The sequence below is a fragment of the Ambystoma mexicanum genome, chromosome 2p (genome assembly GCF_040938575.1).
Source record: "Ambystoma mexicanum isolate Mex_15411 chromosome 2p, UKY_AmexF1_1, whole genome shotgun sequence".
Taxonomy (NCBI): Eukaryota; Metazoa; Chordata; class Amphibia; order Caudata; family Ambystomatidae; genus Ambystoma; species Ambystoma mexicanum.
Genome location: NC_090923.1, coordinates 671,438,743 through 671,582,921, shown reverse-complemented (window position 1 = coordinate 671,582,921; position 144,179 = coordinate 671,438,743).

Genomic DNA, 144,179 nt, shown 5'->3' with positions numbered 1-144,179 from the left:
AGTCGTTTCCTGTAAACGGGGGGCCATTGTCCGACTTCAGCATCTTCGGGATACCACATATGGAGAAGATGAGGTCCAGCGCCGGTATAACTGCAGTGGCAGCAGTGGATTGTAGCAGCTGCACATGCGGGTACCGGGAGTGCTCATCAAGTACGACCAGGACGTATATGCCTGAATGAAGAAGGCCAAAGAAGTCAATCACCACTTCCTCCCACACATGAACTGGCAGCTGGGTCATGTGCAACGGTTCCAGGAATGTGTGCGGTTGCAGGCTAATACAGATATGGCATGATTTGAGTTTCTTTTTTTTTATCAGGCCATGCAAACCACACCTTTTGTCTGAGCAGTCTTTTGATAGACACAATCCCACAGTGCCCTTTGTGTGCCACATCTACGGCCTTCTGATGCAGCTGGTATGGTAGTATGATTCTGCTGCCTTTCAGCAAGATGTCAGATGGTGCAAGGGAGAGTGCATCTCTCACTCGAAGCAATGTACTCCACAGACGGTGTCTATGGATGGATTCAGTGACGTTGTATTGTCTGCTGCATGTCACCGCCCATTCTTGAGGCATGAGGATATCAATGACAGAATTGGGTCTTTCTGTGTCAGTTCAGAGAGTTCTTCCATCGGGATCGTGGTTGAGCGGGCATGGTGCACGTTAGAGTTGCTATAACCCTCAGCACGGTCACTCATATGTCCCTGGTCCTGTCTCGGATGGTGAGATAGGAAATCTGCTGAACTAGCCTCCTTTTCAGGCTACCAGCTACCTGTACTCCTGTAGCCTTAGACCCCATTGAGCAATGCAAGGTGGCATTTGCGCTGAAGGCTTTCCATATATGGTAATCAAAGCTTGATGGTCGGTAATGATGGTTAATGGCTTTCCGTATAGAAACAAATGCTTGCCTTCACACACAACAGCAATACTCTCTATTTCAGCCTGGGAGTAGAATTGCTCTGCTTCCGTCAAGCCTTTACTGGCATAGGAGACAATCCTCTGTGGTGTGTGATCACTGCCAGAGTGCTGAACAAGAATGGCACCAAGCCCCACGGTGTTGACATCGACAATCAGCTCCGTAGTAAAGTTCAGGTCAAAATATGATGTGCACACGGCCTTTGCGATGTCTCACCTGATGCAGTCAAACGCAGTCTGGCACGCTGCGTCCCATGAGAACTGTTGGTCTTTCTTCGTGAATAAGCGCAAAGGAGTGCTGACAGATGCTAACTCAGGAAATTATTGTGTGCAGTAACTCGCAAGGCCAGAGTGAGCGCACTTGGGCCATATTGGTTGGGCGTGGGGCTTCTGTGAGCACTCTTATATTGTCCGGGTCAGTCTCTATCCCTTTGGCTGAAAAGGTATGCCTGAAGAACTTCAGGGTGTACTTGTTAAACTCGCATTTGTCTCTATTTATAGCCAAGTTGGTGTCCTCCACTGCGCTGCACACCCTCAGAACTGTGGCATCATGATCTTCGTGCAACTTGCCAAAAATCAGTATGTCGTTGCTGTAGTTTTTTACAGTTTGGGATGTGGCAAATCACCCTCCGTATTTCCTCCTGGAACATTTCTGAGGCGGATGAAATTCCAAAACTCAAATTGTTTGTAACGAAACAGTCCCAAATGAGTGGTGAATGTTGTGCTGTAGCGTGATTCCTCACTTATCTCAATCTGGTGGTATCCCTTCAATAGATCTAGCCGGGAGAAGACAGTTGATCCATTAGGCAAATGCATCATGTCTGTGATGCGCGGTGATGCGCGGTGTCTGATGACGCTGTCTTACAATTGCTTGGTTGAGCATCCTCATTTCTATGCACAACCTGATTTGCCACTGTGGGCCTTTCTTTTGCACCGGCGAAATCCAGGGGGTGGGGCCAGAGGCAGGCTCGATGATGGCTTCTCTCATGAGTGTTTGCAGCTCCTTCTCTAACTGGGGCTGGATATTGAGAGAAATACCCCATGTAGTGTTGCACTACCGGCTTGATGGAAGGGTCATTATGTAGCTTTATGTGTCGTCCTTTGAGCTTGCCTATCCCCTTGAACAGGGATGGGAAAGTTACTCTTCTCTGGCTATGGGGGTGACATACTTGTCGGCCATGATGCGGTATAAAATGTGGATTAACCTCATCTGAATGGCCGATCTGAAGCTGAGTGAACATCCACTGGTGGCTTCCACAGCAATGACGTGGATCATGATGCGTTCAAATTTGTCTTCATAATGACACGTGGTGGTTAATGTTCCTTTACACTGTAATGGCTCCTTTGTGCCATAGGTGTATATCTCTGTCCATGCTTTCTTCAAGCGTGGTGGTCTCTTCAGTCTCATGAACATTTCATCACGCATCACATTCATGGTCACGCCCGAGTCTATGAGGAAGTCATATGTCTTTCCTATGGGGTAGTTGTTTATAGGTGATGTATGACGTAATTTACTGTCCTGCGTGCCGCGGGAGGGCAGGAGTTTCAAACCAAAAAAGTTGTTCCCTTTCCATAGAAAGTTTTAATAGTGCCCTTCCTGTATTTCGGTGGGGCAGAAACTTGTTCCTGCCTTGCCCTTGCTATATCGTCACGCAGTGATGGGCAAAGGGACTATTGATGAGCTAGTCACAATTCTGTGCATTCGTTAAGCCTGGGTCTAAATGAAACAACATCAGCCAAACGTATAGTAATATGTATTTTATGTGCAAATAGAAAAAGTAAAGCAAAAAGAGATCAAAACATTCAAAGTGTGTAGTGCAATAACAATTATTAACAATGGCACGTACATTTAGTGTAGACCAAAAAATCACATTCATTTTCTTATACTCAATTGTCTAGTCAAAAAAGACATATGTACAACCCTAATTGTTTACAATAACATATTTACAGTGACATATATAAAAAAAACTGAAAAGTAAAGTCAAATAAAGAATCCACATTCATTCAGTGGAGAAATCTCCTAGATCATTTCCAATTTGGCAGAGTTGTGACTGAATTGTTTCCGGAAGTGAAAAACAAAACCAATTTGATGTTATTTTCACAACTGCTATCTAAACTGCATGTATCCCTACAGTCACTATACTCCTGCTTAGGATGATCTTTGAGGTCTGGGTCTTGGACTTTCAAGATATCTTAATGTTAGCCAATGTGTTCAAAAAGCAAAGTATCACACTATTTAGAAGAGAAAGTGGGAGCCAATTTGACCATATTAATCTTCAATATATTTAGTAGTGTGTTCACATTTCGGTGTGCTGTGTGTACATGTAGTACAACCACCTTCTTCAGGGCGTCCGATTGGTAGACCCTGTTTCAAGTTTAAAAGAGAAAAGAAGTGTGAGAGTTCCTCAATATTCAGATGCTATTGATTCAGCATATTGCTTAAATGTAAAAACTCTGGTTACTGGCTGTGCTTCAAAGGAAGTCGGTGACCAAATCCCAAGTTCCTTGGGTGGGTCCGGAAAGGGAGGGACACAGTTGCAAGGCAGTTTTAAGTTGTGCTGTTTGTTCAGACTGAGGGCGGGGGTCTTGCATCCTCATTAAGTCGTGCCCATCCATCCGGTAGGGCGTAACTGGAATCTTTAAGAGACACACAACAGAAAAAAGGGGTGGGTGGGGGAGAGGGAAAGCGAGAGTATAAAAAGGTCAGAGGCTTAGTAGGGTGAGAGAACAATTCCCTGTGTAGCTATACATATAGGGGGAATCGTAATAGTATATATCTATATATATATGTACATATTCACCTCAGTAGATGATCTCGATTTGTATGATCGTACTCTCCTCGGGAGGGCGGGAGTGCCTGGACTTGAAACTGTGCTCCTCTCGTGATGCATGTTTCTTATCAGAGTGTCTCTCCTCTCTTGAATGCCATGTAGGCGATTTGTGCCGATATGATCTGTGGTCCTTTTGGTATGTCCCCCATCCCTTCTGTGCCCTGCACAACAACCTAAAATGGTCTTCACCCCCACACGCTGAGCACTCCTGTCCTAGGGCCAGACATGATCCTTTGTGGGGAAACTCATATGCACAGCGGAAACAGTGATTCTTGTCCTGCTTATCCTCTCTCACCGTTGCGGTGGGGGCAGTGATTTTGTGCAATGTTTCCTCTTTTATGGCCATAGCAGGTGTTATTTGCAGCTTGCTCAGCATCGATACCTAGTACTCCAGTGCTATGGTTGGTCTTGCCAACACCCGAATTTCCACCAGTGTGTATGTCTTCTGTAGCAGTTTCTTCTTGAATAGCATTGAGAGGCGTCTCGCAATGATCCGTGAGCGGACTGCCTCCTCATTTGAATAGTTCCTGACCTTGGCTTTCAATCTTGTTACAAATTTGTCCATGGATTGACCCTCCATCTGTATGGGTGTGTGGAAGATATGACGCTCGTAATGAAAATTCTTGTGTATTCTGAAGTGTTCATTAAGGATGCGCTTGAGCTCTGGGTAGTTATACTCCACATTTTCAGGCAGCTCGAAAATTATGTGCCTCACCTCAGGGCCCGCTGTGAGCATGAGAAGCCCTTTAATTCACTTGTCATCTTGTGGACCCAGCATGTCTAGGTATGCATCAAATTCCCTGATTCATCTCGCTCATCTGCGCCCTAGATTCGACGTATCTGACACGTCAAAGGGGAGCAGCGTTGGTATGGGGAATGAGTTCCCTACTTGTGCTAGTTGCTGTGCTAAACCTCCATATGTGTGGGTGAGTGCCCAAAATTACACAGGGCCTGCGGGCTGCTCACAAAGAAAATTTCACAAGTGGGGTAGTGCGTGTGTGCTCCTCTGCAGGAACCTCACCTCCGTTGCTGTTGCTTGTAGTGTTGCTTGTGTGTGCATTTCAATGAGCACTAGTTTTCTCTTCTTTTTTTCCTGCCCCTTCTGTATGGCCGATGGTTGGGGGGGCAGCGTGTTGTGTGGCCTCCCAGGAACCACTGCGAGCGCCCTCTTCTGGGCCCTCTCGCTCCTCCGTGAAGCTGCGTCACCTCCCAGCGGTCTCCCAGTGAGTACAAGAGGGTTCACTTCGCTGGCGTTTCTTCGTCGTGCACAGCCCTCGAGCCTGCAAGGCAGGCAAAAAGAGCTGCTCATTCACCTCCATACGGTTGCAGTGCCCAGCCACACTCTTCCTCGCCCCAGTCCTCCACACAATGCAGTCAGGGGAGTTGACACCGGTGAACTGCGCGGCAGCAGGCACAGCGCTACGCAGGCCCGAACTGCAGTGTCCCCACGCAGACATGTGTGGGACACTCAGGTTGCTGCAGAGCCACAGGGTACAGTGCCCGTTTGTCGCCAGTTGGCACGTCAGCCTAAGGGTTTCCAATGCAAGCGTAGGAATAGTGCCAAATAAGAGGACTTCACACAAGGGCAGGCAGTGAATAACTTTATTTAACGAACCTAATTTACCTCGCCATCTTTGGTCACATGACCAACATGTAGCTCGCGTGCTACGTGAGTGCCCAGAACGTAACATCTTGTTTTTCGTATTTTCTTTTGTTGCACGTGTTCGGGCTGCCACACTCAGCAGAGGCAGGCTGCTCTGGTTGGTAATCTCTGCAGCCCACATTTTAGCGCTCCCTGGCGAATAACAAACAATGTGGCAGACCATTACCAGCCAGTATAGTACACCATTGACCATGTCACAATATTCCTCTGACTCGTCTCACGTCATAGTGACACTGTTTATCCACCTTCAGGCAATTCATGAACTTCCATCCAAGACCTGCGCTCAGACAATGTGCTGCTCTGAGGATCTCTGCATCTTCGATGCAAGGCTTGACATTGGTAAACTTAGCCTCACTTACCCTCTGCCAGATCAGATGCCGGTTTTAATATCTGCCTACCAGCAAAGATCGCACAAGAACACAATCTATTGGATGCACATGTAAGCTAACGAGATCCCTCCATGATCATTGACGCACCTTTTTCTGTCCTGGGCTTCCATTTCACAAACAAATTATTTATGGGATCTTCACCTTATGTGCATTTCAAATTAAATTAAGCACCCGATTCTTTGTACATAGCAAGCACTGGACTGAAAAAGTGGTGTTAAGGTGACATTGAGTCATCTGGTTCTCCTGGGAACATGGGCATAGGACAAAGTAGATTCAGCGCAGCTGGCATGTGCATTGAGCAAGCCTTAGCCTGAGCAGATGTCTTGGACTGGTCTGGGTCTCTAGAAAGTTGTGTTGACTTCCATCTCAAAAGACCAGCAATGGACATTCACTTTTAAATACTTTCAAAGTTGAATATTACTAACTGACTGCTTACATCATGTGAGACCCTCACTCTTTAAGGAAGCATGTTTGCTCCCAGGACTATTGTGGTGCTTCAAGTGCTGGGTTGCCGGAAAGTCATTGTTTCCAGTGGTTACAGAAGTCACACAACATGTGAGCCATGCGTCTGCATGGCTATCCCGTGAAGGCTCACCACATCACTCTCAGATCCCTAAATAAGGCACTGTTGGAGTTCCCCGTTGGTAATTCTGAGCATGTGTGGCTAAGGAGAACTTTGTATGAGGAACAAAGTCCTTTGTTACTTCCCACAGAGGATCCTTTGCTCTTACGTCCTCCAGCATTTACACATTAAGTTCATCATTCTGTTCATTAGTAAGCCAGTCTATTAGATCCCGTCTAGCCGGCCCTCTTCTGTGTTTTTGGACCGTCTTCTGGCTAAGAGAATGATTATCCTCCTGCCTACATCTCTCTGCTCCTCAAACATAATTGCAGAAATTAAACTGTTGCCCCCTGGAATGTCTGTGTGTGATTTTTGTCTTTAAAATATTTAATCAAAAAAGTATGATCTAAAAATGAAAAAGTGTTTGGGTTAGAATAGGCGGGATCTTACACTCTGAGGGGCAGATGGTCTCAAAGTGACTGGAGGGAGAGTCGGGAGGTATGATGGGAATCTTACACTGTAAGGGGCAGATGGTCTCAAAGTGACTGGATGGAGAGTAGGGAGGTATGATGGGAATCCCACACTGTAAGGGGCCGATGGTCTCAAAGTGACTGGATGGAGAGTAGGGAGGTATGATGGGGATCTCACACTGTAAGAGGCAGATGGTCGCAAAGTGACTGAAAGTAGAGTCGGGAGGTATGATGGGAATCTCACACTGTAAAGGGCATTTGGTTGCAAAGTGACTGGAAGCAGAGTCGGGAGGTATGATGGGGATCTCACACTTTAAGCGGCAGATGGTCGCAAAGTGACTGGAAGTACAGTCGGGAGGTATGGTGGGGATCTCACACTGTAAGGGGCAGATGGTCGTAAAGTGACTGGAAGTAGAGTCGGGAGGTATGGTGGGGATCTCACACTGTAAAGGGCAGATGGTCGCAAAGTGACTGGAAGTAGAGTCGGGAGGTATGATGGGGATCTCACACTGTAAAGGGCAGATGGTCGCAAAGTGACTGGAAGTAGAGTCGGGAGGTATGGTGGGGATCTCACACTGTAAAGGGCAGATGGTCTCAAAGTGACTGGAGGGAGAGTCGGGAGGTATGATGGGGATCTCACACTGTAAAGGGCAGATGGTCTCAAAGTGACTGGAGGGAGAGTCGGGAGGTATGATGGGGAGCTCGCACTGTAAGGGGCAGATGGTTTCAAAGTGACTGGAAGTAGCGTTGGGAGGTATGATGGGGATCTCGCACTGTAAGTGGCAGATGGTCTCAAAGTAACTGGAAGTAGAGTCGAGAGGTATGATGGGGATCTCACACTGTAAGGGGCAGATGGTCTCAAAGTGCCTGGAGGGAGAGTCGGGAGGTATGATGGGGGATCTCACACTGTAAGGGGCAGATGGTCTCAAAGTGACTGGAAGTAGAGTCGGGAGGTATGATGGGGATCTCACACTGTAAGGGGCAGATGGTCGCAAAGTGACTGGAGGGAGAGTCGGGAGGTATGATGGGGGATCTCACACTGTAAGGGGCAGATGGTCTCAAAGTGACTGGAGGGAGAGTCGGGAGGTATGATGAGGGATCTCACACTGTAAGGGGCAGATGGTCGCAAAGTGACTGGAAGTAGAGTCGGGAGGTATGATGGGGATCTCACACTATAAAGGGCAGATGGACTCTTGGACGTGAGATGTGGCCTCCAGGGGAGAATGGATCATGCTGTATCATCTAATAATTATAATTAAGACCATTTCTGCTCAAAGCCCTGTGTCAATAGGCTTTATTAGACAATGTCGCACTCAATGTATCGACCGCAGAAGGATGAGGGGCTGTGTTGTCCCTTCTGTAATTAGAACTTGGGTTCAGACGGGCTGAATGCAAATGTGTGGGCGGGCTGAGTGTTCATCTCGCAGAGCTATCTTTCTAGAATCACTGTCCAAAGAGAGAGCTGGAAGTGGGTTGGGATTGGTGTATGAATATGTCATACTGTATGGTGCAGGTACCCTCATGGTCATGAGATATGGCCTCTGGGAGAATAGGTCATGTCATAGCCAGAGGCAATATTCCTGCCTGTACCCGGGATTATCAGTCCTGCAAAGTAGACAGACCTCTCATTGCCACAGGCAGCTGTTTACAGCCCCTCCAAGGATAATGTTTAAATTGCGGGTAGCTAGGAGGCGGTAGGCCACTTGCCAGCCACCCACCGTTCTGTGCCAGGCCAAGACCGCTTGCCCTCTCTGAATAAGAACCTTTAACTCTTCAGAGGCGAGCTATGAAACTTGTTAAACAGCATCGTCTGTGTGCAGAATTAGCGCTTCCTGTTTCAGTGCAGGTCCCTTGTAAACGTGTCTCAATCTATTTAGTCAGTTCCTGCATCTACTGCACACTGCATCCATTCAAGGGGCACGTAGCAAGAATGCCCAGCAAGGAAAGCCAGAGCAGGCCTGGCACTTTTTGAATTGCTGCTGCTTCAGAGAGCCTAATCCTTCATGTTACACAGATCACAAAGTCTCAAGCATGAGGCATCAGAGCTATCCCTCATGCTACAGGGCACTCATCTACATTTTAGACACAGAGACGTCATTGACACATAGATGACGGCAGTAGGTTACGGCACCACCATGCTCCAGCACCGTCCCCTAAACGGACACTTCCTCTCCATGTTTTGACTATACTGCCTGATACCTTGTTTCCTTCCCATCTGTAACTTTCTTGTTCCCTTCCCTATTGTAACTAGCGCATAGATACCTGAGTGTTCAGTGTGCTGCCACAAATGTAACCCTAACATAGGTAAATAAATAAATAAATAAATAGGGCGCTCGCTACCGCAGGGCAGGGTTATGTGGATGTGGAACCTTGAATGGCATTTTCCCATGATTTTCTCTGCATCCCCAGAATGAAGGTGCAAGGTTTAAGATCCATCATTTCTGTCACACTACTGTTTTTCATCTCCAGTTGCACACATCTTCCAGAACAGGAGGTAGAGGCAGCCTAGCACTTGTTCAGGAGACACCGAGCTTACAGCAGCGCTCTCCAACATTTGGCTCCCCAAATGCGTTGGACAAAAAAAATCCCAAGATCTCTCACCATTGAAATGACTGGCTAGTGCTGATGGGAATAGTGATCCAACACATCTGGAGAGCCAATTGTTATTAACCTCTTCCTTATAGACTCAGACCTTAGTGGATTTCCATGGGTATTACAGATTTGTCTGGCTAATGCAGTTTTCATATTCCATTGACCTTATTGGCCTTAGCTTGAATAGGAAAGCTGCCTCTCAGATGACATTGTTTTTGCCAGCCTGCTTCTGGCCTTTGATCGAAAAGCTGTCCTCCTGGTGATGCAGATCTTCCAGCCGCATAAAGTCTCTGGGATCCTACAGCAGATGTCGACCACAGATCTAAGTCTGGGGCAATGGTTTGGTTCAGGATCCATGTCTATCAGGATCTTGTTTTAAAAATCAGTAAAGCGTTCTCAAAGACCCCAAGCTGTATGGGACATATCAGAAGGATGAGTAGCCTGGCCCCTACCTTTTCTTCCTATCTTTGAAATCATGACGGGGTGACCATATCTTTGCGCAGAACAGTGGAAACATTGGCTAGCATCTACTGCATATACTAAAGTCTAGTAAGAAGGAGGTTTAAGCCTTCCAGTTGCATTCCAGTAAGCCATCACTGCCCCTACGCAACCCCTCTATTATCATCCAGGTTGTAGTAGCCCTTAAAAGGCAGAGCAACACAACTAGGATGGGAGAACGAAATGCTCGCTAAACAGAAGGTACAGCTGCAAGGTTGAGTACCACCAACACCACCAAAAAAAGTTCACAATTGTGGGTTAAATGCCTGTAGGGAGTTATTGGACTATCACATGCGCTGCATGGTTTCAGTCCAAAGCCAGGATAAAAAACACAAAATGATTTGCTCCCACAACACCAGGCCCAGAGTTGTTGACTCTCAGCTTCTGCCCAGACTAGCTAGACATCTTTATGTCAAAGATTGAAATATTGTCACTGTCACTCAGGCACTTTGTGTCAGTACCAGGGTACAGCGCATTCCTATGCCAGACCATCGGGCCCTGGAGAACCCAGCATTGGAGGGTTCTGATGCAGTCTAAAGCTGCTCAGAGTGTTAGTATCACAACGGAAAGGATAGCTGCTTTAAAGGTGACAAAGCGCCCTGGTGTGCACTCCTTTCAGCCTCAACATTTAAGAATATGTACAAACCACCCGGTTTAGTCATTAGGTTATATTGCTTAGTGTGAAAAGTACTATTGAATCCAGAAGACATCCCTACTGCAGTCATGGGCTACCTTATGGGACAGAAGGGAGCAGGGCCGGTCTTTGCGTCAGGCAGCCCAGGCAGCTGCCTGACGTCAGTCAGCCTCTAGGGGGCACTGCACCAGCAGTCCACAGTGCTAGATTACACGTGTAACACGTTTGTTTCCTAACATTATAAAAATGAATGTGCCTGTTCATTTTTATAATGTTAGGAAACTAACGTGTTACACGTGTATTCTACCACTGGCACTGCTGTAGGCTGTGGCCTCGTCCAGGGCAGTTTCTAGTCCATTTGGTGCACAGGGCAAAACACTAGGAATGCGCCAGCACCCCATCCCATGTGCCACTCTCACCGCACCCCGCGCTCCACTTCTGCCGCACACCGCGCACCACTCCCACCGCACCCCACGCACCACTCCAACTGCACCCTGCGCGCCATTCCCAAATTACACCGTTAAGGAACTCCTACCCAAAGTCAAACAGTCTGTCACACAAGGAATGAATTGCCATTTGCAACGGTGGACCACTTTTTCACTGGTGACCAAGACAATTTTATGCCCCAGTCCCACTTAGGCTGCAGATAATGAGGACTGGGCACACTAACCAGGAGACCATGAATATGGCACTGGATGCAGTATATACAACCAACAAAGAACACAAGATGCTTAAAAGCGTTTGGAGGCAACCTAAGCCAAAAGGGCAATGACAAGGAGACACCTGAACTCAATAAACAATCACTTTAACATTCTTTTAATGGGAATCAAGGGTTATGCTTTGATACAGTAAAGTCTTGACTGTTGTAAGAATACATGGACCAGGATTATTTATTTATTCATGCAATGTTTGTCGGGTACCTGCATATTTATTTATTTATGCAATGTGTGTTGGATACAGGTATCTGACAAACATTGCATAAATAAATAAATTATCCATCTCCATGTACCCGACAAACATTGCATAAATAAATAAATAAAGTGGTTTGTTGCTTAAAGAATATTTACTCAGCAACACTGGTCAAAACTATTATCCGCATAGTGAAGTAGCTCATCACCATTACCATGGAAGTGGTTTAAAGTGTAATTGATATATAGTTTGGAAAAGAAGCGGCATGAAAGAAATAGTGCTGCTTTAAATTATTATTTTGGCTATTTTCTGGGCTTGCAGGGATGCACCATGTGCCCAACGGGTCTCCGTTTGTACCTTTTCGGGGCCCATGGTGCGTCCCTGCAAGGCACGCCCACTCCCCACTGCACCTCCCCTTCCATCTCAATGCCAGCACGAAACCATTTAGTGACTAACGGGTCACCATTAGCAGTTTCCTGCCGGCATTGTGATGGAAGGGGCTGGTCTTAGCTGCAGGGGGACCTACAGTGTTTTTATTGGTGTGCTTATGCCCCCCATCCCAAGTGGCGCGAAAGTGGTCAGAGCGAGCCTCTGACTTCTGTAATGTCACGTAGTACTTCTGTACTATGTAACTTTACAGTCAGAAGGGGCAGCGCCAGCACCTGACCTGCGGAACTTTCTCCACGTCAATGCGCCGCCCCACAAACTGGGGAATTCCATCCCCTTCAGAGGCTCCAGGGACCGGGGCAATTGCGCCCTCTGGGGCTATTGTGACCCGGGCAGTTGCCCGCCTCGTCCGGGCCAAGAAACGAGCCTGGCCTCGGCCCTCAGGCAGGGCAGGGCAATTGGCAAATAAATTAGCAACATTTGTTGCTTTATTACCTTCCCCCAGCCCCGGGTTGCGCCGGCGCTGCTGGCGCCAGCCAGGCCCATGGGCGCACGTGCAGTGTGCCCTCCTCCAGGCTATGGGCACGCACTGACACTGAAGTGTGGATCGATTGGGGCTGGCTGGTGTTGTTGGAACCAGCCATTACAGAAAAGAGGGGTGAGTGGGTCACTAAATCCTGAAGTTGTTTCCATCACAAGCACACACTGCCAAGCAGCAGCAGAATCAGCAAATACAAACAGTTGCTGCGTCCTGCCCTCGCTGATTGGCCTTGTTTCAGGAAACCCGGCAGTAACTACAGACTGCCGAGGCAAGCACACTTCTTTCCTCCTGCTCCCGTCCTCGCAGGTGAGGCCTATTGCTGCATAGGCGTTTTATTTATTTTAAAATGGTATTGCAGAGATTACTGGGCCATCCAAGAACAGCCTGTGGAGGCCAGAAAGCTAGAGACTTTTGTCAAGGCTCAAGTAGTCATGAAAAAGGAAGCGAGCACTGGTGGTGGACTCTCCTCAGGAGATCAAAAGGCTGGTTCTCGGAAGACCTGGGCAGAGTGTCACCGTCAGCAGATCTTAGACAGTTGCACGTTCCTGCAGGATTGGATTGGTCGGTCCGTTGGCCGGGCCAAAATCACTTTGCGGGCGAGGCCCTGGGGGCTGGTACCACGCTTGGGCTGGTTTGGGGGTTACTACGCCCCCCTAGTTCCCACTCCTGAGCATATTGTTCGTCGTTCCCTCGTTCCTGCGCATGCACTGCTGACTTTATTTTAGTGCAGGAGTTTCATACATTTCACTGTTCGTTCAGACTTGTCATATACTCTTCTTTGTCGTTGTGCTTCTTTTGTTTGGAATAGCAATCACGCTAGTCTAACGAGATAAACAAACACCTACACGAATGCGCCTTGTGAATGATGGTGTGAAGGATGGATGCAGGCGCTGGGCCAAAAGCTGAGCGAAGTCTGCACAGTAGCTGGCTTGGGAAAGCAACTCAGCAACTACAGTAGAAACCGTCTCTGTGGACGGTTGGCCCGTCTGCCGTATAATGCAAATACCCAGACTTGCAGGATGCATGCTTCACTTTCTTTGTTCCATTGGGGGCGACATGCTGTAGCATCACTTCATGGCCTTTAAAATACTCTGCACGGTGCAGCTTCCGATCTCCTTTAACACAAACGCTGGGAAATGGCCATGACTAGCTAACACCACATTAATCAAAGCCAGGTCTCTAAAGAATGGTTCAAGTGTTGAGGAATCACCTGCTCACACTTTCTGTCGTGTGACCAACCAGTGCGCAAAAGATGTTTCAGAGCGTGGGGCTCTTGATGCCACCCATTTCTGCATTTGATACACCAGCAGCTAAACACACCCTTGGAGGCAGCTCCTTCTGCATAGTCAATATTCTTTACCATAATGGAGAAGGTGAGAAAGCGCAGGGCTGCATGGCTGGGGGTGAGGGTGGAGGGCAAAGCGCACTATGCTTGGGGTGCACCTGAGATGCTGCCCCTGATACCCGCAGTACTCCAAGTCCCTTGAAATGAAATTCGTCTATACACTGCATAATGTGCAAGGGCCGCTGTTATTCAAGCAGCAAGCGACTAGTAATTCGCAAAAAGTAAACTTAACGAGCCCCAAGAAAAGGTCATCTTCCACCATTTAAGAATTTGATTGTTTTTGGTTTTATGTTGGGATGGTAGACACCGTTTTTCTTTGCGATCTTACAATTTCCTGGTGCTGTCGGGAGCTAAAATGAGTGATCACGAAGGAAACATTTAAGAATTTTGAGAGTTCACAAGCATGAGCGAAACAAACCACAATACTCGTATTGCCATTTCTCTGCTGCGGTAATGCACTGCTGTGTGTTTCAATGTAAAGTCCACATTGTAATGTCCTAATTTTAGAACGCCACCTCTCCAACATTAACATTGGGAGCTATGTTGAATTGTACATGTATGTTACCTCTTTGCATATGTTTAAAGTAGACTTTACCACTAACATGGAGTAGTGATATTGTTTACATGTGTCCCTCCTAAATATATTTAACTTCCCGTGAAATATTTGATGCAATACATATTGCATAAATGCATGTATTTTAATGCTGAGATGGACGGGCTTGTACAGCTATCGGTGGGTATGTTGCTGGTGCGTGTTCTTGGAGGTTTGAGTAACACTGTTCAAGACCAGTTCATCAACTTTTGAATGAATGAATGATTGTTTATTTGTATAGCGTCTATACACAATGTGTTTCAAAGCGCTTCAAGGAGGGAAGGGAACAAGGAAGAAAAACAGTTACATTCTTACAGGTCCTTGAAAATAACAGATAGTACAAGTGCATGGAACAATAAGGGAGAGATGGGGAAGGAAAAAAGGAGACAAAACTAGCAGTAGCATTACTATGCCTTATGACAATTGTTGCAGTGCAAGAGTGACAAGAGAAGGGGGAGGAGGGCTGGGGAGGGTGTGAGGAGAGGGGAAGGGTGAGGTAACAGAACAAATGGCTATCTATGTTCTCCTCAGAGATAGCACCCACCCTTGCAGCAGACACCCCCTCTCAGAATCTAGGCATGAGCAGTCAGTTAGATCATCTTAAGCCAAAGGGTGAAAGGTAAGAAAGTACTTCTAAGAAACCCCCACACCTGCGCCAAACAAAAGTGTGGAGAAGTTAGTTGCTTGACAGACGATTGTTTTCACGAGGGATGTAATCAGAAGCTAGTTTCAGCCTTGAAGAGGAGAGTTCAACACAAGGCGAAGCATTTTCGCTATAATGGATGGCCAGAATATGCACCTACAGGGATGATGGAGTTCTGTGTCAGTAAGCAGAGCAACGTCCAGGTATGTGTCTCGCAAGTGGGAAATTAAACTTGAAGAACCTGGAAGGCCAGTGTAGGCTGATAAAAGACTTAAGCTAGGGACGGCTAAAGAATGCAAGACAAAACCAAAATCATCATCAATAAATGCACAGATTTGTAGAGGTAAACTCTTTTTTGGGGTTGGGTGTATTTGTACATCTGTGCACCCCTCTTGCTTTGCCTCCATTTTTAAAATCGTTTTTGGGTTGGGTGCCAAACAATTTTAAAAATGGAGGCAAAGCAAGTGCACAGATGTAGAGGTACACCCAACCCAAAACGATTCTAAAAATGGAGGCAAAGCAAGAAGAGTGCACAGATGTAAAAGTACACCCAAACAAAACGATTTTAAAAATGGAGGCAAAGCAAGAGGAATGCACAGATGTAGAAGTACACCCAACCCAAAACAATGTTACCTCTACATCTGTGCACTCTTCTTGCTTTGCATCTATGCCTCCATTTCTAAAATCGTTTTGGGTTGGGTGTACCTCTACATCTGTGCACCCCTCTTACCAAGGGGGTGCATAGATTTAGAGGTACACCCAACCCAAAACGGATGGAGGCACAGATGCAATGCAAGATGGGTGCACAGATGTACAAATACATCCAACCCAAAACGATTTTTAGAAACAGAGGTACAGATGTAGAAGAAGGTTAAGGGGGTGTTGGAAATAAAATAGTGGCGGTCGGGGGATAAGGAAAAAAAGGATAAAACTGTAAAAGGAAAGAAAAAAAACTGTACCCGATGCTGCTTTCTGAAGGTGCTGTTCTCTGCTTCCGCTGGCGGCGTTGTGTCCTGTGTGCCTGCTGTTCCTTCCTTAAACACAGGCGAACCAGAGGCAAATCAACAGAAGCTTCCGGTAGCCCCTAAGCCCTCCCCTCCAGGACCATCCACCAATATGAGGCCTAGAGGGGAGGGCTTAGTTAGAAATGTTCCCGCTTTTACCAGGGCTAGAGAGAGACACAGTATATATGGAACAAAGGACCATATATACTGCATCTCTTCTCTCCGGTGTGGGGTGGGGGCTCAGCCCAGATTACATTTTGCTGGTGGGTGCCCGGGCCCTGGAGCACCCGTGTACTCGGCACCCCTGGGGTTGAGGAAGCCTCTACCTTAAGGAGAGCTTCAGCTGCGTGAGAGATCCAGTGGCAGTCAGGGCAGAGCAACTAGGTGCACCAGAAGTGACGTGTTGTCGGTAATGCCGGGTGCATGACAGCCCCGCATCCAGGGAGCCAGGTGCTGCGGTGGACAAGCCGGGGCAGCGGAGGGCTCCCCGTGCAGGCGGTGATCAGAAACATCAGCTACACAAGGAGCCCCTCGGATGAAGTGAGAGACAGCACAAGTGTGCTACTGGTGAAGGACAGCAAGCCATCCCCAGTCCTTAGTGAGGGCAGCGTGGGACCTAGCGCAGGCGAGTGACTGGAAAAGAAAGTGTGACCGACATTCCCTTCTCATAGTAAGAGAACCAGGACTCTGTCAGCCACACTGGAGCTCAATAACAATTTGCACTGGGCCACAGAAAGTATGAAAATAATGGAATCTAAGCCGGCGAACATGCTCTAGAATTGTTCAGAGCTGACCAGAGAATACAATCGAAATCACCTATCACTCTTAAATACCTAGTAAAAATTGGTGTGACTTCACACTACACAGGACACTTTTACATAGCGGGCAATACCTCAGCCCACAACCTTGTTATTTAAATACTACAAGGTCCAGAATACAGGGATGCAGAACCGTCGCCAGTGGGCTACTTATCTGGCTTGGAAGCGCCCTAAAAGAGTTCTGGCTGCAGGTCAAAAGCAGCTACACCGAAATGGAAGGCCATGGGAGAAAAGCAAGGAAGGAGTGGCCCCAACACCTTAAGGAAGTGACTGACAAGACACAGTGGTGTTACCCAAAAAAAGACCTCCTGGAATGTCTTGGTTTCTCTGAAGGAGGATCTTACTGGTGCTTACTGGTGCTCTGAAACACTAGATTGAGAATGACACAGCTGATCTGCACAAGACAATAACCGATTTTACCCAGATCTTGGCCATATTGACACACACATGGGGGAAGCCAAACATGTGATACAATCTCTCCAGGAGAATGAAATCAACCAGCAGGTTGAGATGGCGGGCTCGAAACCACACATGGATCTCATAGTTGTGACCAGTGAAGACCCGAAGAACTGCCATCAACACAAGAACCTTAGAAATCGAGCAGCCCAGAGGGATAGGAAGGTCAGAACATCAGAAACTGGATCATCCGGATGCCTGAGCCTGTCATTCCAGACGTTGCAAAGAGAGTATAATATTAGCTAGAGTGCATACCACTGCAGCATGGCCCCAAAACCCACATCATCATGAAGTGCCACTCCTACAGCACAAATGAGGACATGCTGCAAGCATCTAGAGAACTGGGTACTGTGAGGGGTCATTAATGCGAGGCGGACAACTGCTTGTATGGTTCTCCGGATTAAACATTTTATTACCAGTAAATAACACGAATAAATCCTCGCCAAACCTACTCTATCAGGGAGTTCCCTACCTAGTCTAAGAACTAAGGGAATCACTCCTAACAGAAACAAACTGGCCCTCACACTAAAAAATAAAACATATAAAGCAGATGTCCAACAAAATAAATGAGCAAATAATAAACAACCAGCAATTCGGATGACTTTCATTTGTCCTGGTTAAATCCCTTCCCCAGGATTTTTCACAATAGATTCCCCCAAATGTTCAAGCAATAGAACAAAGGCTTGAACCCGTTTTGGTAAGTTCCAAATGAAATACAAGTTCATCAAACAAAAATCCACTGATAATAGTTCGTCAGCTTCCAGTTACAAAAATCCCTTTCCAATTTTAGCCAAGGAAATAGCACCAATGATAATCCTGGATGTCTTCCTTCCAGGATTGCTTGCCACAGTTTAGAAAACAGATTAGTCAATTCTCCTTCTACAATTCAAAAAGTGTTTGTAACCTCTGCAGTACCTCTGGTATATTTGTCAGAATGTGTCTTCTTGGGTTGTTGTTCTCCTCTCAACAAACACCCTTTTTCCGACTGTCACTATAGAAACCAACTCCTTTGTTCCACAGTATGCTACTACTCCAACCACTTTTAATGTGACATCGACTGACAGTCTTATACAAAACCACATAATTTCCCAAAAATAAGCTGAATGCAGCATTACTGCGCATTCGGCTTGCAACAAAAAATCAAAGCCTATAATGATGAACATGGCGAAGCAGGGGTTGATGGGGTGTCCCCAACGTCTATGCCATTGTTAGTGGGGGACAATAAAGAACGAAAAAAAGAAGAAAAGTGGACCCTACAACATCAGCTCCGACACACGTTAGTGGGAGAGAACTGATGCTACAGCAACAGAGGAGAGTCGCCAGCAGACTTCTGTGTGTGCCACCGAAAAGGGAAGTAGAGGGGAAGGGGTAGGGTATGCGGGATGCCGGCTTGCGTGATCTACGTGATTATCGTGCAGCAGGATTTTGCAATTCAATATTTTTGGATTTGCAATTTCCAGATGCGTGGTAATCACATAGATCCCAAAACCACAGTTCTGGTTACTTCTACTTCAACTTAATATGTGCAAATAATTTGGCAAAAGACAGGACACTTCAACCTCTACAGGTACAGAAGGCACTCTTCTTTTCACTACTTCAAGAAAAGGCCAGCATCTTTGCATCTTCAGTCAACTTTTCTGCCACCAGGATAACCTACCTCAGCTTCCAGACTGATTTCCTCCCCACCGCAAAAGTCTCAGCATTACATGACACTGGCTTTAGTCTTCTTACAAGCACCCAGCTCCCTTTATCAACTTTGCCTTTGCACACACTTTCTTGGTTCCAGTAGGTACCTGGAAGCTGAATTGCCACACTTCCAACCTCAGATTACAATGTCTCCTTCTTAATATAACAACTACTACTTTTAAAGAATGCTTGCTCTGATAGTTACAAGGCTCAGTCTTCAAGGGAAAACCACTTTTAGGTATACGCAACCACTCTTCACAGTATATGTTTAACTTCAAGTGTCTGTAAAAGTCTGGTTTCCCATGCCTAAACCCAGAGACACTTCCTTCTGTGGTTAGGAATCGAAATTGGTCACAGGCAACCCTCCTTTGATGTTAAACGCACTTGTAACAAAGTGTGAAAATCAGTTTTCAAGATACCAGAGACTTTCGAAAACGTTCCCCTTCTTATTTGGATACACACCACCACTCCGGTATTAGATAATCGTGTAGTAATGGGAAATTAATGGTTTTTTCCATACCCGAGCACTATAGCTTTTATCAGAAGTGCGTGCAATACATTTCCATTGTCAAACGTCTGCTTCCACAACAACAAACAAGTTTGGTTTGCTTCTTCTCTTCCATAAACCACTTTAGAGCTGATTACAGTTACCGACCGAGTTTAGAAATTAATCTAAATGCCAAGCATCACTCACCGACTTCAGGAACACTGTGGTTGTGGGCTGCTTCCACTTCTCGACTTCTTCGTCTACTTCCACGGCTCTGGACACACTTGGGATCCACACCCCTCTACAGCACGGGTGTGCCCAGTATGGCCCCGCCAACTTGGCTTGCTTCTTGCTACGGGCCTCAGGCTTCAGCATAGCTCTGCAATAACAGTCACTGGGCCCACCTGGGAAGACCTTCGCTTTCAACACGTCTCTTTAGAGCAGCCATGGCAAGGCAGGGTTTGTGAATACAGGACCCTCTCAGAACTTGCATGAACTGTTAGCCTTGTGCTCTTCCCCTCCTACTACTACTGCCACCCTTCCAGCTCCTGCTCCAGCTCCTCTCCCAGCTCCTTCTCTCTGCTCCTTCTTGCAGTAGCCTTTTATGCCTCTGAAGTGGGGCAATTGAGTTCAGGTGCATTCTATTATTTTTACTTGCCTGACCCTGCCAAGGCCCGAGAGGCCTATTTGCCTGGCCTCTACTTCTACATACCTCTTCAGCCCTCTTCTTCATCTCAGTTCCTCTTGGATTCTGGCACACGAAGTTCACTTTGTCAAAGTTAGATTTTTCTGTTTCTGTCAACTTTGTACAGGTAATTTATTCTGCAAGATGTAGAGACTAATAATGTTAAGAACTTTAATTGTAACATTTGGTTTGTTTCAGACATCAGACTCAGACGGGCCTACAGGGCAATGTCCGAACCAAAAATGGATACAAAATGGTGGTATGGGCCCGTTTTTCGGGTCAAAGTGGGCCACCTTTTACTTCACTATGTGGCTAGTTGTTTTGATCAGTGTTGCTGAATAAATATCTATAAAATGCACAAGTTGCATCACATTTTGTCAAAACCCTCCCCCTTGGGTACTATTTAAACAGTCTGGCACAAAAAAAATGAATTGCAATTTGGAACTGTGGGACACTTTTTCATTGGTGACGGAGACAGTTTTATGCCCAGTCTGACCCTGTCGGACATTGGGAATCCTGATAAGATGGTGGCAACAGATCAATGCAAAAACAAGGGGGTTCTGGAAGTTTCTCTACTACCTGCCTATATCCCAGTTTAGAGTCTCAACTCTGTTATCAAGTCCTAAGAAAACGACCTGATAACATGCCCAGTGTGTTTTCTTAGAAAGCCTCATGAGATAGGCAAAATGCCTTAAACTCGATTCGCTTTTGAACTGGCAACCAATTTAATTTTTTAAACACACTATATGTAAAATCAGCACAGACGTTTCAACAATACCCCGGGTGCAGAGTCCTGTTTCATCTGAGGATGACGGGACAGCAGTAGCCTAGACCTGCGTGTATGCAAACATTAGATAGCGCGACCTGTTAAGGAAACAGAAAAAAATGGTAAGCAATCATTTGAAAGGTTTGATTTTGGAAAATCAGCGCTAAATGTTTGGTTAATCTAGGGTGTCGGTGACTGTTGACCTTCTGTGATTACCCGCAGATTGTGGACCTGGCGAACCGTTGTGGTGCATGTGCTTAGGCATTGGGTGCCCCCTGCAAGCCATAGTGAGGGCCTCCCCCTGGCTCCTCACCAAAGCATGGACCGCGCCACACTCCGGGCCTACCTCGACCAACACACATGCACAATGCCCATGATGAGGATGCTCCTGCAGGGGCAGGGTTCCCTGTCAAATCAAATCCCCGGACTAAATTGGACCATCGAGTGCCTATATTCACCCAGGATTCTGTATGTCTGTTAATCTCTTGTTCTATGTGCGCTTTGAGGCCTGTGGGCAATTTAGCGCGATATAAGAATGGATGTACATATATTTTTTTATCAAAGCTTAAATTGTTTACCCTGTGTAGAAAGAAGGGGGTGGTGCCTGGCCCGTGGCTCCCAAATGTACCAGCCACCAGTGGCAGCTGGTGATTTTCTTTATTAGAGGGACGCATAGATTTGCTACAAATATGCAAGAGCAACCGAGCATAGCGAGGGAGCCCGAGCCAATGGCAGGGTATTTGGGGAGTTCACTGGTGCATGATACAGAACACTTTCTGTGTAGAAAAATGAGTAAAACGCCAGATAGTTTGCAATCAGTTTTGTAAGGTAACTCATGAAAAAATCCAATAGATGCAAATCGCCAACAGTGCACAGGAGCATTTCCCTACGTATTTTCATGATGCCTTTTTTCACACTATATGCCACTATAAAAAAAATCATTTTCACGTTGGCTGTGCCCATATATTGCAATGCTAGCAGCACCAACATATGCCAGTATTCCCATATAAGAACATACTCGTGTTTGCTTTGTGCATCATTTCAGTAATGATACTATAAAAACAAGTCCAAACTGTGGGTACTGGCAATGCATGCCAGTACCCTCAGTGCTCCCAAGTAAGAACATACTTTGCCATTAAAAATGCAATGCCACAATAAGAAAACATGTCCAAACTTGCTGTGCCAATCTAGGCCAGTCTAGACATGTCAAAACACTCATCACGATTGTTTTATCATAGATGCCCAGTTAAAAATGTCATGCCACTGTAAGAAATACCTAGACTGGCTGCACCAAATTGCCAGTCTAGCCACGTAATAAAACTCATCAAGTTGATGGCTTTGCCCAAAAATGCTAGTAAAAGCTCCATGGCAAGCGACTTTAAGGACATCTGAACAATGCTCCGGAGGCTACCAGTCCGTCCAGTCCCTCACCTGCACACATAATCACATGCATACACATACATACACATACACTCACCATACGCTCAACCATACACCGTCTCTCACATTCACACAGACACAGAACATTCACACTGTATTCTCCACATGGACACCGACCCAGAACATTCACACACAACCGCATTCATAACTATTCACCCACCAATCTCTCACCCTTACACCTTCTCTCACATTTGCTCACAGCACAAGTAAACCCGAAACATTCGCACTGCAATCTCCAAAATGAAATGTGGCGGATGGAAATCAAACGCATTCATGGGTTACATTCGGCCTCACCTGTTGTGCTAAGTAGTTCGGGCTGTAGCCCGGGATTCCGTAGATGCGGCGTTGGGGTCTAGATTCCATCTATGTCTCAAGGGTCATGATGGCTTATTGTGATGTCAGTCTTTTTATGTCTCACCTTTTTGTTTTCTCATCACTGTAGAGGACATTGCCGAGGCACGCGTTATGGATCTTCGGTCATTCTTTCACCAGGAGGATGGAGAAAAAGGTCTCAGCGAAGTCAGGTCTGTTGAAAGGTCCTGACAGCTCAGTTTCGTGGATTGGTGTCAGAGGCCTGCACCTGCGGAAATTCGGTGATACTGTGGTGAGAGAGAGGGCAGGGGGAGGACGGCAGATCTGGATTTGGTCATACTGCATATAGGGGGTAATGACCTGGTTCCCTCGGGTAGGAAGGATCTGAAGGAAGGTGTGGTGTCCCTCTTCTAGTGGATGGGAAGGTGCCTGCCCCTGTGCAATCATTGCCTGGCAACAAATCACCCCACGAATTATGTGGGGGCTGGGCATGCTTGCACGTCCCTTGTTCATTTCTGCCCATAAATTAAACAAAGGACCGGCCTGGCTGGCATCCTGCCATGGGTGATTCCGGATTGTGGCCAATGGACTGTTGACAGGCACAGCTTATTTTCATCACGACGGTGGGCACGTGGTGTTGGTCCGATAGGACAGTGTTTTGCCCCTTTTGGGGGGGCCCTGTGCCTGGGGTCCGCCAGTGGTGTAGGTTGGCTGCCTATCACTGGGGGACTTCCGGCTGCTAGTGGTCTCGTGGGTGGGATCAGGAGGCAGTTGGTGTAGATCCAGGGTCTGGGGCCTCCTGATACCGCTTCCAAAAGGGCATGGGGGGACCATGGCGGCGCCACACCATCATGCACCACCATGGGGAGCGGGGGGGGGGGCAGAGTGGACGGACTGTCATCAAGGGAAATTCATGCCAATTGTTCTGTTGCCATCCATTGGTGGGACGCATGAAATATTTTCTTCCTGTTGAGAATCCTGTTTCTTCATGTCACATTTAAGTTGTACGACGTGTAATAAATTTGACCCTTTTGCATTTGAAAAATTTGCGTAGTATGTGTTTTGTGCCCATGCAGGCTGCCCCCCTGCGTAGCCCACAGAGTGTTGTTCTGCCAAAGAAGGCATTTGCACAAGGGACTGTGGCTTCAAGAGCTTCCCAGGGAAATGGAAGTGAGGAGGAATATGCTGAAAGTTGCCAAGATCCTCAGGATCCTGGGCTCAGCCTGGAGGCAGTGCCAGTCATACCGCAGAAAACACACAGACTCCCTTTTTGGAAGTATATGGCCATGTTTAATTCATTAAGCAGAATCAACACATCCAAATATAAAGGCGACCCTAAGAATATCTGCACAATCATAACGGATACCTTTCATGAATCACATGCTTGCCAAGAAGTGATTGTAAAATGTATTATTGAAGAGCGAATAACTCATCCAACATCCTGTAGTATCTGTATTGTTGACCTGAGATGCTGAAAATCCTGCTCTTTGCGATCCATGAATGCTCCTGTGGGATCTCGAACAGTCTGATGCAAGAGATTCACAGATGGCAATCCTATTTCATTTTCCACTTATTGGGATCTAAGTTGTTGCTGAAGGAGATGGATATACTTTGATCTGGTTACTTATATATTCCTATGTCCCGTTCCCTTTCCTCCATACTTGTGGGACATTTTCGTCCGTGGGCACGGGACCGTGGCACTTTTTAAGCATAAAATAATTAACTTTTCTTTGTCCTTCTTTTAGTTTTACGTGGGGCCACCGCAGGTAACCGCAGCCCTGCCTTCCTGAGCTTTGCATAGCCCTTCAGTCCTTTTCTCTGCACGGTCAGACGCACTTGCATCTTAGGGAATTTTTTATTTTTGTTCGCTTGTCCTTCATATTCCTGCACCAGTTCCATGGTCGTCTTTCTACAGTCTATGCCGGAACTTCTGGGAATTGTGTTCTGTTCTTCGTGCGAACATCATTTCGCGAGGGCGGATCCCCACTCTCTGTCTGCAGTGCTTGGGCCCGGAACACCAGTGGGGCTCTTGCTTCTACTGCGACACCCTCTACGTCCGTGCACTCCAGTGTCGGCTTGTCAGGTGGGAGGAGGTGTTCCAGTGGATTCCTCCTCCCTTTTTTCTTCAATGAAATGCTGTAAGCATGAAGCGCCCGGTAAGTTCATTCCTTTTTAGGGCTCCTCAGCGAGGGGACTCCTTCCTGGGGTCTTCTGGTTCCGGTAGGGGCCCAAGTGGCTCTGGTACCACGGCTCTCCCCGAGTATCCCCAAAAGGGATATAACCTGCACTCTGGAGTTTCCTCTGAGGTTCCCTGTAAAGGGGCTATCAGGACCAGATCTTCAGCCGAAGTTCCCCATCTGGGAGCTAAAGTTAAGCCCATCATTTCTGGAGCTGTTTCCAAATCTGGATCTATGTGTACTGATACTCGTCTCGAGGTTTGCAATAAAGCGACTAAAAGCACTGGGGTTAGCCCTGAGGATCCCAGACTAGGGGCTATATCTAAAACCGGCAGGATCAAGGGGCCCCCTACGAGGGCTCGGCTATGGGAGGTGACCCTAAGCCTTCCCACACACAAACCAGTGGTCGAACTGATCCTGCTGAGGGGGCAAAGAAGGTGGGCGAACACCTGAAGTCTTCAAGTGGCTCTGCTGAGGTTCCCTCACTGAGGGCCAATTCTTCAGCAGACTCTAAGGGGTCGCAAAAGCGCTCTAGACCTGGCTCTGCCGATGTTCCCTGTCACACGGCTAAAATAGAACATAAATCCCCCGAGACCCGTGTGGTGACAACGACCTCACTGACACCTGTGATGCAGTTCTCCTTGGGCAACAACAAAATGGCAGTCCAACCCCCACGGTCTGTAGCAGCCATTTTGATTACCTCTCTCAAACCAAAGTTCTCAACGGCTGGTACCAAAGAGCCTGTTTTTGGGGCTGAGCAGCCTTTTCCATGCAATGTGAATAATGAGAATCCGTTCCGCCCTCCAATGGATTGGCATGCTCATTTTCTGCTGACACAGTCTCGCTCCCTCACCCCTACTTCCACCTCCTTGGTTTACGTGGATCCAGCTGGTGGAGTGTCGTCCTGGCAACCAGCATCTTTGCAATCCCTGGGGTACTATTTCATGGAGCGAAATCTATGCCATTATACAAATTGTTGATGTATGGGGTGTAATAGAACGATGTATACACTGAAGGTCATAATATGATGCTAAGATGTCAATGTGAACTGTATTAAAGTCATTAATTTGACTACATGATGATACACATTATTCAAGTCCATATGCATCACGCACAGAGCAATACACAAACAAGGCGCAGAATTCCTAAGCGATAAACTACGCCTACATCAACCGACAAGAACACTGAGATCAAGCACCGACAGCCTCCTGGAACCAAAACCCTATAACAGAAGAAAACTCGGAGGATCCTCTTTCTCTCACCAGGCACCGTAACCCTGGAATGACCTACCTAAGAATATACAGAACACAACAAACCACCTAGCATTCAGGAAACTCCTCAAATCATGGCTCTTCACAGTGTAACTACAACAGCGAGGCACTAGAATGCTCACCCTGTTAAACAACAATGAAAATAACACCAACTTCGGTCACTCCCAAAATGGACATACACAGAACAGACCCCACGACAGACTATAAGATATTATGTGAAATAGCCACAAAGGAGGTCACCATAGACTGATCAGATACTCAGACCGAGACGAAAGCCCTTAAATGACTCATCCACTCCCTCCCGGCCGTACCATAGCCAAACCCCCAGCAGACACATTTGATAGAAAGTTTGTAAGAGGAGACCACAACACCTGCTCCGACACTCTAGGAGGAGAATAGTCACCCAACCCACATTAATCAATCCATCAGCATTAGAACACCTGCAAAGCTCGCTAGAATAGAACAGCGAGCGCATTGCACCAACTAAAACCCAATCCACAACACTCACCCCATCAGAATTAGAAAATTTACAGAGCGCGCTAGAACAGCACAGGGAGCACCTCAAACAAATCTAAAACCCTGCCAGGCGTAACCCCTTCGCCCATCCTGATGAGATTGGGAGGATTAGCGAGTGCCACACTCGGACAGAGTTCTGAATGTTAGCATGTTAAACTTCATACAACCCACTAACAAAAAACTCAGCATTTCTGCAGACTTATCTCACTCAAAAATCTCACACAACCATCTCTCGCACAACAAGCAGCACGCACTTCACAAGACTGCAACAACACAAGCCGCACCAACGGCACACGAGGACTGACATCGATCCGATACTCGCACCAAAGCTCAGCACCCGGTGTATACCGAGTTGAAGCTGCCAAAAGAACACCACTCCTCTCACTATCCTACTTCCGCTTTACCTACTAACCCATCCCACCTTCTCATTTGCAGATCCGCCCGAGCGCCTGGGGACCAACTCCGTTGGTGACGGTGCACGGTACAAATACCTTAAACATTTTAATATTTCTTTTAACATCCACATATTCACAGTGGTTCCTCCTTGTGACCAGGTGGAATTGCCAACTCTGCCCTAATTTTGCATTGTACAGCGATGAAGTCCCCCCTACGCTGTTGTGGACCTCCCCGCCATACTCTATGTTGCGGGGGGTGGGGTGATCCCAGAAGGCACCCACTCTTGTCTGGCACCTTCCTCCTCCTGCCCCCCCCCCTTTACCTGTCCACCTTCCCATCGGAACCTACTGCCAGGCCGAAGCCATCCCAGTGAGAGGAAGACTGTGCCTTCACCATTGCACCTACCAGCCTCAGGGTCCCCCCGGGAGGGGCAAATCACTGACCAAATGGCACACTCCCGCCTGCCTACCACAGCCACCTGTCCATCTATACCTCTCTGCCTCCTCCTAAAAAAGCGGGGGGGTGGAAACTTGCAGCAGAGTGCTGCAGAGGTTCCCCCTACAACAGTGGCAGTCCAGGCAGCAGAAGGTCCAGGAGATCCACAGGGCACTCGGCAGGGTCACAGTGGCAAAGTGGAAGAGCTGTTGCTCCCTCCCCACTCCCCGACCCTTTTTAACAGCGCCTGTTGGTGACATTGCCGATGGCCCTGTGGCTCTCCCCATTGTTCTGGCTGAGGGCGTGTTAGCACGGCTCTAGCGAGTTCCTGACGACTGCTACTGCAGCCGTCCATTTCTCCAGACTCCCTGGCACCTCCCGCCCATCCCACCCTGCGGTCCCTCCACCAGGGCAGGGGTCTTGCCTCCATGGGCTCAGCAAGGAGGCAGTGCCAGTGATACTGGAGAAAACACACAGACTGCTTTTTTGGAAGTATATGGCCACGTTTAATCCTTTAACAGTACTATGCAGAATCAACACATCCAAATTTAAATGCGACCCTAAGAATATCAACTGCACAATTGTAACAGAAACATTTCATAAATCACATCCACATATTCACAGTGGCTCCTCCTTGTGACAGGAAGTCCAGGTGGAACCGCCAACTCTGCCCTCATTTTGCTTTGTACAGCAGTGAGGTCCCCCCCTACGCTGTAGTAGACCTCCACACCATACCCTATGCTGGGGGGTGATCCCAGGAGGCACCATTCTCTTGTCCGCACTTTCCGCCTCCTGCCTCCTCCCTTTATCTGTCCACCTTCCCATCGGACCCTTCTGCCGGGCCGAGGCCATCCCAGTGAGAGGCAGACCATGCCGTCACCACTGCACCTAACCGGCCTCAGGGTCCCCCCGGGAGGGGACAATCACTGACCACATGGTCCACCACGTCTGCCACAGGACCTTCGACCAACTGGTCGGGTGTACTCCCCCTCACTTGAACTGTGTGTATCACAGCCAATATGTTTTCAAAAAGCAAGTACAGTCCTTGTTCTGACAAATGTACTCCACTGTGATGCGTATTGTCCGCTCCTCTCATTAAGCCGTTGACCTCCTGCCAAACAGGTGAGTTTGTTGTTCAATTTTCATCGTGAGATGTTTAGGGGCCTTGCTGACCCCTGAGTTCCCCACCTTGTCCTTGGGATCATTTGAGAACAGGCCATCACTGCTCGTGGGCAAAGGTTGCCCAACCAACCAAACAGGGAGACCAGTGCCAGTCGCAGTTCCTTCCACCCCATCAGCACCAGGAATTTTCGCCTGTGTGTAGGATCACCAAATCTGGTTCAGGCAGGCAAGGTTTCGCCTTCAGTTCTGTTATGATGCCTTGCACCTAGCCTATTCGCATTGCCCCCTTTCCGATCCAGTGTATTGCTGCCTCCATGTGCCCCAGCACCTTATGTCGATCCCTCACTCTCCTTTGCATCTGGCTTATGAAGGAGTGACCAATCATCCACACCACACTCGCTGGTGTTATCCTCCATTAACAACAGAAGAAAATGGCATGTTATGCACAGTAAAACAACCGGAACAAATTCCTCTTCGTCATCCTCTTTGACATTACTCTTTATACCCCCCTTGCCTTCCTTTGAACCTGTCCCTGGTTACTGCTTAACAGGGCAAGTGATGCCTTATGTATCTCTTGTAGGGCCCAGATTTCCACCTCCCAAGCTTCATGATATCCACCTCTTGCATCTTGTGCCCTGCTGCCGTAGTGGCAGCTCATATCTGGAAGGAGTGTGGGGCAAACCCAAGCCCTCCCAGTCCTGCAGCCAAAATAAACCTCTGAAAAATTGTTCTGAATTGGTATTTTGAGGTGCTCAACCTATCTTGATGCTTGAACAAAGGTCTCCCTGCGGTTCCCCTGAGCGTGATGAAATCGCCCATTTCTGCCACTGGACACATTATTCTGTTCCCATTAGTGGCTAAATTCACTATAGCCCCTTTTCCCTTTTGATCCGTCGTTGATGTTCTCACATATATTTTCATCCTGAGACGTCCCTTTAAGCAAATTTCAGAGAAGACTAGCCCCCTTGTAGTGTTTGTCTTGGAAGCCCCCACCATTTCCCCCAGCCTGAAAGCTCCAAAGAGGGGTGTTACAAACGCAGCCTTAACAAGCGTACTCTCATAACCATCCCTGCATATCCTGGCCAGAGATAGCACAACATTCTCACATTTTTTAGGGTCTAACGGGCCAGTGAGTCCATTCGCCTGACCCCCATCCTCCCCCATCCTGTTAATACCTTTTTCACTGTGAAGTCGTAAATTGGGCTTGCCACCCTGTGCAACCCAGCCATGAACCGGATAGAGGCCACCTTGCCCTTTGTCATCCCTGAGGACACCACTGTGTCATTCATATAAGTGCCCCAGGAAGGCAATCAAAGAGACCCAGTGAAATATATCCCCTCTCTTTTTTTCTCCACAGAACTCCCATTATTCGTGCCATGCTTTCTCAAATGCTGTCTTGGTCTACCTAGTCAGTGAACTCACAATCAGGGGTACTAAACCAGGGCACCAAAACTCCAGAGTGTGTCGGAGAAGGGTGTCATTGTCGCTTCTGCCTGTGGCAACCATCTGCGGAATTCCTGCATCTTAAAATTAGATAATGCATCAGCATGTTATTGTGAATCCACAGGACATGTTTTGACTGAAAATGCATTCCCTTTTTCAAGCAAATCCACACCATATGTTTGAGAAGTCTGAGTACCATGGGGCATGACGCCCTCTGATTGTTAATCGTCATCACTACCGACATGTTGTCTGGCCAAAATACCACATGCTTCCCCTGCAGGCCCTCACCCCATATTGTCAGTGCTACCACTATAGGAAATAGTTCCAAAAATGTGATGTTTCTAGTCAGGCCCCTGTTGTCCCATTATTTTGGCCACCTTCCTCCGTAACACCTGTTTGCCCAGATGGGCCCAAACCCCACACTTCCTGTGGCATCCGTATACAGCCCAATCTCTTGGTTAGGTTGAGCTTTTCCTGGCCATACGTGGAGCTCATTGAACTCGGCCAGGAAACTGTCCCAGACCCAGAAATCCCCTTTAATTGAAAGAGACCATCTGGTATGGTGGTGTTTCTCCATGAGACCAGACCTTGCCCCTGCTATAGTACGTTAGAATGGGCGGCCCCAGGATAATTCTCAGAGTGAAGTGGAGTTGCCCCACTAGGCGCTGCAGTTGCGCCAAGGTCCCTTTTTTGGCCTGCAGACATATGTATATTGACTCTCAAAATTCTGACACCTTCCCGACTGGGAGGCGGCATGTGCCCTGTCCTGAATCAATTTCAATACCCAAGAATGGAGACTGGACCCTCTGTTTTTTTCACAGCACCAATGGCACCCCTGGATCCTTTGTTATTTTTTTAAAAGCTCCTAACACGCCTGTGCATAACCCAAATTGTGCCATCCTAAGAATGAGATAAATGCCTTTATGTAGCTGCAACACATAGAGCATCCCAATGGCAAGCATTTGTCGAGGTAAAACTTCACCCCGACCGAAAACCCAGTAGTCGGTAGTCGGTAGTCGGCCAGGTGGACCGGCAGCAGCCTAAATGCGGATTCAATTCCTGCTTTGGCTAGTAAAGCCCCTTTCGCCAGCTTCCTAAGCCGATCCACAGCGTCATCAAAGGATGCATACTTTACGGAGCCCATTTTTATCCATTAATTGCATCATTTACCAAGGCCCCTTTTGGAAACAACAAATTGCGAATCATCCTGAATTTCCCTTGCTCTTTTTTGAGAACAATGCCCACTGGGAAGCATACAAACAATGTTAATGGGGGATTGTAAAACGCCCCCCCAATTCTCCCCAATCGCTTTTCCTTGGCAATTTTTTCATCAGTATTGCATTGTTGCTTACTACTGATGACTGGTTCTTTGGCACCTCTGGCGGTACCAGTCCCTTGACTGGAATGCAAAATCCCTCAGAGAAACCCCCCCACCAGTAATTAGTTAGCCCATAATCGGAGAACATCCACCCTGATTGGTGTAGGCAACAGGGGCTTGTGTGTTGGTCCCTCACTCATTCTTATTGTATTCTCTGTCCTTTGCTCTCTTATTGCATTTCTGTTCTGGGTGACCTGGTAACCCGCAGCATGACCATGCATGCTTAAACATGCATACTGTCCTTGCGCATGTTTTAGTTTTAAATGCACAACATGTTCCTTTCTTATCTCCCCCTTTGCGAGGCAGGGGCCTGAAAGGACTGCACCTGCCTTGGTGCACATGCCCCTTGGTGCACATGCCCTCTACCATTACTGCCGCGAATGTCGCAAACCCTGTTGTCCAATTTACAATTGATCTCTCGACCTGCAACTTTTTTCTTTACTTTCCCCTTTTGCCTCCCTTACCTCCACTGATACAGTATGATTCAGTAATGAAAATATATCAACAAATGTATCTTTCCAAATGTTTTCCCTTAATTCCAGTGGTATGTGCCACATGAGCATACCTGAAGGGTTACTGATGGTGGCCACTGGTGCCCTCACATCTCCTCCGGACGTGCTTGTTGTCGCAACACCTGTAATCCCTAGTGTGCCCGCCTGGCCTGACATGCTCACAGGGGATCCCATGCCCTGAGCTGTCCCCCGATTGTTATATATGTCTGCTGTACTCCCTAGCCCCGTGCCCGGTGGCCTCAGAGCAGGCATGGCCTGCCCGAGGGCACCATACTGTCCTGTTGTCAGCCTGACACTCCCTGGCCCTGATGCCCATTGCCCTGTGACATATATGCTGTTTCCCGCCACCACGGGTCATTGCCCCCTCTTCCATCTATGGTCCCCTTAGTCTCTATTTGACATGTGTGCTGGACCCTGCCCCACCTGCTCACATCTGCCCTTGTCGGCCACCCTGCATAGCTCTGGCCTGGAACCAGTAAGTTCCCCTGGTTGTTGGTGATGCCCCAATTACTGTGGGGTGTGTCATTGTCTGCAGCCCGGATGTGCTGGAGCTTGCTGACCCTCATCCCATCTGGGCCTCCCTTGCCATTCCTTGTGCTTCCCGTCCCCACCCTGCTGGGTGATTGCCCCCCCCTGTGGCACTGCTGTCCCTATGATACCAGGTCCTCCGGTTGCTGTGCCCCCTGCAGGGCCCACTGTGTTTGTGCGCTCCCTTCGTAGGGTAACAAATTGCCCCTGCTGGTAGTTGGGAATTGTTACACACCTCCCCTTCTTGCCTGGCTGCCTTTGCCCCTTTTCTTTTCTTGGGGAAATGCGGCCCTTGGGTTACATTGTTCCTTCTGGGTCTGCCTTCAGCCCTTGCACCTTCCTCCGCTCTATGCTGCTGTCCCACTGTGTTCCCTGACACTGCCCCATTTAGCTGTGCCATTACGGAGTCGATCCCCTTATCCTGTAACAGTGCAAACAGACCTGCTACTTTAGTAGGGTCCATCCTGTCCCGTGTTATACACCCCTCTTACTGTATTTATCAGACTTTTTTCTCCTTTCTGCCCCTTTCCCACAATATTTTCACCCTGTGTTACAAATGCAACCTTATATTATGTTGCACAGGTAGCCTGCTCCTATGAATCTATGCAATCCTGTTCTTGCCACACAAATCGTTAACTATTTTGAAACACACCAATACCTGTTATGTATGCGTGCCTTTCCTATTGATGCCGCCCCTAAAGTCTTTCACGTATTCTTTGCTCTCTGGAGGTTACGACGGGGGGACCTCAAGGAGGCACCCAGATAACATGGCAGCGTCCTCCTTCCTTCCCCCTGGATAAGGGGCAGTGGGTGAACGTAAGCCTGCGAAAAATGGGGCTGCAGCCCGTGAAGAGGAAAGGGGGCGGAAGTAGCAAAAGGCCGCGAAAGTGCAACAAAGGTGAGGCAGGAAATACAAGGAGGCCCAGGACACCAGGCAGCATACTTTTTTCTGTACATCGACGTGGGAACAAGGAATCTGGGAGCTGTTTTTCCTTCCACCCACCCTACATAGGGAAGGCTACAGCAAAGGAAGCAGAAAGTCGTCACTGTTGCAGTCGCAGGACCGTGGGTCAGTGTTTTAGCGACCATTGACACTTTAGGTACTACAAACAAGCCGTGGGAAAACAGGAAGTGTTTTTGCTCCTGCTGAGATCAGCGCTTCTCTGAGGCCAAGCGGCAAGGGCACTGGAGGTATCTAAGAGAGCTCGGCTTCCCCTGGCAAGAACAGCACTCCTCCAGCCCAGGATCACCTGCAAGGGCAGGTGGGTCGCAGATGATAACGGTTGGGGGTGCTTTGTCCTAGAGTGGACTTGGTTGCAAAATGGGGGAAGCAAGGTTGAGATGGAGCAGTCGGCTGGTCGCCGCACCTGGAGAACAATTTTACAAAGTTTGGTTTTGTAGTGATGACGAACATGTAGTGTTAAGTATGTTGTGATAATAAACCTGCAGCCTTTTAAGACCAACAAAGGAACAAATGTCTCCATCTGCCCTTTTTCCAGAGTAAGGGGAGGTCTGGGTAGCAAATGGTAAGAGCTTTGCTGTTGGTATATCTATGGACAAGTGCCCAGTTTATGTCTGTGCATGCTTTTTCCTAATGAGGACACACAATTATTTCACACCGTCGGCCCGCCCTTTACGAAACCACGCGGTCCTCTCCCTCGTAACACCAATCGTTCTATAGAAATCACGTTGGGAAGTCTGTATCTATACGCCTTTCTTTTAAACATGAATGCAGCTTTTAAAATTATCTTTCACCCAGGTGGCCCGTTCTTAGCACTAAACCCGCAACAAACCCAATCAGTCCTCCACTTGCTCTGTCCACCTCCGATCTGCCCCTGATCACTGTCCCATCCTCTGCCCCCCCTTTTGTGCCAGCATACTCTAACCGAAAATGCCGCCAAGTTGTCCAGATCTCCGCTCCACCCACATCGCCTGACCCCACAAAGGCTGTGCTAGCCTCAGAGAGAGCCCGCCACGCAACACCCACCTCCTTACCTGCACCAAGCGGAGTCCAACGAGCCCAGGGCCATGAACCAAAAAACATGCAAAAAACATGCTAACGTCTGGATGAAGCTGTCTGCGGCCCATAGGAGTCCCAGGAGCAGAGGAAGCAGACCCTCTCCCAGTAGTACTTTTCCGTGGCGGCAGCACGGCAAGGGCAGAAACTGGTCCAAAATCCTGGAGTGCGACAGAGGTTCCCCCTAAAATGGCGGCAGTCCAGGCAACAGAAGCTGCAGGAGATCCACAGGGCGTTAGGCAGGGTCACAGTGGCAAAGTGGAAGAGCTGTTGCTCCTTACCCACTCCCCCTACCCTTTTTAACAGCACATTTTGATGCTGTTGCCAAGGACCCTGTGGCTCTCCCTATTGTTCTGCCTGAGGGTGTGTTAACACGCCCCCAGTGGCTGCAACTCCAGCCGCCCATTTCTCCATACTTCCCGGCCTGCCCACCCTACGGTCCCTCCACTGGTCACTTTCTTTGTGTTAGCCAGATATAAAGAAGTGCAGTTTGTTTGAAAAAAACAGGCAGTAAGCAATCTTGAACATATGTGACCTTTATCAGACTTACACACGTCTTGCAAGCTCTCAGGGCCTTTTTTCGGGCCGCGTATGTAGACAGTAAGAGTTTTTCAAATTGAACGTTTCCTTCCAAATACACATTACGGCAGACTCCTGCTGATTAGTTCACGCTCATTCTGGCATCTACATTTAATTAGGGTAGGTACTGATGTGGACAGGCCCAGTGCTATCACTAGGCAAAGTTAGGCGCTTGGCTATATGTGCAAAATGTTAGAGCGGCAAAATGCTGCTTTAACTTACACTACGTTTGTGTTGCCTTTCCTGTGATAGAACCGGCCCTGTCTCCTGTACACTGTCTGCCGCCTGGCGCTGGCAGCAGCAGCAGCAGAGTCAGATACCAGGTGTTGCCCTGAAGGTTGGGGTTGGGGCAGGCATGGGTCACAAGTGGCATCACGGGTGTGGCAGCTCTGGCTGGCACCTGCGCTTTATGAACGGAGCACCCCACGTGCCCCACTGCTCTGTCTGTCTTCTGTGTGTCATTAGAAGTAAGTATCAGGCATCCCACGATATTCAAATGGACTTTGTGGAGGAAGCGCTGCATGCAGCTGTTGAACAAGAAGAGTTTCCTGCTAGTGCCTTGGCAGAAGTTGCAGATTAATCAGGTGAGACAACTCAGCCCTTTCCCCCATTTCTGTGTCATACCCTTGTCCCTGTTGCTGTTGATACCCCTCTCTACAGTGCCTCTGCAGTTTCCGTGTTTACCTGTTACTTGCAATAATGCCTCTATCCGACCATCAAAATTAATCTGCCCGTCCCCATCAGTCTGTACATGGTCACCCCCTCTGGATAGTGCCCCACCCCACGTGGTGGTTGACTTTACCCCTGTAATTGGGCTGGCTCCTCTGATATGATCGCATTTTAGGCCTTTTCTGTGCAGTAGACCAGCACCCCATGGAGTCCGGGACCCATGGGTTTATGAAGCGCCTTAAAACTGTGTTTAGAAACATCAGCGAGGATCCTTAACCAGATAAATTCCAAATCCTTGGCAGAGCAGGGATCATAGTCCATCATATTACGGAACCATAGGAGAAGCACCAAGGGCAGCATTGCTAGTCTGGCCTTCAAGCATCACACATTTTACATACATGAGAAGTTAAGAGTCTGGCTGAGAATGCAGATGAGTATGGCTTTTTGACTTTGAAGGTTTGTTGGTGGGCTGTTCAGGGCTGCTTGTCTTTGGGCCATTAAGAAGTACCCACCTTGCATTTCACACAGTGAGTAAGTATACACAGAACACAGGAACTGGCAAGACTAACCAGAGGTGAAGAAATCACTGCAAGTCTGGCTAAAGTCATAGAGCTCACACTTTTCCACTCCCCTGATTCTGTATTAGGTGACAGCCACAGCTGCCCAGCAGCACCTCCAAGGGTTGCCATTTGAGATTGTTTGCATTTGTGGCCTTGTGTACTTGCCTATGTAGCGTCACAAATCGAAATAAACTTGCAAAGACATAATTAACTTCCGGTAGCTGAGCCTTCCATTAATGCAGCATCGTGAACGGCAAGGCTCAGTGGTTTGGTGGTGATTTATAGCGTGAAGAGTGATCACAAGCCCTCGATCATCTGATGATTTGTTTGGTAGAAATTTCTAAATTAGTTTGTGAGTAGTGCATTTGCTAAATGGAAAGTGTCTACTTTTCCAAAGAAGCCACGACAAATGGTGAACAAGCATTGACAATGCTAAAGGTTTTGACTTTTGTGTAGCATATGGATAGGTATTTTCCAGGTACTGCGGAAATGGTACTAACTGGCAATTATTGGCAGCTGCTGTAAAATGATGCAAGTACCTCGGCATGTAACAGTAGTGTCTGGCAAATGATTAATCTCTATAAGCAGGCCAAACCTGCTGGCTTTGGCAATGCTTGCTTTTAACAGAACTTCAGTGAAAGACATGCACACTGCATGTAAATCAAGTGGCTGAAGGCACACTTGGTTAAGACATTTTTATTACACCAGTAGTGCATGTAAAGATCCAATAATGCCATTAATTTGCAAAGGGCTGCATTGAAATAACTCTGACAGGCATTTCAACCAAAGGATAATGCTACTTAAACAAACAACACCTACATGTTTTGAGTCCCTCAACACATCTCATCACCTTCCTAGCTGTACACCAATGCAATAGTTTCTGCGTACAGGTGGTGCTTAGGATCACCTACTAAGAAAAACGAAACATGTCGCTGTCTTCTCTATTGGCACACCAATAAGCAAACCCTGTGGCCTAAATAAGCTTAATTTAAACTAAATTGACAGTTTCTGCACTATGGTGCATCGGTGCAGAGTGTCTACTAGGGAGAATGTCACTCCATTTTCCTGTCCTCTCGATCTGCCACTGCTTGCAAGTACAAGATCCAGAACCACCGTCCACATCCGTCCATGCCTAGACTTGAGGTGTGTGCTACACAGTTACAGTATTCACTGCAGTGTTTAATCAGCTGCTTCCATCAACTACATTATAAATGCAATCCTGATTTTTTCCACGGTCAGTTTCCCAGTGTAATGGCAGGAGCAGGGATGTCTCTTGATCACACATTCCTTTAACACATTTGTGCTGCCGCTATGCAAAATATGGTGGCCCATTAAAGACCAGCTGGTGTCTCCGAGTGGGCGCACCACGCCTGGAAAAAGACTGGCCAAGGGTGGCTCCCCCCATAATCAACATGGTGCCAGCTCCCACTCTGCCACTGTTGTGATGAGGTGCTGGTTGCTAGAGAGTTTAGGTGTGTTATATTTTGATCTTTCCTGTATCTTTTATTAAATATTGTGTCCCCTTGTGCCCATCACTTTTATCTTTCCGGGTGGGTCTGAGGGATGCAATAGAGGGTATTGGCCCTTGCACGTGGTGGAAATAGTGGTAATATGATACTGTGTGCTGGGAAACACCTCAGTCCCCACTTGTCACTCTGGAGGTTTGTGATTTGTTGATCTTGTTTTGGCACCCAAAACAGAACAACAGGAAGAGAATCCAGGACTCAGCACCTTCAAGTATGTGTATTCTTGATTTTAATGATCAATCACACAATTCATTAAAGCATTGTACGGTTGATTACATGTGTTTCGGCTCCCATGAGCCTTTTTCAAATCCGGGCTATTAATATGCACAAACAAAAATACATATGTATGGTAACGCATTACACATGTTTGTAAGTGAGGTATAAGAAATAGTGTAAATAATTTTTTTTTTTTAATGCATCATTTGTACGGTCATTGTATCAGCATAACGTGAAGTGCAAAACAAATTCAAGTGAAAACAATATAATACATAGACAGAAAAACAAGGATTGGTGAAGGGGAGGATTGAGGGGATAAGAGAAGAAATCATATATCAATATTTTTAAGAAACAAAAGGGGAAAAAGAATACAAACAAAAGCTCATTAGTTTGATAATTATATGTAAATCAATACTGGCCTAAAATCCAGCACAGTATACCATACAACATCTCACAGGTGTGCTTACCCGTGGATGAGATGACCAATCCATAAAACTGTTGTCTCGGTAGTAATAGCGGGGCCAAATCCCCAAGTCAAAAAGGAGTCTGAAATCAAATTATTTGCACATAATACTAAATTAGCCAATAAGTCCCCTAACGTGTATTTGTAATAAACATGTTAATAATGGGTCTCTCCTACAAATGGATCGATGGAGTAGGGTTTAAGGGGCATATGAGGAATCATTCATCCCAATATTTCTTCATATAATCTTTTGTCCAAAACTATCATGCGTGAATTTACTCTTTACACAATCGTGCACCAAAGTGATCATAAGTCATAAGATTGGTGCTTTAAAATGCATTTTAAACTTGACCTTGTGTGATCCTAGTATCCTCGCATAAGCCTCGCTTACCTGATTCCGAATGGCAAAAAGTAACACGCGTCGGCAAGAACGGGTTCCTGTCTGCCGGCGCCATTTTGATGTATTGGTGTGTGTATCATATCCATGGCAATGTGACTAGCGTTGCTATGGTGTGTCATGTCCATTGTCCCACTAACGGGACGTAATTCGTCATAGTTGAGTGATTAATCCATCCAGGTCACTAGTGACCGTTCATTGCTCTCAAAGTTATTGATATTCATAATCCGAAATGTTTGGAGTTAGAGCACATCGTCACAAACAGGTTCCCGTCCGCCGGCACCATTGTTAGACCTTGGAGTGTGTGCCGTAACCAGTGGCAATGTGGTTACGCGTTGCCATTGTGGGAAGCCTCCCATCACCTCACTCCCGGAAAAACCGCCGCCATTAATAAATGGTGAGACCGCCTATTGCAAATAATGTACTGTCTTCAGATTCCTAATTAAAGCATCCGTGTGCTGAGTTAAATACTCGTAAAATAGAGTACTATGTGAATCTAAGCAATATCTCACTCTAACTACAATTAAAGAGGGCTTTTTAGGCAAAAAACACTTATGGTGAGTTTATAATGCCTACTGCAACTAAGAATGTTGGCGGTCTGCCTGCAGTGAAAACACCAAGCAGCTCCGTATAAAGAAGGAATAAAGAAATATCGCCCCTGCATCCAGACAGATACGTTACTGTATCACATTAGATTGAACTTGTAATAGCTAGGTTGCTACATTAAAAAAGAACTTAACCACGTATTATCTCTATTAATTAATGTTGGAGACTGACCTATGTCCCAATAGGCTCTCACACCCTACAATACTCCTTGATACAAATAAAATTATTTTTATCTGATCTATATACAAGAGATTGGATATATGTTAATATGAATGTACATGATTGGAAGAGTAATAGCATTGAACCTGCTGTGTGATTCCTCAGTCAGAAGATTAAGCCGTTATGGTAATTGGATTATACATATCTCATCCAGGACATTTTATTTAGCTAGCACTACAGGAATGACACCATCTCGTTATCACTGTTGAGACCTGTAACTGTCGAGTTAAAGAAACAAATGGCACGTGCTTCAGCTTGTCTGAGTACTTTTAACCGGTCCCCACCTGTTTTGTTGAGGGTTACATGCTGTAGGCCAATGAACCTGATCTCAGATTTATTATGCAGTTGATGGACATTCTGCCAATGTTCAGCCAGTGGAAAAGATGGATCCTGGCTGCCAATCTTAGCCAGATGTTCACGTACTCTTACTCTCAACTCTCTCTTCGTGCTACCTATATAGATTTTTTTACTTACACAAATAATGCCATAAAAGACAAATTTCGTCTTGCAGTCGATTCCCTGCTTAATGGTCCAATGTTTTCCATTAGTGTCTTGAAATTCTGTTGTCTTCTCCTTTGCATATTTACATTGTGTGTACATGCCACATTTCCTGAAGCCAATCTCTTTTCTGTGTAGCCATGTAGTCTGATTCTCTCTTGTAATATCCGGCAGTAAGGATTGGCTGAGTATTGACTTTAGTGTACCTGCTCTTTTATAGGTCATGCGTGGATGGTCATCAACAAGATGGCAAATATGTTCATCCAGTTTCAATAAGTACCAGTGTTTTCTAAGTATTTTCTGGATTCTCTGATGGTCAGTGCAATATTGTGTAATAAAACTTAGTCCCATGTTTTTGTCTGTGATTGCCTTTGATTTATGTTGTAAGGTATCCTGTTGCTGCATAGGATTTGACTTCTTGTATGCAGTTTTGACAGATTTGTGTGAGTATCCTCTATTCATGAAATGCTGTTGTAGTAAAGAGCATTCATCTTCAAATTTGGTCTCCTCTTGGCAGTTATGTCTCGCTCTGATATATTCAGCTAATGGTATATTATGTATTGTTGGATGACAATGACAACTGCTTGCATGGAGCGTGGAGTTTACTGCTGTCGTCTTCCTGAATGACCAGGTCTGTAGTTTGTGCCCCTCTGAATGTATCGTCAGATCCAAAAAGTTAATTGTATGGTTGTTGCATTCACCTACAAATTGAATATCGAAGCAGTTTGCATTTAATTATGTCACAAATTCTTGAAAGTCCTCTGCACTCCCATCAATGATGCAAAACACATCATCAATATATCGTGTCCACATTTTGATTTTGTTCATGAAAAAAGGTTTTTGATAGACCTGTTTGTCTTCCAGCATGCCCATAAAGAGATTGGCTAGGGCGGGAGCATATTTGGTGCCAATAGCCATCCCCCTTGGATTGCTGGTATATCCTGTTGTCAAAGGTGAATACATTGAGATCCAATGTTAGCTGCAGCATTTCTTTGACCATCTGAATTTGATTGTAGTAAGACGCTGAGTCATTCCTCAAAGTGTAGTCAATTACAATCGTAGCCGATTTAGGCTGAATGGAAGTATACAGTGCCTTTACGTCTAAGCTGGCTAGGAGAAATGTGTTATGCCATGTGAAGTTATGCAGTTTCCGTATAAGGCTTGTGGAATCCTGTAAATATGATTGTAGCAGGCTGGCCCTTGGCTTAAGAATGGAGTCGAGGTATTCTGAAATGTTCTCAGTAACCCACCCAATCCCACTCATGATTGGGGGCGACCCTCTGGTATGTTATCGTACAGTTTATGCATTTTAGGAAGGAAGCACATGGTTGGGGTTACTGGTTCTTTAACTGATAGGAATACTCGTTCTTCCTCTGTCATTAAGCCTTTACTGTGCCAACTCATGATGCTTGCTTCAATCTGTTCCAGTGCTAATTGATTGTAGTTGTCAGTTCGTATCATATAGCAACCGGGGGTCTCGAGGTGTTCTGATGTCATTGAGAGGTAATCTTCTCTGTCCATTATAACAATGTTACCCCCCTTGTCTGCTTCTTTGACTACTATCTGTGTGTCCATTTTAAGTGCCTTGAGTGCTGATTTTTCTCCAGATGTTAGATTATCATTATTGGGTCTAGTTTTTTTCCGGTGTTTACTTATGCCTTCATTTAAGTATAAAGTGTCAATTACATTATCAGGTGCCCATTGGGGCACAAATTTAGATTTAGTTTTGAGTTCTTTGGATGTAAGTGAGTTCGGTGTGATTCTTAAATCATCCAAAAGGTGAAATACCTGGAACTGATCATCTTCCATCAGTGATCGTACCAAGAACGTATCTTCAATATCTTGAATTGACATGTGACTAATCGGTATAGGTTGTTCCTTGGTTTTATAGTCACCAGGTGATTTGGTCACAAAGAATTTTTTTAATTTCAACTTACTTATGAATTTGAACAGATCAATATGAATGTCCACTTGACTGAGGTCACATGCAGGTGCAAATGATAAACCCTTGTTCAGGAGTCATCTTTCATCTCTAGATATATCTCTGTTAGAGAGATTCAGAATTAGATCTTCTGTTACTTGGCCCCGCTCGCCTCCTTCGAGCTGGCCCATGTCTGTCTTTTGTTCTTCTGCAGGGTTTCTGGGTTGTCGGCACCCATTGCCTTACCTGTTTACTAGTTCACTATGAACTCATTGGCCATCTCATAGCCAGGCACGAGGCTCTGGAACTCACCGTAGCACTTGGGAATCAGGGGCACCATCACAGGGCGATTCAGTGTGGTCATGCCTCTCATGTAGGAATGTTTCTCACAAAATTGCCGATTTTGGCTTGTGTGTGGTTGATCCCTCAGTTGCTGTGGCAACAACTGTAATTCACAATGTGGGTATTTTGCCAGTCTCTTGATAGTTCTGACTTATACCAGAGGCACTGCATGTTACGCAACTGAGGTGGTGGGCCTCAAGTTCACTGTATCTGACATGAGAGAGTTATGGAGCTGACTTTGTTCTACTGAGCACAGACATCGCCACATTATTCCTCCTTTACCTTGGAGGACAGAATTCATGACAACAGAGCGATGTGTGATCTTGTGCTTCATGCTGGCGTCACCTTTACAGGCCCCCTCAGGAAACTTTGCCTGTAAAGGATTCTGACAGTTCCCTGGTATGCCAGTGTCCTGCAAATGTCGAGACATGAATTCTGACAACAGGATCCTTGACGCTGTAGGACACCGAATGAAGGTGACCTGATATTTGTAAAAGGTGTCATAAATGCACAGATTTGCATGTGAAGGCAGAGTAGGTCAACATGAGGACATCTGTTACAATGAGGGCTTGAGGGTGGTGAGCCTCCTGGTTCATCCTGGCTAGTCCTTCCCTATCTCATCATTAGTTTTGGCTATTAGGTGGAACTGAAAGTGCCACCTATAAGCTGAAATGATTGCAATGAGTTGGGGAGATACGCGAGATGGGGTCAGAGGAGGAGATATTGTGGGACTTGCAATCTGTGGAGGTACACACAATAAAAAGGTTATCTTTATGAAAATAATGACATGTTCTTAAGATTAACAAATGCATCAAAAGTGCATAACAAGGAGCTGAAAATTTGTGACACAATCTCCATACCTAACTGAGTTTATTACGCAACTTCTTTCAGTGTGTGCCTGAAAGTGGAGAAAGTGCATTGGTGTTAAAATGAATTGTTTTAGGCTTGTATTATTTTGCATTCTGGGAATATATATGAACCTACAAATTGAAAACTTAAAATATCTGTACCAAGTAAATCATTTTAGGTGTGTGGCCAAATACCTAAAAAGCAGAGTGGGTTTTACATTATTCTTAGATTGTTGCATGTAATATGGTGTAAATCAATGATGTGACATTTGTGGAAGTTTTATTTTGGGATTTTAGATGTTATGTTTTTTTTATCCTTTCAGATTTTAGGGTATGTCATTTGATGTGATTTCATGTTTTGTTCTTCTATAAATCTGTAAAAAATTGTTATTGAACTAAGCACAGTAAAATAAAAGATAAAAAAATAAAAATACATAAAGCAACTTTTGCCAGCGATTCACACACTCTTCTCTCCTTTGTGATTCCTGCTGCACAATGCGCACATTCAGGGATGGGAAGCGCAGCCCGGCTCGCAAACGGGGTACACTTTTCTATGCCAGGAAAAGGCGTGCATCCCCGTGCGGAACAAGTGCAGGGCAACACCCACTGCATGGATGGTCCGTTTCCTTCACTGGGACGCTGTTTACGTCCTCAAACCAGTGCAGACATTTTTGATGCCAATGTTTCTGACAGACCTTTCAAGATGGAAAAGAATACATCATGTGCGCTATTTTTAGATGGCTGATTTGCCAATCGGGCCCTAGGAGTTCCTCACACATGCTGTTTTCTCAGACAGTAGAGCAATGCCTTGTGTTGCATACATTTCACAGGACAACACTTAAGATTGTGTTTTATTTTGTATACATATTTTTATTAGACTATACACATTACATTAAGACAAACAGGCCAGGAAAATAAGGCAAGACATGGCGTATGGTTATGTCAGCTCCTAAAACCTTCCCCAAATCTCCTCAGATAGACTCACCTTTTTCTGGTTTACGCAGGATGACTAACACTTTGGATTGTTAGCTCCACGGATTAGATAGATTTTAGAGACTCGGACCTCAAGCAGCAACAAAGCAAAGCCCATCTAACGAAAGCCCACCTAACGATCGTGCTTCATGCTGTACATCACACATTCCATGCCTCAGATTCCATACAACCCATAGGGTCACACCAGCGCTGTAGCCAGGATTGTCTAAATAGTGGGGACCGAAGATAAAATAGTTGGGCCCAATGCAGTGATATTAACATCTGTAAATGCCTACACATCACTGCTGAGTGGGTTTTTACAGATTCTGGGTGGGCCTTGCCGGCTCAGGCCCTACCCTGTCTTCCCCTCTGTGTCATACCTAACCCAACAGACCTTGTACAGCACATCATCCTGGAGCAGCTTCAAAGCTCTAAAGGTCACCAAAGTGAGGTACAGATGGAGGGAACAAAGGTGAAAGTAGGAGAGAGAAGAAGAAAACATAGGGCCTCATTACACGGTAGGCGGTAACCATGGTGCTATTAGCGCCATGGTTGCCGCCGGTATCTTACCGTGTCCGCCTTGGTGGATGGCGGAATTACCGCCCTACTCCAAAGGGGGGCGGTAATTTCCCATTCACCAAGGCTCTTCCCCATTCCCATTTTTGGCCCCATAGGGTATAATGAGAATGGGGAAGGTGCTAATTACGGTACCGCAAATTGCGGTACCGTAATTAGCTCCAAGGTCCCTTTGCGGCACCCAACTTTAACGGCTGGTAAAACCAGCCGTTAAAGTCAGGTCCCGCAAAGGGAACTCATAGTAAGGCGGTAGGGGTTTACCGGTACCGGTGCCCTTACCGGTACCGGTAAACCCCTACCGCCTACCGTGTAATGAGGCCCATAATGTCTTATGCTGCTTCCTTGTATGGCACATACACCACAATGGAGAGGCTTCTTTGGGCTGGAGAGTCAATAGAAGAGATGGAACGAGAAGTGGGGGGGGGGGGATAAAAAAGAGGTGAGGGGGAAGGCAACATCGTATGCTCGTTGCTTTGATATCACCCTCCCTCCCCCCTAGAGTAGCTACAGGCAGTGCAGGGAATGGGCCGGAACAAGACAGAGCAGCACTCTGCAAAACACATCACTCACCCACTGGGCAGCCAGAGATATCTGAAAACAGTCTTCCCCCTTAAATTGCACGAATGCGTGCTTCATTTTTCAGAGAGCTTTCAGAAGACTCAGAAACTGCCAAAGCCTCACACATAGTGTGGCAGCTCACCATACTGTTATATATGTCCTGCAATTTACAGAGATCTCTTTATTAGAGTGAGTTTTGTGACCATTCAAAACGGAAGAGTCAATTATTCACTTAAAAGGGTTTCTTACTGAATCACTATAAGACATGTTTAATATTTAAAATTGTGGGCATTATGATGTTCCCATAATGCTCTTTGCTTTATTGCAAATCGCTAGGATTGGGTACTATGAAGAAATACTGTATTGCCAACCGGGTTGGGAGCGACACCCCTAACTCCCCCTTCTCATTCCCACAGCCCTGCCCCTCCAAAGAGGTGACAGTTCCCCCAATACATGTTTTCCATTTTCAGTACTGGCTACAAGATGGTGAGGGTAAAGATGAGAGAGGATGGGTTGGACTGAAGAAGCAGGAGAGGGAGGGAGGCAACACAATCTACTGATGGTTTAGTGAAGAGGACAAGGAGAGTTTCGATTTTACTGCATGCATGCAAAATGACTTAAAATGCTACGTTCACACAGCGGCAGTGATCAGAATAGACAACTATGCTTTAAATGATTTCTGCAGGGACCCAGCACTGTTCTCTGAAGAGGATACTTGGATGCTCAAGAGGTTGCTCTCAAGTGAGGGCAGGCTTCAGTTATTAGGTTCCCCGATGAGTGAGATGGGTGCCTGAGCTGCTGACATCCTTTGGGAGCGATCAGCAAACCTTTTGAGGGTCTGTGGCTTCCAGATAAGGGAACACACTTCCCTCCAGCCTAGCCTCGAGCTGTAGCATCCAGGTGAGGGTCAGGCCAGCCCAGGCCTTATTACTGGCTCCGCCTAGATCGGGATTCAAACCAGTGTCTGGCTAAAACATAGAGCAAGCCCTGCATGCTCCCCCAGAAAAATACATTCTTGATTGAGCCTTTCTGAGCACTGGAGCACGGGCATTGGTCCCCTGGATGATAGGCCGTTAATCCCTGCCCTCCTCCCACTCCTTCACTTCAGAGCATCCAAGGCTTGACAGGGTGCCAGATTTTCCATAAACAGGTGCAAACAGCAGTGGACTGTCCTGCAGGGAACTCTGGAGATTTCCACGCCATTGGCCTCTTTTGTGTAGGTACTCTGCTTTCTGCTACTTTCATCCTCCCTCCCAGTTAGTCCACCCTTTCTTTCTATCTCTGCTCAACACCCCCATCCACTTAAAGCAAAGAATTTGTTATGAAGCATCCAGTATGTTATTACTCTTAAATGTTTTGTTCTTTTTGTTATGTTTAACTGCGTTTTAAACCATGCATGGCGAGACATGTGGTTTAAAAATTCCCTATTATTTGCTCCCATTTGCCCAGATTATCTTGGGCGGGGAACCCCTGCAACCCCACTTAGAGAGTTTGAGCTTCCACGCTGCATGGCCTTGCATGGTGTAATGTGGAGTAACTTGGAAAAACATTTCCAGGGCCGCTTTTTGTTCTCTATTCACCCCTGGGCACACAATGCGCCGGGTAGAGGTCCCAGGGTGTCACAGGGAGCAGTGGGGGATGTAAACGCTGGGACCAGGGTGGGGAAAGCAGATGTTCCAGTGAGAGGTCTACCAAGGGCATTTCAGAGAAATATCAGTTACTGAAGGGACATGTCCAGTGCTCTCTTTTGCATCACACAGTGGGTGAAAGCAGAGTCTCAAGATGCCGCCTCACATGAGGCATTGTAGGTCCCCCCACCCTTTGTTACCTGCAAACATTTAAATGGGAAGTTGTAACTTAATTATGGCTCCTTTGAGTAACCACTGTTTTAGAATTTGGTGATCAAATAGTGATGGGTGTAGTTTCGCACGAAAGCCAGATAATTAAAACGTGACACACATGAAAACCTTTTAAGCATTTTCCTTTCTTGTTTTCTTTTAATCTGAATCATGCATTCCTAATAAAGGTGTCCGAAGACATGCATATAAGCACCCTGGCGGGGGGAGCCAGCCAATCAGATGGCTAGGAACGCAGGCTTGAACCGCCAGTACAAGCCCACGTTCCATGCCGCCTGATGGCCGGCTTCCCTGCTGCCATCTTCCACCCACCCGTCAACCCTTTAATTATTTTCAGCCCCCCCCACACCCATACTTATTATTTCGGCAGCTGCGTTTGCCGCCGCTGCATCATCTCTTTCCCCTTGTTCCTGCAGTCCTCCATGGTGGCCATCTTGGAAAACGATTTTTGTTCGTATGCCGCGCGCACCCTGTTGTATGACGGAAAATCCTTTTTTTTTTGCACCGCGGGTTACCGCTTGGTTAACCTGGGGTGCTAATAGCCTTAATCTCCCGTTCCTGGAAGTTATTGGCCGAGTTATCGGCCCGAGCAAAGCGATATTAATGCCATATTCTTGGTATGATTATAGCTCTGAGAGAAACAACTTCAGCAGAAGGTTTCCTGGCTTGGAACAGATAGCAGTTGATGGGCACAGGACCTCAGATATGCACAATTGGTTGGAGAAGTCGGAATACCTGGAAAGACACATTTCTGCTTTATGGATTAACTACTTATCCATGACGTCACATCCTAGATCGCTCCAGAGGAAGACTACAGCCATTTAGTGCAAACTGCTGAACCAAACAGCCAAATTACTTTATCTTGCCCAGAAAACAGTGGTTTTGTGTGCGTCTCTATCAACTAGAGCTGGGAAGATATGCAGTTGTGATTACATTGCAGACTGGTCTGTAATGCTGGCTTCACTAAAGCGTGTGATCCTCAGAAAATGTTCCGTGTAAGTTAAGCAGAAAAACAGACGTGCAAAAAATGATTCACTGTGATTCACGTCAAGAGTTTTGGCTTATTCTTACTCGACATCTCTTTAGACTACCTTAAATGATGTCACTTCACAGTGATCTATTCCAAGTTTTTCTTGTCCATTCTTTTGCTGCTCGGCTTGCGTGCATTTGGCCCCTAGAGCCAGACATAAGCACCTGCCTCAGCTGTGGCTTGGCACTCACTACCCATGAATTCTCTGGCTCCCCTGCCCTCTTAAAGACCCTCGCTCGCTCCCCACCCACGTTTCCTCTCTCATCAGTGTTGCCATTGTCTCACGCACCCAGCATCCTGTTAAGGTGTTCTTTTTTTAACTCACAATAAGTTTATTTATAGCGCTCGTAGCAGAGCCTGGTTTGTTTCCAGGCCGCTCTGGATTGCTGGCTCCATTTTGCTGTCCTCTCCTTGAGGTCTTGACAGTAATCCGCACCTCTGCGTGCCCATGTGAGACGCGGTCGCTCTGCGCACTGCTTCACGGAACCAAATCCGGAGAGAACGAGCTGACACTTTGCTTCTGTTTATATCTCGCGATTACCTCAAAAGCTGGCTGGGTGGAAAACTAACATCGTGACTTGTTTTCTTTACTGGTGAATGGCTTTGCTTTCCCGGCAAACTGTCCATGGCAGCCCCATCGCAGAATAATTCACTCATGACACGCCCGCATTACTGTGCCATGCCAGCAACCACCAGAGGCCTTTAAACACTCGAGGCTCAAGCAGTGGCATGGGGCAAGAAAGCCCCGAGCTCCCAATCAGGTCTCAAATCAGTCTGCAACTTGTGTACTTTAGGAATTTGAGGCCCACCATAATATCAGGAATAAGGCCGAGAAATGATTTGAAGGGCCAGACAGGGGCAGCACAGCACACCAGGAGGGATTTCATGGCACCGGTCGTTAGCCACGAAGAAGCACCAGGATGAAAAACACATGTTGGCTAGTAACTAATTGAAATATACTTGTCGCATAAGAAGAATAAACTTTACTCTATGTGGATTTCATATTAATTAAGCAATATGCCCCGAGCGGCGGGGGCATTACCGTGAGGGGCATATTTCTATTAGTACCCTGCCCTGCAAGACCTGCTTGACCAGGGCACTAAAAGCACTTTTTTCTGTCCCGAAACACTGCAGTGTTTCGGGACATTAAAAAATAAAGACCAAGAAAATGGCCGCTAGGAAAGGGAAAACGGAGTCCGTCTTCCCTTTCCATGGCGGCCATCGGGAGCGGATGCGCTGGGAACAGAAATATTCCCAGTGCGTCCGCTCCCGAAAGCCAACAAAGAAGAAGGTATGTGGGGTTGGGGGGAGGAGAAGGGAAAAAAAAAGATGCACCACAATCCCCGGCGGGGGACGATGCTCGCCTCCAGCCATGTGGACAAAGGAGGCAGAAGGTAAGTGGGGAGGGGAGGGCAGGGAGGTGGGAAGAAAGGTGAACACAAAATAAAACAAATAAAAAAACTTACCTGAGTCCCTGGCGGGGGGCAAAGGCAGCTTCTCAGCCGTGGGGAGGCTCGGAGCGGGGATGGCCCCTGCGAGGGATTGTCGGCTGGGTAACGACCCAGCGAGAGCCAATCAGAATGCGTGTTGCATTCTGCTTGACTATCGCCGGGTGCTAATGTCTTTTATTTTGTAAAGGGGGAAAATAATGCTCTGGCAAAACTACACAATTGATTTGAGCCATAATAGTTGTGTTTACAATTGGTGGTTTTGTTTTCAGTAGTTTTTTCCCCCCGAAAATATCATCTAGTGTGTGCAAACAACATAGTTGAGTGACCAAGGAAATCGCATTAGAGGGACCCTGGGGGGCAGGGTTTGCAACCGCAGGGGACATATGAGGGAACCCACAGGGACTTGGTACCATTCCCAACTTCCATGCAAGGGGTGCTCATTTTGTCCTACCCACTGTTAATGAAAGGGAGTTAGGTTCGGAAGGATGGCCCTTTTGAAGCGATGCATGAGTTCCAGTCACAATCACTAAGGCAGATCAATGGGAAGCAGGCACGCTCATGAGCGCAGTTTGTGCTCTCATTTGTGGACATGATTGTGATCTCACCTGTTTCTCGAGGCAGCAAGAGACACAAGGAAAACTGTGAACAATCGTGGATTTAGGGTTGAACAATTAAGAAAGACAGAGCGATCCACATAGTGGCTCAGGAAAGCTATGGCGGGAATAGGTGGCTACCATTACAGGGCTACCCGATTTCAGGATGACGGCCTCCCCTTATAAGAATTGTATTTATTCATTTATAGAAATCACAGGAAGATAATACATTTTTGGCAAAAAACACATACAAAATGTAACATTCATAACGCAGTGGCGGACACAGGTCCTCGACAATGGGGTGAGAGAATAATGCGTTAGTAACGTGTTCCAAGGTCTATACGAGGGGTAAATGCCCCGCAGCACGAGCTAATTACCCGAGCGAGGCGAGGGCAGTTAATGAGGGCACCAGGATGTTTACCGCTGGTATAGCCCGTGCAACGCATTACTAGCGCTTTTAGCACCCCGGGGTACGAAAGCAGTAACTAGGGGTGCTAATAAAAGCATTTTCATTCATTGAACAGGATGCCACGTGCGTCCTGTTCAATAAATGAAAATACTTTTCCAAGATTGTCACCATGGTTGTGGAAGGTGGGGCTCTGTATGGAGCCCCTGTTCCATTTCCATGGCAACCAGAAAAGCAAAAAGAAGGGAAGCTGTTGCGGCAGCTGCCGCCGCCTCTCAATCAGGTAAGTGTGGCTGGGGATGCAGTTTTAAAATATATTTTTTTTAAAAGAGAAAGGAGGGTGGGGCAAGATGGTGGTCCGAGGCACAGAAGGCAGCCTGCGGATTCTGTGTAACACGGGCTGAGATCAAAGGTTTCAGCCCATGATCCTCAAAACCTGAATGGCTGCGCCTGCCCCCTCCCCGCCCTGGGTGCTAATGTGACTTGTAGACCAGATGTTGCAGGGGAAGATGGAAACATAAACCAGGGATGATTACAGAACAGAATAACATAGGAACAGGATGGGGGGGAAGTGCTAAATTAAGGATGGGGGCAGGGTGACGGAAAAGTGCTGTTGTGTTGTTCATAAGGGTAGGGAGAGTAGGGAATAGTTTCTTACCTGTAACTCCATTTCTCCAGCATTGGTATCTTTCATGGATTCACATGCTTAGAATATTCCCCGTCGTCAGACTGGGACCCCTCGGTACACATATATAGCCTTTTCCTATAGGAAAACTTCCGACACTTTTGTGTCCTATCCTTGTCCTTTTAGGACCCGCCTACGCATGCTCCGCAGGCCGTCCCAGTATAAGAGGCCCGCCCCCGCGGTTCCCCTTCAGATTTCGGCCCCTCCAAAGTAGGAAGGGTTAAACTTATCCATCACATACATTGCAGTCCCGGGGAGGCTTGGCGGGCGCATGTGAATCCATGAAAGATACCAATGCTGGAGAAATGGAGTTACAGGTAAGAAACTATTCCCTTCTCCAGCATTGGATCTTTCATGGATTCACATGCTTAGAATAGATTGTATAGCAGTAACACTTGAGACGGTGGTGAGAATGCAATGTAACGCACCCTCACCCTACTACTCAACACATATGCGCAGCAGTAATAAGTTTACTCATAAAACCTTTCCCACCGAAAGTATACTGTCATCAAAGGTAGAAAACACACTCTCCACAACGTGGAGCTTACCTTACTGAAACAGATGGCGCAGGACAGCTCTTCCCATCTGCACCTCATCCGCATGCTGCCTGGCAAGGCAGTAGTGGCGGGTAAACGTGTGGGGCACTGACCATGCCGCAGCTTGGCATATGTCCGTCAGCGGAATTCCGGCCCATAACGCTGTTGAGGATGACATCGACCTTGTAGAATGGGCTCTAGGATGTCTTTGCAGTGGCCTTCCGGCCTTAGAGTGACAAAAAACAATCGTCGACGAGACCCATCTGGCCAATCCCTGTTTCGAGATTGCTTTACCTCTCGTCGACGGACCATATGCGACGAACAGTTGCCGAGTAGCCCTGATGTCTTGTGTGCGATGTAGGTAGAATTTCAGAGCCCTCTTAACGTCCAGGGTATGAAGAGTTTTTTCTGCTGCCGACGATGGGGTGGCGAAGAAAGTAGGCAGAACCATGGATGAGTGTTTGTGATATACCGTCGGAACCTTAGGGACAAACGTAGGGTTAGTCGCCAGGACTACCTTGTCCTTAAAGAATCTTAGGTAGGGCGGGTCCACGACCAGCGCTTGTAGTTCCGAGATACGTCTGGCTGATGTGATAGCTATCAGGAATGCCAACTTCCACGAAATGAATTTCATGTCAGACGTGGCCATAGGCTCGAAAGGCGGTTTCATCAAACCTGCCAACACTGTGTTGAGGCTCCTTGCCAGGGGAAAACGTTTCACCGGGGGAAAGGCTCGAAATAAACCCTGCATGAAGTGTTTCACCAGTCTGTCACTGAATAGAGGAGACGACTGCCTCTTCCTTGTGAACCTCGAGATGGCTGCCAGGTGTACCTTTATCGATGAGGGGGACAATCCCTTTTTTGCTAAGAGGAGCAGGTAAGGTAGAACTTGTTCCGGCGTCACCAACAATGGTTGTAGGTCCCGCTGTTTTCTACACCATTCACAGAATCTCCGCCACTTATAGGAGTAGGATTTGTTAGTGGAAGGGGCTCTAGCCGTCTGCAGAATTTCCTGGCACTCCTCTGAAATGTCTAAAGCCCCGAATTCCGAGAAGTCAGGAGCCAGGACGTAAGGTTGAGACTGTCCGGGTCGTGATGCCACACCGTGCCTCTGTCCCGGGATAGAAGGTACGGGACTTTCGGAAACGCTATGGGATGTTCCAGCGATAGATGAAGGAGGTCAGAGAACCACGGTTGCCTCGGCCAGTAAGGTGTCACTAGAATCACCTGGCAATTGTATCTGCGTATCCACTGAATTGTTTTCCGTATGAGGGGAAACGGGGGAAAAGCATAGAGGAACATGTCCGTCCATGGGAAGGAGAACGCCTCCCCCACCGAACCCTCTCGGGGCCACCTGCTTGCAAATTTCTCGCATTTCTTGTTTTCTTTGGTCGCGAAGGCGTCCAGAGGGGGGTGGCCCCATTTCTCGAACACTTTCTTCAAGTGACCCGTGTCCATTTCCCACTCGTGTATCTGGGCCATGTTTCTGCTGAGGGAGTCGGCTTGGCAGTTCCTCACTCCTGGAAGGTGATGAGCCACGAGGGAGATATCGTGCTTCGATGCCCAATGCCATGTTTTCTGGGCTTCTATGGAGAGAGTCCTTGATCGTGTCCCTCCTTGTTTCCTCAGATAAAACATGGCTGTTTTATTGTCGGTCAGTATCCGCACCCGCGACCCCTTGATGTGTGGTAGGAACGCCTTCAAGGCCCGTTGTACCGCTCTGAGTTCCAGTACGTTTATGTGTAGGAGTGACTCCGTTGGAGACCAGCGACCTTGCGTTTGGAGAGCACCCATGTGCGCTCCCCATCCGGTTAGGGACGCATCCGTAACTATGGTGCTCTGGAACTCCGGCTCCTGTAGGGGCACACCTTTGTTCAGATTGTGGGAGCTCTGCCACCACTGAAGGGTCCGAAGTAGCTTGTCGTCGTCGACGGTTATCCTGTCCGACCACGATCCCTGAGCCTGTGTCCATCGGTCTGCGAGGAATTCTTGGACTGGCCTCATGAAAAGTCGACAGTTTCTCACCAGATGGATGCAGGATGCCATGGCCCCTAGGACCGAAACATACTTTCTCACTGAGATCCTGGAGTTTCGCCGAAGCCGGGCCGCCTGCTGAATGAGTCTCGAGGTCCTGTCGAGAGAAGGTTTAACCAGCCCTAGCTGAGTCTCGAACTGTGCCCCCAAGAATACCAGCGTTCTCGATGGCCGCAGAGAGGATTTCTCGAAGTTTATGGCGAATCCTAGCCGTTGTAGAAGCTGCATGGTGGCTTGCAGACTTGTGTTGGTCGACGCCGGGGAGGATTCCCTTACCAGCCAGTCGTCGAGGTATGGGTATACATGGTGGCTTTGCTTCCTTAGCCAGGCCGCCACTGGAGCCAGGCATTTTGTGAACGTTCTGGGGGAGGTTTTGAGCCATAAAGGAAGAACCGTGAATTGGCAGTGGGTTCGCCCTATTACAAAACGTAGGAATTTCCTGTGTTTCCGACACATTGGAATATGGAAATACGCGTCCTGTAAATCCAGGGACGCCAGGAAATCTCCCTTTTGAACTGCGCAGATCACTTCCTGCAGAGTGAGCATCTTGAATTTCAGGCTCTTTAAGGACTTGTTGAGCTCGCGTAAGTCCAGAATGAGACGCCATTTGATGTTCGGCTTTTTTACGACAAAGTATCTTGAGTAGACTCCTTGGCCTCTCTGTGATGTTTCTAACTAATTCTATCACTCCCTTCGCTAACATGAGTGTAACCTCTTGTTGCAGTGCCTTCATATGGGACTGAGCGGTGAACGCAGGTGGAATTTGCGGAGGGCTGTGTTTGAATTGAAGAGAGTTTCCGTGTCTTATCGTGTCTAAAACCCATTGGTCCGTCGTTATCCTTTCCCATTCGTCGACATACGCTGAAACTCTTCCCCCCAGAACGGGTTGCGGAACGTCACTGCTGATCTTTAGTTTGCTTGTCTCTCGCCGACGATGGGTATGATGGTCGTTTTCTGGAAGACTGGAAGTTTCGTCGACGGTTAGCCGATTGTGAGGCATGTCGGTATCCCTGGGAGGGGTAAGCCGATCTGGCAAAGGATCTGTCTCCAGAAGAGAATCTTGAATTACCTGAAGCCCCTCTAAAGGGGCGAAAAGACTTGTAGCTTCTGCCACTCTGGAGGGCTCCCAAAGAACATGCCGTGTCCGAATCTTCTTTCATCCCTTTTAGGGCCTCGTCCACCTTCTCACCGAAAAGAAGGTCTCCCTCAAGGGCATAGCTAAGACCTTGTATTGTACTTCTGGTCTGAAGTAGGTACACTTCAGGCATGACTGTCGACGTAATACGACCCCATTATTGACTTGCTTGAAGCCAGACTCAGCAAGATCCACCGCGATGTTTATTGCGTGATTTGAGGCTTCCTCGCCCTCTCGGACCAGTAGCATCGCCACCTTCCTCTGTTGTTCCGGAAGATGGTCAAGCAGCGGAGCCAGCCTGTGCCACATCTCCCTATCGTATCTGGCTACAATTGCCAGAGAGTTTGCTGCCTTTACTGTGGTCGCTCCCACGGAGAGCACTTTCTTGCCAAAGGCATCTTGGCGTCTCGCTTCATTCTCGGGTGGAGTCGTGCACTTGTGCTGTGCCTTTCCTTCCTCGCTTCCGCCGCCGACACCACCGAGTCTGGTGTTGGTTGAGAGGATAGACACTTGGGTGTAGACTCTGGAGCCTTAAACTTTTTTTCTAGGCGTCCTTTCACTGCTGGTTCTGAGAATGGGTGTCTCATTGTCTGCAACCCCTCTTTCCATACATGGTCAAGTATCCGTATCGAGAACACCGACCTCCTTCTCTTGCCCATGTGGTCGAACAAAAAACAGTCCTTTTTCTGTTCTTCCTGGGACAGACCAAATTCTTTGCATGCCTTCTCCATCATCGAATGGAATGACGCAATGTCGTCCGGAGGGGACGGGTGAGCTGGGCTTCTGGGTTTTTCTAACTCCGCCTCTGACTCCCAGGTAGGATCCCTGGAGGGGGTTAAAGAGACCTCTTACATGGCTCCCCTGTCCGACTCCGAATCTGGCAGCTCACCTTCCTCCTGCGCCAGTGTTGAGATTGGCGTGCATGGGTGCGGCGGTCGACGGGACGGGCCCGGCTCGTCAACGGGTGACTGTGGCAGGCTGGCCTGGGGAAGTCGCTGGTCCAATGAGCGTAGCAAGGACTGAAGCGAGGACAGAATATCCAACGACAAAACCGATTGAGGATTGAGGAGAGGGGCAGATACCGGTGTAACGGATGCCCTCGTCGACGACTTGGCAGCCGCTCGTAGCCCTAGGTCTGCTGGGCCAGCCACTCTCTCGCTCTCGTCCTCCGAGGACAGCAACATAGCTTGCTCCTGTAGCAAAGCCTCTGGGGGGGTAGGGTCGAAGACTTCAGGCCTCCAGGCCTCCTGTAGGACCCCCGTCGACGAGGCTCTCGTCGACGCCATTGTCGACGGGACGGAGGATGCCCCTTGCGCTAGTGGCGGGAAGGCGGCCGGTGACTGGATCGCCGTCGACGACGCAGGCTTCGCAGGTGGTTTTGGCGGTCCCACCTTCTCCACACTGTGCCCGCTTTTACTCGACTCTCGACTCGTGGTCGATCTGTGATGATCGCCAGAGGAGGATTCCCTTTCCTTCTCATGCTTTTTTGATGAGGATGATTTCTTTGACGAGGAGTCTGTAGTGGAGTGAGTTCCAGACGACTCTTTTTCCGACGGTCTAGATTTCTTCGCCAGTGGTTCCGACGAGGCCGCGCGGCATGATGTTTTCGTCGACTGTGTGGAGCCTACCTCCGAGGGGGGGTATGCCCCTGCACCCTCATTCAGCCATGCCACCAGGCGTCGGTTCCGGTCTTTGAGGGTTTTTTGAGAAAAACCCTTGCATATGTCGCAGGCATCCGACGAATGGTGAGGGTGGAGGCAATATATACAATCCATATGTCCGTCCCCCTCGTAAACCTTTTTCAAGCCGCACGTCGCGCATGGATGGAACAGCGCTTTTCCTGATACAGAGGACATATCGTATCCAATAAAGCAACCTAGTACAAAATAGTAAGACAACGCAAGGAGATCCCACTACTTTGGAGACGGTTGAAATCTGAAGGGGAACCGCGGGGGCGGGCCTCTTATACTGGGACGGCCTGCGGAGCATGCGTAGGGGGGTCCTAAAAGGACGAGGATAGGACACAAAAGTGTCAGAAGTTTTCGTATAGGAAAAGGCTATATATGTGTACCGAGGGGTCCCAGTCTGACGACGGGGAATATTCTAAGCATGTGAATCCATGAAAGATCCAATGCTGGAGAAACAGAGTGTTAGAAAACAGGTTCTTCAGAAAGGAGGAAGGCTTTGAAGTTGGATTTAAATAGTGGTAGTATGGAGTTGGAGTAGTAAAGAGAGGGAGAGGAAGAGCTTTCCAGAGAAGGGGGAAGCAAGGAGAGGGGGAGAGCAGAAACGAGCGGGAGGGCAGGTGGCACGAGTAGTGGCAAGGAGGTGAGCGGAGGATGATCGTAACGAGCGAGGAGGAGGTGAAAGTCATAGTTGGGAAGACCCTAGAAGAGACTGGCACTGTAGTCAGATTTAGAAAGGAGTATTGAAAGGAAGAAGATGACAGATTTTTCTGATATTGAGGAGGTTGAGTCTGGCTGCAGTGGCAGACCTGGAAATGAAGTGTGAGAAGTTGTGAAATGGGTCGAAGATCACACCAAGGTTATGAGTGGAATCACAGTAAGGACGGTAGTCAGCAGAGAAGAAAAGGGGAAGAGGAAGAGATAGTCTGTTTGCCTGGGAAGTAGAGGTCGCATACCCATGAGACAAAGTTGTTCTTGCCGCATTGGATTTATGCAAGGGTTCAAATGTTTCAGCATTAAATAATTGCATAGATTGACATTTTAGAGGGTAGGACACCCCTCCTGTTCGCGTATCCAATATTTGATGGCAGAGAAACAGTTTGACATTTTTAACAACTCTTCAGATAAGGGGGGAAAGGAGAAGAAGGTCGGAGTATCTTTAGCGAAGAGTTGATAGGAGAAGCCGTTAGAGGGCAGAGCGCCAAGATCTCAAGCATAAAGAGAGAAGAGAAGTGGACCAAGGACAGACCCGTGTGGAACTGCAACAGCAAGGGGTTGAGTAGGGAAGTAAGGCTGTTCCAGGGCACCTGAGAGTGTCTGGGGGCAAGGTATGTAGTAAACCAAGCAAAGGCCTTATCTCGGATGCTAAGGCGAACAAATGTAGAGAGGTCAAAATGGTCGACAGTATCAAAGGTAGCAGAGAGGTTGTGAAGAATAAGAATAGATGAGCGGTTTGCATGAAGTGCAGAAGAGATGAAATTGCTGGCATTGAGGAGAGTTGTCTCAGTATAATGCAGAGGTCAGAAGCCAGATTGAAGAGGCTACAGGCGGTTGTGAGTTGTTAGGAACTCGGGTGGCAACGGTAAAGACAGACACAAATGATCACAGTTCAAGGGTGTTTATTGAACTTTATAATGGGTGAGATAAACACCTAATCTAAACCTAAATATAAGATGGTAGCAGGCTATGACAATCAAATAATAACAAGGCAGTCCTAGTGGCGTCTTGTCAAAATAAAAAGGACCTATACTAAAAAAAAAACTATTGGCAATCCTTACTTCTAAATTACAAAATGAGTATGGGTTAATGTTCACCAGAAAAGAAAGAAGTGTTCATAAAAATGATAAGTTAGGATGGTATGACTGGGTGTCCCTTCCCCACGTTTGAAGAACAGGACAAGGTGGGACTCTCGAGCTCATCATACTCCTTGGCCTCGTCAGCACGAGATTCACAGTTCCAGTTCAACGATATCGAAACCTTCAGAGGTTAAGACTTTTTCTCGCAAAAAGTCTCTTGCCTTAGAGGGAGTGCTGATTCAAAGTAATAAACAAACAAATGTTTGCTCTGTGATCTTGCACCTTGGGTGATTGCTCTTTGCCCCTAGGTCCTCCCTCCTCCGGTCTCGGATCCACCTTGCAACTCAGGCTTCCCTCTGTCGGGTTCACTATGGCCATTCAAGTGCTGCTTACAATGTTCTAGAGTCTCAAGGCCTCATTATGACCCAGGCACTCCCGTAATGAAGGGTGCCGGTACGGGACCGGCACCGTTCATTACGGGACGCCCTATTACGAGGTCCCCTTGCGGGACCCGCTCAGAACGTCTGGTTAGACCAGACGTCCTTAGCGGGTCCCGCAAGGGGACCAGGGAGCTAATAACAGCTCCCTCCCCATTCCCATTGAGCCCTATGGGGGCTCAAATGGGAATGGGAATGGGTTTTTTCAATGAGGAATTACCGGGTCCTGCAGAATTGGAATGAGCCGGCAATTCCTCATTGAAGGAACCCGGTACTGGAACCTGGTATGGAGGCAGCCATGCCCTTGTTAAGGGCATGGCTGCCTCCATACTCACAATGAGGCCCTCAGTATCCTTTTGAACAGCTGTTCACTATGGACAACCCTTGTCCGGGTTTACTCTTGTCAGACACACAGTTCAACTTACTTTATTTCATGGTGTGGGATTCACTTTTGTTAGTTCTCCCCTTGGTATCGCTCCGTCAGGTTCATATAGCCGCTTTAACATACTGTTTACAGTTTACTCTGCTATTTCTAAATTCTTTCCACTTGGGCTTGCCTTCGTCGGGTTCACTACAGCTTTCCTTTAACACAGTTCATGTATTTTTAACACAGTTCATGTCTTGGCCATTTTCATCAGAACACAGGTTTTCCTTCTCCCATCTTTCTTTCGGCATCCCTTTGTCAGGTTCACACTTGCATTATTCCACGGTTCACAATCTTATCTGAAAGGAGGGTTCAATTTCCTTAGCTTTCTTCTGGCAATGAGTCAGAGACTTTCGATTGTACAAAGGATTTGACGTGACCCTTGTAGGACCACTTGGACGCCTCCTGCCACCCTTTGCTAGGGCCTTCTGGTTTTTGTAGTTTCAAAAACAGGTCCCGGTGAGAGTCTTTCGAATGTGGGCCCAAGTGGCACCGGACCACTCTGCACCTGGACCTCAACTGGGCTTTCTTTAAAATTCAAATGCACACACAAGTTCTTTCTCTTGCATTCAAAATGTTGCTACTTGCAACCTTGGGCTCAACACAGTTCGGTCTGCTATCAGGTTCCTCCGACTCACTGGCTGTGTTGAACCTGTTAGCTTTGTTGTTCTCTGGAGTCAAGGATAGTACCAGATTGCCTCTCTGCCTGCGTTATCAATACAGGAGGCCCCATGTACCATTGTTGTCTGCTGCTTCGCACGCCAGCTTTAACTCTCGGTCTATGATTTCCTTTGAGGAGACTCTGCAGGTCTGAGTTGAGAAGGGCAAGGGCAACTCCCCCGTCGTCGTCCTTCCAGGCCTCGCCGCCTTTCTTCTCCATATGAACTGTCGGTTTAGTGTAGCTGTCTCCTCATGCGTTCGGCCTTGCTTGAAGTGTGCTTCCGTGCTTCGCCTTTTATTTCTGTGGGGAAGGTAAAGGGCTGTCAGGTGTGTGTGGGTATTTTTAATTGCCTGAGTCTGCCTGACCTGGGTGTTGGCACATGTCAGGTAAACGGCTCTTTTGTTAGTCCGTTGTCTGTTATAGTGTGAGAAAGTGTTCATGTGGGAAAAGGGGCGGGTAGAGCTTCTAAATATCCTACCGGGTAGGATGGGAAAAGGGTGTTACAGGAAAGGGGATACTGTGTCTCAACCCTCAGTGTCCTACTTCCACTCCCTGAGGACCTGCCACCCAGGTGATCCTCCCCCACTGGTCCACCCCCAGGAACTGGATCCAATAGCGATGGCCGTGTCCTGACCACCTGCACGACAGATTCCTGGGGACTAGTAAGTGAGACACCTTTGGGTTTCTCGCAGTATCAAGAAACTCAGTGAGTCGATTGAATGCTACTCGCTCCTGGATTTTGGAATATTGTGGTAGAAGAGAGACAGGATGAAAGTTGGCAGGACAGCTAGGATCGAAACCAGGTCTCTTAAGGAGAGGGATGACAGTATCTGACTTATAGGATGCTAGAAAAGTAGCATTATCAAGAGAATAGTGGATGAAGAAAGTAAGATGTGCAGAAACATGGGGAGCTATGTGCTTGACAATGTGTGGGAACAGCGGGGGCACAGGAAGGTTTGACAATGAGTAAGTCAAGAATCCCATCAGGGCTTGTGGGGGAAAAGGAAGACATAGTAGCAGGAGAGGAGGGTATGAGTGGTGTGGAATAGTGAGCAAGAGGAGGGGACAGAATGCAAGCAGTGAAGGTTCTGTGAGTGGTAGAAATTCTAGAAGCAAAGTAGACAGCAATATCATTTGCAGAAAGAGTGAAGGAGATGGAGGAGTGTTTAGGAGGTGAGGGCTTTTTGAGGGGTGACTGGGTTGGGAGGATCGAGATGAAATGAGATGAAATGAGAGAGATAGAAGTCATGTTTGGCAGAGTGAAGATCAGAGGAGTAGTTCTGAAGAGCAATGAGGTAAAGTTGGAGATCTGAGAAGTATCTTGACCTTTGCTAAGTTCAAGTGATAAGTGCAAAGCTTTTCCGGCATTGTCGTTTTAAGGGTGCAGATAAGAGGTGGTATCCAAGGCCATAGAGGGGAGGATTTAGGAGCAAATGTGATAAGAGGGTAGAGAGAGGAGAAGGGAGCACAGAGATCAGTGTTAAAGTTAGTGAAGGCTTCTTTAGTGGATGGAAAGGTGAGTTCAGCATAGGAGGTGAGAGAGTTGTATAGGTCAGTGAGGCAGTCAGGAGTTTGAAGGAGGGAAACCTGCACTTAGGAACAGTAGCATTAGATGGAGATAGTTATGACAAAGAAGGAGTGGAGACTTAGGCAAAGCCAATAGAGTGATCAGATAGAGAAGGAGTGGTGGAGATATTAGAGTCAGAGAGTTGAGAGGAGATGGGAATAAAGTCAAGGGGTTTCCATTTGAATGGGTGAGCAGAGAGTGGACATAAGAGAGTGATTGCTTAAGGAGAAGAGAGTTAGAGTCAGTGGATAAAGCAGCAGAGAAAGAGGGTAGGTTAATGTCACCAATGAGGTGGTGATTGGGAGGCAGAGTCAAACAGCTGGGAGAGGTGGTCAAAGAATGGACCTACTAGACCAGGTGGCCGATTGGGATAGATAATATGTATTCCGTAGGGGGCAATAATTGTGGAGTGTATTCAAAAGAGGGAGAGTAGCAGAAGATAGGGGAGTAGGAGAGATAGGAGGTTTGGAAGATGAAAACAGTCATACACCACCAATAATGTCAATGAGGCGGGCAAATGGGTGAAGGTGCAGGCAGGATCATTAAGGAAAACAACGGTTGCAGATTCAGGGGGAGAGATCCAGGTTTCCGTAAGGATAATACGGTCAAGTGAAGGAGAATGAGAAAGTAAGAATTTTGAGGTAAAGGAGGTTTTATTACAGCCAGTCTGCGCATTCTGAAGAGCAACAGAAAGAGAGTGAGATGTAGAAGCATAGCGACGTTGAGTCTGGGGGGCTATATGAGAGAAGAGGAATGTCTAATGAAAGCTGGGGTTGGAGTACGTTTACGTTTTATGTATGGAGAGATTAGTGGAGCAAGAAGAGGGGCAGCGTTGAGGAGAAAAGATGATCGGGATGGGAAGCGAGGTGAGATGGTTCTGAGTGGAGGACAGTGCAGAGAGAAGCAGAAGGGAAAGGAGGAGATAGCATAACAATTGCATGAGACTGAGGCTGAGAAGAAGCACTAATGGGTACTTACAGACATGTTGCAGGACACAGCAAAGCAAAGGCTCATAAGCAAGAGGCTGATAGAAGAAGTCTGAGAGATTGCCCTTTACTTCAATGCCCTTAACTGATGACGCCCATAGACTGGGCACCCATATGGAGCAACTATGAGACAAGACAAAGTCATCTTAAGATGACTGCAGCTTTTGTCTCCAGAACCCCAGTCCGATGATCTCAGACCAGTGCCCCTTATTCATGTTTAGGATGGAGGCAGGCCTTTAGGAAACTGGGAGCAGTGATGGCTGGGAGTAGGAGTTGTTGCTGGGCTATCCGGTTGGCAAAGTCACCTTAAGATGTCCACTGCTTTTAGCTCTAGGACCAGGGTCACGTGATCTGAGACCCATATCCCCAACTGGTGGTTAAAATGGAGGCAGGTCTGTGGGAATGCTGGGAGCAGTGCAGGCTTGGAGCAGGAGCTGTTGCTGAAGTTGGAAGGACCTTTAAAAGATGGCAGTTCTGGGGTCAGAGGTCACCTTAGAAATGCCTAGATCAATCCTGGATGCTTCTTGTAGGTCCCCAACCTCTGCAGGGAGCCTCAGCCAGATGGAATGAGTGAATCTGGTGGTGTTGTAATCAGGGGTGGACTGGGAAGCAAAAGAGGCCCTGGAAATAATTTTCAAAGTGGCCCCATGTTACACATTTTCAGCAAGCCCAACATTATTCCTATGAGAAAATTTTAAAATACCACACAAAAGAGGCTCAGGGTGGCGTGTCCCACCGGGAAATCTCCAGAGTTCCCTATGGGCCACTCCACCCCTGGTTGTAATAAGCTCTGTGTTGCTCTCAGCCCAGTGTAAACCCCTTTTGGAGATGGAAGACCTTTCAAAGATAGAAGCTTTGGGATCAGACATCCCCTGAGCATCCTCTAGATTGATCCTGGATGCTTTGTCAATTTAGCCATTGATACCATGGTATGAATACCGCATTCATCGCACATGGTTTGAGGGAGTGACACATGGAAACGCTCTAATCTTGACTTAAAGTCATCCCTGTTTTGGGTTTGTTAACTGGTGTTTGGTTACCTATAGCCGCATTCAAGCCCAACTCAAAACTTGCACCTGCTCCGTCCCAGCCACCTTTCCCCCTTCTCTTTCTGTAGAAACAACTCTCCCTCTTGGGATGCCCCCTTCCTTCACTGTCTTAACTTGCCTGCTTCTTCCACCCTTCATTGTGCACCTTGACATCTCTCAACACCTCCTTCGACAGCCCCACCTACACTCCCCTTTTCACACCCAACTTCATGATACCCTGGCCTTGACACATTCAGCGACTCTCCAGTATATTCTCCAGTGCGAGGTAAAGTATAATTTAGGAGCAGATCAGACAAACTGATCCCATGGCCACATCAAAAGCAAAGTCCAAACTGGGGCTCAAGGTACGTAGTTATGGACCACTTCAGTGGACACCAGCCACAAGCCCACCGCTCACCTGCACACATTTGCCTCCATACACAGACTTAAAAAGAAAGCACAACATCTCTGCCATCAAAATGCAGTTACGTCCTACGTCAAAAAATTCAGTCTAGCTGGATACATAACAAGTCTCTTGCAATCACGCCCTCTCCCGACTACCTCTCAGCACCCATCCACATGCCTGAAGGCAAGCTTACTGTGACTCGGCCATCCCACCCAACTGCTTATTTGGCTAAATGCACATACGCATTCCAAAGCTTTCTGTCAACTTTCCCCTACCACCTTGGACTTCGGTCCCCCGAGGGCATTCGCCCCACAAGCACCCTTAGGCCATACTAATGGGATAAAGGTGATATATACTACTACTACCGATACTCATTCATCACTTTAGTTTCTCTCATTGCTTTCAGCCTCAACTTGGTCGAACTTACTCCTCACTATCCCTACCCATCCTTTTCCTCTGCCCTGCACCCCATAAATCCGATGCTCCCATTCTCCCAGTATCTTCATTACCTCATCCATCCCCCTTGATTATTGCACAACTGCTCCCCTCCAACACCTTTTATCACTCTTTTACTTGGCCTCCGGAATGCACAATCCATGATCACTTCAGCTCGGAAAAACCCTTAAGCTTTCACTTCTTGCTGTCACAGAAACCTAGATATCCCCCATCACTAAACTAACAGCTGTTCACTTCACACTGCCGCTGCTACCTTCTCCCACTCGCCTCGACCTGTTGGGAAGGATGTTGGTGTGGGGGTTCCTCATCAATAAGACCCTCACCAATGCCCCCTCACACCACCTCTTCCCCTTTTGACTATGCTAATCTTCATCTCCTCACGCCTACTCCTCTCATTGTTCTGTTTCTCTGTCAACCTCGTGGTCCTCTCAGCTCCTTCTTCCCTGACAGGAACCTTCTCCTGAAGTCACTTGCTCTTCGACATCCTCATTGTTATGCTGGAATATTTTAACCTTCAAAGGCCCTCTGCAGCCACCTGCCATTAACCTACTCCCTTCTAGCTGACTACTCCTTTTCCCCACTCTACTCCCTCCACAGCCAGCCTATTCATTCTTGTGGGAACTCTCTTGACACTATCTTTCACTCTACTTCGCATCACTCCTCTGACCTCTCCATTGACCCCTCTCCCTTTTATCATGCCCTTGTTCACTTTAACATCTCGATCCCCCAACCCTCTACTCTGCTCACCTCTTCCATGACCAATAGAAAATTCATGCAGGACACTCTTGGCCCTTACCATGATGATGTGAGGTCCTCTCTCCTGTCTCTGCTCTGTTCATGACACTTCCATTTACCATGATTCTTCTTACTTTTCCTATGCACGTATGACTCCTTTTGATCAACACTATCCTGCTGTGTACTTATGACTCCTGTTGATCAACACTACTCTGATCACACAATAACACCTTCCTGTCCACAGGCCAGGATCAGCTCTAAGATCTAGATGCTCAGTGCAATCATGCATCATTACCTACGATGCTGGCACAAATAACAGACCCCCAACACACCCCTGGCCTACATAAATTCCCTTGCTGCCCTTACCTCTGCACCTCTGCACTAGACTCTGCCAAATCCTTCAACTACACAAACCTAATATCCTCCATTAGCAATCATCCATGCAAATTTGGATCTACACTCTAAACTGTGCTCACGTCTCCCAAACCAATGTCCACTGCCTCCTCCCTTTCTGCTAATGACATTGCTCACTATAAATAAATAAATGCATGTAAATATGTTATCTGTAAAGCGCTTTGGCTTAAGGTGCTATATAATTAACTAATCATTATCATTACATTTCCTATAAAAGCTCTAAAATGTATGGCACTCTCAAAGCCCTTGTCTCTCTTCCCTCCCCATGTTCCTTCTGTCCAACACCTCTCCCCATACTGCTTTACTCTCACCTATTTCTCCCCTACATCGTCTAACAAATTAGCACCCATCTTTTGTAGTGAAAACTCGTCTTGTCTTCCTGTCTACCAATTTGGTCCACAAATGGTCAAAGGTGTAGTCTCAAATACATGCTTTTGGCTCTCTGAGCTCTTTAACCTCTCTCTCCCTGCTCTTGACTCTTCCCTGTCTCCTTCAAATCTGAAACCTGAAACACATCGTAACCTTTTGAAAAAAGCCTTTGCTTACCCACACGTCCTGGTGAACTATGCTTACCCACATTATTCAAAGGTCCCTGAGCGGGTAATTTTCAACCAGATCACCAAGTACCTTGAAGACAGTGGCTTTGGAGATCTAAATCAATGCGGCTTTTGTAGTAAACACTCCACAAGATTGTACTCAAGCATGTCTACAATGCTATCTCTGAGGCGCAACACTCCAAATTCTCCTTTATAGTCATAGTTTTGCACCTCTCTGTTGCTTTTGAAACTGTAGACCACACTGCTCTCCTTCTCTCCACCTGACTCGCTAGAACATTGATTTTGCCTCGATTACCTACCTACCAGGAAGGTTCCTCATTTAGAATTTCTTGGAACTCGCAAACCTCTGACCCCAGTGGTCTACATGTTGACACCCACCAAGGATCAGTCCTTGGTCCTCTGCTCTAAGAAGGCCTATCTCATCCTTTGTCTTGCACCCCTTTACTGATGAAACTCATATTTATTTTCATTGTTCTCCTTCACCCAGCAATCTCGGAACATATTACCAAATGTCTCACTGAAATCAGTTTCTGGATGGCCTCCACTCCTTCCTGTCTGACCTTCTTGCTCCCTCACCCAAGACTCACAACGTTTGGGTCCTCTTTCATAGTGACCTCTGCATGCAACAATTCATCACTACCACCATCTCCTGCTCATATTAACCTTTGGAAAATGTGTCAGTGTATTATTTACCACTCTACAAAAACCTCAATCTCCATCCTCATGCTCGGGAAATGGGACTGCTGCTTGAGCCTATGCTTTGGCCATCCTCTATACACATTCTTCCCTCTAGAGAAAATCCTCAACTTTGTCGCCTGCAATCCCTACACCTACCCAGATCAGCTTCCTCTTCTACCTACCAACAATATGCCGACTGGCTCTCCATGTTCTACCGTTCTCTTTGCAAGTTTCTTTTCCTAGTCTACAAAGCTATCTTTTTGCTCCTCAGTACCTGTCTGATTGTATCTCTGTCTACTCACATCTTGTTTCGTCCATTCCTCCTCTGCACTCAGCCTTTAAATATCCCACATGAGGAGGAACCTGTTACACTTAATGTGATTGAACATCCTCCTTACTCCCAAAGGTATGGTGAGAGGAAATCTGTAAAAGATGGCTTGAGTGACCTACCTTTCCCTACTGAGATTAAACATGATGAAGTATCTATTAAAACCTATCAACAAAATAGTTCTAAAGTTAAGAATAGTAAATAACTACTTGGAACTGATTTTGTTGCTTGGGACTCAAAGTCCCATTATCCCAGGAGTACTGGGATGAAGAAGAGGGCTGAAGAGCAGTGCAGGCCTGAAGGTCAGGCAATTAGGCTTAAAAGCCCACACCTGAGGGAGTCTGGGAGGCTTAGAAAGCTCCCTCAGGTGCAGACCAGTAGACGCAGTCATGGTTGGAGTAGTAGTAGTTGTAGCAGCAGAAGGACTTGCTAGGGCAGAAGGCTGTGGCAGAGGACACCGCGCTGCTGGCGAAATCCACAGAAGTGGGAGGAAAGCAGGGACCCTGGGATTTACCATCTATTATTTCAGTTTCCAATCATGAATTGATCCTTTCCCCTCCAAATTCAGGATTGCAGAGGTTGCGCAGCAGAAAGCATGAAGTCTGAATGTTTTCCCGAAGGTGAACCTAATTGCAGAGTTTTCTCAGTGAGAAGTGTGCAGCAGACCGTGCCTGAAGGATGGCATGCTCCAGGTGCCTGTGGGGTGGAACCGAAGGCAGCTTGCAGAAAGGAGAATGCCCATTCTAGAAAACATCCGTTGTAGAAGCGCTGCTGCCTGTGACAAAAGCCAAGAAGCCGTTAAGTGTTACTGTGCGTTCCCAAGCCTTCAGGCAATACAGGCCTACTAAATAAACTGCAAAGTATCCAAAACGCAGCTGCCAGACTCCTGCTCCGACTACCACAAAGGGATCACATCACCCCAGCGCAAAAAAAGTCTACATTGGTTACCCGTCAAACAAAGAATAAGATTCAAAACATACAGAGCAATCCATGAACAAGGAGCAGGATTCCTACAAAAGAAAATAACCATCTACCTACAGGCAAGACCACTCAGATCAAGCAACGACATTCGCCTAGAACCAAAACCATATTAAAAAAGAAACTTGGGGGTGGTCCTCATTCTCCCACTTGGCACCAAAAACTTGCAACGGCCTCCCAAAACATATACCCAATACAAAGGATCACCTAAAATTCTGAAAACGACTTAAAACTGGGCTCTTCACCTCAGAATCAGTTGGGAATGGCTAGGAAGAACAAAGACTCCACCAGAAACAGAGCACACCTCAACAAGTATAAATGGAAGGAGCAAACCAGGGAGAGAACCCAAGAAAGAGCCCCTTCCTACAATAGCCCACTCTAGTCATTACCCTAGGGACAAGAACTCCAGCTTTAGAGTAAACTGAGCCCATGACAAAATAGGTGCATATAAAGAGCATCATGTGGTCTCCTCCTGGCCAATCATCTAGGAGAAATCTATGCATCATAGCAGCCAACATCCCACTGCCATCCCCATAGCCCAGGGGGAGGATGCCACCTACACTATGTGCCCACTCCCTCAACATCCCTTTTGTAATAGTTGTTCTAAAGTCTTTTATCCCATAGACGGTAATAAAAAGGCAATCCAGCGGACCCATTTCCAGACACATTCCAGTAGTAGGTTCCGTGCTCAGTCTCTAGGCCTGGCACAGCGGCAGGCATGTGGTCTGTGTTAGAGCCAACAAGACACATCTATACCTGCTACCGACATGGAATAAAGTGTTCCCTACCGCTTCAGGGACATCATTCGCCCAAATTCCAGGGATAGCATAAACTACATCACATACCTGTGACATCGCAGGAAATTACATCACATGACCTTTAACATTCCCAACGTCAAGGGAAGTGATCTCTGGTGACCTTTGGCCGTGATCACAAAAGGAAAAAAGTCTTCAATACATGTTCAATTATAAAAATATCAAAAAGTACTAAAGTGGCAACTGGCTATTTTAGTGTACAACCATATACTAACTACCGTGCAGCCTCCATTATTAAATGGTTGCAGTTATGATGTACTGAAGGCACTCCCAGCAGAATCATCATAGGCCGAACACTGCTTTATTATGTTAATGCAGCCTCACATGGCCAGTTACTGCTGTCTTATAGCTGTTAATCTGTTAAAGCCTTGCACGCCTGGTATAGTCAGTCATAACACAGTAAATACTGACTCACATGCACTGATCTAATATGCTAAGTGCAACCTTATAACATCTAACACTGATCTAATAAATATGCTAAGTGCAACCTTATAACATCTAACACTGATCTAATTAATATGCTAAGTGCAACCTCAAAACCGTAAGGCCGTGCATTGCCAGCGCTGCGATTCAACTGTACTGTTGCCTGGGGCTGCGCAGTACGCAAGGTACAAGGTTTTTTTCTTCCATCCATGAGATAGAAGACTGCTCTGGGAGACGGAAGCTCACCAGACGGCGACATTGTTCATGATCACTGGCTGGTGGAGGACATGTACACCTTCGAGAACATGGGTTTCACAAAGGATGCTGGGAAGATATAGTTCCTCATCTGCGCACACTGTGAAATTGGGCCAATTGGGTGGCATTGTCTGGATGATAAAAAGTCCTTCTATGCAGCCTTGGACCCTTACTACAACTAGCGAGGATGGACACTTCTGCAAAAGCGGTTTGCTTCAGGTCCCAATGTAAAGTTTTGGTACAACTGTTATATGCACCTTATGTTGACTTGTTCCTGGAGACTTGAGTACAATTAATGTAACAAATTACTTTTCCTATTACTTACTAGTTTGGATCTCTGCAAGACCTGCCCTGGTGTATAGGCAGTTATGGGACTTTAGTATCCACATTCCATTGGGCCTCATTACGAGGCAGGCGGTAAGGGGTTAACGGCACCGGTAAGGATGCCGGTGCCGTTAACCCTCTACTGCCGCATTCCGAGGTCCCTTAGCAGGTCCCACTAAGGCTGGCTGGTTTTACCAGCCGCCCTTAGTGGGAGCCGCTAAGGGACCAGAGAGATAAAAACGGGCCCGCTATTTGCAAGCCCGTTATTAGCTCCTTCCCCATTGAGCCCTATGGGGGCTCGAATGGGAATGGGGAATGGTTTTCAAAATGGGGACTTACCGGGTCGTCCAAGGTTGGAATGACCAGGTAAGTCCCCATTCCGAGTACCCGGACACGGACACGACTTTGGAGGCAGCCATGGTGCTTATAGCACCATGGCTGCCTCCAAACCCGTAATGAGGCCCATTGTCTTCATGTCCTCGGTTAGGGAACACTGCGGTCGGCATATTTGATACGAGTTTTATGTATCATGCCAAAGATGTTTAAAAAAAAGTTGAAGCTTGTCTTATCGCAAAAAGATGCACTCAATTGTGTTCACTGATGTTTCCACAGTAGGAGGTAAAACAAGAATGATTTGATAAGGGTAATTGAAATGCAGGGTGAGTGACTGGGGACAAAAGAGGACAAAACTGTTATCACTTAAGAAGAGATGAGCGAATGATGCAACAGCGAGGAGTGGCTGAGGGGGGAAATCGTTGGTTTTTGTTGGGCGCGAGTATGGCTCCATCAGAGGTGAAATTGCTCAGATTGTAGGAATTGACAACCAGTTACTGACAACCAGTCATCTGATTCCTCAGTCTATGCACATTCTCTTACGATGCCTTTGGCTGAGCAAATTGTCAGAGTGTGGCAGGGGGCCGATCAGATTACATGCTTGTTAGTCTTACCTTTTTGTTGATGGATTTCTGTGAACGCTGAAGTTGAAAGGATGACTAGTCCCTGCAGTTGATCCTATGCTTTCTCTCTGGCATGCGGAAATAATTTAATTAAAGGCTATTGGGGGGTCAGATATGACTATGAAGAGTGGTCTCTAAAGTATTTGCTTTATTTTTTCTCCACGTCAACACATTTACCCAAGCATCCAGAACATGGTCTTCTTCCATCTGATTTCATATATGCCCACACACTTGCGTCTTGTTCAGCTAAACACTGGTGCTGATATTTTCCTCCAGTTTTCATTTAAAACTGCTGACATTTTAGAGCAGGTAAGGAGCGGATGAAGTAAGCGTGTGGAGCGTATGAAGTAAGCGTGTGGAGCGTATGAAGTAAGCGTGTGGATCGTATGAAGTAAGAATGCGGTGCGGATGAAGTAGGCGAAACAGCTGATGCTTGTAGAACAGACAAGGTGGTTGGAATGGATGAAATGGGTGGAACCGACTAAGTGAGTGGACCGCATGATCAGGGCGTAACATGCATAGATCGGACGAAGTGTATGAGAAGGAATACATGGAACTGATTGAACAGATAGAGTAGTGCATAGCACTGAGGGAGTACATGCAACGGATGGAAAGCATGGAGCAGATTGAGAGCATGGAATGGACGCTGTACAAAAATGATTGGTGTGCATGAACGGCTGGAGTGCATGAACGGATGGAGTGCATGGAACGGTTGGGGTGCATGGAACGGTTGGTGCGCACAAAACGGTTGGAGTACATGGATCGGTTGGAGTGCGCTAAATCACAAGTACCTAATGTAAACCACCATATCACATCTCCAAGCTTACTCTCTTCTATACACCAACACTCAAATAGAACACAGTGATATTATGACACATTCGGTATAGCTGTTCTCATACCTAAACCTGCCTCACACTCCCCGTCATCCTAATTAAACACAGCTTGCTACACACCCGTCAGCCTGGTGCATTCTACTCAGGCCTAACGCAGCCAGAATCGGTCTGGATAACACCCTACCAGAACGAACACATACCCATGATCCCCCAACCCCCACACCTACCGCTAAGAAGAAGCTATCATACGAATACCACACCTGCTGCACACATATCCAGTGCTCACACGCACCTTATGACTCTCTCTCTCTCTCTCTCTACTGACTTGAACTACGGTTCCCGAGGGCGTTCAACCTACCAGCGCTTTGAGTTCATATCTATGGTACATAAGGCGCTATATAAATGCAAAGTAACATAACATAACATAACCAATGGCTCATTGGGGTCTGGTCATTTTTTGTAGCCATAGTAACTTAGCTCTGGCTCCCTGTCCCAGCCGAATAGCCTTTAAAATCTGCACCTGAATACGATTCAGTTTGTTCAGTGCGCTATATAAATACCTCAAATTAAAATCAAATCTCACATAGCCAAGCAGTGCCATTTTATGCTAGGTTAAGCCTCAAATGCTATGCCAAGTCATCATAAATAAGTTACAGCCTCACAGTCCAAGGTACTTTGATTGTATGGCATGTTGAGTATGGAGAATCCAAGTACTGTCATTTTATGCCATGCAAAGCCTGATATGCTAGATAATGATTCAACTTGTTTACTTTTTTTTATCGTGCAATCTGAGCTGAATCACTTCAATGTGATCTCAATTTGAGAAGTTAAAGGGATTGTTCACTCTAAAAATGTACTGGCTCAAAAAATATCCCATTATCAAAAATACATATAATTTTTTTTTTTTTTTTAGAAAGTTCCTATGTAAACTTTTGAGCAAATGAGGCTCAACGTCAAACATTTCAAGCACTAGGAGGCATCCATTTTGTGAAATGGATGAGCCTCCTGTACTTGTGTTAATCTCTGCCCTTGCGGCACACGAATGAAGCAAAAGCCACCTGCTGGTAGCTTTTATTACAGCAACTTTTGTTTAATTAGTGCCGGAGAGCAGAGAAGGCAGGCAGGAAGGCTGCTGCTGGTAAGTGCTTTTAATTTCATTATTTTTTTAAAACCACAGCAATCATAATTACAACTTTGTTGAATGTATCATTGCAGTGGTTTCCTTTCTAAGTTGCCCAGGCTCCTCCTATCCGGGGGAGCCCGGGAAACTTAGAAAGAAAACCACAGCATTTATAAATACAACAATGTTGTATTTATAATTGCTGCGCCTTTGCTTGTAGGCAAGTCCAGGCAATTATGAAAACTCCGCCGGCAGCCGGCAAAGTATTATCTGCCTTTCATTTTACATTTTCTGTGCTTCCCTGGGCTTTTGGAGCACCGAAAACGTAAAATGAAAGTGAAGGCAGTCTCCTCTCCATGTTCACCTCTGCTCTGGCTGCAGTAAGCAAATGCTCCCAGTGGGGGGCTTTTGCCAATAGGGCAGAGGTTAACATGAACAGAGGAGGCTGCTTGAAAGGACAAAATGGATGCTCCCATGTAAACACTTTGAGCCTCGTTTGCTCAAAGGTTTACATAGGAACTTTCTTTAAAAATATGTTTAATGTATGTTTTTGATTATTGCCCATCTTTTAATACAACATTTATTTCGAGTGCACTATTTCTTTAAGGAAAATGAAGCCTTATGAGGTAAACTGATTTGCCCAGGATCACACATGTTGGTCAAGTGGAGAAGCTGTGATGTGTTCCCTGGTGACCTATTTCTTTGTCTCCAATTTACCCAGTAGACCACATCTCGTATCATCCCATCTTTAGTTTTACACCGACATGTTACAATGTCTGCATTGTGTTCTGTCATGAGCAGACACAGTTGTTCAGGTTTAAAGCAGATATGACAAGCTCTACACCACATTCTAAACCAATCTGAAAATATAAAAAATCTATGAAATCCTTTTGGGTAAAATATAAATGGTTTGTTATGATGACGGAGGAACAGAGGCACTTAATTCACTAAGCTAGGTCCTGCCTCACTGTATATAAAAAGTAATTTCCTAAAGATGAGTGCCTGTGCAACAATGAAGTCACATATAAAACATAACACTTCACACTCAAGTAATCTGCAAAAACACACACATACACACACATACACCCAAACACCCCCATGGCAAGTGCTATTTTGAAAACCTTTTAATTTCCTTATGTCAATGGACAAAGCTTGCACTCCTCAGGAATTACTTTTCGCCGTGGTTCCCACTGTACTAGGAGTCATAATTTTGAAAAGGTGAATGCGACACAACGAAGTGATGTATGTATGGCTAAGAGAGTTTTTCACTGAGCAGTAAATTACTCTTTGACATCTAATGGTAAGAACCCCTATGCCAGGAGAAGGCCGCAGAGGCAGTGGTAAGGGTTTCAAAGAAATTGCCAGGGACTGCAGCTGGTGCTGTTATCTACCTCTAATTGATGTCCATTCGCCCCTTCTGACAGAAACGCGTTATTGGGTGTTTTCCTTTTACCACGAAGAATGAATTATCACAACCATTAGCACAATAAGCGTGCACCAAGTACCCCGCCAGGCAACACTGGAATGCATTTCGCAGAATACACTTTGCCCATTCAGTGCAGAAGTTGAAGCATGTCCTACAATTTCCTCTTCCTCATTTTGTTAAAGGGCCCAACAGGAATACATGTCGACTGACATGGTGCAGTCGCACCTGTCAACCTCATTTCCAGGAATGCACTCTGCATCACTCAGTACCGAAATGACTACCTGCCCCAGAAGGCGTTATGCTCCACTTCATTGCTGATGTCACCCGCAGGCATGAACTTTGCCTCACACATTAGTGGGTGGTGCCAGCAGCCAGTCAGGTTGATGGTAGTGTGGGCTTTACCTAATGGCATGCTCCATGCTCTGAGCAAGCTGTCGGCTGCTCGGGCCCTCCCAACTCACGCGTCACACCTCCCGTTTCAAGCCTCGTTCCCACACTAAGTGAATGTGCAAAATTTCTTCTGGATTCTGTCACCACAGCCTCAACTCCTATGCCCCCTTCCTCATGCTACAATGGAAATTAAAAAATAAAATAGGCGCTCCGCCTGGCAGCTACCTTACTTATATGTTTTTGGGGAGAATAAAAAGTTTGCATGCTCTGCACAAACCATTTTTCCCTAAAACATAATACCTGTAGCACTCAGATCTTCACGCTGTTTGCTAATAGCAATAATTCCTTCATTGGCACGTTGTCCCAGCCTGGTGAATGCCTTCGACTCGCCTTAATGGCCCACACTATGCTCAACCTCTGGCATTCTTGTGCAGAGATTTCTAATAACCTCTTACAGAAATCAATACCTAGTTAGGAGATCGAGATACTGCAAATTCGAGATCGCTGTGTCACCGGACTGTGCATTATGCTCCTAGACCCCTTCTCATCCTCTTCCTGCAACTGCATCACCCCCTTCAGGCTAAGGGATGGTACACCCAGCTTTGTTGTGCACTTTGAGGAGGCAGCACTCCACCTTTTATCTATCCAGCTCCTCGTGTTATCGAACTTCACACGAGGAACCCCCTGCAGGGTTTCACTATCATTCTGAATTCAAAGTTATGGATCTGTCTCAACCCCATTTGTGGGTGGGGAGTGTGCAGCGGAAGTTCATTTTGACCTTTGGGGTTGGGGGCTGGAGGCTTGTGGAAGAATACACTGGAGTAGACTTCTGGGAGAAACGATAAGGGATTCTGTCCCCTTCCCCGATTGCCTGATGAACACCCTTCGTTGCCTGATGGGCAAAAGACACACTGAGCACAGCACCCGAGCAAGTTAGAGTGAGTTTTGATATGGATCTCTGCTGCCAATCAACATACTAATAAAAGGGAAATGAGAGTCGAGTTTCGGAGTTTGTAATATGTTAGACAGCCTGTCTCTGAACCAACACATTATGCTTCCCAGAACCATAAGCCCGTGCCATTTTTTGATGAGTGGAGTCTCACGACTGTCCTCCCCGCTCACCCATCAATTTTCAGATTCTTGTTATACACAGTGAAAATGTATCTATTTGAGAGTGAGTGTGGTAGAGAGAGGGAGACGTTTAAAAAGGCAAAGTAAGGAAGTGAAATGGGAGTGGACTGCAAGGTCGATGGTAGGAGTGCCAGCAAGAGGCCAAGTGGTTTTGCCTTGTTAGGCTTTATTCATGATTTTCTATGACCTCCAATGCTTTCTTATGCCTTTTTCATACCTTGCTATTTCATGTTATTTGTTGCTTCATGTGGCTTCAAGATTGTCTGCATCCATCACCAGCCAACCCTTCGAGGTGTCAGCAGACTAAACCCCACACGAACACGCTCAAATGCTTTGCTTCAGTACACCATGTGCATACCACTACAACAACCTACAAATGTTAATGGCAAAGCTTTTTGCAAAGTGCACAATGACCAAATAAGGCAGCCAAGCACAGAACAGAACCAACAGGAGAAGGGCCTTACAAAAACATAGAAGAGATTAATGTGGAAACAGAAAATTCTTTCATTTCGCCTAAACTCCAAGTAATTTTAATTGTTATTGTTTATTTGTACAGCGCTTATACGCAAGTGAAGTGCTTTAAAGTGATTTAAGGCGGGAAAGGAGCAAGGGAATACAGTAGTCATTCATAGGCCTTGAGGTTTCCGAATGATCTAACAAAAAAGTAACTACCGTACTAGGCCTGACGGTATTTCTCCTAGTGTAAGTGCATGAAGTGTTGCAGGCACAACCAGAATTGGGAGTGGAGCCAATGGGGGACAGGACAGAACTTACTAGGTCTATTAAATTCAGGTCATGCAAGTGTACGGAAGTGCAAGGGAGGGGGGGAGCAAGTGCGCCCAGTCCAGCATGGCCCTGGGTTAAGTGCAGAGAGGTTACCGCTCGCATGGAAATAATGCTGAAAGTGCAGTAGTGCTGAACATAGTGCAAGGTCCCGCAGGCAAGTGCAAAGACTGGTGAGGGAGCCTGGGACCTGTGAGGCTCTGGAGGTGAACCAGGTGACCAATCAGCAAAAGCTGAAAGGAATTAAGAAGAGATGGAGGAATGATGAGGCAGGAGAGAAAGAGAGTGGAGGTAAGCAAGGGACTGGGAGAGAGAAAGAGGAAGAGAAGAGGAAGGTCTTAAGGAGTTTCCAGAACTTAAGGAGCTCCGGCTCAAGGCGGAGAGAGGCAGGGAGGCTGTTCCAGAGGTAGGCACCTGCAGAGGATAAAGATCTACCCCCAAATCTCTGCTTGGAAAAATGTCTCACCCACAAACAGTTGGAGGAGGCTGAGCGGAGGGCTCTAGAAGGAGAGTATTTAGGAAGAGAGCGTTGTAGATAGTGTGGTCCTCGGCCCCAGAAAGCCCTGTGTATTATGCAGATTGTCTTGAAATTGATCATAGCAGCCACGGGGAGTCAGTGGAGGGATTTCAGTGCAAGAGAGATGCGGTACCTGGGCTTGAGGCCAAGGATAAGTCTTGCAGTTCTCTTCTGGGTGAGTTGTAGCAGACAGAGAGTAGAAGTAGGAAGATTGAGATAGAGGCTGTTGCAGTAGTCCAGCTTAGAGAGAACCAGGGCTCTGGAGACGGTGAGCCTTTGGGGGAAAGTGAGAAAAGGTAGAATACCTCTGAGCAGGTGCAACTGGTAGTGGGAATTTTTGGAGATGTCCGAGATGTGAGAAGAGAAGGAGAGAGTGGAGCCGAAAAATGACCCCCAGATTTTTTGTCTCACTGGCAGGTGGGGGCACAGGGCCAAGGGAGGCCGGCCAGTGATAAATTGGGAAAGCGGGAGCAGGGGTCCCAATGAGGACAATCTCTGTCTTGCTGGCAATGAGACAGATTGTTGGCAGCACACCAAGACTGAATTGCGGACAGACAGTCAGGAATGAGCGAGGAGGAGGAAGAGGCCGAGGGTAGCCTGTAAGAGAGCTGCATGTCATCTACATAAAATTTTAAGTTAGAGGTGAAGGTAGAGATCCTGTGGGTCAGAGAGGCCATGTAGACACTGATGAACCAAGGAGATAGATTAGATCCCTGGGGGACACCACAAGTAGCGAGAGTGATAGAGGAGAGAAAGGACCCACGTTCCACCTGGGAAGGACGGTCAGAGAGAAAGGAGGTAAGCCACGCCAGGGTCAGATCTGTGATGCCTATGGTATCATGGAGAAGGGGATCACGATGTTGTAGTTTACCATGTAGAAGGTGAGTTAGAGTCAAGATTTGAGAGCAGGTCTTCACAGGTGTTCAGAAGAGCAGTATCTTCTGAATCAGCCTCTGGACGCTCTAAAGCCAGACTGATGCTCATGGAGTCAACCAACAGATTCAGTGTGGAGGGTAAGCTGAGAGATAGCTAATTCCTCTAGGAGCTTTCCCAGGAAAGGAGTGACAGAGATTGTGCAATAGTTTTCTGGGATAGAAGGGTCACAGGGTCACAGAAGTGGGGAAAACTCCTGTGGTGAAAGAAAGGTTGCAGAGGTCGGCCAAGGCTGGAGAAAGAGAATCAATGTTGTCCTTGATGGTTTTAAGAGGGCATGAGTCAACCTGTCTGGAGGAGGCTTTCATGGACCGGACTTGTCTAGAGACCTCCACAGGTGTGACAGGGGAGAGGGAGGAGAGAAGAGGGGGAGGGTGGCTGTGGGGGGGGGGGCACGAGATGTGGGTGCAGGGGAAGGTGAGGGGGTGAGAGAGGACAGGATGTCCTGTCTTTTGGCAGAGAAATGAGCAGCCAAGGCCGAGCAAAGGGCCTGGGTGGATGCAGCAGAGGAAGAGGCTGCAGTAGGATTGGCCAGTTCCTTGCAGACTTTGAAGAGTTCACCCGTGTTGTTAGATGCCATGGAGATGTAAGATTCAAGCTTGAATACAGACTCTTTTCTTGGAGCGGATGCAGAGTCTATATTGCCTTTGAAGAAGGCAGCAGGCCAGATTGTCCAATGGTGCACCTGAAGATCCCCATTTCCGTTCCGCTGCTCTGTACTTTCGTATAAGGGCAGCCAGCTCGGGGTCGTACCAAGAGTTGCACTTTTTGGCAGGCTTCAGTCGGATCATCAAGACAGGGGCAAGAATGACAAGAGTGTTGGAAATAGAGAGGTGAACATTTGAGAGGGCTGTGTCAGGATGGGAGTCAGTCGCAGGAGAAGAAGGAGGAGAGTAGGTGGAGGCAAAGGGTTCCACTGTCACTCTTTGCATGGCTCGGATGACCTTTAAGCCAGGAGGCAGTGATTTGACACAAGCTGCAAATATGATTGCAAAGAGTTCCAGAGTTTGGCTGCCTTTACAGAGAGAGCACATCCACCCCATTTGACATATCTGAACTTCAGAATCTTAAGAAGTCCAGCAGTTGATCTTAGAGTTCTCTGAGGTTTACACTGGAACAAGCACTTACTTAAAAATAAGGATGCATGAAACTATCAGACACAAGAATTTAAATTTAATGCAGAACTCTACTGCAATCCATTAATGCACACCCAAAGTAGGCAACATATTATCTGCGCATCCATGCAGATAAGCAGCCTGGCTGCTGCTGCATTCTGGGGAATTTGCAGTTTATGCATGGCAGCCTTGGGCAGTACAAAATAGTTTTCATTACAGGAGTCGAGTAGTAGTCCAAGAAAGGGTGTGTAAGTGAAAGAAAGAGACCCTAGAAACTAGGCTGATTTGAGGGTCCAAAGGCAAGCACGGATCTAAGCACACACTCCTGGATTCCTGACATTCAATAAGCGAGTGGTTCATGGCATCAAATTAGGAAGCCAGACATTCACATGGAGATTGTTATTGATCTCTCAACCAATCAGAAAGTTCAGAGAGCAGTGAAACTGCTGGTATAACTGTATTCTAAACATTGTAACTTCAAAAGCAGACAGGTAAACATCAATGCAATTTAAAGGCATGGCTTCTTTCAACATGACACTCCCTTTCTGGGATTACTTCTCTTTCCTCAGCAACATCCTATTTAACAAACCGTAGAGAAAGCTAAAACATGGGAATATGCTTTCACTTTCTTATAGAGAAACCGTTTACTTGTACATGACGCCTAATGCATGCTATTATTAACCCACCCCCAGTGGAATCAATTAGAGTACTTAACTTAGAAGACAACCTTGCTATATAAACACTACAAAATAAAACCACATTTAATTTACAAACTCAATTTGTCTATTTACTTTACTCATTATTAAAGTAACATTTTGTGCATTACATTTCAGATCATTATGGGTCATCCACAAATTAACTTGTCTCAAACAGTCTTCAAAACATGCTACCGTAGGTTTATCAGGATATCCCAAACAGAACATCAGCTGGGTATCTTCGGCATAGATAGATATAGAATGGGGCCCCAGAGAGCTGAATCAGATCTGCCAAGGGTCTCATGTAGAGAACAGGAGAACATGGGAATTGAACACTCCTGCCAAGAGACCTCAAACAGCAGAATACTACATCTCTACAACCAACTTGCATATCACATAAGTCTCCTACCGCGGAGTTCGAAGCAGAGTTCAGTCTGCCCCAGTCTGTGTTTGGCGTGCGAGCAGAGAGGAGCTGCAGCAACAATCTTTGAAATTGGGGTTCCGTGACTTTAACTCTAACAACAACCTACAAAAGCTGATCCTGAGCGTGGTGCGGAGTTCGAAGCAGAGTTCAGTCTGCCCCAGTCCGCCCAAGTAAGCAACGAAGCGATGAAGCGCTCAACGGCGGTGAATGTGGGCGTTCAAAGACCGTTAAAATGCCATAAATCACTAGAACATCGGAGGATGTTGTTAAACGGAACGTCCTTGGATTTACACTTAGAGGTAAGCACAAACATTGAGAAACATTATGCAAATGTTGACGGACGAAATAGACAAGCGCCCTCATTAGCATTTCTAGCCCTAGCAACTTTGAATAAGGCAACAGGGGAAAGCGAAGCAAGACTATTTGATAACAGCGAAGGAAACAATTATCCTGCTGTCGCTACCCCGGATGTTACCGGCCTCAGAACTGCGATAAGGTGAGCCTCAACTTTACACGTTGATGTATGTGACTCGTCGTTTCATATAACAGACTCTGACCTACTGGCAATGTGGCTGCCTGTAGAATTAGAACCTCAACAGGATGTGATCGATGAAGAGTGTGAAATACGAGGCCCGTTTGCCAAAAAAGTAGAGAATATACCACCATGCAAGCCCACAGTTTTTTAATTCCCTGCACAAAGTCTAAATCCACCAATATAAAAGACACAATCGCACAATCAAGTGGCAGTAGATTGAACCACAATCATACAGCAGCAAAGTGTTGTTGAAGGAGTGGAGGCAGCAGAGGAAAACAAAAAAACAACTGAAAACTCTCAAAACAAGACGCTTGTTCTAGATAACAGCATGGAGCAAAGAAGTATTGAGAGAATTTCAAACAAAGAGGAAAATCATCTTGTAAGAACGACGAGGGAATGTGGAGGGTTCTGGCGTAAACTCATCTGAAAAGACTGCAAGTATTTAATCAAAGAAAAGGTTGCCCTGTCAAACACCATCATTTGACATAGCAGCGTGTGAAGCCCGCCTAACGGAAAGGTTAAAATCAGACTTCCTATTGATGCAAGAGCGGTTGAGCGCCAGCTACACGCAAAGATTCCCAAACAACCTGGAAAGAAGGAATGCAGATTCTTTGACAGAATTGGAGAATCATTTGTTAAGGACAAGCAAGTCATATAACAAAGTCCAGCTATCAAAATTACCACTAGAGAAACCCAGACTGCTAGACAACAGACTTGCAGGTCACAGGAACGCTGGTTTCAATCCAAGCACAGTTGAATCACACCATTCCCGCCTGTCAAAAGAAACTACAACATCTGGTACCCTCTCACCAGTGAAACAAGTGGATGTGGATAACGATCCAAGCAGCAGAGGACATTTGTCAATAGCTGCTGGTATCCAAATCCACAATAATGTTTTAGCAGCAACTTCAATTGCTCTTCTTCCATTTATGAAGCTCTATGAATTGTTGAATGATGCCCTAAAAGACCAAGGATCTTTATTGGCAGTGGCAAACAACAAGCTTCAAGATTTGGAAAAATGTACACAACATCTCACCCAAAGACTCGATTATGAAGCAGAAACATCACAAACATGGCAATCTCGATTAAGTGACCTAGCGAGACATGAGGGAGCTGAAAAATCAGAGTTGATCGATGCAGTGATAGAATGTACAAAAAGGATGAGATATAATGTTAAGATTGTAAAAGAGGTCCATTCACAAGACGGCTCCCGGAATTGATGTGAGAATGGTTTATATCATCCAGTGGAGGTTTCCCAGCCAATTTAAAAATCATCACATGTAAACATAAACCAAAAAGGAAAATGAAAGTAGTAATGTTCCAAATACAATTGTGAACATTCCATTGATAGATTCAGTAAAAGCTGCGACAAACCTTGTGGGAGAGATGGTGGCCCAGAAAGCCGCCAATTCATTGAACCCCTTGGCTAAGTTGGATGGTACTCCATTGGTGAATGGTACCCTTGAGTCAAATGAGGCTAAAACGAATAATCAACTAATAAGTGTGCCACCTAAGGCTTTCACAGCTCCTATGATTGTAGAACAGTTTCCAGTTAATCTAACGATACAAGATTTGACTCAGACATTATCATTTGGAATTTTTACAGGCTCAGCAAAAACCTTAACCGTCATGAAAATGAAAAAACACAAAAACACGATAAAAGTAAAGGGCAACTGAGAGAGTCAAAAGATAAATCAGCTGCCTAAAGAGCACACTCTAATGAGGCAAAAGAATTCATTAGAAACCTGACAGCGCCTCCTTGAATTGGTCTATTTGAGCATAGAGCTAAAGAGGTGAGACAAGAAAAAAGATCCTTCTCGATGCAAATTGAAGACTCAAAGGCATCAGAAACCGGCAATCCTAATAAAAGATCAAGAGTGGAACTGGACGACACAGAAGGAACATTTTCTGTGTCCTTGGTTGAATTATGTGAATTTTCCACGTATTCAATATAGGATGACAAGGAAGTGGATGAAGCAACTATTGGAGAGAGATGCTCTAAATCTGACAGTAGTGTCAATCCAGACCAAACAGAAAAAAACAAGCAAAAGACGTGTGGAGACTTGGCAAGTGCTGTTCCCAAAATAGTGAATTGCCGTTGATGTCCAAGAGAAGCCGATGGCTCTGATGTGCATGGAAGCCGAACATAATGAAAATAATCCAGCGTCGAAATTAAATCCAAAACAATACACAAAAAGTAACTCAGCGAAATCTCAGCAGTTATTGGTTATAAAAACATATTGGAATCCTGTAATGATTTCCACAGGCAAATTTATTTCATCGGTGACATCGCTAATTGAAGAATGCTTACTACATTTTGAAGATTCAGCCTTCATTATCTGCAGGGATTTAAACTACTCTTGGTTCAATGGAAAAAAAGAACTTTTGGTTACTGAAGTCAGAAACTGCCCACTCCAAAAATCGGACAGAGGTCAATGGTGGGCAAGTGAACTAGCCAATAGAGATTGTTCAATGCTAAATGGCTGTACCAGAGGCGATAACCCAGCAGCAGAAAAATGGCATTGAGGAACAAGTAAGAAGACGCTGGATTACATTTGGGCATCAAGAAATCTGGTAAGCAGAATCACCAACTTCACAACAATAAAGCCGACAAAGAGAGATCATGGTGCACTAGAATTAACTTGGCAGTGGATGACCACTGCAGTTCCAGCGAGATATACCAGAACTCTGGACATTAACAGTAGTGCAAACGGACTACGAATAAACTCCAATCAGCATTGATCTGCAAATTTTTAACACACAGGGATTCTGATACACAAGTCAATTATGCCCCTTTGTTGATGCAATTTAAAGTTAGACAAAGTAGAAGCAAAAGTGAAATTGTTGATAACAAACATCCCTGTAGTGTATTGGTGATTGAAGCTAAAAAGTTGCTTCAAAAAGATCTGAAACTTTCAAAAAAATCTGAAGGTGTAAATTGTGTCGACGAAATGAAAAAACGGCGCCAACGCTATCGTAATTGGATGAAATCCTTTACAACAATCCGAGATCAAGAAAAAGTGGAACATATTCTGGGGTTAATTGCAAAAAACGATAGCAGACATATTTGGGGAATAATAAATACAGGACAATCAAAACAAATGTGCCGAATGTCAAATAGAGTAAATGCATCTGACTGGGTAGATCATTTCTCTGCTGTCTTTGATACACAAGGATTCAATGTTACGATGACTCAGAACATAAATGAGTTAAGATGGAATATTGTTGAATCTTATGACGACATTGAAAAGGCAATCCAAAAATTCTAAAACTCAAGAGCAGCTGGCCCCGACAGCATATCCAATGTGATGCTTAAATTGAATAAACCTCTGTGCGCAATCTTCATAAAAGCCCTATTTCAAAGAATCGCAATAACACACACACTGCACGATTCCTGGAGATAGGCCTTAATTGTACCGGTGTTCAATAAGGGTAATTGTGACGATCCAACAAATTATCGGCCGATTGCCCTTCTTGATACTATTGGAAAGGTATTTGCAACATCCCTTCAGGAAAAATTATCAAAGTGGGCAGTGAACGCATCAATTGTCGATGTTCGACAAACAGGATTCACAAAAGGAGTCAGAGCAGAGTTAAATTTGATCTTACTTAATATGTCAAAATTGGAAGCATTGAAAGGCGAGAAAAAAGTATTTCTCGCCATCATTGACTTGAAGCAAGCCTTTGATAGCATTAACCGTCAGTATTTGTGGGACAAACTTCAATCTTGGTTATGTCCAAATGAGTTACTGCAACCCTTGATGGCCTTATACACAAATACCTCAAAATGAGTGCGGTTTAATGCTCAAGGCGACCTAACAGAGGAAATTCAAATGGAAAAAGGGGTGAACAACGAGCACTATTGTTTAAACCTTTTATTTCTGACCTACCAAAAGCTCTAAAACAACCGAGGGCTTTCCCTCCAAAAATAAATGGTCAGCAACTCAGCTGGGTCATCTATGCTGATGATATAGTGGTCATAGATTCTACTCAGATAGGGCTACAAAGACTGCTCTCAGCACTAGAACACTACTTGGAGATAAATGATTTAAAAATAAATGTAAAAAAATTGAAGATAGTAACATTCGGACCAAAAAATCAAATAGTATACGCTATATGGGATTGCTATTCAACAACTCGATTAGCGAATGGAGTTGGATACAAGATTTGACCTCACGGATGCGTATGTTTGCCTTACAATGGGCAAAACTGCATGCCGCGTACAGTACATTTACATTAACACCGGTATTGTCATGATCACTGTTTCCAAGGAGCCAGGACCAGCCCAACGTCCTTGGAAGCAGGCCCCTAACCCTAATCCTAGGCACCAGCCGGTCCCTACTGGGACCTTTTGGACCCTGTCCTGGCGCCGGTGGCACCAGGCTCATCAAAACCATCGGTCCCGGCACTGGAAGCGCCGGGCTCATAATTGGTGTGAAAGTGCTTGGGTGGACTTACCTGCGGCAGACCATGCTGCTTACTTACCAGCCACTTAGGAGCCCTCTGTGAACAGGAACTACTTTCTTACCTGGGTGGGGCAACTCCACTCCCTGGATACAGCACTGGAACTCTTCTGGAAACTGGAACTCTTTTCTTACCTAGGCGGGGCCGTGGAAGAAGATGCCTCATCACTCCAAGGCTATTTAAACCACACCCGATAGATGAAACGTGCTTCGCGTTATTCTGCATCTGCAGCAGAACGCTCACCGAGTCTGTTCCAGCCTTTCCTCTTTCGATCCTGAACCTGCAAGAATTATACTTACCATTCCTGTATCCAGTCAACATCAGCACCTGCAAAAGACAAGAAACAACAGGTTAGCAAGACAAACTTTACACACAGTGCTTTCTCACCTGATCCATCAGCAGCCGCCGTGTCTTCACGCTGCACCTTCGCCTGCAAAGACAAAGGCATTGTTGTACTTACCGGCACGCCGTGAATTCCGGATTTCTTCATTCTGCATCGCCGCCTGGGAAGACAAAGTTTAGTTACAACTTACTAGCATTCCGCTGACTCCGGCGCTGCAAACCAACATCTGAAAGACAAAAGAAAAAGACATTAAGCAGGTATTTACTCACGCCCATCACGCTCGTCGCAATAAAACGCCTGCGAATACTCCGGCGTCTCTTTAACACGAACTAAGCTGCAAGGAAAGAGACAGTTAGAGCGCTTGCCATACTTACGAATTTCCAGGCGCTTCACTCCATCTTCAATCCCAAGAGTCCTGCAATACATAAGGGAAAAGCATTATACAGAGTCTTCAATATTAACGTGCCACGCATTTAAAGACTATAAAGACAAAAGGTGTCCAGAAACTCACCGCTCGTGCAGATAACGACGGTAACCATCCTCTGAATTCAAGAGGCCAATGTTTCAGAGAGAGAGAGAGAGAGAGGGACATTCAACAACCCAGGCCATTAACCCCCATATTCTTTCACCTGCAGAAACCTCACTCTTCGAGTTCGACACACAGTGCGAAGAGGTTCGACCCCAGAAGCCAATCGAGTCCTGCACATCACTTTTCGAGTCACAGACACCCTCCTGCCAAGACCCGCGCCTCCGTGGGAATCAGGTGAGCGTTACAGGTATTATCATTTTATCTACAAAACAGTTGTACATCAATAGCATTTGGAAGTGAAGCAGGCTGGAATATCAATGCAACAATTTGGTGTCAACTAGAAGGTCACTTTTGCTGAAAGGTGCTTAAACCTCCGCCATATGTGTCAATGACAGTAATTCAATATGAACTATGCATTGATTCACTATATGGTACCGTCTTGTGGAATTGTTACCTCAAGACCATATGAGATTTTAAGCTTGAAGTCCAATCAATCACCCTCTGAACTATTAGTAAAATGGGATATGAAAATATTAAAGGAGACAGCTGTGTCACTGGAAACAGTACTGCAAACTCTGCAAATAGCAAAGAAAATAATTTGGCATTGGAATTAGATAATAAATAGTGAGAAACGCAATAATTTGGCCACAGCCTTAGACCTTGGAACAGCAATCCATGAAATTGATGCGACTCCGAAATATTTGAAATTTCCATCCCGATATCACCGAAGATTAGGTCTAAATCTATATTAAACTAAATGGATTCTGATGGCAAAGCATGACTTAAAAACATTAAATAACCACTGTAGACATTGTAATAGTGCTGTGGAAACAGTAAAACATCTAGTAGTGAATGTGTAACAATTACACCTCAGCGTTCGACACATTTGCAAAAATGTGCCCCTCTAAATGAAAATATGGAGGAATGGTGGTGTTACCTGATCTTAGGCAATAACTTTCGATTAACACGTGCAGTAATTAACTTCATGGATGTTATTTTGATAGAGAAATAATTTAAACAGAGAATGTTTTGTTTGTCTTGTTTGCTCAAACTTAAGACAATGGTTTGGAGGTGATGGTTTGTGTTTAAATGAATGATGTGAAGAGTGAAATATGTAACGAAAAGTTTGTCTTTCTTTTGCTAAACTAATGTTACAATAAAAAATAAAATAAAAATAAGTCTCCTCTCAGGGCACAAATGCCTCTATGCTCACGACAAAGATCACCTAGAATCAGACGCAACACACACCATCAATACTACAGAAAAGCTATCTTGTATTTCCCCTCCATCTGCACCAACCTAACCCAGTCCCTTCTATTTCAGATCTGCCAGAGCACCTGGAGATTATGTAAATGACACCGTAGCCCAGTATAAATCCCAGTAATCTGATGCGGGCGGGGGTCTGCTACCGCATTGTATGCCATGCCAAGGAAGGGATTGATGGTTACGTGTAGGTTGCCACACATGATTGCATGTCCAATTTCATATTTCTCTCTCCCTGTGCAGATGCCACATCTGGGCTACATTTCCCAGACTACATTATCTCAGGAAGTATAGAAGCCAGTATTTAAGTCCCAGGATTCCCCCTGCCTCAGTGCGGTGCCTCACGCGCCACAGGACTACAATTCCCAGAATAGACTTTGCCTTTCATAGTCCAGATAGTCACACAGGGTTACTTATCCCAGTATGCACTGTAGCTCGCCTAATAAAAATGCGTCTACAAGATTGGGTGGCTCATACAGCAGACCGTCTACCTCGTTAGAGGTGCCTCAACAGGACTGCATGTCAGAAGAGACACTCTAATTTGCTTTGCTCAACTCCCATCCGGACCCCCACACCACATACACACACAGGGCTTCATAATAAATAATGCATGTTGCTCCACACCGTCTAGAAACACCCATAGCAATGCATACATTCCTGTGAATGCGCTCTGCATCACACAGTAAAGATGGCACTAGAGGAATAAATCAGATGCTCCCTTAACAATACTTGTCCAAAAATACATATCACACTCGGTTCTGATCCCTCCCCAAAAGGCCTTCGATCTTGCCCCACCATTCACTCTTCCATGCATGATACCATGCTAGCAGACTAAACACTCTGGAGCTCATTTTCTAGCTCTGTGTAATTTAGTGGCGCGGCCTGGTAGGTTTGCACTCCAGCATAGCCAGGTCCCCGCTGCCTACATTTTGACATTTGCACGGAAGAGTGCAAAGGAGGAGGGGAAAAGACATACTGCAATCGTGTAGACCGCCTTTTGCCCTCCCCTTTTGCACTCTGCCATGCAAATTGAGTAAACGCTGACTGCCATGTATGCATGGCAGGCGGCTTTCACAATGGAGCTCTACTGAGTCTGCCTACCTTTTGCTGGTGCATATACTGCTGCAAATACTCCAGCATTTGATCCGGCATGAAAATGCACACCTGCTCAAAGGCTGGAGTATTTGTTTGGAGGAGAGGAAGGGAACGGTGGAAACGCATGTTGCATTCCCACCCTCCTCTCCGCCAGACAAATTAATGAAAACGTGCTGTGAAATGAATGGAAGGCGTAAAAGCCCATTTCCGTTCAGGAAAGGCAATGGCTAGCTAAGTGGGCGACAGGGGAGGGAAATGCAAGTGAGGGAGAGCTCATAGGAAGGTTGGCCACAGGTGGTGTGGAGGAGGGCATGGAGCTAGAAAAGGTAGAGTTCTAGAGTGGCATGTGGCAGGCAACCTTTTGGCAGGACTACATTTCCCAGGATGCCCTCAGTGGACCCCCACATAGCACAACGTGGATGCACTCAGTGGACCCCCACATAGCGGAACGTGTTCTAGAATAAACTCTGCCTCACTACGGAAGACCAATCAGAACATGACACGCTCCAAATCTCACAAAGATCCCTGAAATGTTTGCGACTTCATTGCGATGTAAATAACGAGTTGCTGACGTAATTTTTTATTGAAATGTATCATGCTTCATAAGAAGAATGCAAGGTGTGTTCCTATGCAATTGGAACCTGTGGCCTATAGGATGCACTGACGAACGGACAGTTACGACAAGCACACGCACCACACACACACCGCAATAGTGTGCATTTAACTCTTCCAGCACAGCGTATGTCTAATATTACCTCCAAATGTCCCTGATGTGCTTTCCAAATCACATCACAATCTCTCCAAATCGCACTGATGGACCTTGACATTCTCCATAATGCTCCCTCAAATGTTTCCAGCTATTCTCCTAAACATTATTTCCACCTATTCCAAATGTTCTTGGGAAATCTACCGAATGTTCCTTGTTAATCCTCCAAGTGTGAGTATTTGTACCAACTGTCCAGTTGCTAAATGACAGGCAATGAAGTGGGCATTGGGAAGGATGTGTGAGCCAAAGGTGGAGATTTATTTGCACTTATTGCAGGTATTAGATGACGATTGGTGTGGGCAGCTGGCAGAAGGCTGCATGGAGAGAAAGAGAAAATAGTCAAAGTTGAAGAAATGAAAGTGAAAGAAAAGGCTGCAACAGAGTAGAGCATCTGTCACAATGCACTCTGACTAACTCATGACATTATATGCCCCGAATCATTTTACCTCTCCCTGCACATTTCACTGATGTTTACTTGGAGATATTTTACCAGATATCTCCTCTCAATGAGGCTTACAAGTTTAAATTCGGGCGCTAGGCGTTTCATTCAAGTGAATTGTGAGAGATGTAGTTTTCCACTGTGTGGCATCTATCAGAATTGTCTTAGGATATTTCAAAAGTGCAAATTCCAACGCCTAGGCTTTTAATAGAGCATGACTGCACATTAGGGCGGTTGCAGTACTGAAAAAGTAAAATCCAGGTTCCTGATCTTCCAATAAACCACCGCAGTGTGGTGGATTAGGGCTGACAAGTGTAGAGTCCAGTTCCCAGTTTTATATCAGACCAGCACAGTGCATCATAGCGTTTGCAGCAAATAAACCGTCATGCTATGGTTCCATTTCTTGCATCAGGCAAGTACAGTGCATTGTGGACGATGTAGCCTTCCAATCTTGAGCATGCCAAATAGCACATGTTATTGATGAAGGCTTGTTTGCTTAAATGATCTTGGCTTTCCAATCCTGAACTAACAAACTATTCTACCGTCTGTTGGCAGCATGCACAATCCCAACACACGTTTCCCAGGTTTTACATATCTCCTTTTATTAAATGTGTCATGCACCTGACCCAGTGGGGAGAATGGCAACTTGAGGTTGAAACAGTGACCTTGCAACCCTCCATGTCCTACCGAAAAAGCCCACTCACCCTCACTCTAGCTCTGTTTGATCAAGGATTGTGGGATGGGCGTATCATAGGGTGGCGGCAGAAAAGTTGGCTCATTCAGAAAAGGCAAGAGCACCTTATTGGCTTCCGCGTTCTGCCTTCTCACTGCCTCCAATGGACTGTTTCATGGAACAATACACACTGAACAACCAGTGAAAACGCAAACGGGGGCATACTGTGCTGGCATCATGCGAGTACATTTTCGCATGCCAGAGCCCTTTTTAAAAAGTCATTCTTATGCATAGGTTTTGTGGACTTCACCCGGCTTAAAGAGGCTCCAAAGTATGTTTCTAGACTCCAGTTTGACATATTTTCTCCGATTTGAGTTCGTATTGTCCATTGGGTAGAAAGTATATTCTACTGTACACTATAATGGAATAGAACTCATGTGGATCTTTTACTGACTGTGCTTGTTTTTTGATGGGCTACGTCCCTTGTTGTGTCAAAGCCAAGAGAATCATCACTCGTTGTGTGGTTGCTTTCTGTATCACCCATTAGAGAATGAGTGCTGTCTGTGTGCACCCTAAACACTGTCACATGTATGGCAAAACCCCTCTAGGAAAGTCTGACAGAGGGAGCCTGCAGCCGGTGGGTTGTATTAGCAGGGCTTGGGTTGGGTGGAGCTTTGATCTTCCAACAGCCGAGGACCTTGAACTGTGATTTATATGTCATGGAATTGAGTGGGAGTTATGGTATTCGGAGGCCTTCTTGGTGCTATGCATCCTGTAGCCAAGTGATGGGCTGGATGGTTAGTGGCAGGGAGGTAGGAGAGCAAAGTTGCTTTTGATGAAGTGGTTTCTGAGGCATATTGGAGAGACCATCTTGTGTTCTTGGAAACCTTCTAAGTGTTAAGAACCTTCAATGAGTGCGTGTGTGTGTGTGTGTGAAGTCCACAAGTGGTTGGGTAGCTTGAAGCTCGTAAATGTCTGCCTTTCTCATCAAGCTGTAACAGTATGGCACAATTGGCCTAATAAATCCACAGACAAAGATAGTAAATTTAAGCGTTTAAAATGAAAGTTTAACCAATTGGTCTGTGAAGACTGAGAGGTAGAACATGACGAGTTCTTTTTGGTTCTCTCGTACTCTCCATAGGATCTCTGCAACCTAGCACAGGTGCTCCTAACCCCCAGAATCTCCCTGATGTACCCTAAAACAAGGCAACTGCAACTTTCTAATCTTGATGGGACAACCTAAAGTTTTATTTTTATCCATCTCCCTCTGGGACGTTCTAATGGTTACTTCTGGTCTGTGAGACCACCCAGTGCCGCTAAGGTTTCTCTTCCAGTCTCTCTCCTTTTCTTTCTCACTCTCTCAGTCTTTATCTTTCCGTCTATCCCAATCTCCACTCTCCTCCCTCCATGATTTTTCTCCTCTCCCTCTCGCTCTACCTGTAACCTTTTCCTTTTCTTCTTCTTTCTCCTCTCCTTCTCTTCTCCCCTCTCTTGCACCATCCTCACACTACTTACACCGTTCACTTCTCCACTCCCTCCATCTTTATCTACACCTCTCCTCACTCTCACTACTCTACCCCTCACTAACCCCTGGCTATACCTCTAGTTCCTGATCTTACACACTCTCTTTGCCTATCTCTCCCCACTCCCTTCTCTTTCTGCCCTCCCCACTACTACGCCCATTACCACCATTCACTCCGTCTTCAACACTCCTTTAACACACCCGCTGTCACTTACTCTCACTCTTACACCATCTCTCCCCTACACCTATTCCCCTCTCAATCTCGAACCTTTCTTTCACTCCCCTTTTACACAAGTAAACACACAACACTCATTTGATATCACTCACACTACACTCAGTACTCTCTCAGAAAATGGACACAGTCTCCTCAGCACTCCACTCCACCATCCGTCCTCTTCCTGGCCTCTTGATCTATCACTGCTCCACCTGATCTCACCCGAACACCTGCTAATCTCCAGTGTGTTCCCTTTTCCAAACCTTCTCTGGGCTCCCTTCGATCCTCCTGGTCACATGCTTCCTGTGGCAAATCTCTAACTAAACTATCCCTGCAAGGCTTCAAAAAGGCTTTAACCACCACCTCATTTTCAATCTCCATTTGCAGGGTAGCAGCCATGTGACCAGGCTGCTCGTTTTCCTCGTGGTTTTCTTCATGTGCTGGTGATTCTGCTTCTAATTCGGTTTGGCAAGGATATTTGTGTCTCTCCTGCTCCCCCTGCAGTCCCTTCTCACTCTCAGTTCATTTTCTGTTGCCCCACCAATCCCCTGGGGTCTATCCGGGGTGGATAAATCATGTGTTGGGTGTCTCATCTATGTTGGGCAGGAATGATCACAGTCCATTGCATGTCTGTTCTCGATTCCTTTCTCCTGGTTCTGGTCCGGGTTTTCCTGGTTGCGCCCAGATGTGTTCGACAGGTTGCTGTCCTGTAAAAGACAAATGAGAACTCTGGCCAGAAAAGAGGCTGACAGGCATTGTGGAAGGGATAGCAGTACCAGCAGACTTATACAATGCACACTCAGCGGGGCAGGGACTGCTCCCAACTCGCTCACCCCGCCTCTGGCATAGGATCGGCTCTGGCATGCACCCTAGTAGGCTGCCTATCCCAGGACGAGAGGGGTTTCTGATCTGATCTAAATAGCATGCAGGACATAATTTGTCTCCGCAATTACCTACCCAACATCCAATCCTGGATGTCGACAGCCTACCTCAAACTAAACCCATCCAAGACTTGATTCGTCCTCATCTGTCCGCCTGCTTAACAACAGATTGTCCAACAATGGCTTAATGATATTCATCCAAAAGGATTTGATCAACAACTCTTGGGCTCAGCAAAATCCTTAGGCTTGAACATTGACAGCAGCCTGTCCTTCCATAAACACGATGCCAAGAAGGCCCAAACAGTCTGGTTCTGAATCACCACCCATTGAACAATCAAACCCTTCATCCTGCCACAAGACTTACGGACTGTAGTGCAGGTCCTTGTGGTCTCGCACATTGCACTCACTCAGATTCCCCAGAAGCAGTCCACTACACTGCAGCATGTCTTATTGCGGGTGCACAGGAATTTGACTCAATCAGCCCCATCCTACGCAAACTACATTGGCTTCCTCTCCAGGCCAGGATAAACCTGGTGATATCATGCAGCCAATTGAGCCGGATGGTGAATGCTGGCCTCCTCCCAAGTGTTTCACTTAAGGAGCAAATTGACTCCTGTCTGGGTCCTTTTGCAGTCCAGCCGAGATGCAAGGCTCATCCCTCCTCCCCGAAGCCCAAGGACCGCATGGAGATGCAAAGAGGCCGGGCGAGCCTGAATCCATCATGCCCGCCTGTGCCTGACCTGGTCTCCACCCATCGTGTCTCGAGGCTGATGTCAATGGTCTGCTACCTGGTGATATCATGCAGTCAATTGTGCGGGATGGCGAATGCCGGACTACTCCCAAGTGCCTCACTGAAGGGGCAAGTTCACTCCTGTCTGGGCCCTTTTGCAGCCCAGCCGAGATGCAAGGCTCATCCCTCCTCCCTGAAGCACCAGGACCGCATGGAGATGCACAGAGACCCGGCAGGGACAAATCCATCATGGCCGCCTGTGCTTGACCTTGTCTCCATCCATCGTGCCTCGAGGCTGATGGGATTGGTCTGCTACCTGGTGATATCTTGCAGCCAATTGAGCCAGATGTCGAATGCCGACCTCCTCCCAAGGGCCTCACTTAAGGGCAAGTTGACTCCTGTCTGGGCCTGTCCGGGTCCTGGAGGACCCTGGTGGTCCCATCCCTGCACCTGCCATGCCGCAATCACTGGACACTAGATCGATCCCTGATCTTTGCCTGACGCTGGTAAGACTACCACCACCCGACAATACCAATATCTAATGTAACACTATGATCATTTGAACACCTTTCTCTACCCGTTATGGCCATGCAACCATTGCCTCCTCCACCACACACACAGTTTTATGGTCTCGTCGCCGGTTGCTCACGCGGCCAATCCTTGGCTACTCCATTCCTTGCCTGGCCCCTACTGCAACCTGACGACTCTCATCCCTCAGGTCGCACGTTCACCTGGGTACTGTGCATTTGTGCCCCCCTCGTCCAACATCAAGACTCTGTGATCCTTGACCCAGACCATGCCACTTGGCTGCAAAAACCGCCATAAACTACCTACTTGCTAAGGAACATCACGACTCCGTCAAGAAATCCATGTTATCTACTTTATCGTACTGTATATGTACCAACCCCTTCAACTGTATTGCTACCTGTACCAACATTATTCCATGTCCTGTGCAGGCAACTGTAACACGAGATACAGCTGTGCCAGTCTGTATATATGTACCTACCTCACCGCCATAGGCAGCCTGTTGTAGGTCCCCGTAACCTATGAGCAGCTGTGCCACACTGCATACATGTACCCTTATCATGACCTCCATGTGCAACCTGATTTAGCTCCCCGTAACATGAGGAATAGCTTTGCCAGACTGTATATATGTATATATCTGACCTCCATTTGGAACCTGCTGTATCTCCCAGAGGAGTAGCTTTGCCATACTGTATATATGTACCAACCTGACCACCATATGCAGCCTGCTGTAGCTCCCTGTAACATAGGAGTAGCTGTGCCAGGCTGTATACATGTACCCTTACCATGACCTTCATATGTAACCTGCTGTAGCTCCCCGTAACATGAGTAGCATTGGCACACTGTATAGATGTACCCTTACCATGACCTCCATATGCAACCTGATGTAGCTTTCGTAACACAGGTGTAGCTGTGCCAGGCTGTATACATGTACCCTTACCATGACCTCCATATGCAACCTGATGAAGCTCCCTGTAACATGAGAAGTAGCTTTCCCAAACTGTATATATTTACCTACAACATTCTATGTATGCACTTGCTCTAACTAGTGCCAAGATTGTGTGCTGTAAAATAAAAAATAAATAAAATACTGTTCATTACTGCATGTATCTTCTACAAAGCAGTCACGAGTAGCACACCAGTGTACCAGGATGCTAGGCTCCACATATCTAGTGGCACATGCTCCTCGTGCAGCAAATGGACCAACTGGCTTGAATCACAACTCGTCCACCAAAAGAGGACCCTCAAAAAGAGGCCCCACAAACAATCCTTTTCTGGTCATGCATCCAACCTCTGGAACTCAGCCTGGTGTCGTCTACTCAGCTGGGAATGCCCCCAAAATTCCCCAATTTCAGGAATCTCTCAAAATATATCTTTTTCAACAACACCTTGTAGAGGAGGTCCCAAATAAAGCCTGCACTCCAATTGCCCATTTTGAAGTAGTAGGAACGTTTACACCAAAATATGTGACATATGATGAGCAAATAAACCAGCAGAGAGCCGCAGTAGGGCTCTGCCCCATGCCTATCGGAAGAACAGCACCTATTGAAGTACCAATACCAAGAAAACCATGGACAGTAAGGTATCCATTAAGGAAACCCTACCAATAAATAAGATGAAATGAAGATCGCCTAAGTACAGTCCCAGAAGAAACCAAAAAGGTCTTAATGGAAGACGAATGGTGACGTCACAAGAACCCGGACTGACTCACAGATAGAAGAAATGGCGACCAGAGCATGACACAAAGAGACGAAACGCCATGAATAAGGATATCATGAACCTAAAGTGAAAGGACAATGTCGAAATGCAAAGAACTTTAAGCTGTAAGCAAAATGAAGATAGTGACCAGTTTACACCTGTAAATATGCTTGGAACCGCAAGAAAGCTAAGAAAACAGTGCAGCTTGCTATGCTTAGTAGAAGAATAGTGTGGCAAGCGCCATTATACATAATCTACCTCAAAATAAAGCACAGTATTATAAGTGTATTTCTACTTTGCACAAGAAACAGAATCAACCCAGGTTACTAAAGACCAAACGAGAACAGATTCATATTTAGCAAAACGAGAAGAGATGGCTGAATCGAAACTTGGCAGAGGCAACTCATGCAAGGAAAGCCAAGGTCATACTAATAAGAGAAGCGAACAGTAGCTACATCTAATTGAAATGAAGCACAGAACATCCTGCCTCTGAAAGGTAGAGATAAGAATCCGTAGGCAGGTGGCAGGCTAAATAAGAATCAAATATACAAATTGAGAGAAAAGAGACAAATTCACGGTGTGGGAATCACGTGACCAGCCGAGCAAGAAGAAGCGGGGGTTCACACCTATGCTTGGCACCAGACCAGGAGGAGATATCAGAACATTTCCAGACAGAATATGCAGTCTCGAGGCCAACCACACTGAACTAATTGACACATGGACACTAAAGTGGTGATTGATTGTAACCTTAATCGGAGGAAGGCCGAGTAACTAAGGGGCACCCCGCACCTGGCCAACCATTCTGCGTGCTGCTAAGCAAAGTGGAAAAGTATGCATGGAGTTGGTGCCAACCAATCACAGTGGACCAAATAATCTAGGGTCCTATAGTTAGTAGAACCAATGAGGCGTTGTACTTTTAGTGACGTCTACAGTAGTCATTTTTGAAGGAAGGGCTTAGATGCCCACCTGACAGAGTTTACCCAATCTCCTTACTCTGTTACCATATACAGATATAGTACCTATAGTAAATTTACCTTTTCCTAACCAATAGAATTGCATGTTAACTTTTGTGTGTTACATGTCAGTGATGACGAGTTTTGAGTTTAAATGTTACAACTTGTATGAAGTTCGTTGGAGTTTGAAGCGAGAAGGACAATCGCACCACTGCTGATATCCATGACTCCCCGTTTTCTGTACTTGTCATTAAACGGACTCCCTTTGCCAAACCACTGAGTTGTCCTTGTTCATTGCTGTTGGAGTAATTAATCTGCACCCCCATCCATCTCAAGGGTGCGGTTATCTCGTCTTAAAGTACTTCTGAGCAAGCCTTGGCTCTATGGGCCGGCCGGGGGTCTCGAAGTACAACCTGACCAAGGACTATTTGCAATGGCTATTTACATGTACAACCTGACCAACGACTATTTACAATGGCTATTTACATGTACCCTTACCATGACCTCCATATGCAACCTGATGTAGCTCCCCGTAACATGAGGAATAGCTTTGCCAGACTGTATATATGTATGTATGACGTCAAATCACTCTATTGTGCTACTGTCAAAAGATGCGAGCCTACATTTTAGCTACCCACACTCTGTACACCACTTCGCTGCTCTCAAGCTAGACTCACGCTTTAAACAACAAAATAATAAATAATAATAATCCCCCTGTTAGGGCCATGGCACTCACCCTGTCATACATGGCACTGCGAAAGTAGGACACCTAGGTACAATGATGATAGGGTGGCTGAAATCCAGTGCTCGCATGCCGGGCGCTGGTCTGTGGCTATCTTTCAGCCCTTGAAACACCTTTTATGACACTCTTGTGTTGAAACAACCTTCTTTATTTTAAGAATACCAAAGTGTCTCCTGGGTAAAAAAAATCTTTCCAAGCGTATATAGCTTTTATCTGGATTCGGCTATAATTTCTATTGTGCTAGAAGGAAAACATTTAGAACTATAAATATTTTAAAAATTTGAATCCACACCTTGAATTTATTTCTTTTTTGTTTTGCAACAATATCTAGCAAAAAGATACCTTCTGTTGGTTTATTATTTAATATTGATATATTCTGCCAAGCACTTCTTTTTAGCAAAGTGCTCAGGCCCAACGGCCTTTTGCTGGTTGTGCTTTATTAGCCTGAAAAGTGCATGTCACTGTTGCCTGATGTTGCTCCACTACGATGAGGATGATCCATTAACAAGGGGGCAGTGGGGATCTAGCGGGACCAGCACACAAGGGTGATTCTTTTCAAATACCCTGCAGCCATCTCCATTGTACCCTCCAGCCATCTCCTCTGTCCACTTCAAAGGTGACTGTGGCAGCGTTAGGTGCGCTTCAGTTTTTTAAGACATCAGAATTTTGATGAAGTTTCGTCTATGAAATGCTCTTGTACATTGCCTCCTGGTTGAGCCTTCTTGCGCTTCTGTGTTCCACAGGTCCTTTCTTTCCTGATGGATTGGCTTCCTAGATAACCAATCCTGCCTCAACCGTTGTCGTTTAGCATTGGCCTAACCCTGCATTTTTTTGTGGGTTCAGAATGGAGCAACACAGTTGGACCTTAAGGGCCTGATTCGCAGAATGTTTTCCTATGGGGTTGCGCCATTATACAACGCTTCTGTGAATCAGGCCCTAAATATGCTTAATACACTTTGTACTCCCATATGCACCGTTTTCCACTGATGTCTGCTGGGGCACTACATACGCAGCAAAGATGACATCACATGGGCATTTCATTTTCATAGGAAGTCCCTCCAAGGGGTTGTGAATGTAATGTTGGCAAAAAAGTGTCAGGGGTCATCTGGAGATGTGTGATGAACTACATACTTGATTATGCAATGTATTGCTCCAAAGAACATTCCATTTCAGTGTTGTTTCTATAACAGGAACCCACTCATACAGAAACATAGGCATTGGCTCAGCATACACAATAGAGATGTAATATTTCTAATTTTCCCATGTTGCATAGTAAAACGGTGAAAAGGTATATCACTATTTTTTGTACCTACATTATGTTTTATTTTTTCAAAAGTGTCAAATGATGCACATACAATCGTCATATAACCTAGCCCCCACTTGACAAAATGCATTCAGACTTTATGAAAACATTTATATCTAGATCTATAATCTTTTTGCAAACCTTTGTGTAGATTTATCAAATGGCACCACATTTATAAGCCTTTACATTATTTTGGGACCTCCCTCTAATTTTGCCCCCTCTTGACAAAATCCCACCAAACTTCGCAAAAACATTTATATCTATTTGTGTTATCAGTTTGCCAAATTAAGTGTATATTCGTCAAATGGCATCTCATTTATAAGCCTTTACAATATTTTGGGACCCCCCTCTAATTTTGCCCCCTCTTGACAGAATCCCACCAAACTTTGCAAAATCATCTGGGATCAGGTCAGGAATATAATTGAAAAATTAAATGCAGTTCCATTAAGTGGCGCAAAAGTTATAAAGCCATCAAAGAACTGCTTTTCACCAAACCAGTAATGCAGAGGTGTCCGTGAACTTTCACAGGACTGTTCACGAACATCCGAACTGTTCGCGGACTTTAACGGCGAAAAACACCTGTTTTTTTTTGCTTCTTCCAGCCATATTCCATCCCATCCTCATTCCCCCTCAGCTCCACAGAGATTATTTGATGAGTTTGACAAGTGCAATGTTGTGTTTTTTAATATGTTTTTACCGCGATGTCCGCGGACACCGGCCGACGTCCGCGAATCCAAGATGGAGGGTGTTTCCAAAAATCTGACGCACCTCACGCTTCACGCCAACCAATCAGCGAACACTTTGTGTGTCTGCAGACATGACGCAAGTCTATTAGCCAATCAGTGTCCTGTCCGCGGAGCGAACAGCGAAGTGTGTGCGCGGAGCGGACATAGATATCACTAATTTTTTTGCCTTACATTTTGGTAGTTAAAAAAAAAAACTACTAGACGGATTTCACGAAATTTTCAAAAGCACACTTTCGGGACCAAGCCGCCGCTCCTGCCACAAATTTGGTGAAAATCTGTCCAGCGGTTTGGGCTGTAGGCGTGAGCAAAGTTTTTTCCCAATATGTCTATGGGAAAAAAATACATTTTGGGACTCCCCCTATAACTTTGTCTCCCCGGACCAAACCTCCCCAAACTTTGCAAAAATATTCAGAGTGGGCCATATACTTTTTTTGCAAAGTTTGATGAGGATTCATCCAGGGGGAGCGAAGTTATAAGCCGCCCAAAAAGTGTTCTTCCTATGGGTTTAGCAATTTAACCATAACTACATGGCCGCTACCGCAGGCCATGTAATATATATATATATATATGTCATAATATTATGGGTAAGAAGCAGAGAGAGAGAGGGAGTGGTGGGCCAGAAGGGGAGTGGTGGGCTAGAGGGGAGCAGCCGGCCAAAGGGGGAGCAATGGAACAGAGATGGAGTGATGGGCAAGATAGCAGAGAGGGAGCAGTATGCCAGCAAGGGAGCAGTGGCAAGAGGAGAAGTGTCGGGCCAGAGGGGGAATGCGGGCCAAGAAAGTAGAGGGGGAGTTGTTGGCCAAAGCAGAACAGCAGGATAGAAAGCATAGAGGGAGAAGTGGTCCAGAAAGCAGGTAGGGAGAAGTGGTCCAGAAAGCAGCAATAGAGCAGAAAACAGAGAGCAGTGGGCCACAGGGTGAGCTGTGGGCGAGAAAGCAAAGAGGGAATGGTGGGACAGATAGGGAGTGGTCAGCATGAAAGCAGCGGGGTGTGGTGGGCCAGAATGCAGAGATGGTGCAGAGGGCCAAAGGGTGCACGGTGGGTCAGAGGGGGAGAGGTCAGCCAGAAATCATAGAGCGAATTTTGGGCCGAAAAGAGTAAGTGAGCTGCAGGTTGGAGAACAGCGTGATAGACTGGGAGAAAGGAGGATGCAGAAGGAGTGAGAAAAAAGGAAAAACATAACTGTATGAGGAACTGGAGAGCATACGCTGAGAGTTGGGAGCACGGTTGGGAGTGTGATAGGGACTGGGAGTGTAGTTGTGACTTGGCATTGTGGCAGAGCAAGTAAGCATTTGCATGACTGGTAGGGTGAGAAGTTGGGAAGTGTAAGTTGTGATGGATAATTGGTGAGTGTGAGGGGTGTTGGTAAGTGGGGGTGTGGGTGCATGGTTAATTTGTATTTGTATTTAGTTTATTTGTAAAGCGCAGCCAGGCCCGTGGGCATCCGGGCACATAGTCTTACATACACAGTTGCAGTACATTACATTAAGGGTCAATGGCAAGATAGTCGAACTCCCCCAGTTTACAAAAGATACGGGGGAGCAGAAGTCTCGTCGAGGAATCAAGAATACAATAATATACAGACATGATCAAAAAGTAAGCAGGTAAATATACAAAATATACAGACATGATCAATAAAATTAGCAGGTAAATAAACAAAGTATACAGGAAGGCAGAACGACCCTGGAGTTTAACAGCAGATCGTGTAAGTGGTGCATCATGTGTTCTGCGTGAGGAGCCAAGATTTTGTTTTGTTCTTGAAGGTTTGAAAAGAGGGCTCAGTTCTGATGGGGAAAGGAAGGGAGTTCCAGAGCTTCGAGGCTAGGACAGGGAAGCTCGCACCTCCGGCTTTCTGGAGCTTGAATCTGGGCAAAATGGGGGTGTGAATTTGTGGAGTTCTAGTGGGTCGTGTGGAAGTATGGAGAGTGAGACGGGTGGGGCCTTATTGTCCAAGCATTTGTGTGTCAAGGCTAGGGTTTTCAAGGCAATTCTTTGTTTTACTGGGAGCCAGCGAAGATCTGATCTGACGTTAGAAATATGATGGTGCCTGGGGATATTGAGAGCCGCCCTGATGGCATTATTCTGGGTTGTTTGCAGTTTGTTGAGGTTGGACTGACTAGTCCCCAAGTAAAGGGCACTGCAGTAGTCGATCTTGGACATAATGAGTATTCTTACTAGGGCATTGCAGTTATTGGAGTTCAGGAAGAGTCTGCAGGCAGTGATGAGTTTTCAGGTATCGGCCGAGACTGACTTTACTGCATTAGTTTGTCTGTTGAGTGAAACAACGGAGTCCAGATAGACGCCTAGAGTTTTAGGGGGTAATTCATAGAATTTAGCGCACAATTGGCGCACGCGGCTGGCGCACAGTGTGCGCGTGCGAATCTCTGCGCTTCCCGCGTGCGCTAAAATCCATTTCCGCGCACAGCGTATTCATGGATTTCAGCTACCAAAACCAGCCGTGACGCACAGTGGTGCAGCGACCCTGCAGCAGCGCCAGTTACACCCCCAAGAACGCCCCTTGCGCAGGGAAAAGCCATCAAAATCCCCAATCCAGCACAAAGGGCTGCGCTAACCCTGTACCAGCACGGCAAGCAGGGAACGTGTATTACTGGGGTTCGCGGGAAGTTTCACACGCCATTGGCCCTCTGCGAGAGGGGTACGTGTATATCAGGGGTGCGCGGGAAGTTTCATACGCAATTTCAGCAGGGTATGTGTATTTCAGGGGTGCGCGGGAAGTTTCACATGCGATTTCTGCAGGGTACGTGTATTACTGGGGATCGCAGGAAGTTTCACACGCGATTGGCCCTGTGCGAACGGGGTACGTGTATTACTGGGGTGCACGGGAAGTTTCACACGCGATTTCAGCAGGGTATGTGTATTTCAGGGGTGCGCAGGAAGTTTCACACGCGATTTCAGCAGGGTACGTGTATTACTGGGGATCGCAGGAAGTTTCACACGTGATTGGCCCTGTGCGAGCGGGGTACGTGTATTACTGGGGTGCGTGGGAAGTTTCACACGCGATTTCAGCAGGGTATGTGTATTTCAGGGGTGCGCAGGGAGTTTCACACGCGATTCTAGCAGGGTACGTGTATTACTGGGGCTCGCAGGAAGTTTCACACGCGATTGGCCCTGTGCGAGTGGGGTACGTGTATTACTGGGGTGCGCGGGAAGCTTCACATGCGATTTCAGCAGGGTATGTGTATTTCAGGGGTGCGCGGGAAGTTTCACACGCAATTCCAGCAGGGTACGTGTATTACTGGGGATCGCGGGAAGTTTCACACGCGATTGGCCCTGTGCGAGCGGGGTACGTGTATTACTGGGGTGCACGGGAAGTTTCACACGCGATTTCAGCAGGGTACGTGTATTACTGGGGATCGCAGGAAGTTTCACACGCGATTGGCCCTGTGCGAGCGGGGTACGTGTATTACTGGGGTGCGCGGTGTTAGGCGGAAACCTGTGCAGTTCCCTCTGGGACCACTGCAAAAGGTTTAGGACTACAGGTGTTTGGCAGTAAACCCACTTGGTAGCAGTCTGTACCACACAGATTCACTTGGTAGCTGTGGCTGAGCAGTCAGACTTCCCTCAAGAAGAGTTAGGCAGTATGTGGAGTATACAAAATAGGGCAATTTACACAGTAGAACAAGCAAACACGGAACAGAGCTTCGGTGTAAAGATATATAGTTATTTATTTATAAAAACACATCTATGGAAAACACACTGGCACTAATACGGTAAACAACTTCAATTACAATTACTATAAGTAAATCAATCCCCCTAACAATAGTTCGACAAGTCTAGGTTCAACAGCACCACTTATTTGCAGACAGAGGTGAATGCTTTAACCTAGATGGCACTCTAGTATTCGTTAGGACGGGAGAGAAAAGGCAGGGTATGAAATCAACTCGGTACCAACACTTTTACGAACAAATGCAAGGCAAGTAAGGCAGGGTCTACTGTAGATCGCAAAGTTCAGAGGCCAGGCCCACTCGGAGAGAGGCAAGGTGAAATGTTCCAAAAAGTATCACAGTGGAAATGCACTTCGAGTCTTTGGCGCAAATTGTCACAGAAAGATTGGACCAGTTCAGAACAGAAAGTTAAGAAGGCTTGGAGGCGACCCAATGGAGAGGCGAGGATTAAGACACTCCACGCTAACCGACACAAGGGAAGCCAGGCGGACACGGTACCTTGTATGTGGAGAGACACCTCCGGCGGGGGCAGTTGTTCCTGGTGGTGGATGCAAGTCGGGGCTTTGCCAAGAGAAGAGATGATCTCGTCATCGAAGGAAAGTTTAAGATCGTTGCACCACCAGGGAAGAGACCAGCCGCGGAGTGCTCCGTCACAAGGCACCACCTTTTGGTCACGGCACAGGGGTTAGTGGCTATCCGGTTGCCGGGGTGCTCTGCACGGGCAATTCGACCACTACGTCCTGGAACAAAGAAAAAGCAAAGGGGACTGGTTGTTCCCACCAGTCAGGGGAAGAAGACTCTCCAGCCGGGAGATCTCCTCTGTCGTTGGGAAGTGGTGAGTCGGTTCAGCAGGGCTCCACTGGAGGTGTCGTCGTTGCAGGTCGGCTCAGCTCTACCCTCGTCGGATTCTTAGGTCCTGTGGTGACTTCTGAAGATCCAGTCCCAAAAGCCCTGCTTTTATGCAGAAAACCCCCATTCATTCAGCCTAGCTGTCAATCAAAACACGCTAAGTGGTGAGCGGGGCGGCTCACCACTTGGGCCAATCACACCAGAGTGCGCCTTGAGTTGGCACGGCAACTCAGTCCAGGGTGCCTAAACCCCCTCCCACGCCCCCTGCGGTACCCAGACAGAATGGCACCACTTTGGAGGGCCTCTGTGCAGAAGCCCGCCAAAAGTGGAACAAAGGGCTCAACCTTTGGTTTAGGAGTCACAGAGACGAACACAGACGCCATTTTAAAAACCGAGTTCTGGCAGAAAATACCAACCGATAGATTTATTTAAGATAAATAAACCGGTGGTATGTTAGAGATTAACGAGAAAAAGTATTAACCTCCAACAATGGGAAGAATCCCATAGGGTTATATACAATGGGCGGTGTTAAACATGTCATGACTGATTGTAAGATGTCCATTTTGTATATATGTAACTGATGTACGATATTCGCTCTCTTGCGTCCCTTGAGGTCTGGAGACACACGCCGCGGGGCGTGAGACCGAGTTGGCCAACTGAGACTATTTGCTTTGCAATAAACCCTAGCTTTTGGGAATACAACCTTGTGTCTGGCTTATCAGTTTGTGTGTGGTGATTTGCCTTGTTTCACAACACGAGGGTCCCCTAGAGGCCCCTTCAGGCTGGGGTGAACGGAGGGAGATTAGGTGTAAGTGCAATAGGAGTCTGGGGGGGAGGGCTGGGCGTCAAGCGTTTCAGCCGTGAGCTAGGATGCTTAGAGTGCCCAGTCAATTGGTGATCATAGGAGTCGAATATTTGCACCATCAAAACTGACAACGATCAATAGACTTTATATCAAAAGTGCATTAAACCAAAAAAACAGAGCAAATCAAGCAATGTTCTGTCCAGATGAGGACATATGGGACTCTTTCTATTAAATTGATAGCAAAGACCACACACAAAATGTAGAAATGATGAAGTCCTCACCCTATCACAGCCTCTGAGACACTGCCTCTTTCTAGCAACATGGCTCTCTTAAACATTGGACACTCGCAGTCGATAGAAAATGGGCAGCAATAAATCCAATTTTGTACCACAAAATATGCTTTTTGGAGGCACAAAATGTTCAATTTCATGCCGCGATATCTTGCAGGGTCTGACTCTTTTGCTTAAGATACTTCTATGAGGATTAATATATGTGTCAGGTTGATTTTTTATGCTTTGTTTACTTTTCAAGTCATGTCTATAAAACAAGATATCTTCCCCTGGACTCTCAAGACCAGAAAATTCCTCCTCTATCTCAAGAAACCAAAAGTGGACCCTGATAAACACAGCAACTTCCGGCACATCACCAGTGTAGAGGAGGAGCCAAGTACCCCCACCTCAACCGTTCCGCCCTTTTTACCTGTATGTTGGAAACCAGAGTATGTGACATACACAGAACAGTTGAACCAACAAAGAGCAGAGTATGGACTTTGTGCGGTACCAGTGAAAATATTGACAGCAAAGAGACTACTGGAAGCAAGGTTTCCATTGAGAAAACCATACCTCCATACAAGTAAATATGATGGCCATTTGAATGAAATCCCTGAAGAAGCAGAGACAATAAACGGCAAGGAAGAATGGTAACGTCACTAACCATCGCCAGTATATGTCAAACAGAGTTTAAATGATGTACATAGAAGAGATGCAGAGACCAGAGAATGCAGATATTCTATAAGGCACCAAGAAAATATAAAGGATAAGTGACATCTTGGAATCAAGGTGAAGAAGCCTACACCACATAAATAGATGAAGACATTGGGCCTCATGGCCCGCCATGGCTACCCCCTTACCGCATTCCGGGTCTGTGTTCCCGGAATGGGGACTTACCAGGTCATTCCGACCTTAGCGGGACTAGTAAGTCCCCATTCCGGCAACCATTCCCCATTCCCATTTGAACCCCCAGAGGGCTCAATGGGAATGGGGAAGGAGCTAATAACGGGCCCGCTACTAGCGGGCCCGTTATTAGCTCTGAAGTCCCTCAACGGGTTCCTTTCTTAACGCCTGGTAAAACCAGGCATTAAGGAAGGGACCCGCTAAGGGACTTCGTAGTAGGGCGGTAAGGGATTACCGGCACCAGTGCCCTTACCGGTGCCAGTAATCCCTTACCGCCTACCGTGTAATGAGGCCCATTGAGTCATTTTACATGTGTAAAGATGCAAAAGAAATGCAAGCAGGCAAAGTAATCTTGAAAGCTAGCCTCAAGCTTATAGTGAATAGATTGCGGCAAGTGCCAACATATACATATATACCTATGGACAAGTAAAGAATGGATGTTTCCACTACGCATTATAGCATTGTTGGACAGTAGCAAGAAGGCCTCATTTCTAATGTGTCGCAGTTAAAAAGCAAATTGAATTACAACGTGAATCTCAGTAGACAAGGCTGGATGAGCCAAGAAGCCAAGGTCTTATCAAACTGGAGTGAACTGACATTGGATACAAATTGTGTTAAGGAACAGACCTCCTGTTCATAAGGCATGAACATAACAAGGAAGACGTCAGAGGTCTATTAAAAAATAGTATTAAATGCAGCAAAAGACTCGATTCCATGGTCTCTAGTCACATGGAAGCATGAAGTTGGACGAACAAGATGGTCACACCTACGCACGCTTTTCATTCCCTAAATTTCTCAGAGCTAAGAACACTCTCAAGGCTGAGTTTCAAAGGCCTAATTAGCAGTAGACCACTGAGGTGATGGTGGATTGATATTCTAATTGGTGGGAAGCGATGGTTAAGGCAAGCTCACCAGCACCAGCACCTGGATGGCCAGCCTGCCTGCTGCTACAGGTAGATGGAAAAGTACTGACAGAGGTTAGAGTGCCAACCAATTGTAGAGGACTGCATATTTAGGGGACCTATAGTTGTGTAAACCAATGGGACGTCGTGTATTTAGTGACGTTCATAGTGGTCATTTTAAGGGGAGGGCTTAGTTGTCCCACCTGATGTTAAATAACCAATCACATATTCACACTTTTTTAGACTAGTCTGGATCGTATACTTAGATATTCACTCAGAGCCAATCACCCATACTTGTCGGTTTTTGTAGTTTACCAGGATGATGTTGGTAGTGACGCAGGTCAACGTCATTGGTGATGAGTTTTGCTTTTAAGATCTCAGTTTTTACCAAGAATGTTTAAGTAAGAGGATTGAGCGAGTTCGTTGATGTTCGTTATGCTCCCTGTTTTAGATAATTGATGTTAAAACAGTCTTCCTTTTGCCAACTACCTGAGTCATTTCGATTATTTATGTATGAATAAAAATCTGCATCCCCATCCATCTCCAGGGTAATTGCTACTCGTCAAAGGGGCTGGGATATCCAGTTCACTTGGTAGCAAAGAGGATGGTTCAGAGCCATCGACATGAGTAAACTTTAGAGTCCCGGCAATATCGAACGACCTTTGCCGTTCGGCTGAAAGGACGTGAAGCTCCCCGTAGATAGTGGTTAGTGTAATTTAAAATAAGGCTTGCAAGCTGGGTGTGACGGGTCCCCCGATTTCAGACAGAATCCCCCCCATCTCTACGAGAAGCTGATCGGACGTAAATTTGAAGAGGCAATAAAGAAGGTGTATGATCCCTAGTGTCAGAAGACGAAAAAATTAGAGCAGTGAGTAAAAACTGAGTGAGTTGGCAAAAGTATGGGTGATGAGTGAAGAAAAAAGCGAGTAATGGAGCGTGGCGGGATAAAACATAATGTGAGAATAAGGAGTTGCATATATGGGGAATAAGATATTGAGCCTCATTACACGGACGGCAGTAACCATGGCGCTATTAGTGCCATGGTTGCCGCCGGTATTTTACCGAGTCCGCCTTGGTGAATGGGGTAATTACCGCCCCATTCCAAGGTTGGCGGGGCGGTAATTCCCCATTCACCAAGGCCCTTCCCCATTCCCATTTGAGCCCCCATAGGGCTCAATGGGAATGGGGAAGGAGCAAATAACGGTACCGCTAATAGCGGTACCGTTATTTGCCCATAAGTCCCTCAGAGGGTCCTGTCTTTAACGTGTGGTCTGGCCACACGTTAAGGACAGGACCCGCTGAGGGACCTCGTAGTATGGCGCTAAGGGATTATCGGCACCGGTGCCCTTACCGGTGCCGGTAATCCCTTAGCGCCATCCGTGTAATGAGGCCCATTGACTTGAGTGTGGCCAAACAATAGAATATCGTGAGAGAGGACACGATAAGAGAATACGCCCCGGCCTGTGTTTTTTTACAAACATTTCAGAAGAAATTTGAACTTAGAGTCCCATAGCGGATAACGTAGAAAACGGATTCAATTTAAGGCGAATCTAAAGAGGTTAATTTACACTCCGTATGGAGTATTTTAGAGGGCAAGACAAGTCTTAAAGAGAATATCGTAGAAGATATATGTGACTTGTCGAGTCTGTCTGTTTGTTTGATGTGGTTTTGAAAATGATGATGTCATAAACGGAACAATTCATTGATTGTTTTTTAATTGAACTTGGAGGTTGTTTTTTAGCAAGTTTAAAGTAATAATTGTGATTAACGGAATTGGAGCTTGCAACAATTGGTGCTCGCTCATATTGTATTATTTTTCTGAAAGCGTACTTTTTAAATCTGTGATTAAAAGCAAGCGAGTGTCAAACAGGTTAAGAGTAGACAAATCGAGAATGGAGGATATTACTCCACTTGTGCATCTATGCAAGCAGTTGCCAAAACATGCACCTAAGCTTAGACAGTACAGCACGGAATGGGTGAAAGGAACTGCGGATACAATGTTTATGCCGTGGCCGCAAGGAGGGTCTCTATCTAAAGCAGTCTTAAAGCATATGATGACATATTTGCATGCAGCGTACACAGGAAAAAAGCTAGACAAGCGACTAGCGAGCTTAGAGCTTTGGAAGATGTACCAAGAGGAGCGAGATGAACTGCCTCCTGTAGATTGGATACTTAATGTCTGCAAAGAGGGGGGGTGAGGAGCCCTCTGCTCCCCCGCCCTGGCTGAAATAGAAGATGAGAACAAGAAAGATGATGGGTTATACCCATTTGGGAGCTTAAGGCAGCAACGGGGTATAGTTACCCAGCACATGAGTTGCCTACGCAAAGCAGTGATGAGGGTCCAGATAAAGATACTGATGGAGATGTAATCTCTAAGGTCCTGAGGGACAGGGAGAGACGCGATAAACAGAGGGAAGTGATCGAGCAAGCACATCTCTAGATTTAGGAAGAGAAATACAGAGATGGAAGGGAGAAAGAGATGAAGCTGATGAAATAGCCCTTCTACAGAACAAATGGATGGGTGGCCAGATTTTGCTGAAACTCGATGTTAAAGGCATTGAGGATGTAAGACAAAGGAAAGATCAAGACAAGCAAGATAAAAAAGATAAAGAAAGAGAGGAACGATCGAAAGATGAAGGAGCGAAAAGGAAGGATAGGCAAAGACGAGAGCAGTTATATCAAGAGGAGCAGTAAAGAAAACAAGAGAGAGCAGAAGAGCAAAGAAAATGAGATAACAGAGAGCAATCGATGAACAGGAAAGGCTAGAATGAAAAAGATTAGAAGACGAGCAACATAAGTTAAGGGATCAGAGAATACAGAGGCGAAAGCATGAGGAGATACGCAGGGCAAATGAGAGAAAGGATATGAAGAAAAAAGAGGTAGACAGAGGAAGAGAAGAAGCAAGGAAATGAAGAGAATTTGACGATGATATGGAATGCAAACGAAGGCAGAGAGCACACGATTTTGATTGCCTGGAAAAGGAGATAAGGGAACCTGAACCAGAAGTAGCATGGGAGGACATAGAGGAATTTTGTCCAGAATACGAATCATTACCAGGCCCGTCTAGAGTAAATCTAGAGGATGAGTTTGACTCTAGGAGCATTGAGGAAGCGATCAATTAAGTATATCATGAAATGAAAGCTCAGAAAGAATCAAAAGGGAAGGGAAAAAATGATCGACTTGAGAGCACTCAATTGTACGACAAAGGGGGAGTCTAATGTAGCATGAAACATAAGGAGCTGTCTTTAGACAGACTGTCTCTGAACAGAGACGAGGAGGAGAGAAGTTGTATGAGTTGGGCACAAGAGATGTCAGACGAAGACAGAGATACCTGAGGGATGTTATTCAACAGAGAAAGAAGACAGATGGTCAGATTTAAACACACCTATACCTAGGGCATCAGAACCATTGATACAGTCAGACCGACCTAAAAGGGCAACTCCATAGTGAGAGGGGGAATCACCACCTTATATGAGCAGATTAAGATCACAACCAGGAAGAAGGCGGTGTGGGAATATTGTCCCTGTGGTGGACAGACAAATGATGAGAGATGAGAATGAGTTTGGGGCTTCGCCGCTGTTTCCCTTATTGGAAAAAGGAGGGGCCAGACCACATTATATACCGTGGCCCCAGATGGATAAGAATAATTTTAGGTGTAGACTCCCGAGTTTAACTTCTGGCGCTAGGAAGTGGATACATGAGTTAGAAAAAATGACGGGAGGAAACATATTAGCTATAGGTGACATTGACAGGGTAATTCATAGAATCCAGCGCACAAGTAGCGCACGCGGCTGGCACACAGCGTGCGCCTGCGATAGTCTGCGCCAGGCACGTGCGCTAAAACAGATTTCCGCGCACAGCGTATTCATGGATTTCAAGCTCCCAAAACAGCCGTGGCGCAGAGAATCGCAGCGAGCCTGCAGCAGCGCCAGTAACGCCCCCAAGAACGCCCTCGCGCACGGAAAAGCCATCAAAAGCGCTAAATCATCGCTAAGGGCTGCGCTAACCCCGGACCACTTCACAGGGCAGGCAAACAAGGAAAGCAAAGCGGGCAATCTCCAAATCAGGAGTACGCGGGAAGTACTACACGCGACTAGGCAGGGAACGTGAATCACAGGGGTACGCGGGAATCATCACACGCGAACAGCCAGGGTGCGTGTATTACAGGGGTAGCGGGAAGTACAACACGCGATGGGCCAGGGAACGTGTATCACAGGGGGACGCGTGAAGTAGAACACGCGATAGGCCAGGGAACGTGCATCACAGGGGTACGCGGGAATCATCACACGCGAACAGCCAGGGTGCGTGTATTACAGGGGTAGCGGGAAGTTCAACACGCGATGGGCCAGGGAACGTGTATTACAGGGGGACGCGTGAAGTAGAACACGCGATAGGCCAGGGAACGTGCATCACAGGGGTACGCGGGAATCATCACACGCGAACAGCCAGGGTGCGTGTATTACAGGGGTAGCGGGAAGTTCAACACGCGATGGGCCAGGGAACGTGTATTACAGGGGGACGCGTGAAGTAGAACACGCGATAGGCCAGGGAACGTGTATTACAGGGGTACGCGGGAATCATCACACGCGAACAGCCAGGGTGCGTGTATTACAGGGGTAGCGGGAAGTTCAACACGCGATGGGCCAGGGAACGTGTATTACAGGGGGACGCGTGAAGTAGAACACGCGATAGGCCAGGGAACGTGCATCACAGGGCTACGCGGGAATCATCACACGCGAACAGCCAGGGTGCGTGTATTACAGGGGTAGTGGGAAGTTCAACACGCGATGGGCCAGGGAACGTGTATTACAGGGGGACGCGTGAAGTAGAACACGCGATAGGCCAGGGAACGTGTATTACAGGGGTACGCGGGAATCATCACACGCGAACAGGCAGGGTGCGTGTATTACAGGGGTAGCGGGAAGTTCAACACGCGATTGGCCAGGGTACGTGTATCACAGGGGTGCGTGGGAATTATCACATGCGAATAGGCTGGGTGGGCCCCCACAGGTGTACCCTGTACACCCTCCCCGGCCCCTGCAGGCAGCCCACAAAACAGTGGACTACCCTGCACACCTGATCATGTCCCCCTGCACCCCCATCCACCAGGGGCACCCTCCACCAGGCCCCCACCCATGTCTCCCACCACCCCCACCCCCCAGCAGTGCAGGGGCACCTGCCATCAGGCCCCATCCATGTCTCCCACCACCCCTAACCCCCATCCACCAGGGGCACCCTCCACCAGGCCCCCACCCATGTCTCCCACCACCCCCACCCACCAGCACTGTGGGGCACGTGGCCAGCAGGCAGTCAGGCAGCAGCCGATGGCAGGTGGGAGCGTGCTCAGGGTTCTTGGGGACTTAAATTCGGCCTCCTGGCCAGGAGCGTGGTCTTTCGTGTTAGAACGCGTGGACAGCCTGATAGGGAGTGATTTTGCACCTGAAAACCCCACACTCATCGCGCGAAAACCCGTCACCAGCATATGTGCGTCAATAGTTACCTGCACGTGCAGTGTCAAAGCGTGTGATTGGTGAAAAGTGAGCGACACGCAGGAGTGTCGAAGCGCGTGATTGGTGAAAAAGGATCCACATGCAGGAGTGACAAAGCGTGTGATTGGTGAAAAGTGAGCTACACGCAGGAGTGTCGAAGCGCGTGATTGGTGAAAAAGGATCCACATGCAGGAGTGACAAAGCGTGTGATTGGTGAAAAGATACCTACACGCAGGAGTGCCAAAGCGTGTGATTGGTGAAAATGGGCCAAGCACGTACACGCCGTAAGTGACGATGTACGTGTGGGCCTGTATAAAAGGTAGTGTTGAACACAATTTCCTTGTACGTGCTTTTCGTGGAGAGCGAGTGGGTGAATTCGGTACTTCTTGTCGTTTCACACGCGATTTACTTCACGGCGTTTCCAGTTCGTACTCCCTGTTACCTCTGACAGCTCTTTTCTCTTTTTCCTCTTGTACTGGTTTTCCTGGGCCTGTTCCCTCAAACAGTGTCCCCTTCTACAGTTGTCCTGTCTCCTCAGACAGCGTACACCTCTTCTTTTGGCGGGGGTGTTGCCAACCAAAAGTGCTATTTTTTCACGCTCTTTTACCTGGCAGACGGTGAGTCACGCACGTATCTAACATCTGTGCTTGCCCCGTGTGTAGCCTACCCCTTCAGAGGTCAATCTAGGCCGCGTGTGACACGCATACGTTCATTGTGTTACTGGATGCCACAGCGTAGGGCAGGGTTTTCCATCAGCACACGTGGTCTAGGAGGGGTATTGTGCACGTTCCTTAACTTTTTTGGGGTGCCTGTGCGTTGCGTGACCCGTCATCTTTCCCCAGGGGTGTCATGTAGCCTTGCCACTGCACTAGGGTACGAATACCATCTGGTACCCAACCCCTTTGACACCCAATTGCCCAGGACAATTGTGCACACCCACTCCCATACGCACAATACCATCAGTGCCATGGTTGGGAGGCGTGCAAGCCGTAAGGGTGGCAAAGGTGGCCGAGCCACACGTGGTGGCCGTGGAGGATCCAACAGGGGACGTGGTTGTGACTTGCAGGGCGCCCCTGTTCCCCCCAGTCTGGAGGAACAGTCAGGGACACCCATGCCCCCCCCCCCCCCCCCAGTTGAGAGTCATGTGGCTGATACCAACCCTGATCAGCCCATGTCGGACCAGGCCATTGTGGCACCAGACCTGTCCGAGGGTGATTCCATCGCTGACATCCAGGTCAGCAGGTCCACTGCACGTGCACCGGTGCACATTGGTGTCATCAGGGCACGCGCATCTATGCCAGATAGGTCATCTGCTGGCCCCCGTAGCCAGGGTGTGGCTCAATCCACCCCACCTCTCATACACCCTGCCAAGACTGTGTCGGTCCTAGTTCATGCACCTCAGATCAGGCCTGACCCCATCCCACTACCCCCAATGCCTGCACCTACTCCCATGCTGAGTGGGCAATCACACACACCCAGTACAGAGTCCACCACGGCTCCTGCCCCTAGTGTCCACAGCGGCGTAGGACACTCTGGATCCCCACCCCCTTCCAAGCGCAAGAGGAAGAGTGCACGTCCGGCACAGGCTGATGCCCCAGACACGGCTGCACAGTCCGGCCCATCAAGGAAGCCAAGCTTCACAGACGCCGAACTTAATGCACTTGTTCAGTATGTGTCAGATCATGATAGGGAAATGGTCATCGTTGCAGGGTCCAAGACCACACATGCCAGACGCCAGGCACACTGGCAGACCATTGCTGACAGAATAAGTGCCCTTGGAGTAGTGAGGCGCACAGCTAGTGATTGCCAGAAGCGCTGGAATGACCTTAAGCGCAGGGCAAAGGATAAGCTGGCCTCAAGTCATGCCGCAACCTTGGTGACTGGAGGTGGGTCCCCAGCACAGGAAATAGAACTCACACCACACGAGTCCGTAGCTGGATCCTACGTCACCGAGGGACAACTCCAAGGTGTGGGAGACCTCCCTGATTACGAGGCATCATCCGGTGAGTGCACATGCATGTGTGTATTATCCATGTGCATGGTGTGTGTGTGAAGCATTCATGTTGGGTGCCTGTCAAGGGGGTGTGTGGCAGAGTTGATAGTGGCACCCATGTGCCTCATCCAGTATGTTCAGTGCAACACCATCTGGCCACAGCACTATCCCTACTGGCAACAGTGCACATATGGGCCAACACCATGGAAGTCGCCCTTGATTAGTAATTTTGTCACTACATTGTTGCTCATACTCCCCTGTCTATTCATCTGATGTCTTACATACCATTCCTCTCCTTTCCCCCAGCCATTCAAGTTTCATCTTCACATGCCTGACATGCAATGATACCACATGCTAATGCGTCCTCTGTATATAAATGCCTACCAACATGCAGTCATACTGTGGATGTAGCCTTGACATCCACCTCCTTCCTGGGTCCTTTGGTACCGTCTGGTTCCAAGCCCCATTCCCTCACACTCCATGCTGCTCTTCATGGTCTATCTTCCATGACTTCTACAGTTCAGACCATCGTGCCCTACGCACGACACCTGCTTGCCAAAAGTCAAATGAGGGCAGCCTGCCCTCCAATGCGACCCACCCTATTGCTGACCAGTGCATCTGAGCCTACTCTAAGCTAACTCTCACTGACATCTGCTCATACATGCCTTTGCCTGTCCCATAGACCCTTCACATGGTCCCTGTCCTCTCTCCTTGCTCCTCTTCCACCATCATAGGTGGGACCCGTTGGGGTGTACTCCTGGCCTCCTTCCAATCCTCAGATACCACTATTGATGTGCATGGTAATGGGAGCGTCTCAGTCCAAGGCCCTTAGGCCAACCTCAATCTCCTTGAGAAATGCTACCCACATCTCATCAACTTCCTTACCTCTCCTGCTGTCCCCCCTCCTCTCTCCTTATCAATCCTGCACTGCCTCCCTGCACCCTCCCATGAACCTTCTCCGCCTCCCACTCCAACTCCTACACATGCGGCACCTCTGATCTCTAGCACTCCCCGTAAGTCCTACAAGGCTGTCAACCTCCTCCACAATTACACTCCTCTCACTGCGGCTGCATCAGGCATTCCTCCGATAACTGTCACTTACATGAGGTTATGCACCTTGACATCCTTGGTCTCATGGAAACATGTCTGACGGCCAGCTCTGTCTGCATCCTTGACCCTCTCCTTGGCCCGCCACTACTGTGCAGGGGGGGTGTGCCCTTGGCTTCCCTGAGGGTATTCCTGCCACTGTCACACCTACTTAGACCTACTCCACTCTGGAATGGCTTGTGTGAGGTTTCTGTCCACCACACCTTGACAATCTCAAACAGTGCGTACTGTGTCTGGGAAAACTGGTCAAATGTACTACTTCCTTTCTGAGTGTCCTCACCTCTCCTCCTCACTCATGTCCCCAGACACAGAATTCCTCATCCTTGGTGCGGTACGCATCCACCTGCATGCCTGTTGACGCCCCCACGTGACCTTTCTGTGACCTCAGCAACTCCCTCTCACCCTCTAGACTCCCGTCTGTCCCTACTCATTCTGCAGGGCACACTCTTGATGCTCTGATCTCATCTGACTTTCCCCTCTCCGTCCATCTCTGCACTCCTCTCTCCTGGAGTGATCACATTCTCCTCTCCTCCCAGCTCACCCTCAACACCCCACAGGCAAAGCCACCCTCACCACTGTCACACACCTTCTTGGTATTCCGACCCATGAAGTGTGTGTCAGTCGAGGCTCATGCTGCCAAAATCTCCCCCCCATCCAGCTCCCCCTTAGGCTCACTCCCATCCTGACAGGGCCCACTCCATGCTCCACTCCATGTCAGGTACACTGGATGTCTTAGCCACGGTCATGACCACCTGTCTGAAGCCCCATGCCAATGCAGAGTCCTGGCATGACTCGGATCTTGGGAACCCAAACCACAGGTGCCGGGTGGCAGAGAGGGAATGTCCTGCATCATGGCCATCCTCTGGCAAACTGGCCTGCCACATGCTCCAAAGGCAATAGCGCCTCACCCTTCTCACCAAGATGAGATCCCCAATCCAAGGGCACATATCTGCGGCATGTGACAACTCTGCAGGACACATAGAAATCTGAAAGGACCTTGCCGAGCCAGAGGCAGTGTGTACCTCCCCTGTCCCCTCCGAGCCCACAGCACAGCATGATTGTCTCTGTACCCCTATAGGCCACCCCCCCAGCACTTGTCTGCGCCTAACACCATCTGCCCTTGACGTCAAGTCCTACTTACCTTGTACAGCACTTCCAGCCGCCACTCCCCCTTGCACTTCATTGTGCCACCCACCCCTGCACTTGCGTGACATGAATGACACCAGCACCAGTAGTATTGTTGACTGGCATCCCCTTCTGCCCCACCACCCCTCAGTGCTCCGCTGCACCTACAAACATTACTTGACCGGTGCTTCACGAATGCAAAATTATTCCGTTACAGGTGTTGGGGAGGTGGAATCACAATGTTTACTGCATAATGTTGATGTAGACAAGGCACTGTGCATCGTTGCCAATTTGGACTAGCAGATCCATGTACAACATGTATACTAATTGATGTGACGATGCAATGTCAGGACCAGAGTGGTTGAAATCCAAAAAAGTAGCCCTCCTCTCCCTCTTCACTTGGTGGCTATGTCACATGCCATGTGTGTGATGGCATGTGCCTTTGACATGGCAATCACCGCCCAATGTGTGATGGCAGTGCTAGGAATCAAGGTGAGCAGGCGTTGCTCTCCAATCAGTACATAGTATGCCCTGAGCCTCCCCTACAGACCCAGTGATGGTGAATGCATAGGAGGACTCCCAGTCATGTAGGACATGTGTCGTAGGACTACTGCCTATGTTGTTCATCAGCCCTTGTTGCATGCCATGGTGCTAATGCCTGTTTCCATTTTTCTCTTTCATGTCTTTGCAGGGGACGAAGCACTTGTTGATGCTGGGGATGTGGTGGTGGAGCCGTCCCAGGAGGGCAACCCGGGCCGACCTACCACAAGTGAGGGACGTGGTGTGTTTGTGGGTGAAAACCCACAAGTGCTGCAGGCCGTGCTGTCGAGGGGTGTCTCTGGGGGTTCCTCCCCCGAGCAGTATTCAGGTGTAGACTCGGAGGATGACACCTATGTGCAGTCGCAGGTGAGTGTTCTTGGGAGAGAATCTCCTCTGTCCGACCCACCTGCAGCCAGGCCATTGGCCTCAATGGGGATGTCAGTGTCGGCAGATCAGCCTCTGGTGGTTACGGATGCAGGGCCACACCACCCAATCTCTGATCCTGTTCCTGGGGCTGCAGATCAGAGAGGGAATGCAGTCCTGCAGCCTGAGGCCTTGCCGGCACAGCAAGGCGCAGTCCGCCTTGCCCCAGGCAGGTGTGGTGCCCGTCAACGTGGTGGCCGTATGCCACCTGGCAATACCGTATGGGAGCAATCCATCTACGGTATGGCCACCCAACAGGCAGCATCATCCGAGATGATTGCACAGGCCATGGATAGGGTGGCCACTTCCATTGTCCCCCCAGAAAGGCTGATGGAGCGACTGGAGCAGGCTACAGAGTCCATCTGCCAGGCACACAGGGAGGATATGTTGGCGTCCAACATGGACAGGCGGGCGGCACTGGCGACTCTGGGGGAATCACTTTCCATGGAGTCCCAGCGCCACAGGGAAGCCCTGAGGGAAGAACTCCGTCACCTCAGGTCGACCCTGTTAGAGCTTGAGGCTTCATCCCATAGAAGGACAGAGGAGCAGCTGGAGCGTCTGACACGGACGCTCTCGGCCGAGATGCAGGCAACTCGTGCGGAGGTCAGGTCATCCCGGGAGTTACTGCATGGGGACCTCCGCATGATTATAACCCAGAACCAGAACTACCAGACCCGCCTGCTTGCAGCCATGGAGGAGCAAACTCGTGCTTTGCGTGGGCTGCCTCCCATTGTCACACCATCTTCTGAGGCAGCTCCCCCACCTCCAGAGTCAGCTGCAGGGTCTGGGCAGAGCCATAGCGACTCATCTCCCACAACAGAGTAGCCGTGTGGGCCACGAGCCTATGGGGTGTTTTCCTTTCCCATGATCCACACAGGTGGATTGTGGCGTGCATCCTGTCCTCGGACCTCATAGGTGGCCCCCCCCCCCCCGCCGGCCCTTTCATGGCCATTTTTTCTCTTTTTCATTTTTATTTTGCAAGAGTGTTGCCTTGTGTGGGTACCTGGGCATACACTGTATTGTGGCTGGGCACATGCAGGCTTGTCCTGAGTTTGGTTTCGATGCTTGGGTAGCAGACATCCACACCCCTCCTGCTTCCCTTTCCATGGGCTTGCAAAGGGTGTGCCCAAGTGACAGCAAATTACACGGTGACATTGGACTCCCATGAGCTGTTGGCCAGTCCATAGTCAATACTGTGTAGACATTCATAGTGTTCATTGTTGTTGCACCTAACTATGCATGATGGTATGATATGTGCCTCTACTTACATATGTTGCTCATGTTTTGCAGGTATTTCACACAGATCTTCACAAGGGCATACTCTCTGGAGTCACACTACATGTCGGTAGATGTGCACTGACACTTTTGCATGGCGCCATCACTGTACATCTGGACGGTGAGGACATACCAGCTGAATCAGGTAATGAGACTACCATTGATTACATGCAATGTGTCTTGTTTGGGTGGGCTTCAGGGTGGGTTGGTGTGTAATTTGATAGAAATTACTCTTACACAGGTGTGTAGTAGTGGCTCCAGGGCGGTTAGCTGCTCAAGTGCGGCTATGTTCCATTTGGGGCACTGCTATTTGTGACACTGGTGTCATGTTGTGATGGCCAGTTTGTTTGCTGTCACATACCATGACATGGTGTCCTCAGTGGCGGGACTGTGAAGGGAGTGGGTGACATGGCAATGTTGTCATGTAGTGAATCGCCCGTGGCAATGCATTTTAGATTGAAGGAGTTGTGTCTTTGCGTTGTGATGCATAGCTGGTGTATGTGTAGCTAGGGGTGCACACATATTGACACTTCCATGTTAACAATCTCAGGCTGATGTGTATCTGACAGTTCATTGTCAAGTAATTTTCAGACATTGTCAGGTAGAGTCATCATTGATTGTCAGATGGTATGTGCCAGAGCAGTGTGCACTAGCCAGCACTGTGATTCCTAGGTGAAGAAGTTGGCCACCAGTTGCGTACGGGCTGCCTCCCCCCGTGCCCTTTCTCCTCCCATGCGCAGCGGGCGTGCATGTGGTTGTGGATGTGGGGGCACCACCATGTCCACGGGCAGGCCCCGGCGTGTTGCAACGTTGTGCAGGACACATGCTGCCACTATGATCCTGCACACTATTCGGGGAGCATATAACAGCTGCCCGCCAGAACGGTCAAGGGAGCGAAAGCGTGACTTGAGCACTCCGAATGTGCGCTCCACTATGCCCCGTGTAGCAATGTGGGCTGTGTTGTACCTTACCTGGGGTGGCGTGGTGGGGTTCCGGATTGGGGTCATCATGTGGGGGCTGATAGGGTAGGCACTGTCCCCTGCGGAGGTGGTGATGGGTATCATTAGTGGTGTTGTGTCATGACCCAGTATCTGACATGCATGCATGTGGAGTGGCATTCATGCTCACCAAGCAGCCATGTATCTCCATGCTGGCCAGCCTCTAGGTCCCGGCATAGGGTAGACATTCTGTAGATGAAGCTGTCGTGGGTGGACCCTGGATAGTTGGCATATACTGATGTGATGATTCCCTTGGCATTGCATACAACTTGGACGTTGATGGAATGCCAGTGCTTGCGGTTTCTATAGATGTGCTCTGTTGCCCTGGGTGGACGTAGAGCCACATGTGTGCAGTCAATTGCACCAAGCACTTTGGGGAATTGAGACACACCATAGAATTCCTGGATGCACGTCCGCCTTTCTGCATGAGTCCTGGGGAGATATATGTGCCTGCGGACTGAAGGCCGTGCAGTGATGATGTTCAAGACCTGGTGTAGACAGCGTGACTGCGTGGCCTGTGACACACCACCCACTATGGCACTTGTCCGCTGAAAGGATCCAGTGGCCAAGAAGTGCAGTACATTCAGGACCTTCTGCAGGGGGCTGAGTGCTTGGGAGCACAGGGTGGGTGATGTGAGGTCATCCTCCCACTCACTGACCAGGTCCAGTATGATGTGTGCTGGAAACCTGTACCTCCCATACACCTGGTCATCAGGCATCCCGAATAGGCTGGTTCTGGGTGTGAATATTCTGGCCCTGACTCTCCTCCTCATCCTCCTTTGGTAGCCCACTGCCACTGCTGCTAGGAACGGTATGTTCATCCTGGCATCTGGCTTGTTTATTGAAAAGTGCGCAAATTAATGCCTTGCACGTGTAGTAGGCAGCGTGTGAGCCTCGCACCCCTGGAATCGGGTTCCCACTCCTATCGCGTGTGGAAATTCCCACGCTGCAGGCATACAGGTGCGCTGACGTACTTGCCTGTGTAAGTGGCCGCGCGCCCCTGAAATACACGTACATAGGCCAATGGCGTGTAAGCGCACTTTTGGCCAATTACACGCGATGAAATACACGTACATAGGCCAATGGCGTGTACGCGCACTTTTGGCCAATTACACGCGATGAAATACACGTACATAGGCCAATGGCGTGTACGCGCACTTTTGGCCAATTACACGCGATGACACTCTGACGTGCAGGATTTCCACGTGTGCTCCGTCTTCACGTGCTGAGTGGGGAACGCCCGTGCGGATCACGTCAGACGTGCTTACGCGATGAGGGACTCTGGTCCAATAGAATCGCGTATGCGTGCTGACGCACTTACGCGCTAAGGGCCTTTCCTCGGATTTCACGCTGACGTGCAGGAATTTCACGTGCCAAATCACTCCGTATCAAGCTGGCCACCCGAAAACACACGGAACACCACGCTCCTGCCCCGAAGGCCGAGTTACTGCCCCCCAAGTGCCCTGAGCAGCCTCCCACGTGCTATCTGCTGCTGCCTGCCTGCCTGCCTGCCTGCTGCCACCGTGCCCTGCCATTTGGTGCCTGCACATCAGCCATCTGCAGGGGTCCAGTTGCTGTGTCCACCCCTGCTGGAACTGAAGACTCCCAACTGGGATTACATCGCTCCACAGCCCAGCCCCAGGACCCAGTTGCCCACCCACACCTGCCTCTGGGGTTGCCATGTCGGGCACTTCTACATCTGGCACCAGTGGCAACCCCAGGCCAGAGGGGCAGAGGGGCACCAGCTTCACTGCCACCGAAGTTGGTGTCCTGGTGGAGCATGTCCTGGGGCAGTATGATGCCCTCTTTGGATCGTCCCGCGCCAGCAAGGAAGGACGGGAGAGGATCTGGGCCGACTGTGTGGTTGCCATCAACGCGGAGGGGGTGGCAACCCGCAACGTCTTGAAGATCAAGAAGCGCTGGGAGGACTTGAGGTCCAGGACCCTTGTGAAGGCCCGGCGCCTCGTGGAGGGGGGCCGGGGCCACATGAGTTCCATCCAGAAGAGGGTCCTGGAACGCGTACGCCCAGCGCTCCACGCCCAGATCCTTGAGAGGGAGACCCGTCTGGAGTTGAGCGGTAAGTGTCCAAGCATCACTGTGTGAGACAGGGCATGTTGCGGTGTGCTGGTTCTATGATACTTGCCTGTATGTGTGCCATGTGCCATGTATGCATGTATGTGTGCTGGGACATCATGGTAATGCATGTGCGACCAGTGATGTGTGACCCACATGGTTGTTGCATGTGTAGAAATGCGGCATGGGGAGCACTATGCAGATTTGGGACATGAGAGCATGCCAGTCTCTGTACCTGGACATGGATGGGGGTGAGGATGGGTGCTGATGCCAGGTACATATATGGTAGCCATGTCTGTGTGCCTGACCTGCATGTCTGTGACTTGTGCATGCCATGGATGCATGACTCATGTGTGTGACAATGCACAGATTCAGTGACGCACCCACCTTACCCTTGTTTTGCCTGTGTTTGGTGTGATTGTGGCCAGATGGATGTGACTGAGGTGTAGTGTGTGCATGTGATATGCATGAGCCATGATGCATGTGAGTTACATTTCATTGAATGTTTCAAGAGTCAATTGGACATGCATGGAAATGTGCATGGCATGCACCATGCCTGTTACTGTGTGTGTTTTGCCTGGACTGACCCATGTGTTGTGGAGGGACATGATGGAAGTGTACTTTGACAGGGGTGCTCATCTGCTATTGCTTCCTGTCTAGGGGACCATTGTACAGTAGCCTGATGCTTGTGTTCTTTGTCTCCCTCTACGCAGCGGCTAGTGAAGAAGAGGGCGGAGACGGCGCTGTGGAGCAAGGCGGCGGGGATGCCCCCACGGCTGCAGCGGAAGGGGTGGGTGAGCCCCCACAGGGGCCTGCTACGGCGGGAGACGGTGAGGAGCCATCCAGGTTGGTGGTTTGCACAGAGGAGGAGGAGGCCGACACTGGTGCACACATGGGCCCTGGTGGGAGCATCCCTGCTGGTGCAAGTGGTGCAGTCCAGGGCCAGGGGCAGGAGGCAGCACAGGTCACCGTGGAGGGGCCTGTGCATGTCGCTGTCCCTGACCCTGTGAGTGCACCACCATGCACCAGCAGGGATGCCCCGTCCCAGGCCCGTCCGCAGGTAGAGGGGATGTCCATGTCAACTGACTCCCCTCCACCTGCGGCCGTGGGAACCCCTGGCCGCGTGGAGCAGGTCCTGATTGGGGTCGCGATGCGCACGGCTGTGATTCGTGATGCCGTGCGTGCTTCCCGGGAGGAGCACGCACGTCATCACGAAGTGCACCGTGCCGACGTGGCCCAATTGGGATCGGCCATGTTCGGGGGGTTCCTGCATGTGTTGGCCAATCTGACGGCCCTCTCCTCCTCTGTGCAGGCTATCCACCAGTCGTTCTCCTTGCCGTCTTCCGGCCCAGATGCCACCATGGCCCCCTGTGGACCTGCCCCGACCAATGCAGCCATCTCGGTGGGGATCCCATCCCTGCCACAGTTGGGAGTCGGAGGTCCAGCAGGGGTGGACGACACAGCAAGTGGACCCCAGCAGATGGAAGATGTGCCGGCATCATCGGGCAGGGCACGTGCACGACGGCGTCGGTGGTTACCATCAGCCTGGATGCCGTTGTGCTGGCAGAGGCAGTGGCGTCGCAGGCAGCAGCGGGCTCGACGTGGGAGGCATCATGGCTCAGGGCCATCAAGATCGGAGGGGCAGGCATCGGCCGGAGGGCAGGGCAACCCTGGCATGGCGGTGTGTTCCGTGTGGGAGGAGTTTGGCCAGCGGATAGGTGCGGAGCGGCAGCGGGCGGAAGAGGAGCGGCTCGCCATGGCCAGGGCGGAGATCTCCATGCATCAGGCATTGAGGCGGGCTGAGTGCCTCGAGGAGGCTCGCAGGGAATTTGGAGAGCACATGGGGTTGTCCCTGCGAGACCTCGGGGCCAGGACTGAGTCCCGCCTCCAGGACATTGACGTGGAGTTCGAGGATGCCCTGGCCAGCATCACCAAGTGAGCCGCAGGACTAGCCCGCTGCCTTTGTATATAGTTTTTTAGTTAGTTAGTGCTAGGTTTCCTTTATTTAATTTTTTTTTTTTGGACCGCTTGGACAATGGCCACTTCTTTGTACATATTTTTTTAAATAGTTAGTATTAGGTTTAATTTGTGGTGTTGGGCTCATGGACCCTTGAACAATCCTGTAAATATAGTTATTTTTTGTGAGATAAATTTTTTAACTTTCATATTGGTCACACCATGTCGTAATGGTTTATCTTTCATTTCATTCTACATGTGTTTACTTTGGACAAAATCTATTCATTTTTCTATCCTTTGTTTTTTGGTTTCTCATTTTTGTTCCCGGACATGGACCTTTTATTTGCTTTACCAGATAGTTGTCAGAGTTTACTTTATTTTTATTTTTTAATACATTTTGATATTATCTTACACTTGTGTCATTTTTTCTTTGGTTTCTTACTTGCCATGATATGGGTTTTGACATTGACTTGCACCCATTGTGTATGTGTGTGTGGCGGACATGTGTTCTTTTGCTTACTTGCCTTTGGGGTTGTGTCATGTGATTGCATTCACTATGTGGGTGCATGCAATCCTTGCCTGGGTGTTTGTGCTGGGTATGCTGGTCATTACTGCCATTATTGTGTATCGTCAGGACCAGGGGCCAGGGGGACATGGGTGGGGGCCTGCTGGCAGGTTCCCCACAGTGCTGGGGGTGGGGGTGGTGGGAGACATGGGTTGTCCATGGGTGGGGGCCTGCTGGCAGGTTCCCCACAGTGCTGGGGGTGGGGGTGGTGGGAGACATGGGTTGGCCATGGGTGGGGGCCTGCTGGCAGGTTGCCCACAGTGCTGGGGGTGGGGGTGGTGGGAGACATGAGCAGGTGTGCAGGGTAGTTCCCTGTGGTGTGTGCTGCCTGCAGGGGCCGTGGAGGGTGTACAGGTAATGCCTGGGAGCTCACAGCCAAATCGCGTGTGCAACTTCCCGCTCACCCCTCAAATCCACGTTCCCTGCCATATCGCGTGTGGAACTTCCCGCGCGCCCCAGAAATCCACGTACCCGGCCATTTCGCGTGTGCAACTTCCAGCGCACTCCTGCAATCCACGTACCCGGCCATATCGCGTGTGGAACTTCCCGCGCGCCCCTGAAAACCACGTACCCGGCCATTTCGCGTGTGCAACTTCCCGCGCACCCCTCGAATCCACGTTCCCTGCCATATCGCGTGTGGAACTTCCCGCGCGCCCCAGAAATCCACGTACCCGGCCATATCGCGTGTGGAACTTCCCGCGCGCCCCTGAAAACCACGTACCCGGCCATTTCGCGTGTGCAACTTCCCGCTCACCCCTCAAATCCACGTTCCCTGCCATATCGCGTGTGGAAATTCCCGCGCGCCCCAGAAATCCACGTACCCGGCCATTTCGCGTGTGCAACTTCCAGCGCACTCCTGCAATCCACGTACCCGGCCATATCGCGTGTGGAACTTCCCGCGCGCCCCTGAAAACCACGTACCCGGCCATTTCGCGTGTGCAACTTCCCGCGCACCCCTCGAATCCACGTTCCCTGCCATATCGCGTGTGGAACTTCCCGCGCGCCCCAGAAATCCACGTTCCCTGCCATATCGCGTGTGGAACTTCCCGCGCGCCCCAGAAAACCACGTACCCGGCCATATCGCGTGTGCAACTTCCCGCGCGCCCCTGAAAACCACATACCCGGCCATTTCGCGTGTGCAACTTCCCGCGCACCCCTCGAATCCACGTTCCCTGCCATATCGCGTGTGGGACTTCCCGCGCGCCCCTGAAATCCACGTACCCGGCCATTTCGCGTGTGCTACTTCCCGCGCACCCCTCGAATCCACGTTCCCTGCCATATCGCGTGTGGGACTTCCCGCGCGCCCCTGAAATCCACGTACCCGGCCATTTCGCGTGTGCAACTTCCCGCGCACCCCTCGAATCCACGTTCCCTGCCATATCGCGTGTGGGACTTCCCGCGCGCCCCTGAAATCCACGTACCCGGCCATTTCGCGTGTGCTACTTCCCGCGCACCCCTCGAATCCACGTTCCCTGCCATATCGCGTGTGGGACTTCCCGCGCGCCCCTGAAATCCACGTACCCGGCCATTTCGCGTGTGCAACTTCCCGCGCACCCCTCGAATCCACGTTCCCTGCCATATCGCGTGTGGGACTTCCCGCGCGCCCCAGAAATCCACGTACCCGGCCATTTCGCGTGTGCAACTTCCAGCGCACTCCTGCAATCCACGTACCCGGCCATATCGCGTGTGGAACTTCCCGCGCGCCCCTGAAAACCACGTACCCGGCCATTTCGCGTGTGCTACTTCCCGCGCACCCCTCGAATCCACGTTCCCTGCCATATCCCATGTGGAACTTCCCGCGCACCCCTGCAATCCACGTACCCGCCCAGCCCATATCGCGTGTGGAACTTAACGCGCACCCCGGTATGCACGCACACGTTTATTTTTTCTCTCTGCGCGTGTCTGTGTTTGTGGGTACCCCTTTGTACGTCATTTGTCCAGGAGGGCAACAGTATTGTACATTGGTCATGTCTGTATATAGGTGCTATTTGTTGGCGCGCCTTTTAGCGCACATTTCTTGCAGGCGCAGACACGCTACCGCCTGCTTTCTTGTGGCGGTCGTGTTTGTGCCTGTTTGTGCCTGTGCGCTGCTTTGAGCGTGCGCTTTTTTGCCCTATTCTATTCCATGAATACGTGTTGTATGCGAGCGTGTGGGCGTTCCGCGCACTTGCCTCCTGAACTTTCCCCGTGCCGCCCACATTCTTCCCCATTCCGAGTGTTGTGCCCCATTTTATTCCCCATTCCGAGTGTCCCGCCCTGTGTTCCGCCTACTTTAGAGCTGTGCGCTGCGCTCGGAGTGATGGCGCAGTGGCCGTGGCGCACGACGTTGGTTGACCTGTGCGCCGGCCTGCGCCGCGCGTTATTTCCGCGCACGTCCTCTGCTTTTCTTGCGCAGGGACTTCCATGAATCGACGTGCGCTGGTTTCCCTGCGCTTTGCGCTGATTTTCGGCGCAGCGCACGCATTGGCCCCTCTGCGCCGGGATTTTCGGCGCACATTTATTCCATGAATCGTGCTGTGAGGGTCTCCTGATTGCCATACTTGGTGAGAGAGCTGAAGATGTGTGAACAAGGGCAGGATATGCTGGTGTTACTACAGTTAACACAATTCCATGTCATTTCATTGCGGGATGTTTTTTCGCTGGCTTTTTTATCGCAGATTTTTTAATGAAAAAAACTCACTCATTTCTCCCCCCAAACCCCATACCCTTTATTTTTTCATTTATCCCCAAACACCCACACCCAATATATATATTTTTCTAACCCCCCCCAAAAATTTGATGAGTTTTTTTTGGCAAATAAAGAACACTGCGAAAAAATCCCGCGATGAAAGGACGTCGTACCGTTAACACTGCTCACGATGGACCACCATTCAATAATTGCAGAGCGGCAGTCTGGAAAGTGCTTAGAGTACTGTATCCAGACACGTCCAATATGGGAGCTATAAGGACGAAAAAGATGCAGGACGGAGATGATCCGCTTGTTTACATTCGGAATTTTCAGGAACAGTGGAGTTTGGAGACGTGCAAATCTTGGGGAAAATCTATACCTGTGTTCCATCATATATTGTGACAAGGGCTGCCAGACCCTGTACAGAAGCAGCTCAAGAAGTTGGTAGGTATAGAAGCCAAACCGTGGCCGGATTATGTGCATTATTGTAGACTCTTGCAGGAAAAGAATCACAAAAAAGATGATGAAAAGCGAAGAGGCAAAATTAGTACAGAAGAAACTGTCTAAATATGCCATTGAAGGGGCAATGTTGAACAGTGTAGATGAATCGAATTCACAGCAGATTGCAAATATGCCGCAGGTGAATAACCTAAGGCAGTTTGATCAGTGTAATAATGGATTCACTCCGCGTGGAAGGGGAGGATTTCGAGGAAGAGGTTTTCAGAATAGTCAAGGGAATTGGCAGAATAATCAGGGAACATTTTCAATGTTTGGCAATGCCATGAATATTCAAGGTTTTCAGGAGCTACAAGTAGAGTTCCTTTTACTGAAGAATTACCAGTCACTACACGAGAATGTGACATGAAGGTGCCTATGCTATATTCAAGGCAGAAACCTGTTAATACATTGGGTCAAGATTTAATGACAAAGTTGAACATGACAATCTCGTTTCCCGATAAAGGCATAGTGTGTTCAACACCAGGAAAGTATTATTTAAACGTGAGGAAATTTGTTATGGCATTTTCAGGACAGATAGCCATGAGAGCGATACCTTTAGAACCAGAGGTTTTTCATTATGGAGTACTAATTTTATTGACATGGTTACCGGGCCTAGTGGGCAGAACGATGAGAATACCTGATGAATTTCTGTTTAGACCAAAAATACCTATGCGTGAAGAAGAGGGACACGTTTTTCCCTTAGAGCTGCAAACAGCCATAGTGTCAGGTGAAATGACTTTGCTTGATGGAAACAATGACAGAGGCAGACGATGGTGTGCAGTAATTGCCATCAGGGAAGGTTACAGATTAACTGATGACAATCTATTTGGAGATCATCTGTCTGATGACAAAGTGATAGTTGATATGAGTATTACTATGAGTATTACCTATTGGGTTAGAGCAATGAAACAAGAGGTGCCTCAGAAAATGATGATAGCACAAAAACGTCCTGAGTATTTTGACAAAGATATGGCGAAACTGCCAACTTCATTATGGACTACAGGTCCCTATGATGTAGGCCTGTTAAAGGGGGTTGGAGAAGTAAATAATTGAAACCAGGAGCAATTTTACCTGAAGCACAACAGTATCCCATGTCTCGAGAGGCAGATGAAGGTATTTTTAAGACGATTTCCGCCATGATGGATCAGTGTATCTTAGTGACGTCAGCGTCACCGTGTAATACTGCAGTGTCCCCTATCAAGAAATCTAGGGGGGGGTCTTGGAGACTAATTCAATATCTAAGGCCCACAAACCAGATTGTAGAGGCCCAATTCCCTCTAATCCCTCTAATCAGGCTACAATCTTATGTAATATACCTGTATCACTGATAACATTTAAGTAACCTACATAACAACCATAGATTTCATAACATCAAAGGATACAAGCACGATATTTCACTGTGATCGATTTGAAAAATGCGTTTTTCTCAATCCCATTGCACAAAGACTTGCAGGATCTGACGTCATTCCATTCACGTTCAGACAGACTAAGTTAAAAAGCATGAGATTACCTCAAGGGTATTGTGAGTCTCCATCGATTTTCAATAGAGTCCTCCAGAGGGACTTAAGCAACATCGATTTAGAAAGTGTTGTGTTGCAATACGTAGATGACATTTTAATATGCAGCACTTCAGAGGAAGAGTGCAGATGCAATTCTGTTCAGTTGATGATTATACTTGCTGACAAAGGATATAAGGTTGACAAAGAGAAGTTACAGTATTGTCAAAAAGAAGTGTTATACATAGGTCAATTGATTTCACATGAAGGAAAGAACGTTACTCCTGAGAGAGCTGAGGCTATTTTGAAGACCACAAAACTACACATGATAAAACACAGGCAGAGAATTCTGGGATTGTGTAACTATGTCAGAGCATGGGTCTTTGACGAAAGCTCATATATATGGCCTTTATTACAGGCTTTAAAGAAAGCACAGGCAATGCAGGAAAAAATCATGTGGACTGAGGAAATGGAAGAAGGGTTTGACGAGTTGAAAAAAGCAATGTGCACAGCTACAGTTTTAGGGATTCCTAATTATGCTGAGGAATTCGTTTTATTTTCGCATTAGTTGGCACTCTTATGAGAGCAGTCCTTACACAGAGAACCACATTGGGGTGCAAGCCCCTCGCATATTACAGTGGGATTTTGGACCCAGTAATGAGGGGTCATTTTCTGTGTGAACAATCATTGGCAGCCGCCGCGTTCACTATAGAGAAAGCTGCAAGCATAGTGATGGGATGCTCTACGACGTTATTTGTTGAGCACGCACTATTTGCCATTTTAGAGAAACCAAAAGGCACATTGACTTTTTAAAGGGCTTCGGCCTATGAGATAGTCATATCAAATCCAGCCATTAAAATAGTTCGATGCAGAATAGTGAGCCCTGCCATGTTTACCACTGTCAGAGGATGAGCATGCGCATGATTGTTCGAACTATGAAAAGTTCTATGATGAACTCCCTAGGATAAAAGAAAATGCTTTAGCAGGAGGATAAATTGTTTTTATTGATGGTTCTTCAAGAATCGATCAAAATGATAGACAGCGATACATAGGTGCTGCTGTGGTAAAACACACAGCCAATGGGGAGTTTCAAACATTGGTAAGTGCCCAACTCCCATCTCACTATTCAGCACAGGCTGCAGAGCTAGTGGCGCTGATTGTCGCGCTCGAGAATCAGGCAGACCAGGAAGTAACAGTGTACAGTGACTCTGCCTATGTGACGTCAATGGTGCACGCAGGGTGAGCACGTTGGAAAAGGAGGGGCTACCTCCGAGCAGACCGCACGCCAGTGCAGCACACCACCTTATTGCACAGGCTTATTAAGGCACTGTAGTCGTTAAATGTGCAGCACATACTCAAAGAGCAGACTTTATCTCACATGGAAACCAAGCAGCAGACGATGAAGAGAAACTCGCTGCATGTTCAGAAAATGTAATGACATTTGATACGCCTGATGTAAATGAGAAAATGGTTGTAATGATGAACCTGTCTGAAGGATATAGTGATTTGTCAAAAACGCAGTTGATGGAAATTCAGGGGGAAGCACCTCAAGATGAGAAGCATTTGTGGACGCAGAGAGGGTGTTCTTTAAACCCCTCTGAAACATTGTGGCAACAAGACAGCACTAGTAAACCGGTGATGCCTGTAGCCTTATTAGGGTGGTGCTGGAACATCTACACTACCCTGCACACACAACAAGAGAGAACCTCGCTCTAACTATTGCAGATGATTGGTTCGTACTTTATTTGTTAGAGCATGTTGCATTCTATGTAGTGAACTGCATTGTGTGTCAAAAATATACGGCTGGGCACACACTGCGCACAGTTAGGGGAGTCATTCTGAGACCTACTGGCCCCTTTCAGCATTTGCATATCGACTATGTTGACAGGCTGCAAGTATGTAATGGATATAGATACATGATTTTTGTAGTTTGTCCGTTTTCAAGATGGATTGAGGCTGGTCCTTGTACACACCCAGACTCTACCTGTGAAGCCAAATTCTTAGTACGTGAACTGTTTCCCAGATGGGGAGTATGTGAAGTAATGAGGTCAGACAATGGCCCACATTTTGTGAATCAAACATTTGAGCGGATCAGCTTGTTGCTTGGTAGGAAGCACACATTCTCTTCGGCCTATCATCCACAAAGAAATGGGATCTGTGAATGGCTCAATGGCTTGCTTAAAGAAAGAAAGCCAAGTTGAAGCTTACCTTGAAGAAAGCGTGGTTGCATTGCCTACCACTGGCATTATATGCATTGAGGAATCAACCAGTTTCGGACCACCATCTCACCCCCCATGAGATAGTGACAGGGATACAGATGAGGACACCCCTAACGCCTCCATCCAGAGTTAGAAGTGATGCTCAGCCAACAGCAGAACTGTTAGGAATGGAGCTAAATGAGTATCTTATGTGTATGACTTCAAGTATCTCTGTCATTTCAGGTCAGCTACGGTGAAAATGGTTTGGGGCAGTAGAGAACACAGAAGGAGATGTTCAAGAACTTTGTATTCCCAAATTATTCCCTGGAGACAGAGTCCTAATCCGTATCTTCACAAGGAAGTGGCACGAGCCAAGATTTAACGGCCCTTTCATTGTGGAAGACGTCACAGCGCCTGCAGCCAGAGTGCAAGGAAGACATGCTTGGATTTTCTTAGGTGACATCAAAGTTTATACAGGAGAAACCCTTCTGCCCCCACTCCCTACAGAAGCAAACATCGAGGAAGAACCTCTGCAAATGCAGACAAGGTCTATGATGAAGAAGAAGGACGCAGAGGCTGTCGAGTAAAAAGAAAAGATTTCATTGGACTGTGGCTTGGTTTGAGTAATTCTTTTGGTCACTCTGGAGGAGTTAAAGGAAGCTGATGCGATCACTCAGGGTGAAAGAAAAATCGTTTGTTCTTAAAACCACAGGAGCATTAATAACTTTGGACTGAGGCATGCTTTAAGCCTTGATAAGAAGAGAAATATGCCAAATTCAGATTTCATTTTTGACAATTGAAAGAGGGTGCAGTACCCCGATTAATTTCTCACTGAGTTCCTGTTTGGATTTGCCCATGGTGATTCCCAATGACAACGTCTCAAGGATCATATTTGAAGATTTTCTCTTCATTCTGCGCACGTATCCGGGTATTGTGGGGAGAACTACTAGTGTTTATGTTTTTCTGCAAGATCCTAAGAATGGTCCAATCGTAAGAAGGTTGCTCACCGCAGTTATTGAGCAGATTCTACAGTTGCCAAAGTATAGTGGGGACAGGTCAAATTCCCCTGTACGCTGATGAGGCTCACAGACTAGTCAGAGTGGTTTTCCATCGTCTGATTGAAGAATGCCCGCACCTTGTTGGAAGACACACTGGTGTGCACACATTCCTAAGGGATCTGAGAACAGTGCAGCACTAAACGAAATCTTGAGAGGCGTCATGCTGCAAGTGAACGCCTAATCTGCGAGAAATCTGAGATCAGAATGAAACTTTGCTTTGAGGGACAGATCGAGAGGTTGCTGGTCAGACAAAACCTTTGTTTCACGCGAAAAGAAATTCATCAGGTCGTCTGGTCTAAGGCAGATTCGAGGAATAGACTGGGATAGACTTGTCTAGACATACTGACAGTGGTTTTCTTCTTGCTGGAGAGGCATCCACATATCATCTGGTTAAAGACTGGTTCCAGGGCGACATCGACAGTTTTGTTCTTGGTATCCAGTAAGCACACAGCTGATCGAGGACAAAATTGCTGAGTCAAGACAGCAGTTTCCAGAAGCAGTACTTAATGCAGATGTATTAAAGTTACTTTTTCCTTCCTTAGGTAATTAAGATGGGAAGCATAAGCAGTAACATCATTATGCCAGATGCAGAGACATCCATGGTGTCCACAAAATCGATGTTGCAAATTGACATATCTGTGTTATTTATGTTTGCATTTTGTTCATAATCATACTGCTTTCACTCACATTATGCACATCGTACCATATTGATGTACATGGAGCTGAGACTCCTGTGAGTCTTCCTGAGCAGAAGGAAGGTGCAATCGTGGCAACTACTAGGCACCCAAGACCCTATGTAGTTATTCCTGTTCCAAAGAAAGATGATAAATTACCTGAGTCTGATATAAGTGTCACTAGCAATCGTTCACATGCAAAAAGTGTTGTAGAAATTCTGTTTGGACACAAGAAACAGGCTTGGCAAGAAAGGCAGGACAAGAGGTTGTCAGACAGTGAGCCTGTACAGGTAATGCATGTAAACACCTGTTCCTGTGATAAATGACCCAAAGATGATCCCTAAAAGGCAGTCACACATGGAGATTTTGCAAGACATTTTAATGCCCAAATGGTATGTTGAGAGGATGAAACTTTCTGAACTTTCTCCTACTCAGAAAACATGTGTAGGTGTACCCCGTCCACTGGTAGATGTGCCTATCATGTATCCAGTCAGAAGGAGTTATGCTGGCACACTTCATGAAATTATTATGGAAGGCCACATGAGGAGAATGAGAAGTAAAAGAAACATCCAAGAAGGTGATTTCAAACTGAATGATTACCTGTAGAGTACAACTCACTTGGTAAATAACATCTGGTATCAAATTTTGAAAGAAGTGGGAAGAAGACCCTCAAATGAGGAATGCATTGTGTGTGCACTCCTGCCTTACAGTATGAGGAAGTCTAAAATCTTCATAGCTATTGAAATAGATGTCCAGAGAGCAAATTGTCTTTCACATGTGGCACTTTGCAAAACCAGAGGCCAGTTCCTGGGTCGAGATGCCTACCTCAAATGGGCAACTGAATGGACAGATCCAGATGAAGACGACTATATCTAGGATACGAAGACAAGAAACAGAGCCCATACTAAGAATCATGTGATCAGATATGAGAAGCCTGGAGTGAAAGGAGCTGGAATCAGATGGGAGGTAAACAAAAAATTGGAGAGTCCAGGAAAATCTGCAGAGGACATTCGAAGATGGAGGAACAGAGGACAGATGCAGCTCTGGGGATCAGTGTTATCACCAGACGGATGGGAAGAAGGAGTGGTGATCTGCAGAGCCTGGGTGGTCATTGGTTGTTACAAACCTGCCATTTACATAGTGCAGAATGGCTCCAAGCCATTATGGCCAAGACTTGCTAAGCTACTGACTGGGGTTGAAGATAGAGGAGGACCCTTGTAGATAGTGCCATTGAAAAGTGCAAAGCTGTGCTTCAGAAATAATGGCACAAGATGAGTTGGAGAGAATCAGAACTGTGGCCGAATCCTTGACGTTCTAGGAATGGTACATAGAACAGCAGTTATGATTGATCCTTATTGGGTTTGTGGATCCAGGGCATACATGAAGCTACCCAAGGATTGGGGAGGACGATGTTCCTTAGGGAATGTCCATGTTCCAGCATTAGTGATTCCAAAAAGTGATCTAGATCTTGACAGTTTCCCAAAAGCAGATGCTCCCCTGAGGAAGAAGAGATCTTTGGAGCTGATAAAGAGGATGAAGAGGGAGAACTATTTCTCAGCTAAGTCAATAGAAGCTTTTGACTCTATTCCATATGAGCACAGGCTGTTCAGCCAGACCTCATCAGTGTTTCATGCCGAGAATGCAGGTTGGAGCAAATACCAAATGGCTTCAAATCACTTGATGGGAATTGCTGCAGACAATTAACACAACTATAAAGGGATTCAATGCTATCAGAGAAGAGATGAGAGCTATACGACTGATGACTCTTCCGAATAGATACATCTTGGACATGATTACAGCAATGGATGGAGGTGTTTGTGTAAAAATCGGAGAATCATGTTGCACATTCATACCATCTCATGATGGCGAAATGGAGCCTTGACAGAGGCATAGACATGCTGACGAAGCTTCATGGTCAGATGATAGACGAAGTAGAAGACATTGCTGATGATAGCTGGTTTGGATCACTCTTCTCTTGGATTCCACAATGGATGGCAGACATGTTCAAGTTTCTTGGAGCCATGATAGTGTTGGTGTTGCTTGGATTTTGTGTGATCAAGATAATAATCTCACAATGCAAGAAGACAGCAAAGAAAGCGATAGAGATGAAGATCATGATCGACGTCGAATCAGGCTGGAAAGCTAGAGATTTGACAGATGAAGAAATCAGAGACTTTGTACAGGCCAGTATCCATGCACCTGAGGGGACGAAGTTCCTGTATCCGAAGAACCATAAGAAGTATGGAGGAAGATGGATCTATTGCAGTCCAAGTGGACAATGTAGTCTTATGACATTGAAACAAAGATGAGCATGCACTGGAGACTTCCAGCCCTTTAAGATGAGTAGCAATACCTTTGAGATGGATGGGGATGCAGATTTTAATCAAACATCAATAATTCAGATGACACAAATAGCTTGGAAAAAGGTTATTCTGTTTTATTGTCAGTAAGTAAAACAGGGAGTACAATGAACATCAGCAATCGCTCGATACTCAACTCATTTTTTAAAAAAACATATTTGTATAGACCAAATGTGTCACTACTGACGTGTAGATCTGTGTCATTACCAACATCATCCTACGTGACAAGTTTCCAAAACTTATTGGGAAGCGGGATTGGCTCTAAGTGAACTACTAAGTATAGATGTAATATCTGTATAGGGTAACAGAGAGAAATAATTGAATAGTCAACAGGTGGGACAACTACGCCCTCCCTTTAAAATGGCCACTATGAACGTCATTAAATGTATGATGTCCCATTGGCTACGTAACTATAGGACCCCCAACTATGTGGCCCTCTACAATTGGTTGGTTACTAACCCCTGTCAATAACTTTCCATCTAAGTGAGCAGCATGCAGACTGAACAACCAGGTGCGGGTGAGCTTGTCTCGATACCAGCTTCCCAACAATTAAAAAGGACACTCCATCATCATCTCAACGGTTCAGTGTCAATTAGTGTCTGAAGTTGGCCTTGAGTTTGTACTATTCTCTGGGATTTTTTAAGGAGTATGGGTACTGTCTGGCTTCCGTGCGTAGGGGTGTTCTCCTCATGCGTCCAACTTTCTTCCAAAACGTGACTGGACAACATGAATTGAGCCATCTTCGTGTATTTAACTGTATTCTTCAATAGTCCTCTGACGTCTTTGTTTATACTTGACCTTCTTGAGCAGGAGCTTCTGTTCTTTCATGTTAATTGTATGTAATGTCAGCCAGTTTTAATTCTGATAAGACCTTGGCTCTTTGGCTCATCCAACTCCTTAGCTGAAATATATTCTGTTTAATTCAATTGCTTTTATAACTGAGACACTGAAATTGAGGCCTTCCTCGTTGTTCAAAACTGCTATATACTTAGTTGAACCTTCATTCTTTATTCAATCCGTGTGTATCCATGAAGTATATATGTATATGTTGGCGCTTGCCGCGATCTATTTAGTATAAGCATTTGGCTAGCTTCGTGATTGCTTTGCTGCTTGCCTTTCATTGCATCTGTACACGTTTAAACTAACTAAATATCTTTATCATGTTTGTGGCATAAGTTTCTTCATCTTGATCCCACAATGTCACTTATCCTTAGTACTTTGTCATTCTTCATAAATTGTCTGCCTCTCAGGTCTGATTATCTTCTATCTATGGAATCGATTCGGTTTCATATGGCGTCACCATTCATCCTGGTCATTCAGTTTCTTTGTGTCTTCAGGAATCGCGTTCAAACGACCATCATATTGTCTTGGATGTCGGCACATTTTCCTTAATGGATACTTTATTTCCCATATTCTCTTAGGAATAAGCATTCTTATGGGTACTGCACAGAGTTGTTGCTCTTCTTCTTGCCTTCTGATTGGTGTAGTATATGTCACATACTTTGGTTCATACTTCTCAAGTAATGTAGGCGGGATAGGTGGAATGGGGGTACTTGGCTCCTCCTCTACATTCCCCCCTCGGGCAGTTTATCGACCACTCTCACATATTCTTACACATCCAGACATCCTAGTCTGAAAAAAGTGCCTCTTGGGGATCCATATTTTTATGACTCCCTTCAGGCATCCAGCTGACTTCACATGCTCTTCTTTGTTCCATGTCATGAGCATGCAGTGTCCACCTGGATCCATCTTTCCACATATTTCCTGTGGCCTTTTGGATACAGGAACTTCGTTCACTCGGGTGCATGGATGCTAGACTTCACAAAGTCTCTGATCTCTTCATCAGTCAAGTCTTTAGGCTTTCTTTGCTGTTTTCTTACACTTCGAGATTATTATCTTGATCACACAGAATCCAAGCATCACCTACAATAGCAACGCTCCAAGAAATTTGAACATATCTACCATCCATTGTGGAACCCATGAGAAGAGATTTCCAAACCAGCTATCATCAGCAATATCTTCTACTTCTTCTATCATCTGACCTTGAAGTTTAATCAGCATGTATACGGCCTCTGTCAAAGTTCCATTTTCGTCATCATGAGAAGGTATAAATGTGCAACATGATTCTCTAATGTTGGCACAAACCCCTCCATCCATGGCTGTAATCATGTCCAGAACATATCTGTTCTGGAGAGCCATTAGTCTTATAGCTCTCAGTTCTTCTTTGATTGCACTGAATCCTTTTTTCTGTTAATTGTCTCAAGCAATTCCCATCTAGTGATTTGTAACCACTTTGTATTTGCTCCGACCTGGATTCGTGGCATAAAGATCATTGTGAACACTGATGGGGTCTGGCTGAACAGCCTGTGTTCATACGGAATGGAATTAAAGGATTCTATTGATTTAGCAGAGAAGTAATTCTATTTGTTCGATTTATCAGCTCCACCAAGAAGATCTCCTCCTTCTTAGATGAGCATCTGCTCTTGGAAAACTGTCAATGTTCAGGTCACCTTTAGGAATCACCAATGCAGGAACATGGACACTCACTATTGTGCAAATTCCTCCCCAGTCTTTAGGCAGACTGATGTAGGCTTTTGATCCAGAAGCCCAATAATGATCCATTATTACTGCGGTTCCATGCACCATTCCTGGTGCATCGAATATTCATCCACAGTTCTGATTTCCCCCCATTTTTCCTGTACCATTGTTCCTAAAGCAGAACTTAGAACTTTCTAATGGTACTATCTGCAATGGTACGCCCCTGTCTTCGACCTTGGCCATAATGGCTTGCATAACATTTGTGCATTCTCAATTGTTTCTTTATGGTATCCAATGATCATCCATGCTCTGCAGAGCACCACTCCCTTTTCCCATCCGTCTGGTGATAATTCCCCAAATTTGCATTTATCCTCTGTTCTTCCATCTTCGAGCTTCTTCTGCAGTTTTTTCTTTGACATCAATTTTTCTGGTCACTTCCCATCTAATACCAGCTCCTTTCACTCCTGTCTTCTCATATTTGATACGTGATTTCTTGTCTGGGCTTTGTTTCTTGTCTTTATATCTTGTATGTAGTCATCTTCATCTGGATCTGTCTTTTCAGTTGCCCATTTAAGAGAAGCATCGCTTTCCATAAATTGACTTCTTGTCTTACAAAGTGCTATGTGCGACAGGCAATGTGCTGTCTGGACATCAATTTCAATGAACATTTTTTACTTCCCCATGTTGTATGGCAGGAGTGCACATACAAATCAGTACTTCTTCCAACTTCTTTCATGTGCTGGTACCATATTTTGTTTCCCAAGTGTGCTGTGCTGTCTAGATAATCATTCAGTTCATAATTGTCTTCTTGGATGCTTCTTTTAATTATCAAAGTCTTTTTGTAGTTTGCTATAACCACATCTCTGAACACATCGGTATAGCTTCTTCTGGCTGGTTGATTTTCAGGAATATCCATCTGGGTTCCCTGAGTAGAAGAAAGTTCAACAAGTCTTTCTTTATCCCTGTCTCTTTCTGGCAATGGCTATATACGGTCATATTGATTCTGCTATCATCTCTGCACGTGATTGTCTTGTGGGACTTGTGCTTGGGCTTTTTGTGTCTGGATCAGATGTGTCTACATGCAGTATCTGCGTGGGCCCAATCTTGTCAATCCCTTATTTTGCTTGTATTGCTGACCCCGTCTCCGGGGTTTGAAAGTAGTGTTTGAAGTAACTACTGTGTGTCCTGTATTGCTAACAACATCCATTTCAATCTCAGGTACATTTACTTTTTCCTTCTGCTCAGACACATATATAGGAACCTTTGCAGCATTTGCTCCTATATAGAAAGCAGTATTAGTATGAATACAATACATTTGTAAACAACACAATGGTATGTTAGCCGGCAGCACCTGCTTCTAGGATAATGTGACTGTCTGTCCTCCTGTGGCAGCACAAAGTTGCTCCTCTGGTTGTCCATCTCGATCATTTGGCGCTAAGGAAGGAAAAATATCTTTAATGGCGGTGCATTTTTAGATTTATTTCTGGAAACTTGTTGTCTTCTTTGGCATTCGTTCTCTATCAGTTTAGCTGCTTTCTGGAACCAATTTTTTTCCACCAATCGTGGTGCAAATATTCCTTTATAGTGAAAAAAGAGGATTTCTGTGAGCTGTGATGAACTCTGCTTCATTGACCAGTTCCGAATCAATACCTCGAATCTGCTTCAGACCAGATGACATTGTAGCTTCCCTGTCAGCATGAACAAAGTTTTAAGTTTCATCACTTCCTCGATCTGTCCCTCGGAGGAAAAGTTTCTACACAGCTCTGTGGTTTGTTTCAAAATAGATCACCACCTGGTTGATTATGCCCTCCAGGATCACATTCAAATGTGTAGTATTTCTTGGGTCTCTTAGAAATGACACCACATCCGTGTGCCTTCAAACGAGATGCGGGTAGTCTACAATTAAACAATAAAACACCACACTGACCAGTCTATGTGCTGCGTCGGGTTATAGGGGCATTTGTGTTTTCTTCACTGAACTCAGGCAATTTCAAAAATTCTTCGGTGATGATTATAAGCAGTCGTCTAACAATTTTTACTTTGTCAGTATTGCCAAGAAAATCTGGTATGCAACTATTTCTCCCCACCAGTCGTGGATAAGTATGCAATACCAACACAAAGTAAGTAAGTATGTGCTTTGAAAGGTCATCATGAGTAACTCCGAACAAGAGCTCTGTGTGGAACGAGTCTGTATACTGTATTCTTTTCCAATTGCTGTGTCCATGATCACAGTTTGGCATATCCTTAACTTTATCAAGGCTTAAATGTGCCTTAGTCCAAAGTTAATAACCTTTTTCACTTTTCTTATCAAGGCTTTAAGCATGCTTCAGTCCAAAGTTAATAACCTACTGTGGCTCTCAATAATGTAGATCTTCCCTCTACCCTGTAACTAAGATGGACAAGTGTTCGAATGTGTCCTTTTACCCTTTTATTTGTAGCTACAAAGGGAGTGTCCAAATTAAGCCACAGTCCAACTAAAAGTTCTTCTTTCTTTCCACTTGACAGGTTGTCCCGGGAGGATAGCTTAACGGCAACGTGCGTGCCTTGGAAGCAAGACGACACAAAGAAACACAGGTTCGATCCCCGGGTCCGCGCTTAGAAACCTCTGGGTGTTTAAGCGCGTTATAAATACAACTAAGACAAAAAAAACAATTACGCAATGCCCGCGGGCTGTGTGAGCACATTAAAAATGCAAAATAAAATAAATAAAAATGCGTCCTTCTTCCTCGTCATGGAGCTCATCTGCATCTTCTGTGGTTCTTCCCCGATGATTGTAGCTTCTTCGCGGTGGGATGTAAGCAGAGGTGTCTCTCTAGCGTAGATCTTTGTGTCACCCAAGAAGATCCAACCTCGCCTACCCTGCACTTTGACAGCAGATGGCGTGACGTCCTCGACAATGAAAGGACCGTGAAATCGGGGCTCGTCCCACTTTTTCCTTGTATGGTTACAAATCAGGATCTTGTCCGCTGGGTAAATTCTTGGACGTAGAAATTCAGGAGTTTGGATTGTTGAATCATCTCCTTCTGTGTTCTGTACTGCTGTACAACCTTGTCTCTGCAATGGTCCTGAAATCACAGAAAAGCTAGATGTTAAACAGTTCAAGTAGTTTTGCAATTCAAGTCCTAACACTTCTGATGTTGGCTGAGCATCACTTCTAACTCGGGATGGAGGCATTAAGGGAGTTCTCATTCTTCTGCCAGTCACAATCTCGTGTGGCATAAGATGGTGGTCAGAACCTGGTTCGTTCCTTAATGCATACAATGCCAGTGGTAGGCAGTGCAACCACCCTTTTTTCCAAGTAAGCTTCAACTTAGCTATTCTTTCCTTTAATAGGCCATTGAGCTTTTCACAGACACAATTTGCTTGCGGATGATAAGCCGAAGAAATGTTTATTCCGAGCAGTGAAGTGCTCTGCTCAAAAACTGCATTAATAAAATGCAGTCGATTATCCGATCTCATTACTTCACACAAACGCCATCTGGGAAATACTTCCCACACCAAAAACTTGGCTGCACAGGTAGAGTCTGGGTGTGCACATGGACCTGCCTCCATCCATCTACAGAAATGACATACTACAACTAAAAGGTATCTGTATACATTACAAACTTGAATCATGTCGATATGCAAGTGCAAAAAAAGGGCCATTTGGTCTTGGGATCACCACCCTCACTATGCGTAGTGTATGCCCAGCTGTGAACGGCTGGCAAATAATATAATTTATTATAAAAAATGCAACATGTTCCATTAGGTTTGGTACAAACCAATCCTCAGCAATGGTTACAGCAAGATTCTCCCTAGTTGTATGTGCTGGATAGTTTCATTGTTCTAGCGCTGTCTTTAATAAGGGTACAGGCATTACTGGTTTACCAGTGCTGTCTTGTCACCACAATGCTTCAGAGGGGTTTAAAGAACACCCTCTTTGCTTCCATAAGTTCCTTTCTTCTTGCGGTGCCTCCCCTTGGAGTTCTACAATCTGTGTTTTTGACATATGATTGTATCCCTCATCCATATTTAATATTACAGTCATCCTTTCATTTCCATAAATGGTTTGAATATTCATCATTTCTATATCTGTATTTGCTATGCATTTGGCTTCAGCGTCTGCTGCTTGATTTCTGCGTAAGATAAAATCTGTCCCTTTTGTGTGAGCTGCACATTTAATGACTGCTATGCCCACTGGGAGTTGTAGTGCCTTAACGACCCTATCCAATAAGGCTGCATGCTGTACTGGTGTGCTGTCCGCTCGGAGGTAGCCCCTCCTTTTCCAGCATGCTAATCCTACATGCACCGTCGATGTCATGTAGGTGGAGTCACTGTATACTGTCACTTCCTGGTCTACGTGATTCTCGAAAGCGAGTATCAACGCCAATAATTATGCAGCTGGCGCTGAATAATGAGATGGTAATGGAGTACTTACGAGCACTTGAAATTCTCCATTTGCCAAATGTTTCACTACCGTGGCACCTGTATATCTTTGCCCGTCATTTTGATCGATTCTGGAAGAACCGTCAATGGGAACAATCTCTCCTCCTACGAGTGCATTCTCCTTTACTCTAGGGAGCTCATCACTGAACTCTTCATAGTTTGCACAATCATGTATAGGCTCTCCTTCTGTGATTGGCTCAGCTATAAACATAGCTGTATTCACTATTTTACATCAGACTATTTTAATTGCTGGAGTCGACATGATTATCTCATAGGCAGATTCCCTTTGAGTAGTCAACATGCCTTTTGGTTTTTCTAAAATTGCGAATAATGCATGTTCAAAAAATAACGCCATATAACATCCCATCACTATATTTGTTGCTTTCTCTATAGCGAACGCGGCAGCTGCTAAATCTTGTTCACATGGAAAGTGACCTCTCATTACTGGGTCCAAAATTCCACTGTAATATGCAAGGGGTTTGTATCCCAATGTAGTTCTCTGTGTAAGTACTGCTGTCATAAAAGTACCCATCTGTGTGTGAGAATATAAAGAATTTCTCTGCATAATTAGGAATCCCTAAAACTGGAGCCGTGCAAATGGCTTTTTTCAGTTTGTCAAACCCTTCCTCCATTGCCTCAGTCCACTCGATTTTTTCTTTCATAGCTTGTGCTTTCTTTAATGCCTGCAAAATCGGCCTAGTGTACGAGCTGTAGTCAAAGACCCATGCTCGAACATAATTGCATAATCCTAGAAAACTATGCATTTGTTTTATCGTGTGTGGCTTGGCTGTTTTTAAAATGGCCTCAGCTTTTCAGGAGCAACTTTCTTTCCCTCATGTGAAATCAGTTGGCCTATGTACAACACGTCTTGTTGACAATATTGTAACTTTTCTTTGTCAACCTTATATCCTTTGTCAGCAATTATAATCATAAACTGACCAGAATCGTGTCTGCACTCTTTCTCTGTGGCGCTGCAAACTAAATCTAAATCTCATCTAGGTATTGTAGCACAACGCTTTCTAAAGCAATATTGCTCAAGTCCATCTGGAGGGCTCTGTTAAAAATCGATGGGGACTCACAGTACCCCTGGGGCAGCTTTGTGCTTTTTAATCGCACTTGTCTAAAAGTGAACAATGTCAAATCTTGAGAGTCTTCATGCAATGGGATTGAGAAAAGTTCATTTTTTCAAGTCAATCCCTGTGAAAAATCAGGCATCAACAGATATATTACATAGAATCGTGGACGCGTTAGGGACTAGAGGGAACTCAGTCTCTACAATCCTGTTTATTGGCCTTAAATCTTGTATTAAATGTCACGATCCCCCTTTGATTTTTTAATAGGATAAACTGACATATTTCATGGTGACTCTGATGTCACTAAGATACCTTGGTCCATCATGGCGGAAATTGTCTTGAAAATTCCTTCATCTGCCTCTCGAGACATAGGCTATTGTTGTGCTTGAGGTAAAATTGCTCCTGGTTTCAATTTAATCTTCACTTCACCAACTCCTTCCAGTA